The sequence below is a fragment of the Lemur catta genome, chromosome 7 (assembly GCF_020740605.2).
Source record: "Lemur catta isolate mLemCat1 chromosome 7, mLemCat1.pri, whole genome shotgun sequence".
Taxonomy (NCBI): domain Eukaryota; kingdom Metazoa; phylum Chordata; class Mammalia; order Primates; family Lemuridae; genus Lemur; species Lemur catta.
Window position 1 is genome coordinate 35,426,309 of NC_059134.1, and position 144,179 is coordinate 35,570,487.

Sequence of the window (144,179 nt, forward strand, 5' to 3'; positions counted from 1 at the left end):
ATCTTTGCTTGTCTAAGCATTTGCTTGTCTAAGCCATCATTGAGTAGTCACATTTTCTAGGAAGCCTGCCTTCATGCCCAAGTCTGGATTAGATGGCTCTTCTATATGACCTCATTATAATCTGTGTTCACTCCTGTTGTAACATTTGTCACACTTTGTTGTAATTGCCTATTTACCAGCCTTTAAGATCTCATAGGCAATAAATTTCTTGATTAGTGGGGCAGTATCTTTTTTTTTTTTGATTCGGAGTCTCACTCTGCTGCTTGGGCTAGAGTGCCATGGTGTCAGCCTAGCTCACAGCAACCTCAAACTCCTGGGCTCAAGTGATCCTCCTGCCTCAGCCTCCCAAGTAGCTGGGACTACAGGCATGTGCCACCATGCCCGGCTAATTTTTTCTATATATTTTTAGGTGTCCAGCTAATTTCTTTCTATTTTTTTTTTTTTTTAGTAGAGACAGGTCTCACTCTTGCTCAGGCTGATCTTGAACTCCTGAGCTTGAGCGATCCACCCACCTCGGCCTCCCAGAGTGCTAGGATTACAGGTGTGAGCCACCACGCCCAGCCAGTGGGACAGTATTTGATCCCTATTGTAGTCCCCAGTCCCAAGCACAGAGATGATTTATTCAATAAAGTTGTATTGAGTGGATACATAAATAAATCACATAGCTTTGAATTGATTTCCAATAATGCAGTGATATATGGAGCTCTCACTTTTCTGTAAAGGTTTTTTTTTCTTTCCTTTTTTTGCTGGGTTTCAGAAACCCAAAAGGCAAAAGACTAGTTTTGTTTCCATGGACATTTGAAGCTTTAACCAAGGCCATTTAAAAAGTATTCGAATTTCATTTTTAATATGGGGAATTTGGAGTATATGATGTGTAAAGTTCTTTAAAATTCTTGGAAAGTTTACTGCTTAAATCTAGACATTGTAAAAATCTTTAGAAGAAAGGCATTATGACAACTACTATATACACAATAAAATATGAGGACAAAATATTAAAAATGGAAAGATTTTAAGGAATACTTTAAATGTTTCATAAATGTTGTTTAAGTCATAATCAAAATTTTAGGAAATATAAGCAATAACAATAACTAAGACATTTTTGTTTATATTTTTGTGTACCTAGTTTACCATTCTTTAGTGTAGCACTGTAACAGTGCTTTCATATTTTGCTGTCAGAAGCACCAGCCAGTGGAACAAAAGTCAGGCTGATGTAATCTTTCCAGGGGAAAGTTCTTGGAGAGTTTTTCAGTGATATTCATATACTGGAGGAAATAAAGCAAAGTTATGCTTAGTTACTCATCTTCTTATTCTGAAGGTCTAGCAGCCCCTTTCAGAAATATTTGTGGATAAGGAATACCCTGGAAGATGCTTTTGTGACAAGCAAACTTATCCTCCAGTATAGGAAATCTGTTATAGGATTTTCTTCATAGGAAATCTGGAAAGGCAGACTTCGAGGGGGATTCTTTCTTCTTTCTTGTGTACACTTCTATCAAAGGAGACAATCTCATTTGCTCTTAATTTTTTCTGACTTATCTAAGTTAAAAAGTTGTACATATACAATGTAAACAGTGTCACAAATATAGAAAAAATTATTAAGAAAAAATTAAAATCACCTGGAATCCTACTACTGAGAAAACACCATTGCTGATAGTCTGTTGCATTACTTTCCTGCCTCTTCTCTTCTGTTTTTTTCTTTTCTTTCCTTTTTTTCTTTTTGAGATAGGGTCTTGTTCTGTTGTTACCCAGGCTAAAGTACAGTGGCATCATCATGGCTCCCTGCAGCCTCAAACTCCTGGGCTCAAGGGATCCTCCTGCCTTAGCCTCCTGAGTAGCTGGGACTACAGGCACGTGCCACCACGCCTAGAAAATTTTTCTATTATTATTATTTTTTGTAGAGATGGGGGTCTCACTCTTGCTCAAGCTGATCTTGAACTCCTGGCCTCAAGTGATTCTCCTGCCTCAGCCTACCAAAGTGCTAGGATCACAGGTGTGAGTCACCGCGCCTGGCCACTTTTCTTTCTGTTGTATGTTTGCTTCCTCCCATGGTTGAGATGCTATAAGTATAGCTCCACGTCCCTCTTTTTCCGCTTAGCAACGGATCATTGCTATTTTTTAATTTCATTATATATTCTTCAAAAACATTATTTTAATGTTTTCATAATCGTCATATGACTGTATCATAATTTAACAATTTCTCTATTGTCATGTAGAATATTTTATTAAATTTTTACCTATTATAACAATAAGCAATAAAGATAATTAAATATCTTTAAGTCTTGTTATGCCTAAGGAAATTCGGTATTTAACTCTGAAGAATAAAAGTAAACAGAGGGTTGTAGCAAAGACTTGAAGTAATACATGTGAAATGTATATCAATTAGAAAAAGTAATATATTTGCTAGGTATAATTATTAATACTAGTGTGTGGGGGAATTTTATTTGTATTATTAATATTATTTGTATTATTAAACTTAAGCAACCTAATATTTGAGAAAAAGTTAGACCATATCTACTTTCAGAATGAATTAAATCATGAACCATAGTTTATGTGACATATTTATAACAATATGTTAAAACAAGTGTTGTCAGAGATCACTGATGTCAAACTGGGTGGCAAGGTATTAGTGGGTGAATATAGCTTACTGCTTGTAAAGAAAGTTGTTTTTTAAAATAAAATACGGTAGAATGGAAAAATATCAGTGTATCTCTTGGGTAACTTTGTTACTAAAAAGTGTGAAAGCCACAGGCATTGACTGTGATAGAAAAGTTCATTGCTTTATAACCACTAGAGGGCAGTATACCACATTAGTTTTATTTTTTATTTTTTTTTTAAATCTCAGGGCATGTAAGAGTTTAATACAAGTTGACCTAGTTTTACAACTGATTGTGACAGACTTAAAATTACATTAAAAATGACTGTTGGGTTGTTATTTACTGTTACTTGAGGACCTATTACGTGGTACACACTGAGTTAGGGATAAATCGATAACTAAGACATGTTCTAGGATTTAGTAAGAAGGTAAGTAGGATCGATGACAGGAGGCAGTTGTCCGTGTCGTTCTGGCTTAGGTTTGCCTTTCCAGTCTCAGATCCTGCCACTCCCCAGCTTGCAAGCTGAACTGCAGTCATGCTGAGCTACTAGTAGTTGCTCTGCACACACTGTTCTCCCTTCCTGGAATATTGTTTGTGTTCCTCTTTTCGTGGTGGGTGAACTCCAGTTTACACTTTGAGCCCGATATCCTGACTTTCCCAGACAGAGCAAGTATGCGTTTTTCCCACTTCACTCCTTTGAGAGTCCAGCCTATTACAGTTGATTACTTATGTCTCTTTTCCCTGGGAAACTGAACTAATGGCGAACAGGGAACGTGTCCTTTTTTTTTTTTCCCTCTGGCTGTGGTACAGTGCCTGGCACATAGACAGTACTTAAAATACATATTTAGTCAATGAGCAAATAAACGTGCTATGAACAGATGCTGTAACAAGATCATTTCCTACATAATCTCTCCATTGATCCTTCTATCTTCTCATTTTATGTATATCACTAAAAAGCAGCTATCCAACCTCCAAAGCAAACCAAAGACAGACTGACTTGCTGATGGTGAGGGAGAGTTAGGGTTTGCTAAATATGAAAAGGACAGGGAATTTTGGAGGATAATCTAGGCTTCCCTGATATTTCTCCCTTGATGCTTTGTAGGATGATATTCACTTTAGAAATACAATAGCTAAGACTAAATAATCTTGTTTTTCCATGCCTCTCTTATACTAGGAGTATTTACTAGACCAATTAGGTAAAGTGGTTTTGTTTGACATTTGGCTAGCAGGTAATGACCCTAACATCTTTGCTGTTAAGAAGACAGAGTGACTAGTACATTCTACTAGTGGTTTACAAAAACTTAAAGGATTTGGTCAGGTTTCAACATGTCCTGAGTATTAACACTTAGGTGGCAAATTAAACAATTCTCTATCCAAATGGTATATGCATTTGTTTATAAAAGTTTTTGTTATATGTTTACCTTAGTCATGTTTGTAGAAATTAAAAAAATATTTTTAGCTCATTCTAAATCTCATAAATAAGGCTATCCTCATAATAAGCTAGAAAACTCTGCTCTGTAAAGAAATCTAGTTGTACATTATAGGGGTTAAGTCAGCTCTAAAGTAAAACAGACTTTGGTGTTTTTCTTTTCCTAGCTGTGTGACCTTGGGTCATTATTCGACCTTCCAACACCAGAGTTCTCTCATTTGACATATGGACACAACAGTAATTCCTCATTGGGTTGCCGGGGGCAGGAGGGAGGATTAGATGAGATCTTGCATGGAAAGAGCTTTGCATAAGGACTTGGCATAGTATAAGCTTTCAATAAATGTTAGCTGTTGTTACAGAAAAAGTTCTTTACTACAAGATAAAATCAATTTTTTTCTTGGAATATAGACTTTTTTTCCTTTCAAATAATCAGAACTTAATGTATTGTTTTCTCCACTATGGCAGTAGAGTATTTTTGTCTTTTTGATAAGATATATACTATAAGCAAATGAGTGCTTATGACCATGAAAACCTACAGCATCCCAGTGAAGACTCTGTGAACCTCAGAAAGTCTCTCACACTATTTCCCCATCCACAGAGTTCTTACCTTTGCTGCAGGTGCAGTAGGAACTGCAGCCTCATTATCAAGCACCTTGGGGCGTGAGTGAAATTTCTCTTCCGTATCACTGATATTGGGCTTGGAATGCAGCTTGGAAACACACTGTCTAAATTTATTAATTCCTTTGGGCAAGAACATTACTCTGTATAATCCATATTAAATGACATACATATATATGTAAGTGCTTTACATATATATATGTGTACATTTTTATTTTATTTTATTTGATTTTGAGACTCTGTTGCCCAGGCTGGAGTGCACTGGCATCATCATAGCTCACTGCAACCTCAAACTCCTGGGCTCAAGCCATCCTCCTGCCTTGGCCTCCCAAAGTGTTGGGATTACGGGTGTGAGCCACCACACCCATCCTTAATACATTTTTAAACAAACTATTAAATGTATGTTCTAATGTTTTACATAATTACAGTGACATTTGTTCTGAACCAAAAATATGGCAAATAAAAGATTTTGAACATTTTGAGAATTTTTAAAATTTTGACTTTTTATTTTGAAATAACTTTAGACTCACAAAAGAGTTGCCATAATGATACAGAGTTTCTGTATATCCATTACTCAGCTTCCCCTAAAATTAACATGTACATAGCCATGGTACAGTTACCAAAACTAAGAAATGAACATTTGTATACTACTACTAACAAACTACAGACTTTATTAGGATTTCACCAGTTTTGTTTCCCTGAATGTCCTTATTCTGTTTCAGAGTCTAATCTAAGATGTTAGGTTAAATTTTGTGGTTATGTCCTTTAGTTTCCTCTGATCTGTGACAATCTCTTGTCTTTCCTTTTCTTTCATAACCTTGACACCTGTGGAACGTCCCTCAATTCAAGGTTGCGTGATGGTTTTCCCTTGATTACATTGAGGTTATGAAGTTTTGGGGAAAATGCCACAGAGGTAATGTCACCTTCTTGGTGCATTATATCAGGATACAGTATGATATTGATATGTCTTTTTATTGGCAATTTTAACCTGATCACTTAGTTCAGGTGATATCTGCCAGGTTTCTATTATTTTTTTCCCCTTTGTGCTTAATAAATATTTTTGTGGGAGATACTTTGAGGCTATTTATCCTCAAAGTATCCTGCTTCTCTCTGAACTTTCTAACTAATGTTAGTATGCATTCATGGATCCTGCTTGCAACAATTAATTGTGTGGTTTTCTAATGGTGATTTTTATATTTCCTTCACTTTTTTTAAAGTTTACAAATTGGAATTCTCCTGTAAAGAAGAGTTGTTTCTTCTTCCCCATCTATTTATTCAATCATTTATTTGTATCAGTATGGGTACATATATATTTGTTTTATTCTTTGGGTTATCATCCAATATTATCATTATTTATTTTGTTGCTCACATTGTTCCAACTTTGGCCATTGGGCGCTCTTTCTGGTTGGTTCCTGTGTCCTTTTGGAATGTTTCCATTTTATTTATTTTTTACTTAATACATTCTTACCCTAGGTCTATCTCATACTTTCCCTGCCCCAGCCCTGGAGTCTCTAAAAGCCCTGGTTCCTTTCATTAGAGAATGGTATTTAGAAACCAAGATCTGGGTGGTATAGGTTCTCTTTGCAAGGAAATATATGCATATATAATAACCCATGTATACACACAATGATATTTCTTTATCCATCTATCTGTATTTATATTTTAAAAAAGCATGAATTTATGCTGATGACTTGTTCTGAGAGCCCCCAGCTAAATTGGGGTTCCATTGCCAGAGCAGCTAGCACCCCTACTCTAATGGGAAATGAAGGGGAGCAGGATGCATGTGTTTACAGTATGATTCTCACAGGATACTTCTTTTACTTGGAGGTAAACTAACGTCTAGTTGTCTGACCCGTGCCTGGGGTCCTTCACACGGGACACTTGTTTATACTGGCAGCCACCCTTACGGCTCTTGTTTGACCCACGTCCAGTTTGTGCCTATCACTTTGGCGCTGGGATTTCAACCTTGTGCTCTCCCCGGAGTTCTGGGGAAAATCATGCCTGGGGCAGCCCCTGGTTCTTCAGATGGGAGGTGCAAATTCAATATAGTGCCACTGAATCAGGAGGGCAGTCTTCTGTCCCCACGTCTCACGAGGCAGGAATGAAGACTCAGGCAAAGAGAGAGAAAGTGTGCTGGGCGGTTAGCAGGACATACAAAGGAATAGAGTGTGGGCCAATTTAAGTTCACAGGCAAATGCCTGAATGGTCCATTTAAAGGAAGAGGCAGGAAAGCGGGGAGCCCAGTCAGCTAGATGGGAGAGACATCTCTAAGCTCTTACATTTGGCCACTGGCTAGAGCCATTTGGTGCGGTGCAGAACTGGAAACTGTGTCAAGGGGACTGAGCCCTGCTTCTGGCATGAGAAAGTTAACTTGTCTTCAAAATGGATGCTGAGCAACATAAAATTATAAGAATTCTCTACATACCTCCAACTTCAATCCAGCACCACAGATTTTATTCTAGCATTCTCCCTTTCTGGGAAAGGCAAAACTGTAGAAAGAAAAACCGGATCAGTGGTTGCTCAGATGTGTATGAGGGAATTTTTGGCACGATAGGGCTGCTCTGCATGGTACAGTAGTGTTGGATACACAACTGTATGCACTTGTCACCACCTATAGAATTGTTTTCCACAAAGAGTGTATTTTACTATATGCAACTAAGAAAAATATCAACCAGGATGTTGGGGGAATGCAACATGAAATGCAGATTGTGACAAGTGAATTTAACTATGTTAAGTTTATGTCAAAAACCATACTGAAAGGGGTGAAGAAGAGAGGAGCTGACCTTAGTAACTTTGTTTTTGTTTCTTTTTTGGGGGACAGGATCTTGCTCTGTTGCTCACGCTGGAGTACAGTGGCGTAATCATAGGTCACTGCAACCTCCAACTCCTGGACTCAAGCGATCCTCCTGCCTCAGCCTCCCGAGTAACCAGGACTACAGGTGTGTGCCACCACACCCAGTTAATTTTACGCTTATAATGTGTTCTTAGAGTGTAGCAAAGTTTTTGGCACATAGACAGTACTTAATATTTAATAAATGAAACAAAAATGGCAAGACCATTTATATACTGCAAATGAGAAGCAAAGCAAAATTCATTCCTGAGATATGAATTTCATAAATCTCCTTCAGTATACTTGACTATAACTAATAGTTAATTAAACATTTATGTAGTACTGATCTTTTATTGATAGATTGGTGAACAAGAGAAGTCCAGAAAAAGAATGTCCAAAGGAGAAGAATTTCTCAGTGTATTTCCAGTACCGTCAATGGGAGAGGTATGTGGACTGACAGCTTCACTGGCATTCCTTGCCAGTGCAGGTCAGATTTTGATCCCCTTCCCCATGAACCTGGACTTGGACAGAGGGTAGGTGGCAAAGCAGGGTAGATGATCTTCTTGTTTCTCATCACTTCTTCTAGACCTGTGTTTCTCAACCTTGGCTGCCCATTAGAATTCTTTGGAGAAGCTTTAAAATCTAAAATCCCAAGCTGCACTCACGTATGATCAAAGTATCAGTATTTTTTAAAGCTCCCCAAGTGATCCCAGTGTTCAGCCAAATTTATATTTCTAGAACTTTGTTTTCCAAAGTGTGGTCCATGGAGTGGTAGCATTGGTATTACCTGGGTCCCACCTGAGCCCTACTGAATTAGAAAATGTATTTACCAAGATCAGTAGGTACGAGGAAGCATGCTAAAGTTTGAGAAATGCTGTTCCAGACCATTGTTCCTTTCTTCTTCCTAAAAAGCCCCGTCCACTTTGAAATATATGACGTGAGAATATTCTATTTTACTTTCTCACCTCTCTGTTTAGATTCATTAACCTTCATTCCAGAAGCTCCTCACAATTCATTGAAGATTTTATTAGCATCTGGCTTATTTTCTCTTACACTACTGTGCTTATTTTCATTTCTGGTGATTTCAACATCCACATAGACAATCCATCCAATGCCTTGGCAATTCAGTTTCTTGGCATCAGTGATCTTCATATTGGCTTTCCCTTCCTCCCTGCCTCATATCCTTGTCACTCCAATAATATTAATCGTATATAAGGCCTTTGTTTCATGCTGCTTTCTGGGAAATGTAGGCTGAGATGCTTGGTAGAAACTCAACCCTAGCCAAATCCAACTACTATTTGAGATGAATGGACAAAGACTGGTACAAAACACAACTCAAATACCTCAAGTTTCTCTATTACAATTCATTCTCCAGCTTTGTGAGATAAATTCTCTCTCCTCAAATCTTCTACTTTTCTTCCCTCTCCTCATTCAGTGGATGACTTTGCTTCTTATTTAACAGAGAATAAAAGCTAGTAGAAGAGAACTTCCTCATATTTCTGGTGCCATATCTCCAAACTACCTGCTTCTGTACTCACATATCTATCTTCCCTGCACAGTTCTCCTATATAAGGCCAACTTCTCCCCTTGCACTAAAGCCTAATCCCCATTACCTACACAAGGACTTTGCTCCTGCAGACATGGTTCTTGCTCCTGCATCATTCTTAACTGCATATAAGTGTGCTATCTGTAATAAAGGATCTGACTCCATTTCTTTGATGTTTGACTGCTGACAGCTTTTAAGCTTCACCTCTCTCTCTTCCCCTCTGCTCCATAGCTGGCATGCTAATAAGAAAGCCCAGGTGCTTTTTCCTTTGTCTCTAGTAGAGATTCAAATCAGGAGATTCAAGCCCCAGCTTGCACAAAGAAACCCTCAACCTGCCTCCACCCTCCAACCATAATAAAACCCCGGGCTGGTCTCCTTTCCTTTTCCAGGTCTCTCAAGCCATTTCAGCCCTGCTTGTGAGGCCTGACCGGCTGTGCCCAGAAACTCCAATCATGTTATGTTAGTAATAGAATTTTCATACCTTCTTGTGTGTGGTATCATCAGTCTCCACGTTGGAACCAAATTTTGGGTAGGGGTCCACCTGCTTCTGAAGAATGGATGCAACATTATAATATCTCTCACCTTAAAAAATATATTAGCCAGTATTTAAGTTAGATTGTTTCAACAGAAATTAAAAATAAAAGTGGCTTAAACAAGGTAGTTTATCTCTTGTTCACATAAAACTTCTAGCTGGTGTGGTGATTCTGCTCTATAATGTCATCGGGGGCTCAGGTTTCTTTCATCTAGCTTTATTCTCCACCAGTGCCAGCTATGAGCTACGACTGCATGGTACAGTGATACACCGTAAGTCTGCATTCCAGCCAGCACGGAGAAGGAAGAGGTAGAAAGGGAAAAGGAGGGTTTTCTCCTTCTCTTTAAGGGCACAATTCCAAACTTAGTCATATAGCTATTTTTAGCTGAAAGAGAGGCTGGGTAACATTGCTTTTATTCTGGTGGCTAGGTACCTCTAAAACAAGTTTTGTTACTAAGGGAAAAGGGGGAGAGTGAATATTAGAGGACAACTAGCAGTCTCTGTTCTCCAGGTCTACCCTTGACTCTACATCCCTGTGGTAGGTAGAATAATGCCTGCCCATTCCCCCACCACCAGGATGTCCATTTCCTAATCCCAGAACCTGTGGATATGTTAGGTTACAGGGCAAAGGGGAATTAAGGTTGCCGATTGAATCAAGTTTTCTAATCAGCTGATCTTAAAACAAATGTCTAGGATTATCCAGGGGGAATCAGTGTAATCAGAAGGGTCCTCAAAGGTGGAAGAGGGAAGCAGAAGAGGATATCAAAGAGATGTATTGTGAGGATTTGACCCACCATTGTGGCTTTCAAGGTGAAGGAAATGAGCCTTGAACCAAGGAATGCAGGTGGCCTCTAAAAGCTAGGAAAGGCAGGGAAACAGACCCTTCCCTCCCTCCAGAAAGGAGCACAGACCCACCTACACCTTGATTTTAGTCCAGTGAGACCAGTGTCAGATTTCTAACCTCCAGAATTTCAAGATAATAAATTTGTGATTTTTAAAAGCAATTAAGTTTGTGGTTATTTTTGTAAAGCAATAGGAAATTTATATAGATTTTGTACTTGAACTAGGGTGCTCCTGTAATAAATACCTAAAAATATGTGAATGTGGCTTTGAAATTAGGCAGTGGGCAGAGGCTGAAAGAATTTTGAGGAGCATGGTAGGAAAAATCCAGATTGCCTTGAACAAACTGTTAGTAGAAATATGGATGTTAATAACTCTGCTAGTGAGGACTCAGAAGGAGTGAAGAGTAGAGAAACCATGTATCATTTTGGAGAATACTTAAGCCATCACGAATAGACTGTTGTTAGAATATGGATATAAAAGGTGCTGCTGCCAAAGCTCAGAAGGAAGTAAGGAACATGTTATTGGAAACTTGAGGAACGGGGATCTTTGTTATAACGTGGCAGAAAACTTAACGGAATTTTGTCCTGAAGCCATGTGGAAAGTGAAACTTATAAACAGTGAAATCAGACAGTTAGCTGAGGATATTTACAAGCAAAGTGTTGAAGGTGCAGCCTGGTTTCTTCTTGCTGCTTATAGTAAAATGCCAAAGGAAAGAGATAGGTTGAGGAAACTGTAAAATAAAAGGAAATATGACTTGATGATTTAAGAAATTCCCAGCCTAACAAGTTTGCAAAAGATGCTAAAATTGAAATTCACTGTCAGGATAGAAAAAGGCAGTGGTGTGGCTATAAAAAATTTTGCTATTACCACAGAAAGATCAAAAGGTCAGAGTGTTTGGTCCTAAAACATGCCATAAGAAGGTTAAGTATGTGACTAATAGATGTCCTCGGCTATCTCTTCAGAGGTCAAAAATAGGGGTATGACTTTCTGGGAGGAGCCTCTTGTCTAATGCAGTGAATTCCTAAAACATACACAGAAGACCCAGAAGTTTCATGAGAATTTTATATCAGCAGAAACACTGTCAGCTTGGACTGAAAAGGACAGAGAGAGTATGAAATGAAAGAAAATTATCTGATATTGAAACTTCTACAGGCAGGTAGCAGGCTAATAAAACTACTCTTCTGCAAACATGTGCTACCTTTCATGAAAAAGAAAGGATGGCCCAGAGAGTGAAACAGAGAATCAGAGCGGGGGGGCCTTGAATAACAGAGGGCCATTCCCAGACCTTAAACTTAATTAGTTTGTGTGTGGGAATTTTGAAATTTCTTGGAACCAGTGACTCCCTTTTTCCTTACATTAATCTCCCTCTTTGAACACAAATGTCCATAACCGTTGTCTTATGCATGTCCCACCACTGTATTTTGGGAGTATGTAAATTAGTTCTTGAGTTTCACAGGTTCACAGATGGAGAGGAACTGTGCCCCAGGATGGATTATATCCAGAGGCCCACCCATACCTGGTTTATTTATTTATTTATTCTTTTGAGACAGAGTCTCGCTCTGTCTCCCTGGCTAGAGTGCAGTGGCTTCATCATAGCTCACTGCAACCTCAAACTCCTGGGCTCAAGTGATCCTCCTGCCTCAGCCTCCTAAGTAGTTGGGACTACAGGTGTGCACCACCACACCTGGATAATTATTTTTATTTTAAGTAGAGATGGAGTCGTGCTTTTGTTCAGGCTGGTCTCAAACTCCTAAGCTCAAGTGATCCTCTTGCCTTGGCCTCTCAGAGTGCTAGGATTACAGGCATGAGGCACTGTGCCCAGCTCATACTTGGTTTAGATGATTAGATTTAGGACTTTTGATCTGTTAATATTTATTTTTAATTACTTATTATTATTATTAATTTGGAGACAGGGTCTTGCTCTGTCACTCAGGGTAGAGTGCAGTGTCCCAATCACAGCTCACTGTAACCTCAAACTCCTGGGCTCAAGTCCTACTCCTGCCTCAGCATCTCCAGTAGCTAGGACTACAGGTGTGCACCACCATGTCTGGCTAAGTTTTTAAAACATTTTTTGTAGGGATGGGGTTTCACTATGTTGCCCACTTCTGACCTCAAGTGATCCTCTCACCTTGGTCTCTCCCAAAGTGCTGGGATTAAAGGCATGAGCCACCATATCTGGCCCTTGATCTGATGATATTTAGATGAAATTTTTGACTTTGAGTTGATGGTATTATGGCATAAGGTCTTCAGAGTCCTTGGGATGGAGTGAATGTATTTTGTACGTGGGATTGACATTTATCTTTGGGGGCCAGAGGGTGGATAATGGTAGATAAAATAATGGTGCCCCAAAATGTTCACCCCCTTACCCATGAATATATTATGTTAAGTAGTATATTAATTTCTTATTTCTGCTGTAATAACTTACCACTGATTTTATGTCCTAAAGCAACTCAAATATATTATGTTAATGTTCTAAAGGTCAGAAGTTTGAAATCGGTTTCACTGGGCTAAAATCAAGGTGTTGGCAGGGCTGTGTTACTTCTAAAAGCTTAAGGAGAGAATCTGTTTCCTTACCTTTTCCCACTTCTAGAGGCCACCTGTATTCCTTGGCTCGTGCCTCTTCCTCCACCTTCAAAGCCAGCAGTGTAGCACCTTCAAATTTCTGACTGACACTGACTCTCCCACCTTCCTCGTTCAGTTATAAGGATGCTTGTGATTACACTGGATCCACCTTGATAATCCAGGATAATATCCCCATCTCAAGATCCTTAACTTAGTCATATCCACAAAATTCCTTTTGCTTTTTAAGGTCACATATTCACAGATTCCAAGGAGAAAAATGTGGACATCTTGAGGGACCATTATTCTGTCTACTAATTGCATTTTGCCTAACTTTTAAGTATATTACCATAAAGTTACCAATAAATTCCTGTTATTATCCTGTTATTATCTTTTTTTCTACTCTTTTTTGAGCCCATTACAATCAGGTTTTCACCCCAATATTCCACTGACTCCATTTTTGTCAAAGCCATCAATGACCTTAAGGTAGCCAAATCCAATAGGTTTTTCTCAGTCTTCATCTAACTCAAACTTATTATTAGCTTTTGAGCCAATTGATTTCTCCCTGCTTCTTGAAACAATTTCATGTTTGACTTCTTAGAACTCTTCTTTAGCTACATTCTCTTTACAGGAGATCTCATGGCTATAAATACCATCTATATACTGACGGTTTTCAAGTTATATGTGCAGCCAGGACCTCCCCGCTGAATTCCAGACTTGCGTGTCTAACTGCCTGTTCAATATGAATATCACCACATGTGATAATGGCATGTCAAAACCTAAGAATTGATTTTTAACACCCACCTGTTTCTTACCTTGTATACTCCATCTCGGTAAGTGGTTTCATCATTCACACAGCTACTCAGGCCAAAAACCTTTGGAATCATCCTGGATTCCTCCTTTTTTCAATACTTTATATTCAATCTATCAGAAAATAAGGATTTCAAAGTATATTCTATATTTCCTCACTTCTTGTTACCACCATCATTATTAATCTGGTTTATGCCATAAACTCTCACTTAGATTATTGCAAAAGCTCTTTAATTGGTCCCCCTCCCTAAATACTGGCCACCTCCTTGCCTCCTCTGGTGTATTCTCCGGACACTAGACAGAGTGATCCTTTTAAAAGGATCAAGCATACTCTTGTATCAGGGTCCTTTGCACTTACTCCCTCTATGTAGAATGCTAGTCTCTTACTACCACCAAAGTTAGCTCCCTCACTTCACTCAAATCTCTGCTCAAATGACTCCCTCTCAGACACCTTCTTTGACCACTCTACCTCTCTATCTAAAATAGCACTCTCATCACTCTCTATTCCCCTACCATGCTTAGTTTTCATTAGTTCATTATAGACTATACATATATATTCTCTACTAAAATATAAGCTTTATGATGGCAATTAATTTGTTTTTATCCCTAACACATAGAGTGGTACCTAACATATAACATGGGTTTGAAACATTGAATGATTGAATATTTTCTTTTTTTTTTTTTGAGGCAGAGTGTCACTTTGTTGCCCGGGCTAGAGTGAGTGCCGTGGCATCAGCCTAGCTCACAGCAACCTCAAACTCCTGGGCTTAAGCGATCCTACTGCCTCAGCCTCCTGAGTAGCTGGGACTACAGGCATGCGCCACCATGCCTGGCTAATTTGTTCTGTATATTTTTAGTTGTCCAGCTAATTTCTTTCTCTTTTTAGTAGAGAGGGGGTCTCGCTCTTTCTGAGGCTGGTCTCAAACTCCTGACCTCGAGCAATCCACCCGCCTCGGCCTCCCAGAGTGCTGGGATTACAGGCGTGAGCCACCGTGCCCGGCCTGAATATTTTCTTTTATTCATTATTTTGATATGCCACTATGTGCCCTGACCATTTTAATTCCTAAAGGCACAGAAATTAATGATTATCTCTACCTTCCAGGAGCTCTTAATCTAGAGGAAGAGGCATATATGTATACAAATAAATTCAGTTCAGGTACAAAGAACATAATTTGTATAGAGGAGGTAGTATAGAGGATTATTTAAAAGAAAAAAACAGAGGAAGTTCTACCTGAACAGGATTTAAAAGAATGAATGACAGTATATCAGGCAGATGTAAATAAAGTGTGGTGTGGAGGAGCCCTTCCAAGGTGAGGGTGTAGTGCATGCACAGACAAACAGGTATGAAATAGCAGGTTTTATTTGGGGAATTATAAGTGGTTTTGTATATTAGAATAACTGGTACGGTGGGAAAGGTGATAAAGATGATGCTAGGTAGGAAAGGAAGACTCAAAATATGAAGAGCCTTATATGTCATGCTAAGGAGTGCAGATTTTCTCCAGTAGCTAAAGGGGAAGCTCTGAAAACTTTTGAGATGAGATTAATATGATGGATTTTCACTCTGGCCATTTCATTCACACTTTAGATATGCCATTGGAAGTGAGAAATTCAGCTTAAAATAGTCTTGGATTAGAGCCTGAAGTAAAAATATTTGGGGGAAAATAAAAGGATGCATGAGGCTATCATAATTCTATGAAAAAATTTAAAATAATACAACTTTTAGCTTGCTTCTACACATCACAAAGCAGACTTCTAATATATATCTGGTTTCCCAAGTAGACATTAAGGAAAAGAACATACTGGTCAGGTGACTCAAGTAATCCAACTGGAATTGCAGTTTATTTTTTATTTTTACCTTTCAGTTCCTTGTGGGTTCTGCTAGTGTGGTCAGTTTTTTAGAGACGAATCACTCCTGGATAAAGTGGTAACATTAATTGCTGAACATGCAGAGTTCATAACAAGAGCCATTGGTAACATTTCCAATGTTTCCAAGTACAGAGATCCTGCAAAGTCTTAAATAGCTTAGCTATTTATGTGGGCTGTTATTAATAATAAACCTTTTACATCACTATATAAAAATTTAAAGAGTTTATTAGGAATTTCAGAAAACAAAGCTTTATAACTATAGCTAATACATAATTTGAATAACAAAATATTCTTTTTGTTTTTAAATAGAATAAACTTGTATCTAGTAGCATGCTTATTGAAAACCATGAAGTATTTCCATTCATTAAAATATATTTATCAATAAAATACATAATAAAGTATAATTTATAGCATAAATGTAAACTAATCATTTTATCTCTATTACCTATGTTATGATTTACCTTTATTTTACAGTTATAATGTTTTAAATCATTAACAAATACAGAAATATGATATATTTACAGGAGATCTGAAAAATAATGATTCTATTTAATAGTTACTGTTATACTTCATCAGTATTTTCTTTGCAATCTGGATCCAACATCAGGAGATAGACTGGTCCTTGGCTGGGTGTTCTGTAACATAGTTGCAAAATATTCTTTTATTGTAGTATTCATAGACTTGAACAGATAGATCTCTTTACGGGTTATAGATTTTAATAAGACTAAACTCATAATTCAAATTCTCAAATGTTACATATACATCAATCTCAACAAAACTGAGTACCCCCTTCTATGTAAGACATCATACTAATTATAATAATTCATGACTTTCACTTCTTGCTATTGGTAAAATGTGCCCAAGAGGTGCTTTCTAAATAATCTACTGTGTAAATGGTCAAAATTTAATAGTATTATTTTCTACAGTAAGCACTTGGAACCCATATCATACCCTATAGATACTTTTTAACAACATATTTTGGGCTAAAGAAGTAGGTTGCTTGGCAGGGTAATTATATAAAAGTCATTAAATTTATTTTGTTTTAAAAAGAAATAAAATACTATAAAATGAAAATTCTGCTTCTAAGAGTCACAGTGTTTACATTGAAAATCAGAATCTAAGCAACGGCAAGTCTCTTGAGTATGCACTGCAGCTACCCTATTATATTGTATTGTTTGCACGTTGTCTCTATTAGAATGCAAATTACTTTTCCTCTTTTTAGTTGCAGCCCTAACAGAGTGCTTGACACATGGGAAGAACTCGGGGCAATGCCTGTTCAATGAATAAGGAGAACAATACGATAACTTCCTGAAAAAGAAAAAGTTAGACTTTATGGTTGCCAAAAGGGAGAAATTCTAAATTTTGGGTAGCACAAAGCTTGGGCTGAAAAAGCCTTCTCAGAAGGATGACACTGGAGATAAGTTCTGAAGAATAAATGGGAGACAGGCAGGTAACGGAGGAAGTCCTGTGGGACAGTGAGAGCAGCCTGGGCCCTTGGAAGCATGCAGCCCTGTCAACGACTCAAGTGTGTAAGTTATGAGCTGGGGAACAACTGAAGGTAAGTCTGGAAATGCAGCTTTTTAAAGTTTATCTGTTAGGTGATAGGTAAATACTAAAGTTGGCTTTTAAGCAGGAGTGTGCTATGTTCATATCTGGGTTTTAAAGAGATTATTCTGGCAATGGTGGTGTGAAAGATGCACTGGAAAGAGCAAACCTGGATGCTTAGAAATGGTCCAGATGAAACATAATACTTAAAAAAAAATTTCAATAGATTTAGGGAGTAGAAGTGGTTTTTTGATACATGGATGAATTATATAGTGGCAAAGTCAGGGCTTTTAGTGTACCTGTTACCTGGATGGTATACATTGTACATGATAGGTAATTTTTGATCCCCTGCCCCACTCCCACCATACCCCTTCCAAATCTCCAAAGTTTATTAAACCACTCTGTATGACCATGTGTATGTCTGGTTAAGCTCCCACTTATAAGTCAGTACATGCAGTATTTGTTTTTCCATTCCTGAGGTACTTCACTTAGAATAATGGCCTTCAGTTCTATCCAAGTTGCTGCAAAAGATGTTTTTTTTTCATTCTTTTTTATGGCTGAGTAGTATTCCATGGCATATACCACATTTGCTTTAGCCACTCATCAGTTGATGAGCACTTAGGTTGTTTACATATCTTTGCAATTGTGAATTGTGCTGTGATAAACACATGACTGCATGTGCCTTTTTGATATAATGACTTCTTTTCCTTGGGTAGACACCCAATGGTGGGATTGCTGGATTAAATAGTAGGTCTACATTTAGTTCTTTGAGGAATCTCCATACTGTTTTCCATACAGGCTGAACTAATTTACATTCCCACCAACAGTGAATAAGCATTCCCTTTTCAGTGCTTCCGTGCCAATGTCTATTGTTTTTTGATTTTTTAATAATGGCCATTCTGACGGGGGTAAGGTGGTATCTCATTATGGTTTTAATTTGCATTTCCCTGATGATTAGTAATGCTGAACATTTTTTCACGTTTTTTGGCCATATGTTGTATCTCTTCTTTTGGAAAATGTCTGTTCATGTCTTTTGCCTACTTTTTAATGGGGTTGTTTTTTTTTCTTGCTAATTTGTTTGAGTACCTTGTAGATTCTGGATATTAGTTCTTTGTAAGATGTATTTTCTCCTATTCTGTAGGTTGTCTATTTGCTCTGTTATTACTTTTGCTGTGAAGAAACTTTTTAGCTTAATTAAGTCCTATTTATTTATGTTTGTTTTTTGTATCTGTTTTTGGGGTCTTAGTCATAAATTCTTTGCCCAGGTCAATGTCCAGAAGATTTTTTTTTTATTTCAAAATATTACGGAGGTACAAATGTTTAGGTTACCTATATTGCCTTTGCCCTGCCAGAAGAGTTTTTCATAAATTTTCTTTTAGAATTTTTATGGTGTCAGGTCTTACACTTAAGTCTTTAATTTATCTTGAGTTAATTTTTGTGAATGGTGAGAGATAGGGATCCAGTTTCATTTTTCTGCACGTAGCTCTCCAATTTTCCCAGCACCACTTCTTGAATAGGATGTCTTTTCCTCAGTTTATGTTTTTATCTGCTTTGTCGAAGATCAGTTGGTTGTAGCTATATGGTTTTATATCTAAGTTCTTTATTCTGTTCCATTGATCTATGTGTCTACTTTTATACCAGTAGCATGCTGTTTTGATTACTATAGTTTAGTAGTAAAATTTGAAGTTGGGTAATGTGATGCCTCCAGATTCTTTTTTTTTTTTTTTCCCCGCTTAGGATTACTATGGCTATTTCAGGTGTTTTTGGTTCCAAATGAAGTTTAGGGTTATTTTTTTCTAGGTCTGTGAAATAAGACATGGGTATTTTGATGGGAATTGCAGTATGGACATTTTAACCATGTTGATTCTGCCAATCCACGAGCAAGGGATGTTTTTCCATTTGTTTGTATCATCTGTGATTTATTTCATCAATGTTTTATAGTTCTCTTTATAGAGATCTTTCACTTCCTTGGTTAAGTATATTCCTAGGTATTTTATTTTCTTTGTAGCCCCTGTGAATGGCATTGATTCCTTTATTTGATGTTCAGTTTGATTCTTCTTAGTATATAGAAATGCTACTGGTTTGTGTACATTGATTTTGTGACCCGAGACTTTGCTCAATTTATCAATTCTAGGAGTCTTTTGGTGGAGTCTTTAGGGTTTTCCAGATGTAAGATCATATTGTTGGCAAACAGGGATAGTTAGAGCTCCTCTTTACTGATTTGGATGCCCTTTATATTTCTTTCTCTTGCATGATTGCTCTGTCTAGAATTTCTAGTACTATGTTGAATAGAAATGGTAAAAGTGGGCATCCTTGTCTTGTTCCAGTTCTTAGGGGGAATGCTTTCAACTTTATGTCATTCAGGATGATCTTGGCTGTGGGTTTGTCATATGTGACTTTTATTATTTTGAGGTATATTCCTTCTATGATTAGTTTGTTAAGGTTTTTATCATGAATGTTGCTGGATTTTATTGAATACTTTTTCTGCATCTATTGAGGTGATCATATGGTTTTTGTTTTTAATTCTATTTATGTGGTGAATCACATTTATTGATGTGCATATACTGAACCATCCTTGAATCCCTGGGATGAAACCCACTTGATCATGGTGAATTATATTTTTGATGTGCTATTGGATTCATTTTGCTAGTATTTTGTTGAGGATTTTTGCATCTATGTTCATGAGGGATATCAGTCTGTAGTTTGCTTTTTCTGTTGTGTCTTTTCCTGGCTTTGGTATCAGAGTGATACTGGCTTCATAGAATGAGTTAGGAAAGATTTCCTCCTTCTCAGTGTTATGGAATAGTTTCAGTAGGATAGGTACCACCTCTTCTTTGTGGGTCAGATAGAATCTGGCTATGAATCCAACTGGTCCTGGGCTTTTTTTCCTGTTTGGTGATTTTTTTATTACTGATTTAATCTTGCTACTCATTATTGGTCTGTTCAGGATTTCTATTTCTTCCTGAATCAAGCTAGAGAGGTTGTGGGTTTCCAGAAAAATATCCATTTCCACTAGATTTTCTAGTTTGTGTGCATAGAGGTGTTTGTAGTAGTATTGGATGATCTTTTGTATTTTTGTGGTATCAGTTGTAAGAGACATGATACATTCTTAAACTAAGATACTATCAGTAGGAATGAAGAGAAGTAGATGGATTTGAGATGTATTTAGGAAGATTTATTGAGTAGGAGTATGGGAGAATGAGAAGCCTGGATAGACAAATGTTTCTGTCTGGGAAATTTGGTGGATGATGATGCCATTAATTGAAAAAGGATAATAAAAGGTAAAACAGATTTTGTAGGGGAAAGTGTAAATCCTAGTTCTCCAATGAACAACTCTGAAACCTTGGGAAAATTACTTGATGTCTCTAGTTCAAGAATATTAAATAAAAGAGAATAAGTGGGAAGCCATTTGACACTGTACTTTTTAATAGTAGGAACTCAGTAAGTATAAGTTTCCTTTCTTCTTTCTAATTATATCTCAATAATGTTCACTTACCATTAAACAATACTAATTTATTAAATATTAACACTTATTAAAAGGCTTTGGAAGAACTCCAGAAACAGTGGCATTTTTTTGTGGAGTATAAAACAATGCTTTGATATATTAGACAAAAAGTTTCAGGTTCAAATAAATCACTGCATTTGTATTGCAGTCTGAAAAAGGTAGATAATTTGTCTATCCAAAGACCAAGTATAAAAGAGTCATAAAAAGTCAAATAATTTCTAAGTATTTAGTATGCACAAGTTTCTACGAAGTAGATAGGTAGGTTAAAAACAATTTAGGTCTCAAGAATGTACAGTCGACCCTTGAACAACATAGGTTTGAAATGCACAGTTTCACTTATATGCACAGGTTCACTTTTTTTTTCAATAAACATTACACTGAATGGGCCTGTCTCTCCTGCCTCCCCTTCCACCTTCTCCACCTCTGCCAGCCATGAGAGAGCAAGACCAACCCCTCTACCTCCTCCCCCTCCTCCTCAGCCTACTCAACATGAAGATGATGAGGATAAAGACTTTTATGATGATCCAGTTCCATTTAATAAATAGTAAATATATTTTCTCTTCCTTACGATTTTCTTAATAACATTTTCTTTTCTTTAGCTTACTTTAAGAATATGGTATATAATATATATAACATACAAGATAAATGTTAATTGACTGTTTATATTATTGGTAAGGCTTCTAGTCTACAGTAGGTTATTATTAGTTAAGCTTTTGGGGAGTCAAAACTTATACATGAATTTTCGACTACATGGGGAGTTGGCACCCTTAACCCCACATTGTTCAAGGGTCAACAGTAGTTCCAAGGAAGATTATTCACTTAGAAAGAAAACTAACAAAAATGTCTGTGGACTATAAGTACAAAACCTGAGATACTACAGTATTAAGGGGAGAGGAGGGTGAGAGCATTGTAAATTGGATTGGTTATGGAAGACTTCATGGAGTAAGTGACATTAAGTTGGTGCTTAAATGGGTTGGATTTGGAAAGTAGAGCAAACAAAAACTAAAACATTAATGTGCACTTAGGAATTAGGCATGAACATAAACAAATCCTGAAAAAACATGGAGGAAGAATAGAGTATTGCAAACTTGATGGGCAATATAGTAAACATGCTTGGCTGGAATGGAAGATTCATTGTGTAATGAGAAGTAAGAGGAAAGGAAGGTGGGATTACAAAGTTTCTTAGAATAATTCCAAATTTTTACAAGGAAAAATTATGTTTTGCATGTAAATTTCATTTATGTAATTTTGGGAATGTTAAATTTTTGGAGACAATTTAAACAAATAAGATGATCAGAATAGTGACAATAATGATAATGTAACATAACATGTATTTAGCATGTACTGTGTTACAGGCACTGTTTTAAGATCTTTACATGGGTGATTATCTTACATAACCCTCACACTTACTATATGAGGTAGATGATGATTATTATTAAGATGAATATGAGTGCCCAATGAAGGGATATGGGAAACGGTGGGTTGTAATTTTTTCTCTTAATTCTTCTGAAATCAAAGACTTGCACTTGCTTTAAGCAGTGGTAGAGCAAGCAGTTAATTGCCTGAGCTATGAGAGACACTGAGAAGATTTTTCTGCCCCCAAATATTTCTCTCACTCAAGTGTTAAAGTGTCTGAAATTCTGTTAGAAGTTCATTATTGTTCTTTCCAGATACTGATTTTAAATGATTTAAAGGTTTTAAATGTTTTAAATGATTTGTCATTTATAAAAATTAATGATGAACATCTTAGCAGGAATGAATACATCAGCTCACTTCCCAGACTGAGAGAAGCCTAAATCAACACAACTATGTGCTGTAAGGGAAAAGACACCCAAAGGACAATAGGATGGGGGAAATAGCCCAAAGGAAAAAAAGTGTGCATGTGTTGGCGCGGTGGTGGATAATTCTGAGTTGGATCCTAGATCATAGAAATAAGACAGCCACAGAGGACATTTTTTTCAGACAACTGGGGAACTTTGAATATGGAATGTGTATCAGATAACAATATTGTATCAATATTAAATTTCTTGGTATCATGATTATGTAGGAGAATGTCCTTGTCCTTAGGAGAACATGTATGTTGAAGTATATGGGAAGTATCATGATGTTTGTAATTTACTTTCAAATAGTTCATAAAAGTATATGTTTCTTTGTGTATATGAATATAACTCTATTCCATCCATCCTTCCATCCATCCATCAGATAAAGCAAACATGGCAAAATGTCAGCAATTGGTGAACCCAAGTAAAGATTAAAATAAAAGAAAATAAAAATTACAGAAAAAAGACAAGAATAAAATATCTAAATCTCCATGCAAGATATGGTGAACAAAGCAAGTTGTTTAAACAGTCAGTTAATAATTCTTTGATTTTATACCATTTTCCCTGAAAATAAATGGAAGGTTCTGACTTATGCTAGTGATGTTGTTAAAAATGAGAGAATAATCTATTTGGAAATAGAAACTGGAGAAAGCTAACGTTTACCATTATAAACTGTAAAAAAGTTGCAAGCTAAAAATGATTTCAAGCCTACCAGCAGTCCCCAATCAAGACCATTAACTTTTTAGTTATTTGTTACTCTAGCTATATACTCTAGCACAGTGCACCAATGTGCACAACAGTGTAATTTCTTGATGAGATGACTTTCTATACTGAGTAGTATTTACTATTCATGCTCAGTTGTCTATGGTTAGTACACTGTTTTCAAGTTGAGTTGAAGTGTCTAGAAGAGCGATACTAATCACTTACAGGTATTCAAGTTGAGTTGAAGTGTACAGAATGATCTTAGTCATTATAGGTATTATCTCACTAAAGTGAAATAAGAATCATCATAGTGAATAATAAATGTCATAAATATCATAACTTACAGAAAACTGTCACATTCAAAATTCGGGTGCAGAAAAATTATCACTGTAAAAATTACTTTACTTGCTGAATTGGTGGAGATGAAAAATTGAGAGAAAAGCCAATCTAGTATCTAAAAAGTAGCTATGAAAAAAATCTATCAGGAATTAAAGTGACTGTTGCCAAAAGAGTTATGTCTAAAAATCACAGCATTAAAAATGCCAAAGGCCACTTTTGTTCTTGGAATCATGTACCCAGAGTTAAATAATAAGCTTCATGAGGGCAGAAACAGCCTCTTACTTAATATTATTTACTGTTGTACCCAGAGTATAGCAAGACCTTGAAACATGGGTAAGAAATTCTTGCATAATCTATTTTTTCCTGTCAAAATTTCAGAACTGAGAGCACATGATAAAAAACATCGGGCAAGTATCCAATCAATTCTCTGACAAAACATTCCTTTGTTGAACAACTAAATTGAGAATTGTGAGAGTACAGATGGTATTTTTTTTCCTCCTGTGTGAATTATTTTATTTCAGCATATATATTACAGGGGTACAAATGTTTAGGTTACATATATTGCCTTTACTCTACCCAAGTCAGAGCTTCAAGCATGTCCATCCCCAGACAGTTAGTATCTTAGTTTGAGGACATCCCTTCTTTCTTTGATAAACTTAAATGTCTCCTGATCACCTCCAGCCAGATACAATTTCTTCCTTCTGTGGTTTCTTAACATTGTGCCTCACATAGTTTTATTTTACCTTATATTGCAGTTATTTGTATTACTATCTGTGTGTATGTCTTTCTCCCTATTAAATTGCAAAGTCCTGAATGTAATGGACTGTTTTTCATCTATGTGTGTATTTTTACCAGAATCTAGTGCTAAGGCAAAAAATAAAAAAAAGTTCAGAATAGTAATATCTATTTTTTTTTTTTGAGACAGAGTCTCACTCTGCTGCTTGGGCTAGAGTGCCATGGCGTTAGCCTAGCTCACAGCAACCTCAAACTCCTGGCCTCAAGCGATCTTCCTGCCTCAGCCTGAGTAGCTGGGACTACAGGCATACACCACCATGCCTGGCTAATTTTTTCTATTTTTAGTACAGACAGGATCTTACTCTTGCTCAGGTTGGTCTTGAACTCCTGAGCTCAAGCGATCCTCCCGACTTGGCCTGTCAGAATGCTAGGATTACAGGTGTGAGCCAACGTGCCCAGCCTACAATAAAAATTTGATTGAGGAAAAAAACCCTAAAAACCAATCTCAAGAAATATTAATATTAATACAGGGTTCTTACCTGTATTGATATGTACATAAAATCATGAAATTTCCTAAAATAAGGAAAAAAGAAATTCTTCAAATACTTACCAGAAATGGTATTATTTGTAAAGTATTTTTGATGGATGGATTTTTGCAAATGGTTTCTTGTACATCTGAAATAATTATACCACAATACAAAAATAATTTAGTTACATATATTTAAAGAGAAGAATGCCTAAAGAATCAAATATTAAATTCTGATGTGTCCAAATATTCAAAATTAAGTAAGAGGCTTTTTTTCCCCATTAACCCCAGAAATAGTTTTTATATTAGGTCCGAAAATAGAGCAATTTGATCAGAAACAATTACATAAAACTTATGTTAATAAGAGAATTCCTAGTACTTTGACCATTATATAATCATATTTATTTAAGTGTTTTCTTTTTCCTTTTTTCTTGTTTTTAAATCCAAAAATGAATTTCATCCTTGTAGCCTCTCAGGATAAAAGAGATGTTTATTTAGTTATTAAGGCATAAGAAATTGAATAATTTAGTCAATGCCTGCCTTTTCAATTTTTAGGTTTTTGTCCATACAATAGGAAGCATCTGAGCAAAATAAAAATAATTCAGGCAGAATCTTTTATATGAAGCATTTAAATAAGTAGAAGTATCATATAGAAGTAAAAATCCTCCAATTATTGACTTGAGGTTTTTATTCTTTATCTGCATAATTTTTATATCTTTATAGCCTTAGTTTTGTTGTTTTTGTGGTTGAAGCTTCCTGCTTTTTATTAATATATTATTTTAAAATTTAATTTTAATTTTAAAATTAACATACATACAAAGAATGTATAAAACATACATGCATATTTTAATTAATAAGGCTAATGTCTGATTAAGGCTAATGTCTGTGTAATCACCTAGATTAAGAAATTTGAACATCATCACTATCCTAGAAGCTTCCTGGAGCTCCCTGCCTCTCCAATGCCCTACAGATTGTATTCTCTTCCCTCAACCAAGGAGGTAACCAACCCACTATATTGACTTTGTTTCTTTGTCATTCTAGCACATATGTATACATCCCTGAAAAATAATATTATTTAATTTTATCTGTTTTGGGACTTCACATAAATGGAATTGTACCATCTTTCTTTTCCTGTGATTTGCCTTTGTTTGCTTAAAATTATATATTTTTAGATTCATCCATGATGATGTGTGTAGCTATAGTCTATTCATTTTCCTTGCTGAATAATATTTCATCAGATGAATATACCAAGTTTAGATATTTTATAGTTTTGGTTTTTACAAACAGTGATGATTTCTATATACTTGTACATGTCTCCTGATGGACATATGGAGGATTTTCTTTAGGGTAGGCATCTAAAAGTGAAATTGCTGGGTTGTAAGGTATGCTCATGTTCAACAGAACTAGTGGTGGCAAAACATTTCCTAAAGAGATTGCACCAATTTACACTCCTGCCAGCATTATATAAGAGATGCTATTGCTGCACATCTTTATTAACACATAGTATTGCCAGCCTTTGAAACTTCTACCTAATGAGTATCTCATTATTTTAACTTGTATTTTTCTATTACTAGAGAAATTGAGCATCTTTCAATATTTATTTTCATTTGTGCTTCCTTTGTTGTGAAGTCCCTGTTCAAATCTTTTTTCCCCATTCTATTGGGCTGTCTTTTTTCTTATTGATTTATAATTTTTTACATATTTTGAATGAGTCCTTTATGTGTTACATTTTCTTTTACTTTGTGACTTGCCATTTCATTGTTTTAATGTTTTCATATTAAGAGAAGTTTGTAATTTTAAAATGATCAAATTTATTAATTTTTCCTTTATGGATTATGTTCTTTGTGCTCTACATAAGAAATCCTTTCTTACCCCAAGGTTAAAGATATTCTCTTATATTATCTTCTATAAGCTTTATATATTTTCTTTCACATTAAATCTTTAATCACCTTGATTTTTGTGTGTGTGATTTGTGGTAGGAGTTCAATCTGTTTTCTTTCTATTTAGTATTATTTCAATATGGAGTTTGAAACAAGCTGTTTCAGACAAACAGCTTGTCTGAAAATAATCCTAGAAGTTTATCATACCTTTTCTGGAAATGTGCTATCTGGGATCCAAGAACAGGTCTTCACCCCAAGTGAGAGGGACTGTACCTAAATTCAACTTCCCATAAGATCACTAGCTCCTTCTTCCCAGCAAAAAAGGATGCAAGTTCTCACACTGGAATTCTAATTACATGTTTATTAGACTAGTCTATATTGTTCCACAGCTCTTGGATGCTTTGTTTTCTGTTTTTGTCGCCACTTTTTTGTTTTTTTCTTTGATGTTTCAGTTTGGAAAATTTCTATTGACCCATCTTCAAATTCACTGATTCTTTCCTTAGCTGTGTTGACTGTACTGATCAGCACATATAAAACATTTTCCATTTCTGTTATAGTGCTTTTATTCCTCACATATCTGTCACACCCACCCCCTGCAATGTTCCTGCTCCCCTCTCAGATTTGGCTTTCCTCTGTGTATGCACAATAGAAAGGATCTCTCTCTATGCTCCTGCCTGTCTCCTAGCAGATTTCCATTGCTTGTTACTTGATATACTTGTTGGCCTGGTGGTGGTGGAATAGGGGAGTTTTTCTGTTGTCCTGGTCCAGGCTCAGTTTTAAACAGACCTGTGTGCCTTCTCTGTCCTCATTCTCCTGGCAGTTAACTTTGCCTTGTATCTTTGGCAGGTTTTGTGCAAGAGAATTTTGTGCCTTTCCTCAAATAGTAGGATACCTGTAATGGTCTTTGCCATTTTGGACTGTTTCTTGCCCCTATCCCAGGGGTCAAGGCTTTTTTCTTTTATCTTTCCCCTATCCCCAATAAGTCTTTACCTATGCCTTGAGGGGATTCAACAAGGTTTGCTGCCTCTGCCCCAGCACCTTATGGTTTTTATTCTGCAGGGGGCAAGGTTCTGCATGGGCTTCATGCCCTTCCTACAGCAGTGGGAGGCCCAGAATAGTTTCTCTGGTCTCTTGCTCTGCATCTTATCTTTCTAATGAACACACAGTGTAGATCCATGGAGAAGAATCTGTGAGTAGGTGTAAATTTCCCTTGTGCCTGAAGCTCCCAGGGGTTATACATTCTCACAATAATCCACATTCATCCTTTAGCAATCTATTGAAAATTTATTTCAGAATATTATAGGGGTACAAATGTTTTATTTACATGAATTGCTTATGTACTGCTTGAGTCAAAGTTGTAAGTGTGCCCATCACCCAGATGGTGTACATTGTACTCATTAGGTATGATTTCACCCATCTCCTCCCCCTTCCCACCTGTATGATTTCCATTGAGTTTAACTTCCTTCTGTGCACATGAGTGCTGATTGTTTGCTTCCAATTTAATAATCAGTACATGTGGTACTTGCTTTTCCATTCTTGCAATACTTTACTTAGGAGAATGGTCTCCAGTTCCATCCAGATTGTTGCAAAAGGTATTAACTCATTTTTTATGGTTGAGTAGTACTCCATGGTGTACATATACCACATTTTATTAATCCACTCATGAATTGATGGGTACTTGGGTTAATTCCACATCTTTGCAATTGTAAATTGTGCTGCAATAAACATTCTAGTGCAAATGCCTTTTTGATAAAATGACTTTTTTTCGTTTGGGCAAATACCCAGTAGTGGTATTGCTAGATCAAATGGTAGGTCTGCTTTTAGTTCTTTGAGGAATCTTCATACCATTTTCCATAGAAGTTGCACTAGTTTTGCAGTCCCACAAACAGTGTATAAGTGTTCCTTTCTTTCCACATCCACACTAGCATCTATTGTTTTGGGACTTTTTGATAAAGGCCATTCTCACTGGGGTTAGGTGATATCTCATTGTGGTTTTAATTTGCATTTCTCTGATGATTAGTGATATTGAACATTTTTTCATGTTACTGGCCATTAATCTATCTTCTTTTGAAAAGCTTCTGTTCATGTCTTTTGTCCACTTTTTAATGGGATTGTTTGTTTTTTTTTTCTTGCCAATTTGCTTGAGTTCTTTGTAGATTCCTGGTTATTAACCCTTTATTGGATGTCTAACATGCAAATATTTTCTCCCATTCCATAGGTTGTCTATTTGCTCTGTTGCTTGTTTCCTTGGCTGTGCAGAAGCTTTTTAATTTAATCATTTATTTTTTTTGTTGCTGTGGTTGACCTTGGGGATCTTCTTCATAAATTCTTTGCTAGGGTGATATCTAGAAGAGTTTTTCCAAGATTTTCTTCTAGAATTCTTATGGTTTCATGTCTTAGATTTAAGTCTGTTATACATCTTAAATTAATTTTTGTGAGTGGTGAGAGATATGGATCCCATTTAAATCGTCTACATGTAGCTATCCAATTTTCCCAGCACCATTTTATTGAATAGGGATTTTTTTCCCCAGTGTGTATTGCTGTCTACTTTGTCAAAGATCAGATGGCAATATGTAGATGGTTTTATATCTGGGTTCTCTGTTCTGTTCCATTCGTCTACATTTCTATTTTTGTGCCAGTACCATGCTGTTTTCGTTACTCCAGACCTGTAGTACAGTTTGAAGTCTGGTAAAGTGATGCCTCCAGATTTGTTCCTTTTGCTTAAGGTTACTTTGGATATTTGGGCTCTTTTCTGGTTTTAAACAAAGTGTAGAATTATTTTTTCTAGATCTGTGAAAAATGACATTGGTATTTTGATGGAGATTGCATTTAATCTGTAAATCACTTTGGGTAGTAAGGACATTTTAACAATGTTGATTCTGCCCATCCATGAGCATACGTTTTTTCATTTTTTTACATTGTCTGTAATTTCCTTCCTAAGTGATTCATAATTCTCTCTGTAGAGATCTTTCATCTTCTTCATTAAATATATTTCTAGGTATTTTATTTTCTTTGTAGCTACTGTGAAAGGTATTGAGTCTTTGATTTGATTCTCAGCTTGACTGCTGTTGTATAGGAATGCTACTGAAAGACTTGTTATACAGTATTGGCATAAAGACAGACATCTGGGTCAATGGAACAGAATAGTGAATCCAGAAATATAATCACACATATATGATCAATTTATTTTCAACAAAGTTGGGAAGACAATTAATTCAATGGGGGAAATGATCATCTCTTCAACAAATATAAGAACAACTGGATAGCCATATGTTTTTAAAAAAGGAATCTTCAGTCTTACTTTATACCATATACAAAAATGAATTCAAAATGAATCACAGACCTAAATGTAAGAGACAAAATTATAAAACTTCTAAAAGAAACAATCCTAGTAACTTTGGGTTGGCAAAGATTTCTTAAATATGACACAGTAAATAAGAACTTCTCTGAAATAAAATAAAAATATAAAAACGACTTAAAAATGAAAAGGAAAGGAAAGCCACAGCCTGGGAGAAAATATCTGCAAAATGTATAGCCACCAAAAGATTTGTGTCATATCAACAAAAAGTTTGTATCCTATAATTTAATAAGAAAACAGCCAATCTAATTTTTTTAGATGAACAAAAGATTTGGACAGTTCCCTAAAAAAGGATACAAATATGAAAGATGCTCAGCAGTCAGTCACTAGGGAAAAGTAAACTAAAGTCACAATGAGATACCACAAAAACTTATTAGAATGGCTAAAATTAAAGGCTGAACATACCAAGTCTTGTCAAGAATGTGTAGTAACTGATTCTCAGAAGCCAACATTCAGGGATTCTTGTGAACTACTAGTGGGAATATAAATGGGACAACCACTTTGGAAAACAGTTTGATAGTGTCTTAAAAAGTTAAACATACATTTAATCATACAACCCAGCCATTCCACTCCTAGAGTATTTACCCAAGACAAATGAAAGACTATGTCCACAGTCCTGTGCCCAAATGTTCATTGCATTTTTATATTTAATAGCCCCACATTGGAGCAACCCAGATGTCCATTGACAAGTACATGACTAAACAAATGGTGGCATATACATACAATGGATTCCTGCTCAACAATAAAAAGGAAAGAAATATTGATATACATACACCATGAATGAATCTCAGAATCATTATGCTGAGTTAAAGCCAGATTCCACCTCCACAAAAAAGAGTACATATTGTATAATATATACAGCAATGAACAATGAAGTTGGTCGTTTTCATAAAGTTCTCATTTTAGTTGACTGTTTCTTCCCAAACTAGTTTATGGTAGTTTTTTTTTATCTGTCATTGTAATTGCATAAATCAATAATATATGAGTGCAAAAAGAAAGAGGGCTACTGCTTCCATGAAAATCAAATTGAACACTCTGAAAGACCTAGTAAATTCTGCTCTTAAATTAGATATTAACAATGCAACTGCAAAAAACTTGAGGAAAAAAATCTGGAGATCTAGATTGTTTTGCAAAAGTCTTACATTTTTTTGTTACATTTTAAAGAAGTCCAAAGTGGAAAATACAGACTAAATATTAATATTATGGGTTTGCTTAATAAAATGAAGATAATGTGGAACTCCCACAGTAGATCCATACTCAAAGAAAAAAGTATTCTTTTACATTTTTGAAATGTGTATGAATGAACACATATTTACATATTTTGACTTAAAATATTTAAACTACAATCCCCACATGCATCAGCTAATAAAACAGGTACTTAATCTCAATGAAAAAACCCCCCAAAATGAAACAACAAAAAAAGAAAACTTTGAACACAATTTCTAATATCAGCTTATATGGTACCTAGCATTTCTTTTTCTCATACTCTGCACCATGGGGAGCAAATGTTCACACCCTGTATCTCTTTGGAAGTTCCTGTCTTTCCTTGGATGTCAGGCTACCTGGTTTTGCTTTGACCTCAACTCTCTAATTAGTCTTAGAAAAGCTACATTCTTATCATTTATCTGCTTTTTCTTGATCTTAGGGTGGGATGGACACATTCTAGCTCTCTACATTTTAGGCAGAAATGAAATATATACACACAAAATACATACATTTGTGTGTGTGTGTGTGTTTATTCAGTGGTTCTTAACAATAGGTGATTTTTGCCACCCAGGGAATATTTGGCAATATCTAGAGATACCTGATTGTCATGACTGGGAGGTGCTATGGCATCTAGTGGTTAGAGGCCAGGGATGCTGCTAAATATCTTAAAATGGACAAGATAGTCCAAAGAACAAAGAATTATCCAGTCCAAAATGTCAACAGTGTTGGGGTTGAAAACTCTGATAATGCATATATAAAATATTTTTATTATTGACCTAAATATTTTAAAATTTCCATTATGGTACTTTTTTTCAGAATAATAGTTTATTTAGATATGTTTCTTAATAGTTATCTTTTTATTATTAGTTTTTAGGTAAATTGCATGTGGTCAGAGGATGTGGACTGTATAACTCCAATCCTTTGAAATGTATTAAGGCTTGTTTTCTGGTATTATATAAGGGTTCATTTTATAAATTTTTTTTGTGTACTTACAAATAATGTGTCCCTTTGATAAAGTTTGTTAATTATATTCAATTACCATACATCTATTTGATCTTTTGTTTATCCTATCAATTACTGACAATGGTATGTTATAATCTCCCACCATGATTAGGAATATTTTATATATTTTGAGGTTATGTTTTAAAAGGCATATAAAATATTTTATATACTGATTTTGAATTAAAGCTTTGATCATCATAAACTGATCCTTTTTATGTTTAGTAATGCTTTCTACTGTAAAGTGAGTTTTGTCTGATAATATTATATCAAAATCAACTTTCCTTTGGTTAGAATTTGTGTGGTATGCATTTGCCATCTTTTTTGCTTTCAGTTTTTTTATATCCCTATGTTTTAAACATATTGTTTATAAACAGGATATAGTTGTAATGTAAAGTTCCATTTGACAACTTCTGTCTTTTAACTGTAGCATTAAATGCATTTATATTTATTATAAATATACTTGCATATACCATCAAAAATAGAAATAGTATTTCTATTTTTCCTATCTTTTTTATGTTTATTTTTCTCCCCCTTTTTGCCTTATTTTGGATTAATTTGGTATTTTTTTCTGTGACACTTTCCCTTAACTATCAGTTTGGAAGTTGTATATTTTATTTCTAGTTCTTCAGTAGTGACTGTAGTAATTACCACAGGCATACTTCAATTATTCACATCCAAATTTAATCTATATGTTTACCAAATTCCCTAACAATATAAAAATTCTAGTATACTTTAACTCTGTTTATATCCTCCCAACTTATGTACTATTGTTGGTAGGTATTTTAATTCTAACTTTTTTCTCTTTGAAACACATGCTACTTTATTATATTTATTGTTTTATACAATGTTTGTTCAAATTTGCCCTCTCAGACTGGCCATCTGAGATTTTCTGTCTGCTGAAATGCATTTGTTAGAATTTCCTTTAGTAAGAGTCTGCTGTTAACAAGTCTTTAGTTTTTGTCTGAACATATTTTTAATCCACTCTCATCCCTTAGAGACATTTTCACTTTAAAAATATTTTAAATTTGGCCAGGCGCAGTAGCTCATGCTTGTAATCCTAGCACTCTGGAAGGCCTAGGCAGGTGGATTGTTTGAGCTCAGGAGTTTGAGACTAGCCTGAGCAAGAGCGAGACCCTCCCCTGTCTCTACTAAAAAAAAAATTAGAAAGAAATTAGCTGGACATCTAAAAATATATATAGGAAAAATGAGCCGGGCATGGTGGCGTGTGCCTGTAGTCCCAGCTACTTGGGAGGCTGAGGCAGAAGGATGGCTTGAGCCCAGGAGTTTGAGGTTGCTGTGAGCTAGGCTGACGCCACGGCACTCGAGCCCAGGCAACAGAGTGAGACTCTGTCTCAAAAAGAAAAAATTTTTAAATTTGAGAGTTACTTTCTCTCAGAGCACATTGAATACATTATTTAATATCTTTTGACATTTTCAATGTTTTCTGTCTTTTTTGTTGCTGATTGAAATTCCTTGTGATATATCTTGGTGGAAATTTTTTTTTATTTACTCTGTTTGAAATGTGCTGAGTTGTTGAATCTGTGGGTTGGTATTGTTCATTAGATTGGGAAAATCATTATCATTTCAGATTTTGCCTCTGGCCTTTCAGGCCTTTTTACTCACTCCTCTGTGTCTTTTAAGCTCTATTTCATATTTTCCTTCTCTTTGCCTCTCTGGACTTTATTCTGGATAAGTTTCCTTGATGTATATTCTAGTTTACTAATTCTCTCTTTAGATGTCTGTAATCTAGTGTTTATACCATGTGCTGATTTTTAATTTCAATTATTATATTTTCCATTCCCAGGCATTCTATTTGGGCCCCTTTTCAAATATGCTTGTTCATTCATTATAGTTTCTTATTCCCTGATTGTATTTTTAAACTTATTTCTGATTACTTTAAAATATATAAACATGGCTATTTTATAGTCTGTCTGGTAATTTCATTATCTAAATCCTTTTTAAGTCTGTTTATTCTGTCTTGTGGTTTCTTCTGATTTTTTTATGGTAGCTTTTTTCTTTATGGATTACATTATTTATTTTAACTTTTTATTGTGGGCTGCTCATTTTCTTTGGATTTCATTTATGATAATTCTTCGAGGACTGGAACATAGGTAGGTTTCTCTAGAAGAGATATAAATTTACTTTTTCCAGGTGTTTTGGGATACTACCAGTTTGGGATCATTCTAGATTAAATTCTTTGCTTGAGGTTTTAAGGACCACTCAAGGAATATAATTATGACTATAAATTAGTGTGATACTTAACTAGAGTATGGTTCCAAATTCTCAGGGATGATTTTTCCTCCATTATCTGTGCAATACTGAAGTTCAAGAAATGCAAGCTTTATTTTCAATTCTCCTCCCTCCCCACCCTTCCCCACCTTTTCTGTGAACGTATATGTAGGGCATTAGCTCTTTGGGTGGCCCAGCTTTATGATGAGAGGATCTTCTATAAGACTACTCATCTTGAGTAGACCCTGGGTTTTGTCTCCATTTCCCTTTTTTTCTGTGAGGCATGAAAAGCAAAGCAAAGTTCAATTTCACTCCATGAGTTAAATATCCTCAAGACAAAAGCCAGCTGCAACACTCTCCTTATCTTTCTTGGCTCTTATCTATATTTAGTTCTTGATCTTAAGAATTCCTTACATTCTTATTGGCTCATCACAGTATTTAAGGTTTTTAAAATAATTAAAAATTTATGGTTGTTTTGATGGATGGTCAGGATAGATACCTAGCCTGTCCATTGCTGAAACAGAAGTCTATTTATATATTCCTAAAGGACAGTTAAGCCTGGCAAAGAAATTGGCATCATCATAAATGATATGGTATACTTGAAATAGCATGGTACATTTAAATATATTCTCAATTATATGTACTAAATTAACTAGGTGATAATCTGGATACATTTTGTATTTTTATTTCTGATTTTTAAATTAAAGTTTAAAATTGTCTAAGTAAAAAATACAACATTTCTTACAGAAGTTGTTCTTCCATACTTACAGTGTAACCTTTCATTGAGATGATTAAGGGACTGTAGAATCTTCTGTTCTTCAGCTGACAGTGTGCAGATGTTGAGTTGCTGTGTCTCATTTAAAGCCATATTTGGTTTCTGTAGCAGCTTGCTATTCATGACAGTTAGAATTTCATCCTCAGGTACTGATGCTTTCACTAGGTTTTCAGCCATCAAAAACTCAGCGGTACTATCTGAAACTACAGAAAGTTTACATCAATCATTCTTTGATCCTTTTTTGTCTTTGAGATCATCCCTGATACATACTTAACTGATATATGTCTGTATGTATTCATTTCACAAACAGAAACTCAGTAAATATTCTGTTACTTTGGATTTTACTTATCAGGATCCTCTATCTAGCATTTTCCCATGCTTAATTAAAAAAAAGATATTCAAAATGGTGGCAGTGAGTTAATAAAAATTCTTAGAGTGTTACCTGAACTAAAGAAAAAAATACATTAAGTTTAGGTAATATGGTTTTTGTGTTGTGTGTTTGTTATTCATTGGTGGTACAAAAAGAAGATGAAGAAGATTGTCTTTATTGTAGCAGTTATAATATTATAAACTATAAATAAAACAGTGAAAAGGAACTTAAGGAAAGATCAGAAAATTTGGTAATCAGCTGAACAGAACTGATAGTCTAGAAACAAACTCAATTAGATATAAGAATATATGATCAAAGAAGCTTCAAAATCTTGAGAAGGGAAAGATGATTCCATAGTTTGTTGCTTATAAAAGAATCAGTTTGGAGTTTCACACTGTGCATTTAAACAAATTCCAAACAAATTAAAGAGTTAAATTTAAGAAATCAACCTAATAACTAAAGCAATGTAAAAGAAAAAGAAACAAATATTTCCAAATTTCTGTATTGGGAAAGTTCTTTGTTTTTTTTTTTTTTTTTTTTTTTTTTTTTTTTGAGACAGAGTGTCACTTTGTTGCCCGGGCTAGAGTGAGTGCCGTGGCATCAGCCTAGCTCACAGCAACCTCAGACTCCTGGGCTTAAGCGATCCTACTGCCTCAGCCTCCCTAGTAGCTGGGACTACAGGCATGAGCCACCATGCCCGGCTAATTTTTTTGTATATATATTTTTAGTTGGCCAGATAATTTCTTTCTATTTTTAGTAGAGACGGGGTCTCACTCTTGCTCAGGCTGGTCTCGAACTCCTGACCTCGAGCGATCCACCCGCCTCGGCCTCCCAGAGCTAGGATTACAGGTGTGAGCCACCGCGCCCGGCCGGGAAAGTTCTTTGAACTTAAAAGTAATGGAGAAATCACTAAGAAAAGACTAAAACATGTTTACTTAAGGTCAGCCTTCTCTAATAGACTTTAAATTTCTGAAGGGCAATACTTTTGTATGTTTTGTTCATTATTGTACAGGTTGAATATCCCTTATCTGAAATGCTTCAGATCAGAAGTGTTTCAGACTTTGGATTTTTTAGAATTTTGGTATATTTTCATATACATAATGAGATATCTTGGGGATAGGACTCAAGTTTAAACATGAATTCATTTGTTTCATATGTACCTTATACATAGCCTAAGGGTAATTTTATACAATATTTTAAAATAATTTTGTGCATGAAATAAAGTTAGTGTACATTGAACCACTGGAAAGCAAAGGTATCACTATCTCAGTCCCCCATGTGGACAATCTGTGGTTGTTTGGCATCACCACCATTCCTGACTCAATTCATATGCTACTGATGAGCAATCATTTTTTCAGATTTATTCACACTTAAGTACTTAACGGTAAAAAATATGGCACACCAAAAATATAGTGAAAAATTATGTGTTCAGGATAACAACTAAGCAGCACAGAAGCATCACTAGAATCAGCTGTTAAACAGCAGCGACAACAAACAATAGCAGGCTTTCAGTCTCCACCTATGATGCAGTGTTTTGATTAAGAGGTTACTGTACACTGTCTTTTTTTTTTTTTTTGGTGAGAAGAAACATCAGAAGCAGTTCATGGACCAGGAGTGGGTTTTCTAGGGATGAGGAGGCATTCTACTGGATGACTTTTCTAAATATTTCCTTCAGAGTCATCTGCCTCATTAACGTTTTCTTGTCTTAGAAGCCTATCTTTGATTTTAGAAACTGACATGATTTCTTGTTGTTATTAATACAGTCTGCTCTAGTCCTTCAATAAGCCCATCGCATATTTTCACCATCTTGTCAATAGGCACTTTTTCTTGCAGTGTTAACAATGTCATCTTCATTATCATTATTATCATGATCACCTGGATTTAGAACCATTTCAGCTATTTCAGCATCAGTCAATGAATGAATAACTGGAGCCTCATTATCGGTGTTAAAAACTTCTTTGACATCCCCTTCTTCCAGCTTATTGATGGCTCTGAAGGTGTAATTTTTGCATGTGTAAGGAGGTCAGACATTATTTTTTTCTCACTTGACATAGGGAATCCTTCAAAGTCACCACTTTGTTCATTATCATCACTGAATATAGTCGCCTGTCAGAGGTTGTGCAAGACATGCACAACTGTATCTTTAGTCACTGTGTTCCAAGTGTTGGCAACAGTATGTACTTCATCCTTCATGCTAACCTCTTTTTAAAAACCTTCCACACCCATGCCTTTGTTCACTGCTGCTAGCATTCTGTTCAAGAAAGTGTTTTTACATTTACTCTTCATTGATCTAAGGATACCCTAGTCACCTGGCTGAATTAGTGAAGTCACATTTTGGGGGAAAGTACATGGCATAAACATTATTTTTGATAAGAATTTCAGCTGAACAGTTGTCAAGGAATAACAAAATCTTGCAGTTGTCATCCATTCAGTGCAGCTTCCCTGGTACAAAATGTTTGTGAAACCAATCAGAAAAGATGTCCCTGGTGATCCAGACCTTTTTGTCAGCATATAATAGACTGGTAAGAAATTCACTTCTTAGAAACAGCAACGATGCAAGCTTTTGTCTATCACAGCAAGTTTACATTTACGCGTGCTGGCTGCATTAGCACATCCAGCATAGTTATCCAGTCCTTGGCAGTCGTAATTCTTATAGGGACTGTCTCATCAGCTGTAGTCAGTGTCTTTCTGGGACAATAATGCCAAAACATTGAAACTTCACGAACATTATATACTTGTTTTGGTGTCAGATTTTCGTCAGCAACAACCTTGGCAAATCTTCAATGAATTTCTCCACTGCTTTGTGATCAGCAGATGCTTTATCATCAAAAATCTTTAAAAATTTAATGCTGCATCCTATCTTAAATTTCTGTAACCTGCCTGTGTAATATTCACATTCCCTTCAATTTTCAGTTCCTCATGATAGATCTTTGCTTGTTTCATGATCAGCATACCATATTAAGTGGCATGTGTTCATTGTGATGCCAAGAGGTCCACTCTCTCAATACCTCAATACATGACTGATATCTTCATTTTTAGCTTCATGCAGTATTTTTCTATTTTTTATTAACTTCTGTTCATAACTTTCATCATAGTATGTCACCAGTTTATCCTTTTGTTTCTTCAGGTCACATATGTGGTCATTCCAATACCACACTTTTCTATAAGATGTTTCACACTTACACTGCTGTCCAGTTTCTCCAACAGCTTGACTTTCTATGCTATAGATAAATATAAAGTCTTCTTCTTTTCTTATCATTGTCACCCATAGGGGTATGTGCAGGCCTTTTGATATTTTCAACAATATCTTTATATCATAAAGCAGAGAATAAGCAAAAAAGTAACGCATATAGGTCTTGGTCCCATGTGGGGTCTCGGTAAGGAACCTGCTTGTTGTTGGCACACATGGCCTGCACATGTGCTATTTCATTATTCTTTGTGGGCATGCTTGTGTACAGAAATCTGGGCATGCATGGAAAAGATATATCACAGATGAAGGGAGTTGGGAAGGTCTTTTTCCCCTTGGGAATGCTGAATAAACTGTATGTGGTGTGCCTGTGTTTTGACTGTGACCCATCACATAAGGTCAGGTGTGGAATTTTCCACTTATGGCAGCAAGTCAGTTCTCAACAAGTTTTGGATTTCGGATTTTTGGATTAGAGATGCTCAACCTGTATATCCAATATGTACTTATAAGCAGAAAATTAGCTCTCAACAATCATCTATTGGACAAACAAATAAAAATTAAAACTTATATATGTAAAAATATAAGTGGAACAAGATGCAAATAATAAAATAGAGAAAACATTTATAACTAATATAACAGTTAGGATCCTTGATATTTAAAGAATTTGCAGAAATCAGTAAGAAAATTTCAAAACTCTAGTATTTAAGGAAAAGAACATGAAGAGACAATTTACCAAAAAAATGCGTATAAAAACAATTAAACATATTATTAATAAAAATCAAAACTAATAAAATATGATTTCTTTGCTTATCATATAAACAAATATTTGAAGATCCTACCTCAAGCTGACACACACCACTGGACATACACCACCAGAAGAATTTTGAATGAATGCTTTTCAGGAAAATACTTTAAAAATATGTATGAAAAGCCATATCAATGCTTATTTCCTTTGATCCAGTATTCATTTAATACACGGAGTTTCATTCAACAAATATTTACTGGATGCCAATTACATGCAAGTTACTTTAATTTTAATTTTGGGAATGTATCCTACAGAAATAATTGAAAAGTCAGGAAATAGATTGATATAGAAAGATGTTCAATATGTTATTACTTAGAATAAAGAAACTCTGGCAATAACCTGGATGTGCAGGGGTGAGGAAAGTTCAGCTTCTAAATGGAGGCGTAACAATCACATAATATCTAAGCACCTGGGAATACACATACAAGGAAGAAAAAAATCACTGGGAACAAGATTGGAGGAAAACGTTCAAACTAAAACATACCTTCTTCAATATTAGAAGTACCCCTTGTAGTTTGTTTTGGCTCACTTGAACTTAGCTGTATACCTTGTCTAAAATTCTATAAAAATAGAATATTGAATTAAAACATAATTCCATATTTAAAATTCATAATATGTACATGGACTTTTAAAAAACTTTTAGTTGCTGTATATATTTTCAGCTATCCTTGTTTATGTGGCTTGTATATTTTCGCTTTTCATTTGGAGCTGAAATCAAGAATTACTGAAATGAAGCCTTTTTATCATAACTGAATATTTTTAAAAAATAGTTTTTATGTCCACCAAAAAAATTTCAGGTTGTGATGTTGTCTTGGATATTTGAAGAGGTAAAGTAAGTTGAGTGGCAATCAAAAGTGCTAATTAAAGGAAAGGCAAGAAATTACTTTAAAGTTTATAGCCTACTTGGTTTATCATTGTAAGGGTGAATCACTAGACAAAAGCCTCTGATTATGGCTAATGCCAAGGATAGATAAGTATCTTATTTGACAAAACTTAAAATAGAAATAGCTGACCCAATGCTGCATAGAACCTGGAAAAGGGAAATCTCAGAGCACTGGCAATAAGTGCACCTATTCCACACTTTCTGAGATATGCCATCTCTTCTTCCCTGAATATGATCTACTTTCTTTATTCCTATTCTGTTTCACTTTAAGAAATGATGGTTTTCTCTCAGATAAAACTGCCTGGCTATGACTATACCTAACCTTTGTTCAGTCTGATCTGAAGAGTAACTGCAGATTTTTGCAACACCTCTCCTTCAATAGCTCTCATAGTCTTGCCTGATCTCCACTAGAGACATGAGATACCTTGGACTGAAACCCTGATGCAAAGTGGCAATTGTGCTTTTTCCACCTTTTGTTAGATTTTCTCCACATAGAAGTGGGCTGGAGAAAATCCAGTATGATAAAATACATTTCCCAATACAAGGTGACAAGGGCCACTACTGTAATAACTGAACCCTGGGTTAGGCTCTGGAATAAAAAACAAAACAAAATAATAAGTGGCATAATGGTCATTTGGTAAAAAATAAAACAAAACAAAACAAAATAATAAGAATGAAAAATTTTGATTCAGGAACACTGACCTATTCTAAGACTAACAAGACTTTACAAGATGTGTAAGCAGATGTGTGAGTGGAAGAGTGTATGTGAAAGTGGAAGTGAGGCTTCTGGAAAGGAGGACAAAAGTGGACTCTGAAGATAGTAAGATAGAATGCAAAGGAGCAAGAGATAGAATAGAAAATAGTAAAATAAGAATAAATTTAGAAAGGGCACTAATAACAGGCATTTAGAATTTAGTTTGTTCATTTTTTTGGTTATAGAAACTATATAGTACTTTTAGATTTGAAAAATATTAATAAAAATAAAAAAATAAGGGTAAAAGATGTTATCACTTTATGGATTTTGTGATGTTTAATGGGAACAATATGGAAGTTAAAATAGAAGGACTTAGGTACAATATTGTATTTGTAATCAGGAAGTTATTTTTGTAATTAAGTACTATGTTATTAAGCAATAAGACTATATTGGTAATGCGACTAACTTTATTTTCATAAATATATAACTAAATGACTGTTTTGCTGATAAGATTAGATCAAGGTTGATTGTTCTCCATATTATAATAATAATCTTATCCATATATATAAAAATCACTACTTCCTATAATATACAAATGATAGGACCATCAACCTATAACTTGGAATATAAATTCTTCATAAGACACCTTATTCAAGTTCTATTTAAAAAATCAGAAGTGATATTTACAGTAGAAACTCCAAGTGAAATGTTATTTACTTATCCATAAAGACTTAATATTCTTAAAGTCAATCCTTGGATCAAGTTAGACATCTAGAAAATGTCATATTTAGACCACATTTACTTAGCTCTCACAGAATTGCCTCTACTTATTTTTAAATTGTTATTATGCTTTTGGCCTTTATTGAAGATCTCTATCACAAACAGCCATGTGAAACTCTATTCATTTGTTGTTGAACTATTACTAGGAACATATTCATTATTTACTTCAAAGTCTCCTATAAAAGGTCCTCGATGACAAATGTCTTTTAAAATATTATATCCAAAACAACAACATCATTATCAATACCCACTGAGAATTACATAAGTCATCCAATTTACCTTTTTGCTATGTCTTCCAAGAAGCTCAGATACAAATAGGATATTCAATCACACGGAATTATATTAGTCTTTATGATTAGCATACTTGCTTCCTCTATGTATGCCTCTAATTTACCTTTCTTTTTTAATGTATATTAAAATAACTTTGTTGAATTTTGTTGTAAATGACCTTATTTTTTCTAGCATTGGCTATTAATAATAACAAAGAAAATAATAGTGATTTCTTAAAGTTGGTTTAAAACCTTCATTAAGCAACTGATTATATACTAATTATTATAGAATGTAGCAAATAGGTATAGTACAATAAGCTCTTAGCATAAAGATTCCAAGACTGCTTCACATATGTTTATATATATGTTGTGGTATACAGTTTACAGCACAGTCCTGTAAGAACATTGTGTTTTCCAAGTAATTCTTCACAGTTGAATAGAGATTTTTATTAATACTGTACTTACATTCATTTGCTTATCATACTTCTGTCCTGCAGATCCAGGGTTTTGTCTTTTCTTCTCTAAAAGACTTCTCCGTTTATTTTTGACAATTTGTTTTCTTCTCATAACAGTAGAATCTTAAACAAATGCCAGCACAATATCAAAAATTATGCAAGTTGAGTAGATAATACATATCCACTGCAAACTTTCACGTTACCTTCAAACATCACAGAAAATTCTGTAAGTTTCAGTCAGTCAGCAGATTTTATTGAGCTCCTCTTACATGTTCTATGCATAGCATAGTTACAATGATGAATTCAATGAAATCCCTGCTTTTGAGGGGTTGACAGTTTAGAGCAGCGATCTCCAGAGCATGGTGCTGGAACACCAGAAGGTTATGTAAGATAATCCAGTGGTGTAGTAAAAAAACATGTTAGAATTCCAATTTATATTTAGTATTTAAAAATTAGAAATTAAACTTATGTCATATATGGTTGACACTGGCACCCTTGTTAGTTTGCAAGGAAGATGGTTATATATTGTATGCAGTAAAAGTTATCTTAAAAGGAGAGTAGAAGTTTCAAGTGTGAGGATGGCAGTGCTCTCACTGCCAACATCATAATGGCATCATTCATTAGTGTTCTTTAGCTTCCTGCAATGTTTCTAAAATTTATATGTACCCAGGAAAGTGGATTTATGCATACCTACTAGGTATCTTAACAAGTCCTCACAAAAGAGGAAAGTGACTGAAAAAACTTTTGTAGGGCTTCCACTGTATGTGTAATGTTTTATTTAAGGTGAGCGGTAGGTACACAGATGTTTATTATATTATTTTTCTATGCTTTTTGTATGATTATTTAATTAAAAACATACTATACTTTTTATAAGACTAATTAAAAACATTCTTGCAAAATCATAGATCAAAAATAACAATATTGCAAAGATAGGTTAAAAAAATAGCAGAGCTGACACATTTCTTATTTTCATTACAAACTCTGCCACATAATGACAATGACAGCATATCTGTAACAAAGTATCATAAATTCAAGAATTAACAAATGTTACCTTAATTGTATATTATGCTATGAGATATTAGCTAATGATATATGGAATGAAGTCCTCATGATTGATAGGACATTAAAAAATCAAGCATTCAGAGCATTACTAATAATATATGAGAGCAAAAGTATTTTATATATTGTTAATACATAATCTTTTTTATTCATTTATTATAGAAAGCTATTTCTTCTTAAGGCAATTTTGATAATTACTGATTTCTGTAGAAATTTATCCAACTAATCTACATTTTCAAATCTATTGGCATTTAATTCATATGACCATCTTATATTTTTAAAAACTATGGTTCTGAGATCATGCCCCTCTTTTTGATTTAAATATTGTTGATTTGTGCCTTTTTTATTTTTTAATTGATATGTTACAGTTGTATATATTTTTAAGGTACATGTGATATGTGCATACAATGTGTAATGATCAAACAGAGTAATTGGGATATTCATCACCTCAAACATTTATCTTTTCTTTGTGTGAGAACACTACAATTCTCCCCTTCTAGGTATTTTGAAATATACAATGAATTATTAACTATAATTTCCCTACTGTACTATTAAATACTGGAACTTATTTTTATAATTATTCTAACGTATATTCTGCAACTTTTTCTGCTCATTTTTGATATTTTATTCCCATTGAAATATGGCCTGGGAAAAATGAGTAGGTAAAAGTATTAGTTAGGAAAGGAGAAGTGAAGAGATTGGACATTTGGGGAGAAGAAATGCCTGAAACAGTTATTGCAAAGAATGGAGAGTGAATTTAACAGAGAAACAGTAGGAATAATCAGTAACGTTGGTCATCAGAGGCTGATGATCATGAATCTACAGTGTAATCTATGTGCCTGCCACATTGTGTGACTTCTCTCTGCTACTTAAGAGCAGTCAGAGAGAAAGTAGATAATTTGTGCCCCACCCCCACCCCGCCCCTGCCCCAGGGAGGGAGGGTTGCTTCATTGGTGTGACAAAAAAGACCAAGTGGCAAAGAGTTTAGGATACTGGCATAAAAATTATTGAAACCATAGGCTATTAAATCTAAGCTGGAAAAGGAGTAGAAAATAAAAATAGAGCTGATAAATTCAAATGAGAAAGCAGAGAAAATTATGGACTAAAGATCTCAGTGAGGAAAAAGAACGGTAGGAGTAAGGGTAGAGAAAATAGGAGACTGTAGTTAGAGAGGAGAATGTGCTTGAGTTGCTGATTTGAGAAACACAGGAGATATGAATGTTGACAAGGTCCGTTATATGACAAAGGGAATGGGTAGCTGAGGCAGAATGGTATAGAGTCATTAAAGATGAAAAAGGATTCAGAGAGTTCAGGGTGTTGTGTTGCTCATGCATGTGAAAGTTCATTTATCCAGCATGATGGCAAACACTCTGCACAGAAATGCAGACTGTGAACCAGATGCCAAAGTCGTCTTCTAGTGGGGAAATGACTTGAGAAATCAGGTGGTGGTATGGTTGAATGGCTTAGACTTCATGGGAATAAAGTTTTTTCTAGAGAGTTCTAGAATGTTCTGAGAATGCTAATAAAGAGCAAGATGCCCTCCACAACTGTCAACTCTGGAGCACATAAGAGTGTGAGAACAGAATGACCTGGCAAATAGGAGAGTAGGAAAAAAACAAAACAAAAACAAATGCTCACTGAACTATAATCCAGTATTAGCAAAGGGTTCACTTGAAATGTTTGGTACTTAAATAGCTTGAAAAAAAAGCTTAAATGACTGAACATATAAAGTAGTATTATTAGTATTAGATATTCTAAATACAATCATTGTATTAAGAGGTATAGATATATACAACAGCTTGAAAATTTCTGTCTCTTTAAAAACATGGCTAAAAATGTTAAAATTCATTACATTTCCCAATGTCCCTTATACAAAGATCCCTGAGAGAACTACCGCCTTTGATTAAATGCCAGGAAAATAATAATTTCTTTAGTTTAATATATGCATCCCATTATTTTATCAGAGAATGAGAGAACTTTTATATGCTACCCTTTTGTACATAAGCTATTTTGTACATAAGTTTCCTAGTATTTTTCCTGATTAGCACAAAGTCTGATATATGATATTTGCTTAATAACTGTATTTATTACATAGTTTTAGTAGAAAAAGTACAAGACTTGGAGCCATAGAGATTTGGGTCAAAATACCAATTCTGCTCTTTACTAGCTCTTGACTCTGGGCAATTCTATTTCCTTCTTTGCAAAATAGGGTTTTAAAAAATACTTATTTCTTAGTGTTGTTATAAGGTTTAAATGAAACAAGAAGTGTAAGGCACTTAGTCTTATGGCTGCCAAAGAGTAAAAACTCAAAAAAGGTAACCGTTATTATTTACCATTATTTATTTTAGAATATCTAATCTGTATGATATCTTTATTTTTTGAAAGTATTGAGAAAATTAAAGTTATGTTGTAAAATGAATGAAGAGAATGAAGTTTTTAGTGAGAAAAATAATTTTTTTTAAATCTAGATTTTTGTAGACAAGACTGAAGATTTTTAGATTATAGTCTTTGCATTTAGCTTCCCATCTGCTAATGTGGCTTGTATCTGTTCAATTCAAGAAAAGTCTGGGTGACTACTAAGTGCCAGGCACTTAGACCTGGGGATAGAGTGATGAATTACAAAAATGTCTCTTGTCCTTAAAAGCTCATGATCTAATTGAAGACTTTGAATATTAAATTTTAAACTCTCTCTTTATATATTAATATTTATTCATATCTTTGGAAAAAGAAGAGTTGCTTTTCTGAATGCCTCCGTGCCCCAGTCCTAACTATTTCTCAAAAGGCAACTGATTCCTACTTGTTGGATGGATTCTTACTAGTCCATTCTCTCAAAAGAGGAAAGTAGCTTCATGAGGAGTCAACCAGCTACTAAGGGCAATGGTATTTTATAGGGAATTAATTTTCAAAAAATTTTAAGGCAATGATATCATTTTTTTCTCCACATGAAAACCAATATACATAGCAGATTAAAGCAGAGCTTGCCGTACTTTTGAAAAAGGAACAGGTGAACATATTAGGTATAACTACTATCAGCTTATAGCAATTCAATTTAACAAAAATTTTAAGGAAAAATAAAGGAATATATAATACTACATGTATTCACTTGTTTAGAATAAATTTAAGCAATATTTTTCATTGTGCTTACCTTGATGGAAAATTTGACTACAATAGTAAAGATAGAATAACATGGGACAAGAATCGGATCCTATAATGACGGAAAATTTGACTATAATAGCAAAGATAGAATAACATGGGACAAGAATAGGATCCTATTCCTTGTCCTCTCTCATGGGAAAAAAATGGAAGCGGAGAAAGTTTTCTAATTTTAGTTGAGCAAAGGTTGGATCATTCTCTTAAAAGCTTCAGCTACTAGACAGAAAAAGTTACAATATTCAAGGGGGTAAGTTATTCCTATAAAGCTAAGTTATTTAATATTAATATCTATACAGTATATATTGCCATACCTTAATAAGGACAATTTCACATAAATTTAAAAAGTTGTACATTTTATCTAAAAAAACATATAAATTTATTCTTACCAGCAGCCCTCTCATTTTGATGCAGGATATTATGCCCTCTTTTCCTCAAGGGAACTGATTCTTCTTCAGTAGTTTTAAGAGTCACAGACTGATAACTTTCTTCATAAACAGGACTTCTTTGTGTACAATATAATGTCCCACTTTGCTGGGCAACTGTTTGAGTGCCATTTGAATAATTTATTTTTGTTAAAGTTTGGCACTCAGAAGAATAATAAGATGGTAAAGATGGTATCACAGTGACTAGGTCAGAACCAGCATTTGAGAGTGGACTACTTTCTTGATTCCACTGATTCGAATTGTGTTCTGTTGGAAGCACATGTTTTGAATTAAAACAGTTATGTGTCATAATGTTTTGAGAATCTTCAGGTATTACTGATTGACACTGAGACACTTGTATATTTTTACCACTTCTAATATTTGATGTAGATTTAGGAGGAGGATGAGGCATAATTAGTTTACCTTGAGCTTGTATAAATGTGTTGACTTTGCTTGCAGACTGTGGGTTAATGACAGTGCCTCTTCTGTTTGTATATATATAGCCTGATTGGACTTTTGCAGATCCTGTTCTTCTAATTACTTTTGCTCCACCTCTTTGTGGGTTACCTTTCTGGGTTTTAGAATCACCATTATGGACGGGGATTTTACTTTCCTCTTTTTTTGAGGCTGGCCAGGCTTGTTTAGCAAAGTTACAACCTGAAGGTATAAAACAGTTTAAAGGGACATGGTCTGTTCCAGATCCTCCTAAAACAGTGACATTTTCTGAGAAATAATCATCCTTGGACTTCTTTCTATCAGCAGAATTTTCAGCACTAGCAGGAACATTAATTGTGTTGCTGCCAGCACCACTTTTAATGTGGAATTGTTGAGACCATTGTTGAGTTACTCCTGTTTTATTCTTCAGTGAATGATGGTCTTCAGCACTGTTTTCTATATTGCCAGTCTCATCAAACCACCTCAGTTTTTTAATAGTCTTTGTGATTTCTGCACCTTTTTCTTTTTCCTTTGTTAACTCAATACTATCTCTGATAGCTGCTGCTTTTTGATTTCCAAACTTCAAGCCTTGATTTATAATTAGTGCCTTAAGATAATCATGCTCATATTTAGATTCTTTCTTTAAAATACCTTTAAGAAACCTCACACCATTTCTCTCATGAATGTTGTATTTCATTTTCTTGTGCTGGCCAACTAAGTCATAATTAGGAATTACATTAGACAATGATGTTGATGTTTCAGCTAATTTTTGTTTTTCATCTTTTGAATCAGGATTGTGAGGTATATAGGCAGCTTGAAAACTGTCTGAAAATAAAGGCAACTCTTCCTTATTACAATGAAAATATTTTATCTTTTCATCTTTAACATCTTTCAATTCATCTAACTTATCAGAACACTGTACTGGGTCTATTTCTTTTATGTATATATTATTCTTTGCTAAAGGTCTAGCTGATGGTGTATTAGATGGCAAAACTAAAGGTGTTGCCACTGGTACGCATGAAGTAGGAACTGAAGTTCTATTTTCTTGAGTTAATTCAGAAGATTTCTCTTGGTCTGAAAAGGTAGTCACTTCCTGGGCTAGAGTATCTGAAGTGCTCCAGGCTTTGCTGAATTTAAATGTTGGGTTCTCAGTAACTAATAGCCTCTCTCTTTTGAATGCTCCAGAAGTGGAGTCAATTGTCTTCATAGTGCTAGTTTCAGAGGTCTTTTCACTTTTGTTATCTACTACAAATATGGGTGGACTATATACAAAGGCCACTGAATTTTCAGCAGTATTTGTGGGTCTTTCCACAGTTCTACTCAAAGTAGATAGATTTTGTTCTTGACTATTAAAACATTCCCATGCAGGCGAAACATTGGATTTACTCAAAATATCTGAGAAAGGTGTGACAGTCTGGGTATCTGGAGTATCTAAATTGGTAAGCCAATTATTTATATGTTGAGTTTTAGAGAATGACAGTTTATCTTCGTCAAAGCAGCTCAGATTAGTTGATTGCAAATTTGCTGATTTGAGGGAAATGGTATTTTGCTGGATTGATGTAGAAGGCTCCTTAATAAGTGTTAAATATATTTCTTCATGCTCTGCAGCCTCAAGACTGTCTATACTTGAGAGGGTTTCAGAATTGGTTATCTGATTAACTTCATCACAAAATTTCTGGAAAACAGAGAACATTGTTTTATAGCTTAGAAATTTTTAAATGCCAAAATTAATGATTCAACACACCATTTGTTACTAAAGCCCAGTTCTTCTTGGCATATAAAGTAGAGTAATAGGACTATAAACAGTGTAGGTATATAAATAATCCTTATTGCAGCAATCCTCAGGGTAAAAAATAAGAAGGTAACAAAGACTTAAAGCATGCATGCTTTAATTTTAACTCCTAAAGTAACTACCCACTTATTCTAGCCACAGCTATATCTTAGAAAATAATTTTGTTATTGCTATTCCACTTAGAGTATGAAGTTTCTTGATGGTTTCAGAACAATAAGTGAAATTCTGAAAAATAGTTATTTACAAATTGTATTTTTTCCTGAAACATTTCCTGTACTTGAATGAGGCTCCTAAAGGCTCTGTGATCCCAATGTGAGTGAGCTTCCTGTTGGTAGGGGCCACATCTTTTTTTTTTTGAGCAGTGGCATCATCATAGCTCATTGCAATCTCAAACTCCTGGGCTCAAGCGATCCTCCTGCCTCAGCCTCCTGAGTAGCTGGGACTACTGGCACGAGCCACCACACCCAGCTAATTTTTCTATTTTTAGTAGAGACAGGGTCTAGCTCTTGCTTAGGCTGATATCGAACTCCTGGCCTCAAGTGATTCTCCCAGCTCAGCCTCCCAAAGTGCTAAGATTACAGGAGTGAGCCACTGTGCCCAGCTGGGCTACATCTTTTTATAAAAGTTAATTTTGTGGGCTATGGTAAGGTTGAAGTAACCCTTTCTAGATGCATGTTAGAATTATATAAGGACCTTTGTAAACCATATGTATGCCATTTTTCTTGAAAGGGGGTTCAAAATAAAAGAAAATGTATGCCCAGGTCCTGCTGATTTAATACAATATATGGGTGGGCCCATATGTTGGTATTATTATAAATTCCCCAAGTAATTCAAATAGGAATTTAAGGTCAAATATTGACTTTAATGACTCCTTTTTGGAGATATAGCACAGTAATAATTTCCATAAATTCCATAGACATTCTCATCACTATTTCACTGAAATTCCCATGGAATTTATCAATCTTTAATAAAATTTCATGATCACTTCAATGTATGGTAAATGTTTTAAAATATTTCTAATTTCTCACACATATCTAGAATGCATTAATCTGTATCATATATATAGAAATAAATTTTAAGAAGACATTAAAATTGTAAATCTAGTCAAAAAGTTGAATGAAATCAAAGAAAATTAGTGTCCCTTAAGATTTATCACAAATTTTAGGCAATTTAAATATGATACTAGACAAAAATACATTCTTTTTCTAGCCCAGGAAGTAAACCAAGAGCAAGGAAATAAGCTTATATGGCAAATTCTAATTGACATATTATTGTGAAATAAGTCTTGAAAATGATTCATGAGAGTTTTATATTTCTAGTATTTACTCCCTAATTATCATATCTTTTGGCGTTCTTCTCAAAGTGATGTTCACTCAACCCAGTTAGGAGAACAAAACAAAGCACATCTACTTCAATGCCTTGTTCTTGGAATTGAGTTATTTTGATTGATAATGATAAGGAAACCAGGCCTGGAGGGCTTCTTTTGAGATTGCATCTAATGAGACATAAAAATCTGGGTTAGAAGTTCCTTCTAGATATAAGTATGATGTCCACAGCTCTAACATTTCTATTTGCACAGGTCTGTGATTGCCTCATCTCCCAAAGCACCTCAAAAGAAGTTTGGCAACTTCTGATTTCATAAACTATACTTTTTTCCCCCACAGAATTTTCCCCCTTACTAAACAATGAAACATTATGATCAGCTTCAAGTTTTGTTTGTAAGTTATATTAGTGGTCCATTTTATCTTTGTTCCCTTGCCTGTAACATATCTTTTTATCCTCTGTCTTAATTTGATTTTGATGTGCCTTTGTGTGGTGTGTCTACGCATGTGTGCGCATGCACATTTATCCTTCTTGGAGTTCATTGAGCTTCTTGGATCTGTGGATTCATAATTTTGATCAAATTAGAAATATTTTCAGCCATGGTTTCTTTAAATATTTCCTCTCCCCCTTTGTTGGATTTTAATTAAACATGTTGACTGATATTGTCTCACAGTACATTAACACTCTGTTCTTTTTTTGCCCAGCCTTTTTTCTCCTAATGCTTCAGTTTGGATAATTTCTATTGCTATGTCTTCAAGTCCAATGATCTTTTTTTTCCTATAATGACTGCACTGTTAAGTCCATCCAATAAATTTTTCATTTCAGATATTATATTTTTCAGATCTAGGTGGTCTATCTGGTTATTTTTAAACTATCTTTCTTCATTGTTAATTTTTATTTTAATTCTTTGAAAGTATTTATAAAAATGGTTTAAAATTCGTTGTCTGTTAATTCCAGTATCTTTCTTATTTCTGTCTGATTATATTGACTAATTTTCTCCTGGTTATAGGTCATATTTTCCTGCTTATTCATATGTCTGGTAAGTTTTGATTATTAACATTTTGAGCATTATGTTATTGCATATCTAGATGTCATAGTCTTCTTTAAGAGAGTGTTAAGTTTTTTTTTGACAGACAGCTAGACTACTTGTGGAGTTTTTTGAGGCTTATCCAGAGAATATGTCTAGGTAGAAAGCCTTGGTGATCATAAGGCTTATCTCATTTGTTTCCCCTTTTTAGGATCACATCCTATACTACCTGTTCTCTGATGTCTAAAAGCAGTTGTTTTATATATTTAATTCATAATTACAGTTGTTTATGGCAGGAAGGCATATCATCATAGCTGGCAGAAATCTCCTGCTTTGCGCTCTTAGCCTTGCCACTATTGGTTAGTTGTTGGATGAATCAGGCCAAGGTTATGAATTTAATCTTGACATTAGCCTATTAAGAATCTCATAAATATGTTTAATTATTCATAAAAATTGCATGGATATGTAGGAAAATCAGTAGAAATCTATATTTGTTTGTAGAAAAAAATAACAAAGTGAATGCCCTAGTAGGGATAGATTACCAACATCATTTCTAGCTAATTATGCCATATTTCTATTAAGAAACTAATATTCAGATCTATTATAATTTTCAGGTTGCTTTTTTATAATAGAACCTCTAACAGTAATACTTATATTATACTGTATTTTCAAAGATAAGGAAAAAACTAAAAAATTATTTCTACAATATCTATGATGAATTTGTGCTGATTCATCCACACTCTTTGGCCTACTGTTGGCTAATGACATACATTTCTTTAGTGGAGAACACTGAAAAAGTGGGGCAGAATTAGTACTAGGAATTAAAATATTAATAACATATTTACAGTTTCATACTTGCAAACTGCTTAGATGCTGATCTTCTAGGAGTTTCTGAGTTTCCTCCAGTTTAAGCTGGAACACATTTTTGTTAGTAGTCAAGTTTGCCCTGATGTTTTCCTTCATTTCTTTATCACAATTGATTTTGGATAAGGGTTGTTTCTGACGGTTGTGATCATTTTTTGACAATGCTGAAGGCAAGGCAGAATCTATAGTTCTGTGAAACAGACATAAAAAATGTTCAGTACATTTAAATACAGTTAATTTCTTTCTATATGTGTACAAATGACACATTTGTGTAATATGTGTGTGTTTGTCCAGATAACCACATATAAGGATATTGGAGAAATATATCAACATTAAGGTAAGAATTTAAGGCAATCAATAGTAGAATAAACATGGTTGTGAGATTACAGTGCCAATAAAGAACTCTGCCTTCATGTAGAAATTCCCAATTATTCATGTTTTTGATTATTATATCCTATTCCTCTTATCATTTGGGATAGGGGTAGAAGTAATTCCTGTTAATGTGTAGAGTTAGTCCTCTATCATTTAAGAGCATTCCTATATGGATAATAATATGCTATGTTACCCTTCATTCTGAGTTGATGTCATGGTTGGTAGGCATTTCCATAACCCTAATAGAGCTGACTGAAGATTCAAGCACATAGAAAATATGAAAACTGCTTGGCAGTGTAGGCAGGAATTTCTTCCCTACTTAACTAGGTTTTGGAGCTTGGATCTTAATGGTGAAAAATATACACATTTGTTTCAGAAATATAAGCATGGTTTTCATGTTACAGAAGGGGTACCTTTAATATAGAGTCTACTTTTAGTTTGTCAAAGTGCCACCCTAAAATTATCAGTGCATGACATCATCTTCTATTAGAATTTTATACCTTCTGGAAACCTATTGCATGTTCCATTTTAGCATATATACACAGTGAAAGCAAAAACTAAGGAAGGTTTTTAGGGGAGGATGCAATGGGGATTAAACTATCGTATAGCTGACTGCTGCACTGGGGCTGGTAGTGAAAACCCCAAGGGCATTTATTCCCAATTAAATTAAATTATTCCCAGTTAAGTAGGAATAAAAATGTTTTTGAAGGTGACATATGGCCACATGTAACATATACCTATCTCCAATACCCATATATATCTTTATTTGGACAGACTGGAATAGTCGAGATCAATGATTACTAGATTCTTAACTATCTCTTTGAGATCACCGGGAAATCAGGGAGAGCAAGAAGGTATTTAATACAAGATCCTGAACATTGAGAGTCTGTGTCTGTCTCTTCCTTTTACACTTTCCTACTCTTACATGATCCTTCCCCTTCAGTCACCCTTCCCGAGCAAAATATTGCTAAATCTACAAAATATCTAATAAACTCGATTTATTTACCTTTAAAGTTGTCGTCTCTCAACTTTTTCTTCTCTAGTCCTTTCTTCTCTACTCCACTTTCTTCTCTTTTCTTCTCTACTTTCTTCCCCCAGTGAGGAGCATTGAAGGGATGGATAGGAATAAAAGGAAGTGGGGAGGTAGAAGTAGAGGGAGAGTGAAGCATGGGGGGAAAGGAAGAAGAAATCATAAAGGAAGAAGAAACTGGAGAAACTGGAGACGGAAAAGCTAAATAAGTTGGAAGAAAACATGGAGAGGGAGATGAACGCAAAGGAGAGGAAAAAAGAGGGATAGATGAAGGAGGTAAGGATGGAGAAGTAGAAGAGGAAGTTGAATGAGAGGTAAGAATGGATGATGAGGAAGAAACCGGTAAAGAGCGGGAAGAAGAGGATGTGGAACTAGAAGGAGATGCAGACAAAGAAGATGGAGAATGACAGGGAGGTGGATGACAGAGAATTGAGGAGGGCGGATGGTCTACAAAGGCCTGGGGTTGATTTGACAATGTTGTGGCTTGTGGAACAGACTGCTGAACTGACTGAAAAGGATCCGAGCTAGCAAGATGTTCAGGCAATGGAGTGACATAAGAAAGAGTGGGGATTGGTTGATGAGGGGGATGACTGGATAAACAGGAAGGCTTCAAAACAGGGAGAGCTTCCAAAGGGGTTGGGGAAACAACCGGTCGGGCTGGAAGGGAACGACGAACAAGGGCAGGCGTTAGAGTGGCTGGGGTAGAACGCTGTGCTGGAAGGAAATGTTTGGGTCTGAATGTTTTGTAAAATAACTTGTTCTGTGAGTCAGGATCAGGAATGACTGGAGAACTTCGGGGTGGGTGAGGTAGATGGTCAGGGGGGCCAGAAGGAATTGGGGCTGGTAGACGAGAGAAACGGTTAGAAATTCTGGAAGTAACTGGGGCTGGAGGACGAGGAAGATATTTAATTGGGTAAGACAGTAATGGGGCTGGTAAAAAGGTCTTTGGAAGAGTAGAGCGAACAGATGGGTGGATAGGCAGGGTATGGGGCTGGCGGGTAGGAGAAACAATTGGGTAGCTGGGAAGAATATGGGAATGGTGGGATAGCAATGGGGCCCGTGAAGGAGACAGCTGATCAGATAAGTAGGGATCAGGTGTGGAGACAGCTGGACAGGCAGGAATGGATCTGCACAAGTGGAAAAGCATTTGGAGAGGCAGGTAGAAAGACAGCCTTATTAAGACGGCTTTTTTGGTTTATTGGTCTGCCTCTAGGTTTCTGATTCATGTTATTTTTCTGTCCTTAGGGTCCATGATCATCTTCCTTTGATAAACTAGTGTCCTCTTACATGGTCAGAAAAATGTACATAGTTTATTCGGGCTCCCCCATCTCATTCCTTGCTCTTAGAATATTTTCACTTCTCAGAAATTTGTTAGTCATACAGATACATGAGTATGGGCTGAAAATCTGATTTAAAGCACTAGTACAAAGGGCAAATAGAGGTCAGAGACAACTGCTCAGCTCTGGCCAGACTTCTCAGTGTATGAAGTGTTTCAGGATCAACTATCTCACCACAAATACATGGATATTGGAGATAGATATCTAACTATATCATTTTATTACACTATAAGTATTTAATATAGGTGACAGAGAATATAATCTCTTTTACTCTACACCTACCAGAGGGGTCAAGTATATTAACTTTATGATAAAGATTTGGTTGTGATAGAAGGCTGATTATTTCTTACATTTTTTAACTTTAGTCCCTTGTTAATGTTTTATATTTCATTATTTGCTGAAGCAGCTTCTATGTTCATAAGAATTTATTCTCTGATTTTTCTTGAGACTTAAGCATTAAATTCCCTGAACTTTTTCACATATATATTTTTTTATTTTAGATTATTACATTACCAACATCTTAAATTATTTTTCTCTGCCACTAACATTTTCCACATTAGAACAATCTTTCATGAGTACTAATAAACTCTGCTTCTTTGGATGCTCCACGTTTCTTGTCATTATTTTATACCTTAACACATTTTAGGTTTGTAGTCCACTGAAAATGTATTTTTAATGTGATAATAGTTTATCAATATTTGTAGCTTAATTATACTTTCAATAAATATAAATATTCCATTAACCTAACACCTGATTCTTAGTATTTCAATATCTCATATTTGTATAGCATTGTATAGTTTACAAAGCACTTTCATATACATCATTTAATAGTGTTAATTATCTGTGGAAATAAGTCCAACTTTTTAATGAGTAAGCCACAGTGTTCTCTCTATACATTGTATATATTTGTTGTTTTCCAAATACATAACATCTATGTGATATATAAACATACACACACATAGATTATATAGATATCAAGAAGTCACAGTCATAATAGTACATTGCAATAATAACATGAAAACTAGGTATTCTAATACAAAATGAAGATTACTCATAAAACACAGATGATGTGTGTTATTTAATGATCCTAGCACACATTTGCTGTAATCATAACTACATATTTGTTTGCTAGAGGGAAATTAAAGTTGTTCTTCCAGTTTAACTCTTCTAAGACTTTAAGCAACTGCACACTGTTGAACAAGAGAAATGCCTATGCTTTCGTTCATGATACAAAAGAGATTTTTTAATTGAAAATATCTGATTAACATAAGGATGACAACTGATACACAGGAAAAGAAACCTGAAGGTGAAGGCTTGTATTAAAAAAATGCACATTACTTCTATACTAAATAATTTAGACATTTTTTTCTTAGTCTAAATTCCCTAAATCCTAGGACCCCCGCTAATTGTCTGTCACTTTCTCTTTTTAGACAAGCTTTTTCATAGACTATTCTAAAATTATATTGCCTTCACTGCAACAATTTCCATTTGTTCCTTAATCCACTGCTATCTGGCTTCCACTTCTCTCACATCAATGTATTGCATTGTAATAATTGACCTAATAATTGCAAAAATAGATACTTCTTGACCACTATCTTTCCTGATTTTAATTTCCTTGGTTTTCATATCATCATGTTCTCTTGGTTATTTTCTTACTTCTCTAGTTCCTTCTCAGGCTCTTCCTTGAGCTTCTTTCTTTGTCCTTTATATGCTGGAATTTTTGAGAGTTTATGTGACACTCTTCCTTTCTTACTATGCCTATACTCTCTGTGTAATCTTACTTACACTGTCTGTGTAATCTTATCTATATCTGTGTGTGAGTAAAGGGTTAACAAAATCTGTTCACCTCTATGGACCAATTCAACTTTGGATTAATTTGCTAAGTTTGTTCCCTTGGATAATTAGAAGGATTTGAGCTGTATCACAAGGCACATTGATTATGGTAGAAATGACGCATCATTGGTAAACTGCATCTGGTCGAAGAGGACTGTGAATAAACCATAGATACCTGATAAGAAGCTATAGTTTTGGGTTTACCTGAGTTTGGTAATTCTTATTACTGGACATGTCTCTTGCATGGTCCTGGAAGATATTCATATGGAACCATTACAAGAAATACTGGTTCACTTTTGGAACATGGGGCTTCTAATCCACCTGCTTACCATTGTGATCTTACATTGTGATCCTTACAAAGCTGAGCTGTCACTTGTAGGGGGTAGGGATATAGCAAAGACTAGCCCCTCAACTGCTTTGTGGTCTGCTATAAGGATTCCCCTTATTGAAGAACGTTCCCTTGTTGGCATGCAGTGTTTTTTGTCCTTCTCTAATTGAAGCCAAATATGGCCTATTGTAGTCATGGGAGTTTGATTGTTTAGCTGAATCTAAGACCATCACTGGTGGATATTGAGCCATGGCTTTAACTTCATTCATTCATTGATGACTGTTATATCTATATTCATGGCCCAGATTTCTTACCATGAGAGATTGGCTCTTGAATATCCCATAAGTATTTCAAGCTTACAATTTATCTTCCTTCCGATTATTTCCTCCCCTAAACATATTTATTCCTCCCTCATAGTCAATAAATTTTTTTTTATTGTGTTAAGAACACTTAGCTTGAGATCTACCCTCTTAACCTCATAGTCCTTATTTTGATAAAGCATTTCACTATCTATTTGCTGACCAAATCTAAGCTCTGGAGTCATCCTTGACTCCTCCCAATCACCTTCCAGGTCTTAAATAGTTACCAAATCATGTTGAATCTACCTCCCATATAGCTCCCAAGAAGTCATCATTTTCATTAACTAAAGTGCCACTTGTACCTGGTTTTCTCACCTTTAGTTTTACCCTATTCTTTTCCATTCTGGCAATATTTCTAAAACATAAATGTGTGCTTGCTCCAAATCTTTCAGTAATTGTTTTAGAACAAACTCCTTAACAAAGTTCTTTATGATTTAACTCATTGATTCCTTTCCAAGCTATCTGCCCACAACTCTCTTCTCATTGTACACACCAGCCAAATTGAACTACCTGTAGCTCCCTTAACACAATATGCCGTTCATGCCTCTACGTCTTTTAACGCATTAATATTCCTTCTGTCTGAAGTTACTTCTCAGTGTATGTCTTGATGAATATCCTCCTCATCTATTAAACTTCAGGCCATATTTACACTCTCTAAAAAGTGTTCACTTTTGTTGGTGATGTTTCTCTATCAAAAGTATTTATTGAATACCTCCAACATGCATAGTGCTAAACTAAGTACTACAGGGAATAGCTGCATATGTAGGATTTAGCTGTTGTCCTCTAGAATATTACAATCTGATTTGGGGGACAAAAAGGACACATAAAAATTAAGCAATACTATATACAATCATAATTTTCAAATCTATTTCTATAGCCATGACCTCTCAACCTGATCTTTGGTCAAATTGTTTTCACACATTTTTACATGGATGTTTATCCCCTCGAATCAGAATATGCAAATGGAATTTTTAAAAGGTCACTAAAATTTCTCAATCATCAAAACTCAACATTTCAGCTTCTTCTGACTTTTTTCTCTTTCCATTTTCTTTATTCTATCATATACCAAATTCATAATCTATTCTTTTCATGAAATTTCTTTCTATCTTTCTTTCTTGCTTCATTATCACCCTTCTAACATATATCTTTTTAACTCATGGCTGGATATCTCCTGGTTTTCCTGCTGCTATTCTCTCTATACTTCAAGTCATATACTTCTATTTGATCAATATCTTTAAACTCTTATTTCTTTATGTTACTTTTCTGCATTGTGCAAAAGCATTATTTTCATTCTTTCCTTTCTATCATCCTTTCTTTCTAACCACTCAAAATCTTTTTATTCTTTAATAAGATCCATCCTTTCTTCACTATACAAAAAAGTACTGTTCTAGTTCAGGCACTAATTATCTATCCCTTGGATTACTGCAATAATTCCTCTCTGGTCTCCACTTGACTCTGAGCTCCTTTGTTCTTTGATTTATGGCTGAGTTTAGGCAATGGAAGGCACTAGCAAGAGACGGAAGGGTGACAAAAGAAAGAGGTTTTGGATAATTATTCCTCTGGCTTCCTGCTGGGCTTGGTTTAGCAGTGCTATGTTCCTCTACCTAGGACCACAAGTCATGCTCAGGCTCCCTCTTCTACAGCTATAGCTCTTTTCAGTTCAGGTCTGTGCTGATAATACTGACTTTGTTGTCAAGTCTGGGGATGCTTCACCATACATTATTGGTTAGTCCCTCTTTAACCTCTCAGTCACCCCTTTTAAATGTGCCTCCTGCCTCCTGTCAGGATTCTGACTGATATAACTTTTTATGTCTGATTCCTTAAAAGCCATTTGATCTCTGTAAATTATTTTTTTCCCATGAAACTCTATCCCTCCTTAGTTTCCATGGCACAGCCCTCTACTAGTCCTATACCAGCCATTCTAGCTAGTTTATTTGCAGGCTTCTCCTCTTTTTCCACTTCCTTAAATATTGCTGTTTTTTTTTCATTGTTCATCACAGCACATATTCTCCATGGCTGACATCCATTGACTTGGCTTTAAATACCTTTAGCATAAATCTTTCTCTTGAGCTCTAAACCATATAATTTCTACATTTATTGATATAGCCTTCTCTTTCAATTCATTAGCCACAGTTGTTCACAGTGGATTGGAATAATATGTTTAAAAAGAAAATTTGATATTATCATCTATCTCCTTAAAATATTCATTGACTTTTCTTAAACTCTCAGGATAAAGTTTATATTCCTTAACATACAGATGCAGTTATCTCTCCAATCTCATATCTAGCCAAGCTATCAGCATTTTGCATCTATGATTGAGCCATACCCTTACTTCTAGAACACATCATGCCTTCTGTCACTCTTGACCTTTGCATATGCTCACCCTTCTGCCTGGAACGCCATCCACCCACTTGTTCCATAATTAACTCCTATTTTCTTCAAAGCTTTGCTGAAGAGTTCTCTGTTCCATGTAGTCTTTCCTGAACTCTAATAAAGACCGAGAGGATGAATTTATTTATTTTTAGTCCTGATCAAGGGAACTATTGGCCACAGGTATTCTAAAAATGGAATAACATTATACACAAGTAAAATATTAACATAATTTATTGTCTGAATTGTAGGTGTCTTTAAATAAATGTTAAATATTATTATTATTATCTATATGGTACTATTCTATATTTTTGAAGCATTATTTCACTTCTCTTTTAGGTTATATGTTAAGGATTATATTTTATAACAGTATACTTCTCCATATTCCCTTTAAATGCCTGATTTTCTATGCATGTAGTAACATCAATAAATATTTGGAATAAATAAATGGAAAATACAGGATTTCAGAGGGTACCCAGTGGTTGGTTGGTCCATCCTTCCCTTCTAGATGATTCACTTATGCCACCATGGAGAACCAGGAGACACTGTAGCCTTTTTAAGACATCCAGGAAAAATTTTTAGTGAAGAAAAACCCATTCCTACCATTGAGTTATTCTTTTTACTTAAATTTATATTGCTACAATTCAATACAATTTTCTCTTCTCAGTAAATATAAATAATAACCAATATCAATGTTTTAAAATAGTTTTGATGATACTTTCCACAAAAGATTATCCAACATAGGCAGTATTTATAATGCCAAAGACTTTAAGACAACAAATTGAAATTCTGACTTACACTTAGAGCAATTTACTTTCCACTCTACCTCAATTTAATCTGTGAAAATAAATTAATAAACTCTAAAACAGAGGTGGGGAGTAACTGATGAAAAGGCCTACACTCAGTGACAAGAAAGCTATGTAATCATATACATTAAGAATTGCATATAATAATCATAAATCACTTACCTCCAGTTTATTGTTGGTCTGTAGGAAAAGGGAAGGTTTATTTCTGATTTTAAATTGGATTCCTGTATTTGTTTGAGGGCCTCTTCTAATGGAGGAACTGGTTTTTGAAAAACTAAGGGGATGATAAAGAAAGGTCAAATAGTACAGAAGCACTTTATCTTCAATGGTCTCTTTTATATATAATTTAATTGGCCAGTGATAAAATATTACATTTAAAACTTTTGTAAAAAGAAAATATTTTTTTGGAATAGTGTAAATACTGTAAATTTTGACATCCAATTTCCAAAAGAGAAACTGTTACCTCAAAATTTTCATCACTAATTTTAAGAATATTTATCTGGAAAAAAGAAACTTCGAGAAATGTCCAGACTCTTTATGCTGGCATGCAAACCCCTCTATATTTGATCTCATAATCCCATAAATTTCTAACAAAATTTAGAAATATTCCTAAGAAGAAAAGGGAAACATATAAAAATACCAATTAACATTTATTAAGCACTTACCATTATAGACTTTATTTTTAAACACTTGTATTAACTAACTTAATCCTCACTACAGCCTATGAGGCAGTTGCTATTTGACTTTCATAACCAAGGAAACTAAGGTATAGAGAAGGCAAGTAACTTGTTCAAGGTCATACCTTATTATGAACACTCATCTACATACTGCTCTGTATGTTCCCCTCCTGCCTTCTTGATAACCACTCCTCAAAATCCATTTTTTGTTCTTTATGCTCTACCTATAGCAAATGCTAGTGTACTTTAAGGTTCTATCTTGGGCCCAGTCCTCAATCCGTGGTCTATACTCTGTTGTTTATTTAGCTTCACTTATCAACTATATATCTGTTCATTAATGACTCTTAAATATACATTTCTATTCCATATCTTTCTCTTGAGTTTCTGACCCATACTTCTAGTTGCTGATTTGAGTTCCCCATTTAGATGAGCCATGGGTAGCTCAAAATCGTTTAAATGCATTTAAAACTTAAATGATCTTTCGTATCTCTAACCTGATTCTCCTTCTTTATCTGTAACCTTGACTAATATTACCATCATCCACCAAAATAATTAATTCATTTAAAAAGTATTGGAATGTTTAAAATGTATGAGGCTCTCAGGCACACTGTTCTCCTCCTAGCCTTTCTTCCACCACTTTTGATAAATTAGTAACTAAATTCTATTGATTCTATCTCCTGAATATATTACCTCTTATCTCCATATCCAGTGCACTACTTTAATTTAGGAGCTTAACATCTCTTTCTACAATTATTTAAATAGTCTTCTACTACTCTATCTGCTTTAGTAAGTCTCTATTTTAATCTGTATTCCATGTTGTTACTGTAATTATCTTTCTAATACATGGATCTAATTATAGCAGAGACCCCTAGCTTCATACCTAGTATCCATTTTCCCTTTCTTCCTGGTAACAGACCCTATGTTCTTAGGGGTGACAATATATCCACGTTATAAAAATTATATTTTGCAGACTCCCTTGCAGATGGAGTTAATTTAGACAAAAACAGATAGGTGGGGGCTTCTAGGAAAAAAATTTAAAGGGAGCTCAGAGATATACCCTTTTATCTTTTCCTCTTCTTCCTTATTCCTGCCTAGAACACTGACATGATGGCTAGAGCTCCAGCAGCTACCATGTGACCATGAGAGTGTAGATACAAACCATGTAATAAAGATAGTTGAGCTGAGAGGCAGGAGCAGTCTGGTGTCCATGGACACTGCATAACCATCAAATCAGCTCTTGAGTGCCTACCTCAGGACTTCATATTATATAAGAAAAATAAACCCCTATCATGTTTAAGCTACTGTTACTTGGGCAGTTTTACTAGCTCCCCTTATTAACAGAGAGGTCTGTTACTGACACTGTAATGGCTTGCTTTCCACTTAAAAAATTCTAAGTGAACTGCATTTGAATAAAGATGAAATTCCTAGCATGGCATACAAAAATTCTTTGAGAATTGGCTCCAACTTATTTTTTCTAGCCTCATATCCATTTTCTTCTATTTTTTCCCATTCCATGCTTCAGATACACTGAAATACATATTTACTTGCACAAGCTGTTCCTTCTGTCTGCAATGTCATTTTATTTTCTCTTTGCTTGGCAAACTGCTCATTCTTCAAGACCCAACTTATGTCATTTTTCCAGGAATGATGTCCTTGATGTCCCTACATAGGTTTAGTGTTCTTTCCTCTGTGCTTTCATAGTACTTTACACATTCTGCTATCATAGCAATTATTATTACATTATTGATGTTAATTGTTCATATTACTCTTATTTACAAAATAGATTGTGAGATCTATAATGGCAGAATACAATTTAATTTCTCTGTATCTCAGCTTAGCTCAGGGCTAAGTACAACACAGAACAGCATATGTTTACTGAAAACATAATGGCTCTGCTTATACTTTTTCTTTATAAAGCTTTGACATATTGTTCTTAATTCTGTCTTATTATTTATGGTATAAAAATGTAGATGTGATACCAAAGAACCAACCACAATCATATTTAAATTCTTGATTGGTTCCAGTTCTTTAGATTGTTGGCATATTACTTTGTAGACTTTCTTTTTGTTCTGCCAGTCTCCTAAATATGAATTTGAACCAAACTGTGAATAAAATGTTAGAGTGAATGTGACATTAATTTCCTGAACCCAAATGTTAAATTTTCTTTTTATTAAGCTACTTCCTAAGTCAATTTAAAAAAGACAAAACATTGTAAGCCAGTTTGAAGTTGAATCAAACTTGTGAATTTTCAGAATTTACTAATAGAGCCAACAAAATATTCTCCAAATTAAATCTAAATCAAATTACTATTTTTCCTTTGGTTAAAGTCCTATTACTCAAATGGCATATTGCTCTTTTTAGTTTGAGTTTCCACTTAATTTCCTTTTTTTTTGTTTTTTTGTTCTTCTCAATGACACAGGGGAAAGTACAAACACAGTCCCCCACTATCACAACTTACGGGAAATTGCAGGAGCAAGCACACCTGGAGTACAATGGATAAGCCTAACCCTGGGAAAACCACCTTTGTGATCATGGTATCTTGCCTGCCAGATAAGTATCCACTTAATTTCTTAATTTACCATTTTATTGTCTACTTAAGTCAAATGTGACTAAAACTATAATTTTTGTTTTCATATTTTCTAGAAATTAAGGCACCTGCTTTCCTCCGTTGTGAAAGAGGAATATGGGCACGCTGGAATTTTTCAGTAACTTCTTCAAACTTCTGTTTTCTTTGCTGAAGTATTTGCTCTCTGATTTGGTATTCTTTTTCCTCCTGTTCTTTTCGTTTCTCTTCAAAAGCTCTATATTTAAAACATAAGGTAGGCAACAGAAATAGGCGATAAGTTTTAAAAATCTTAACATAGGAAATAGTTTCAAAACAATGCATTTATTGTATAATAGTGTTTTCATGTTTGAAAATTTTACTTAGAAACAATAGATTTTAGATTTTTCAAAAACAGCCCCTTGGTTAAGAATTTAAATATCTTTGTAAATGGTAATTTCAGAACCTTATCCAGGTCTTTTGCAACTGAGAGAAGACTCTGTAATGAGGCCCTTGTCTGTATAACCATTCCTACCTCCTAAGCCCTGCTGTGGAAAAATTATTTTCCAAGAAGCTATACTATTTTCTGTAATGTGAAGAACTAATTCACTGGTGAAAGGAGCAGCCTTGCAAATTATGGGGTAGTCAAGAAAACACCATAAATTTCTCTTTTTCTTTTGTTTTCAAATTAAACCAAAGTTTAAAATTGGCTGTCATGTTAAGTCTGAACTATGCCAAAAATCCAGAAAATTTACATAAAAATGGATTTCCAGCTTCTCTTGAAATTTGGAAGATTTGGCAAACCTGGACTCGTTTTTTTTGAGATAGGGTCTTACTCTGTTGCCCAAGCTAGAGTGCAGTGGCGTCATCATCGTTCTCTGCAATCTGAAACTCCTGGGCTCAAGGAATCCTCCCACCTCAGCCTCTTGAGTAGCTGGGACTACAGGCATGCACTACCACACCCAGCTAATTTTTCTATTTCTTGTAGAGATGGGATCTTGCTATGTTGTTCAGGTTGATCTCAAAGGCCTGACCTCAGTGATCCTCCTGCCTCAGCCTCTCAAAGTGCTAGGATTACGGGCCTGAGCTCCTGAGCCTGGCCAAACCTGAACTTTTAACCACACATGGGTACAAATAGCTGCCCCTAATCCTTGCCATTCCCTACTTTTCTTAATTTTCCTGTTCCATTTATTTCTAATTACCTCTAGGCACTTGAATTTATGTTCTCTAGTTTAAGCTGTACTGTCTCAAAGAATTAATTTTGTCCTTGGAAGGTGTGTGTGTATGTGTGTGTGTGTGTGTGTATGTGTGTGTGTGTATGATTCAATAATTATCTACTGGAAAATGAGAAAAATGAAAAGGCAAGCTTGTAAATCACTGGTAGAGAAGCCTTCAAGGTTTGGAATCCATGGGGTTATGGGGTGGTTGGTAAGAACTCTTAAGATTTTTAGTGCCATAGGTTACAATTAACCATCCTAAAGACCTCCCCTGGCTGGAGCATTATTTTAGTCTAAATAATTCAGATTTAGGGAACTGTACTTCCAGGTGATAGGCATATAGAACCTCAAGTAGTTCAACTCTGTGGTAGGTAGGATGTAGTGACGTAGTGTAGATTTTTTAGCTCCCTAAACAATCTCCTTCAAGAATTCCCCCAGGTCAAGATAAGGAGCTGCTTTTACCACCTGATTCAACATAGTACTGGAAGTTCTGCCCAGAGCAATTAGGTAAGAAAAAGAAATAAAAAGCATCCAAATTGGAAAGAAAAAAGTAAAATTATCTCTGTTCACAGATGACATGATCTTATATGTAGAAATTCCTAAAGATTCCATACTAAACCAGCATTAATACATAAATACAGCAAAGCTGCAGAATATAGAATGAATGCACAAAAATCAGTTGCATTTCTATACACTGACAATGAACAATCTAGAAAGGAAATTAAGAAAACAATTCCATTTACAATAGCATTAAAATACTTAGATATAAACTTAACCAAGGAGGTAAAAGACTTGTACACCAAAAACTACAAATCATTGCTGAAAGAATTTTAAAAAGAAACAAATAAATGGTAAGACATCCCATGTTCATGGATTGGAAGATTTAATATTGTTAAGATGTCAATACTATAGATTCTATCCAATTCCTATCCAAATCTCAATGACTTGTTTTTTTTTTTTAGAAATAGAAAAATCCATTCTAAAATTCATATGAAATCTCAAAGGATCCTAAATAGCAAAAATAAGCAAGTCCTTGCGAGAGCTATCAGGCAAGAGAGCAGAATCAAGGGAGTCCAAATAGGGAAAGAAGAGATCAAACTCTCACTCTTTGCTGATGATATGATTTGAATTCAAATTTGAATTGAAATTGATAGAAATCAATTGATTGATTGAAATTGATTGAAATCAATAGAATTGATAATGAGCTGAAATAAAAAAAAAGAAATAGAAAAATCCATTCTAAAATTCATATGAAATCTCAAAGGATCCTAAATAGCAAAAATAATCTTGAAAAAGAACATAGTGAGAGGTTTCACCCTTCCTGATTTAAAAACTTGCTACAAATCTATGGTGAAGCAGTGTGGTACTGGCATAAAGACAGACATATAGACTAATGGAATAGATTAGAGAGCCCAGAGAAAACCTCCCATATATGGTCAAATTATTTTCCACCAGATGCCAAAAACTTCCATTGAGGAAAGAACAATCTTTTCAGCAAATGGTGCTGGGAAAACTGGATACTGCAATAGAATAAAGTTGGCCTTTTGCCTTACAACATATATAAAACTCAACTCAAAATGGATTGAATGGCTGGGCATGGTGGCTCACGCCTGTAATCCTAGCACTCTGGGAGGCCGAGGTGGGCGGATCATTTGAGCTCAGGAGTTCGAGACCAGCCTGAGCAACAGCAAGACCCCGTCTCTACTAAACATAGAAAGAAATTATACGGACAGCTAAAAATATATACAGAAAAATTAGCCGGGCATGGTGGCGCACGCCTGTAGCCCCAGCTACTCGGGAGGCTGAGGCAGGAGGATTGCCTGAGCCCAGGAGTCTGAGGTTGCTGTGAGCAAGGCTGATGCCACAGCACTCTAGCCCAGGCAACCGAGTAAGACCCTGTCTCAAAAAAGAAAAAAAAAAAAATGGATTGAAGATCTAAATATAAGAGCTAAAACTATAACACTATCAGAAGAAAACATAGGGGAAAAACTTTATGACATTGAGTATGGTAATAATTTCTTGGATTTGATACCAAAAGCACAGACAACAAAAGAGAAAATAGGTTAAATTTCATCAAAATTAAAAACTTTTGTGGGTCAAAGGACACTATCAACAGGGTGAAAAGGCCACTTAGGGAATGAAGTAAAATATTTTCAAATCATATATCTGATAAGGATTGATAGCAAGAATATATAAAAAATGCAACTCAACAAGAAAACAATCTGATGTAAAAATGGTCAAAGGACATTTGAATAGACATTTCTTCAAAGAAGATATACAAATGCTAATAGGTACATGAAAAGATGCTCCACATCACTAATCATTAGGAAAATGGAAATTAAAACCACAATGAAATACTATTCCATACCCATTAGGATGACTATTACAACAAAACAAAACAAAACAAAAAATAAGAACTGTTGGCAAAGATTTGGAGAACTGGAACCTTTATGCATTACTGATAGGAATGTAAAATGGTGCAGCTCTGTGGAAAATGGTATGGTGATTGCTCATAAAATTAAACATAGAATTACCATATGATAAAGCAATTCCACTTATGGGACTATACCCAAAAGAAGTGAAAGCAGAGGCTCAGACAGGTATTTGTATATCCATTTTCATAGCAGCATTATTCATAATAGCCAAGAGGTGGAAGCAACCCAATTGTCAATCAACAGATGAATGGACAAACAAAATGTGACATATGCATTCAACGTAATATTTTTCAGTCTTAAAAAGGAAGGAGATTCTGACACATAAATGAACCTTGCAGACATTCTGCTAAGTAAAATAAGCCAGTCACAAAAAGACAAATGTATAATTCAACTTATGAGGTACCTAGAGTAGTCAAATTCACAGAGACAGAAAGTAGAATGGAGAGTGGAGAAAAGGGAATTATTTAATGGGTACAGAATTTCAGCTGGGGAAGATGAAAATGTTCTGGAGATGGATAATGGTGATTGCCATACAACATATCAATGTACTTAAAATAGTCTTTGAAGAAAGATAAAGAAAACAGAAACAATTAAAAGGAATTGTTAATAGAATATTCTACTTTCTGTAGGGAGGAGGAGGCTGTGGCTTGCCTAGCAAAAGCTGAGTCAACTCAGAAAATTCTAAATTTATATGCTCTTACTTGAGATTAAACTCATCTGTCAAGTGGAATAAAACATGAATGTACTCCTGAGGTAGCTGGTCTCCAAACATAGTCTCCAATGAACCATGATTATGCAGTCCTCTCCCTTTTAATCAGTCTGGCCTTGTGACTTCCTTATTACCAACAGAATGTTATGGAACTGATGCTGTGTGACTTCCCAGGCTAGAAGTTTTGCAGCTTCCAACTTGGTCTTCTGGAATGCTCACTCCAGGAGAGTGCATGGAGACAGATACCTGGCCAGCCTCCAGCTGTTCTAGCCATCTCAGCCCAAGTACAAGACACGTGACTGCAGAAGCTGTTTAGGATGTCCAGCTCGGTAGAATCTTCAGATAATTCCAACCACAGCCAAAATCCAAGTGCAACAGCATGAAACTTCCAAATGAGAATCAACCAGCAGAATTACTCAACACACAGACTTATAATAAATTGTTTTAAGCCCCTAAATTTTAGGGAAGTTTGTTACAAAGCAACAAATGACCAGAATAATAATTTTAAACCAGTATTTCTTTAACTAGTTAACATTTATTTAGTAGGGATGAGAAGAAATTTTATTAATAAAAATTATTTACTTCTTTATGTTTTTAAAAATGATTTATTACATCTGTTTATTATATATGCTTTTTTGACCAAGAAATCTTTTTCTTACCATATTAGAAATTAGTGTTTTCATATCAAAATATTCTTAACAAACAGCATTATGCCATGCATTATTCAGTTTCAGAGTATTAGTGGACTATAATTGCCAACTTAGGCAACTGTCACCTTTATGTCTCATTACCAATACGGCAGCATGTAATTGCACAAAACAACTTACAACTACTGGATTTTTTTAAACAGAGATAACTGTTCCAGAGATTTTTTTGTACTATTGTATTTTTCTTGTGAAGCACTGCCTACTTCATTGGTAATGAGAACAATTTACATTTATCTAGTTAGGTAAGGAAGGAACTTTAGTCAGCTGGTATGTATTACTGATTTATGTTAGTGATGTTTTAGTGATCATTATTGATTTGTTTCTTGGGCAAATGATTTGATGGTCTATCTTTTAATATATGGCTGACATGGAGCTAACTCTAGACAAAATTGTATATCTGAGAGCTAGTTTGAGGAATCCATAGCTGCCTAGATTCTCAAGGGAATTTGTTAAATAATGGTGATATAAACCTTCCTCTAACTCAAGTATTTCAAGTTGTTCAGTAATATCTCATATCTGAGTCATCAAATAAGATACTGAGCATTTATGCAGTATAGCAAATACTTACAAAAACAAGGAAACAAAAGTTATTTGTTTAATATTCCCAAACAGGCAACATGAATTAACAAACATATCATTGGTAATGAATCAAATTGTGATAAGCTAAATTATTGGCTTGCAAGTAGGATAAAATCTCAGACCTTTCAGTTTCTGAGTTGGCACTTGCTAGAACAGTTATAAATCGAGACCTAATTGCATATGTACACAGGATGAAAGCAAAAGGATGGAAAAGCATAAGAAATTTATTTGACTACATGGATATCAAAGTATTCGACTATATTTGTATCAGATTAATTTATTTGACTGTGTTAATATCAGACTTAAAGACAAGGAGTATTGTCAAAGATGAAAAATAACATTTTACAATTATAGAAAGGTCAATTCATCAGAAAGACACAAACATTATATAGGTGTATGTGCCTAATAACAGACCTTCAAAATACATGAAACAAACACAAAACTAAAGGAGAAACTGACAAACCCATAATCATAGTGCATATTGTAACATCCCTCTTAATAACAGAACTAGACAAAAAAAATCACTAAGAATATAGAAGATTTGAATAACACTATCAACTACCTTGACCTAGTTGATATTTATAGAGCAACAATTATTTATACTTAATAATTGCAATACACATTCTTTTCAAGTACATCATAAGATTCTTATGTTGAGTCATAAAATACATGTCAAGGAATTTCACAAGATTTAAATTTTATAGAGTATCTTCTCTGATCACAACAGATTTAAATTAGAAATCAATTATGATATCTAGAAAAGCTCTGAATAATTGGAAATTAAAGAAAAAAACCCCACCAAAACACGGTTCTAAATAAACCATAGGTCAAAGAAGAAATCAAAAGAGAAGAAAGCCTGGTGTAGTGGCTCATGCCTGTAATCCTAGCACTCCCGGAGGCTGAGGTGGGCGGATCATTTGAGCTCAGGAGTTCGAGACCAGCCTAAGCAACAGCGAGACCCCGTCTCTACTAAAAATAGAAAGAAATTATATGGACAGCTAAAAATATATATAGAAAAATTAGCCGGGCATGATGGTGCATGCCTGTAGTCCCAGCTACTCAGGAGGCTGAGGCAGGAGGATTGCTTGAGCCCAGGAGTTTGAGGTTGCTGTGAGGGAGGCTGACGCCATGGCACTCTACCCTGGGCAACAGAGCGAGACTCTGCCTCAAAAAAAAAAAAAAAAAAGAGAGAGAAGAAAACATTTTGAACTACATAAAAAAATGCAGCACATCAAATTTGTTAAAAGCAGTGTTTAGAGGGAAATTTATAATTTTAAATTCTTATATCACAAAGGGGGAAAGGTTTAAAATCAATTCTGCCAGTTTCCAGATTAGAAAGATAGAAGATGAGCAAATTTATCCTAAAGTAAGAAGAAAGAAATGAATAAAAATAAGGGAATAAACCAACGAAACAGTAAACAACAACAACAAAAAATAGAGAGAATGCAGACACAAGTTGCTTTTGAAAATGTTAATAAAATTAATAAACTCCTAGCAAGAACAATGACGAAAAAAAGACCAAACAAAAATAATATCATGAATGCAAGAGAGGATACCACTATAAATACCACAGACCTTAAAAGAATGATAGGTGAATATTATGAACAACTTTATGCTAATAAATTCAACAACATAGAAAAAATGGACCAACTTCTTAAAAGAAACAATTTACCAAAACTGACACAGAAGAAAAGTAAAATAAAATATGAAAAACCTCTATATTTATTAATAAAGTTTAATTTATAGTTAACACACTTCCCAAAAAGAAAACTCCATGTTCAGATATTTTATTATTTTTTTGTCAAATATTTAAAAAAGAACAATCATATTCAACCTTTTAAAAAATATGGAGATAGAATAAACACTCCCCTACATGTTTTATAAGGACATGTTTAATAACCATGATTCTAGAACCTGACAAACACATTATAAGAAAAGAAATTTATAGACCATTATCCCTCATAAACTTTACATTAAATTCACAAAATACAGGCTCAGCATTCCTAATCTGAAAATCTGAAATCCAAAATGCTCCAAAATTCAAAACGTTTTGAGCACCAACATGGACACTGAATGCCTGTGTTGTTTGTTGCTACTGCTTGTTCAACAGGTGACACAGGTATTTTGGTGATGCCATTGTGCTGCTTAGTTTCCCTGAACACATTATTTTTTCACTCTATTAAAAGTATGTCATTTTTTTTTACTGTTAAGTACTTAAAGTGTGAATAAGTGTAAGAATATTATTGCTCATCAGTAGGTAAATAAATTCAGTCAGGAATGATGGTGACGCCAAACAATCACAGATTGTCTACATAGGTGGCTAAGATAGTGACACCTTTGCTTTCTGATGGCTCAATGTACACTGACTTTGTTTCATGCACAAAATTATTAAAAATATTGTATAAAATTATCTTCAGGCTATATGTATAAAGTATATATAAAACAAATGAATTTCATGTTTAGACTTGGGTCCTATCCCCAAGATACCTCATTATGTATATGCAAATATTCCAAAATTCTAAAAAATACTAAATCCAAAACACTTCTGGTCCCAAGCATTTTGGACAAGGGATAATCAACCTGTATTAGCAAATAAAATCCAGCAATTTATCTAAAAAATCACATCATTACCAAATAAGGATTATCCATGAAATGCAAAGTTAACAATTCAAAATTAATCAGTGTATTTCACCATATTGACAAAAAAGGAGAAAAGCTACGCGACCATCAAAATAGATGCAGAAAAAATATTTGACAATATTCAATGCACAATTAATTATAAGAACTCTCAGCAAACTAGAAATGTGAGGAAACTTCCCCAAATTACTCCTAGAACTGATGAGCAAATTTAATAAGTTGTCAGAATACAAGGTCAATATAGAAGAATCATTTGTATTTCAACATTTAAGCAACAAACAATGGAAAAAAATTTAAACAAAATCATTTATAATAGCAGCACAAAATACAAAATATTTAGGAGTCATGTAACAAAAGACAGGTAAGACCCCTACAATGAAAACCAGAAAATGCTGCTGAGAGAAATTAAACAAAAACAAACAAACAAACCCCAAACAAAAAAAAGGAGCAAAAGGACAGATATGCTATGTTCATGGATTGCAAGACTCAGTATTATTAATTGAATTCAAATCATTATCAATTCTATCTAAATTGATCTATAGATTCAACACAATCCCACTCAAAACCAGTCAGGTTTATTTACATGGAAAAGCAAAAATACCTAGAATAGGCAAAAGTATCTTGAATTTAAACAAAATTGGAGGACACACAGTACCTTATTTCACTATAAAAAAGTGGTTCTCAACTGGGGGAAGTTTTGCTCCTTCTTCCTCAGTGGACCTTTGACAATGTCTAGAGATATTTTTAATTGTCAGGACGGGGGTGGGCTACTGGTAGCTAGTGGGTAGAGGACAAGGATGGTGTTAAACATCCTACAATTGATTCTAAAATTCCCACAAGGCATCCCCCCAAAACAAAGAATTATATCATCCAATAGTATGCTGTTGAGAATTCCTGCTATAATGCAACAATAATCAAGTCAATGTAGTATTGGGATAAGGGTAAATAGACCAATGGAACAGAACATGGAGCACAGAAGTAGACCTTCACATATATGGCCAACTGATTTTCAAAAAAGGTGCCAAAGCCTCTAAATGCAGAAAAGAATTTTTCAACAAATAGTGTTGGAGCAACTAGATAAACTTATACAAAAAATGAACCTCAATCTTTACATCAAACCACACACATATAATTTGAGATGAATGATAAAACGAAACCTTAAAATCTAACTTTCCAGAAGAAAACAAGAAGACTATCTTCATGACCTTGGGGTAGACAAAATGTCTTATAGAAGACATAAAAAATACTAACCATAGAACAAAAAATTGATAATTTGTACTTCATCACAATTTAAAACTGCTCTTTGAAATATTTTATTAAGTAAATGAAAAGGCAAGCTACAGGTTAGAAGAAAATACTTGTAATACATGTCTTTAACAAAGGACTTGTATCTATTATATATACATAAAAATATTACAACTCAACAAGAAGAAAACAACCCAATTTAAAATTTAAAAAATAGATGAAATATTTAAAAAGATACTTCATAAAAATTACAGGAATGGCCAGTTAGGAAAAAGCAAATTAAAACCATTTCATTCTTACTATATGGCTAAAATTAAGCCTGACTAGGAGGTTATGAGGCCACTGGGACTTACATGCATTGCTGGTGGAGTGGAAAAAAGTCAGTCCTTTTGGAAAACTGTGTGACTACTTCTTATATAGTAAAACATACACATACCCAAAGACTCAGCAATTCCACTTTTAGTTATTTGCTCAGAAGAAATGAAAACATACATCCACAAAAAGATTTCCTTCTTAGGAAATCTCATGTTTTACTATTTTGGCCTGAATTATCTTTCAGCCATCAGCTTTATTACTAGCTCTCAATTAGAACTACCCAATGTCCATCAATGGGAGAATGGCTAAATAAATCACGATACATTTTTAAAGTGGAATACCACTTAGCAATAAAAAAAGAACTACTAATAAATGTAATGACATGGATGAATCTCATCATTAAGAGAAAGAAGCCAGAGACAAAAATGCAAAAACTGGCAAAATTAATTCTGATGATAGAAATTTAGAACAGTGGTTGCTATGAGGGGGTGGAGATTGACTACAAGGGATTTGAGGGTATATTCAAGGGAAAGATAATGACAGACCATGGAGTAAGAAGGTCAGTTTGAACAGAAGTGAGAATATGAGGTATGGGATGAACAGAAAAAGGGTGATACGATAAATGGATTAGAAAACCTGATGGCGTCTTAGAATATTGCTGAATTGAGGGTACTAGAGAAAGTGATGTGGAAAGATAGGAGGTATAGATTGGAGATTGAGATGCCTGAAACAGATTCTGGAGGTGGAGGAACTGGTAATAGCTGAGGTGAAGTGCCATTGAACAGGTGAAGTTCAAGAAAATGACAGGCCACCAAGTTGGATTGATTAAACATTAAACAAGTTAGTCTTCTTGTTTTCTTCTGTAATTTTAGACATTGAAATTACAAAGAACATAGTAGGCACTCAGTAAAATTGTTGAATGGAAGGATTAATTGCATTTTAACTGTCTCCCCCATTATATTCTAAGTTCACTGAGTATAGGGACTGAAATTTTAATTTCTGGAATTCCTGGTATTAATATGATGAAATTCCAGGTACTACCTTGTACCTGGTAGATGCTTAATAAATAATTGTTGAATGAATATTTGACCTTAGTCAACTTCAAATATAATCAAAGCACTTTTAGAAGCAGTTATTTATCATTTTTACTTAATAATTTATCTAGTGCAGATATAACAGTAAGTAAAACAGGTATAGTCCACACAGTTATTATCTAGTGAGGCAAGCTAGCAAAACCAAGTAAACAAAAAAATTACTAATTGTCATAAGTGCTAGATAGTAAAGAAACTCTAGTTTGAGATAGGGAACCAGGGGAACTCACTTTAAATAAGGTAAAGGGAATATTTCTCTGGAAACATGATATTTAAGTTAAAAATTTCAGAATACACACGAGTAAATGGTAAAAGAAAATGGAGAAAAAAGTGTTCTAGGCAGAAGAAATAGTATGCAAAGACCTTGAGTTTGGAAATAAAAAACTTACCATTTGAGAAAATATTACCAATTCAGCAAAATGTGGCAATGATGAATGATGGATTTCCAAAGCTAAGAGGTAGTATGTGCCTTGTTATGATCAGAAAATCATTGATAACAAACTATTATCATTATCATTTCATATTGTTCCATAGTGGACCTGTTCTCTGGGTTAAAATGTAAACAGAAAGTAATAATAATTTCACTCAGTACTTTCTGGGACCATAGAAAATAAAGCCTGTACTAGGTCAAGTCAAAATAAATCGGGGATGGAATGTGACCAACAAACAGACGTTTCCACTCCTGAATTCAATGACAGGCCCAACAGTAAAAAGTTATAATAAGCAATTATAGCAATAATTACTATAGTTCTTTCTTTACTCAATGACCATTTACTGAGTTCCTTTTATACTATTATGTGCCAGGCACTGTGGTAAGTGCTGTGGGAATAGAAGGAAATGGTGATAAAAATGAGAAAGACAGCTTCTCTACCATTATAGAATTCAGAGTTGGAAGAGTATGTTGCTGCTTCCCATTAACCCTGGAATTAACCTTTTCCACAAAAGAAACACAGTCTGCCTTAGCAACTTTTGAAGGGTCTGTTTAACATGTGTAATTCTGCCTCATGAAACATGTAGAACACCTTGGCTCAAAGTGAGCCACTTCATCAAATGATGGCCACATGCCAAACTGTTCTATTAGTTTCCCAGGAGTCGACAGCTATGGGGCACCATTTCCTTCTGTTGGAATACTTTTAAGAAGTCAACAAATAACCATCATAGCAACAGTTCTCTTTAACAACAGAACCTAAGTATTAGTATTAAGAGCACCTGAAGTCATGAGAGACGTGTACAACTGAAGAGTTTGCCTTTTATGATACATTTCTTTTTTCTGCATGAAACCATATTTCAGATTTAGGTAGTTACAACTTTTTAGAGGTATGATAATATTTTAACTTTAAAACTCAATATATTTTGAGATAATTAGAAATTAAGAAAAGAAAAAGTAGGAATAAAGTATCATTCTTTCAAGTTAAAAAATGCAATTAGAGGAAAAAATAGTTTTTAGGAATAAAATATACTGTTTTTTACAAACAATAATGCTCACAGCCTATAATAAGTAAAACTAAACCCAAGAAAATACAGAGTAAAACAAGAGGGAAACACTGCTTGGCAAAGAAACACGTGTGCCAGATTGTAATCCTGTGCTTGCCAAGATTTAAAATTATCTGAAATCCTAAAAGTCTATATTAAAAATCATATTTTCCAACAAATTGTCTTTCACTTGACTGCAAAAGAAAACAAATGAAAAGTCACAAGTGACCCTTAACATACTGTTGGAAGGGCAAACACTCAAGCGACAAAGATCCATATTCTGATTTACCACGTAGAATTAGTAATGTACACAATACAGAAAAAATACAATACCGGATTTCTCTACAGACTGAAGTGTCAGCCAAAATAAACATGTCAATATCAATTAACTAAAGCACATAAATTAAAAAAAATGAGGTCCTTAGGTCCTTATTCACATTTATTCCTATTTTAGATTCACTTTTAAAAAAATCCTCTATTTACTAAGTTCATAATGTATTAGAAATATTTTTCAAAAAGGTGAAGGAGCATCTAGAAAGAGACATACTAACAACAAAGAGAAACAAATTCTGCTTCTGGAAAAATGGAGGTAGCCATACTTTTTGCTATTTCTTCCACTAAGTACAACTAAAAACCCTGAACATTATATATATAGTTTTGGTTCTCCATATCCATGAGTTCTGCATCTGCAGACTCAACCAACACCAGATTTAAAATATTTTGGTGGAAAAAAAGAATAAAAAATAACAATATAACAATGAAAAATAAAAATATAGTATAACCATTTTTATGTAGTATTCACATCATTTTAGGTATTATAAGTAACCTAGAGATAATTTAAAGTGTATCGTAGGATATACATAAGTTATATGCAAATACCACACCATTTTATTAATATATAAGAGACTTGAGCACCTGTGGATTTTGGTCTCCATAGGGGTCTGGAATGAATCTCGCATGGATACTGAAGGACTGACTTGTGTGTATATATAGATGTGTAAAACCATAAGAGTCTAAGCTAGGGACTTTGGGCCTCAGGAAGGATATGGTGGTTATGTTCTCTGGGTTTTCTTTTTGTTTCCTATATTCCAGACTTGGAGCAGAAGAAAAAAACCTGAAAACATCAACAAGCTTAGACAAAAAAAGGCCCCAACTAAAAGCTCGCTCTCTCTAGCCCCAGGAAAGGTCGGCTTATTAGCAAGGCAGAAAACTTAGACAATAACCCTACTACTCCATCCAAATACCACAGAAAAAACACTGTGGTTCCTCCCCTATCTTGCCAGCAAAGACTGAGTGGGGAGCTTAGATTTCTACCCTTTCCACCCTTGAAACAAGGTCCCCCAACCCTCCTGCAGGGATGTTGTCAGAGAAGCTGAGTACAAAGCTGGGCTTTCATGCCCACCTAGTAGTAATGAGGCCTTCTCCCCACCCTGGTATTAGTAGAGACTATGTGGGGAGTCTGGACTTTCACCCAGCCAGCAGTAAGAGGTGCCCCTACCTCTCCTAGATTGGGTGGTGTCTGAGGAGGCTTGTGGAGAGACATGACTTTCATCACCCTCCAGCAGTAATAAGGCCACTCTCACTGTGGTGTCAGTGGAGACCATGTGAGAAGCTGGAACTCCCACTACAGCTCAGCAGTAACAAGGAACCCTCCTAGCCCTCCCCTTTGGTGTCCACAGAGGCTGAGGATGAACCTAGGCCTCTACCTTCATCTATCTGTAGTGAGGCTGCCTTCCTCCTTTCCCTGCCGGAGCTGTGTCAGAAAGAGCAGCTAAAGTGACAGGTTTAAATAAGTTGCAGAATCTCATAATACAAAAATATTCAGTTTTCAATAGAAAATCACTTGTCATTTTAAGAGCCAGGAAGGTCTCAGACTGAATGAAAAAAGACAATAGATGCCAACCCCAAGACAACAGAAATGTTCGAATTATCTGACAAAGATTTTAAAGCAGCCATGATAAAAATGCTTCAATGAGCAACTATGAACATGTTTGTAACTGAAAAAATAGAAAGTCTCAGAAAATAAAGATCTAAAGAATCAATATGAAGAAGAATCAAATGAAAATTTCAGAATTGAAAAACATAACTGAAATTAAAAACTCAGTAGACTAATTAGGAGACTCAACATAGTAAATATGTCAATTCCCCCATCCCATATTGATATATAGGTAATGTAATTCCTATCAAACTCTCAGCAATATTTTTTGCAGGTTTAGATAAGATTATTCTAAATTTTATATATAAAGACAAAGATATTAGAATACCTAACACAATTTTTAAAAAGAAAAATAAAATGGGGAGAATCAGCTTCTGTGATTTGAAGATAATAAATAGCTATAGTAAGCAAAATTGGGTAGTATTAGTGGAGGAATAGACACAAAAATTAATCAAACAGAATACAGACCACAGAAAAAGACCCAAACCAATATGCCCAAGTGATTTTTTGAAAGGGTGCAAAAACAATTCTTGGAGGAAAGACAGCCTTTCAACAAAGAATGCTGGATCAATTGGACAAAGGCAAAATACCACACATGTACACACAAATAAAAACAAAAAATCCCAAAACAACCAAAGAAAACCCCCAAACCTTGACCTGCATCTCACACTTCATACAAAAATTTACTTAAAATGTATCACAGACTTAATTATAAAACATAAAACTGTAAAACTTTTAGGATAAAACATAGAAGAAAGTGCTCAGGATCTAAGTCTAAACAAAGGATTCTTAGACTTGGCATTAAAAAGCACAGTCCATAAAAACAAAAAATGACAAACTGGACTTCATCAAAATTCACAACTTTTGCTCTGGGAAAGACCCTATTAAGAAGATCAAAAGACAATCTCCAGGGTAAGAGGAAATTATAAACATCATACCTGACAAAAGACTAATATCTAGAATATATGTAGAACTCTCAAAACTCAACAGTAAAAGAGCAAATAATCCAATTAGAAATGGATAAAAAATGTGAAGAAAAATTTCACTAAAGAGGATAGACAGATGGAAAATAAACACAAGAACAGATATTTCACGTCATTATCCATTAGGGAAATGCAAATTAAAACAATGAGATGTTACTACATACCTATCAGAATAGCTAAAATAAAAAATAGTGACAACATCAAATGCTAATAAGGATATGGAAAAACTGGATCACTCTGAAAAACAGTTGGCATTTTCTTAAAAACACTAAACATGCAACTACTGTATGACCAAGCCATTATACTCATGGTTATTTATCACAGAGAAATAAAAACGTATGTTCATACAAAAACCTACACATTGATGTTTATAGCAACTCTGTAATAGCCCCAAACTGGAAATAACCCAGATGTCCTCAATGGGTCAATAGTTAAACAAACTCTGGTGCATCCATATCATGTAATAATACTCAGAAACAAAGAGAAAAAAACTACTGATGCACACAAACCGAATGAATCCCAGGTTATATACGGTACAATCGTATTTATATAACAATCTAGAAATGAAAAAAATTGTAGAAATGGAGAAACAACAGATTAGCGATTTCCAGGGTATAGGGGTAGGAGGGAAGTGGGTGTGTCTATAAAAGGGCAACATGAGGGACCCTCGTGGTGATGGAAATGTTTTGTATCTTGACTGTATACATGTCATTATGCTGGTTTTCATATTGTACTATAGTTTTGCAAGATGTTACCAATGGGGAAAATTGAGTAAAGGGTATATGGAATCTCTCTGTATTATTTTTTACAACTGCCTGTGAATCTATCTATAATTATCTCAAAATAAAGAGTTTAATTTTAAAAAGAAAAATTACAGCTAACAGTGAAGGAGAAGATAGAAAATCTTTACTAGAAGAACTCACCAAGCTTACCTGTTAGAAACTACGTATTGAAAACTATATAAAGCTTAATAATTGCTCAAGGGCAATACAGTAATATAACAGAGAGAATATTGGATGGATGTTCATAATAATGATTCCAGGGCATGAAGAAAAAAAATCAAACTACATTGCTTATAATATATATAAAAGATTATAGAAATGTGAATTATATTTTAGAAAGCTTTATATTACAATGTTAAAACAAAGTTTTCATAATCTATAAGTATTTCGTTTCTGACAATGCTCTTCATGAACCACTTATAATTAATCCTCAACTCCCCCTGACTCCTACCTACTCAATCCCAACTCCTCCTTCATACCCATTATCTTGCCTAGAACATTATAGCAGCTTTTTACTATACTCTTTGGCTCCAGCCTCTGCTTTTAATTCATCCTCTACTTCTTTGCTATAATGAGCTAAAATGTAATTCTGATCTTGACACTCCTTCAACAGCAGGTTTGATCTCTTTAGATTGGCACAAAAGTTATTTCATAAAATGTCTCTTACCAACTCTATAGCTACATCTCCTGATACTCTTCCACATTTCCCCAAGCATCAGTCACATAGAACCTTTGTCTTGTGTTTCATAACATTAGGCGTTTTCATATATTGTTCTCTCTGAATAAAACACTTTTCCTCTTCATCTTCCCTAGCTAACTCTTGGTTAACTAATAAGACTTTACTCTTCCAGAAATTCTTCCTTGTCCTGCAAGTCTACAGGATGTACTTCTACAGTACCTCATAGGTGACTTTATCATAGTATTTACTATAATACATAGCATTACCATCCTTTATTACTTCACTATTAGTAATTTGAGGGCAGGGATCATACCTCTTATTTTTTATCCTCCAGAATATGAGACCTTGGAGTTTCCTAGTAAATGTTTGCTGAGTGAGTAAATTACTGTTTTCTACGACATTCTAAATAGTCAAAGATAATTTCCAAATATTCCAATTTCCTTTAATATAGTATGAGTGTATTACCCAAGAATATTTAAACCTTTTGATATCTAAACTTATTTGAATCTATTTATATTTTTTAGCTTATAGTATATATCTGTATGTGGAGGTTTGATGAATATGACTTAATGTTTAAAGTATATTCTACTTTTTTCATGCTTTATGGGAAACTCCAAGCTCCAATATTCTCATAAATAGATAATGCAGCGGCCTCATACTTTATGTTCACCAAGTAATTATTTCATTGATTCTCTAGATAATTTTTTCTGCCTTTCAAATATTTAAGGAATCTTTTATCATAGATTTTAGTGACCCTTCCAAGTGCTTGTCCCTCATCTGTTATTTGGTAGTCTTTCCTCTTCATCTATGGGCAATTTCCTGCATTCTGTCTTATTCTGCCAGTTAGTTACATAAAACTTTTGTCTCATCATCTGAACTTTTAAGTCTATGTGAAAGAAAAACAGAAATATATGCTTATAAAACAAAAACAAAATGAAGTTTCCTTAGATAACTTCAACTACATCAGACAATAAAAGAGTTAATTTAGAGAGAAATATAATGCCAGAAAAAATTTTAGGTAAATAGTTTTGTATTCCCCAAATGGGATTTGCAACATATGCCCAATGATATAGTTAATAAACTCTAGAGATTTTCTATTGTACATGTATTACAGAAATATGGACAAGGTAGCAACAACAATAAAAAATGGCATAACTAAAAAAAAAAAAAATGGCATAACTGCTCTATGTCAAAGACAAATATAATAATTTAAAAACATCCTGAAAAATGTAAAACAGTGATTGGATAGTCTGCATATTTATTTTATTATCATTTCTAGTTTATACTAGAAAACTCCTTTTTTCTAGTAGTCATTGATAAAATTATTTTTATCACATTTCCACCATTATTCATATTTTCCCCGTGTTTCTGACTGAATGAATAAGGGTGGCACATATAGTAAAATTATATAAAAGTGAATAATAAATCAAAATCAAATTACATTCTATTAGAGACTAAATACTAATCGGTAATCTTTTACTTCATCATGAATGATAAAAAAGAAGATAACTGATTTTATAGTGATCTTAAGTAGTGTAAATGACACTGTAATAAGCTGTTTTGTGACAAAATCACTGTTGTCAGTGAACTAGACAATACAACACCATCCTTATGCTTTAGGCAGAAAAATAATAAAATTTACAAAGCCACATTAATCTTGATCAGTGTTTTACAGATAAAGCACTGTCATGACTTAGGTTCATAAAGTGCTTTAAAGTAGAGAAAATATTAATTTATACTGACTTTGAATTTCTATACTTCTAAGTAAAATACAGTTACTTACTTTTTTCTCCTATTTGACTCCACAAAATATTTACGTGCTCGATTTCGACATATTTTTTGTTGCTGCAGTAATATTTGGCGTTCTTCTTCTAAATTCTTCTCTAGGTAGATTTTCATATCTCTAATGATATAAGTTAAGAACAATGGTTTATATCTTTAATGGATGAGTGTCAGTGCTATCTGATAAATATAATTACAACCTCATGAAAATGATGTAATGATATTTTTATGAACAATTAATATGTTTACATATTTTCAGTGTACCACCAGCAGCTGTTTTACGTAAAAAAATTCTGACTTGGTATTAGGACCTAAGATATATCTCACTTTCCCTGGGGGCAGGAGGGAGGAAAGCAATTACTTTTAGAAATCATGAGCTCAGATAAGGAGACTGCATATCGTCATTCATTACACAGATATCTGAGTACTTGCTAATTAGTTGCCTTCTTAGGCATGTGTATAAGAAAATGAAATAAGAAGGTTTTATTTCACTAACAGAAAGTGGATAAATTAAACATTTCAATAAATCCTTTATAGTGTGAAAGTCATATTCAAATATTTAAAAAATAAAATAGCAATATAATTGGAATATATGGGAATATAGATTATTTGCTTAGTGATTTACTTGTTGGTTACAAAAAAAAAAAGCAAACAAACTAGGAAAACCATGCATAGTCACCTATTTATCCAGAAGTTTGCCAGAAAAGAAAAGGAATATTTTGTTTATCCTAATCATCTATTCATTTGAAATTTACTATATAAAATTAAACTTTCCTTAAACAGTTTTGTATTGATATCATTAATTGATTTTCCAAATTTATATGTTTTAACTGTTGTTATTGAATATCTTTATCAAATTTGTCACAGTAATTTTCTATTTTTAATAATTTTGAATTTTTAAAAAATGTTAATTCAGTCACCACTTTATCACATTCAGTACTTCATTATTAGATGTAGATGCATATGAGATTCCACTAAAATTACAGATTATATGGTATAGCTACTTGTCTTTTTTAGAATAACTTCTTAAAAAAACTTTTTTCCCAAAAACAGAGATTCAAAATTCTCTTTGAGATGCATTTAATCACAATTTTTTATATGTCATAAATTGATTAATAGTAGTAAAACAGAATACAAGAAATACATTCAACAATATATTATGCTTTACATAATTTGTTAATTCAAAATGTGTTGATTTTGGGATCCTACTGTGCTTCAGCATCAGTATTATAAAGAAACTCTATTATTATATATTTCAAAATAATCATGTTCATTTGAACTTTTTTGTTGTTTAAATCTTTGCTAATGGGAGCTTATTTGTTTTCAATTATGTTGCTATCTAACCACCTTTATACCATAAGCCATAATTCATTTTACTTTTATTTTTTATAAAATTTTGCACTACTTCAACACAAAGACCCAAACACACTCACACACATGATATTTTTACTTAAAGTTTTCTTTCGAAGGATTTATAAAAATGAAGCAAAAAGAAAAGATTTATCTTGCACTTCTCATAGAGTACTTTAGTAGGACACAGATTTCAACAAGATGGCTAGTTACTACTAAAAGTCATAATTCAGGAGTAAAGGAAAGCATAACTTCCTTTCCAGGTACACGTGGGCAACATGGGGGCAGGGGAGGGAAGTTACTTTGGCTCCTGTGAGAAGCATGGAGGACTATGCTGCAGGTGGAGACAATTCTGCTCTCTGTTCAACATGTTTGAGATCTCATCACAAGAGCATAAAGAAAATCACAAATGTTTGTAATGTTCTGACAACCATATAGTCTTAAATTTAATCAGATTACTCTCTATTATATATGTATAAAATGGTATTGTACAAATTTTGCCTGCTGAATTATAAAAAATGCTGCTGCCTTTGCATCTTTTCAAATATGCTGTTCAAGTTTAAAAAATATTAGATGGCTGGTTAAATTTTTGGTTCTTATATGAGCTGTATTGTAAAAGTAAGATATTTCCATAAGAATCACTGATAAATACCTGTGCAAAAGAAGGTAATTTTTATATACTTAACATTAACAAACCAAACTAAACCTAGTAGGATTGGGTAAATGACACATGATTATAATTTAAAAGCACAGTCTATTCTACCCTACTTTCTCCTCACCTCTTTCTCTCCCAACTAAGTCTTTCTCCAATTAGGTTGTTTAAAATATGTTATTAATACCACCACAAATAATTATGCATTATACAACCCATTTTCTCCCCAAATCCATTAAGGTTATCTTGATTCTATTTCTCCTCTGCAGTACCCCCTTGCACTGTCTTGGCTCAGGCACTTTAAATTCCTTGTCTGGACTACCTCAGTACTCTTCTAATTCATCTCCTCACTCCTAAACTGGCTACCCCCTCATTTGAACATCCACAAACCAGCTAAATGCAAATCTGATTGTGTTTCTCATTCTCTTTTTTTCCCCCCAGGGAGACAGAGGTCTCACTCTGTCACCCAGGCTGGAGTATGATCATTGCTCAATGCAACTTGGTCTCAAGCAATCCTCCCACCTCAGCCTTCTTAGTAGCGGGGATTACAGGCACACACCACCATGTCCGAGTAATTTTTAAAACATTTTTTTGTACAGAAAAGATCTCCCTATGTTGCCCAGGCTGGTCTTGAACTCCTGGTCTCAAGTGATCCTCCTGCCTTGGCCTTCCAAAGCATGGGATTACAGGCATGAGCCACTGCATGCAGCCTGTTTCTTATTTCTTGTTGTTCTCTAAAAGCTTCTTATCACCTTCATGATAAAATTCCAAATTTCTTGGACTTGTATATAAAACATTTTATAATCTGGTTTGTTTTTTCAACTTCATTTCTCAATATTTCCCTATATGAATCCTATGCCCAGCCACACAAATATAATTATTAACAGAACAAGCCATGACGTATCATACCATTATCTCCTGGCACATGCTTGGCTAACTACTCATCCTTTCAGGACAACCTCAAGCACTTCTTCCCTGTGAAGCCTTTTCTAACCTCCACCAGATGAAAACAGCTTCGTGAGTATATCTTATATGTCTCCTCTACATTTCTATAACTCTGATGCCTGGCATGGTTCTTAGTAATGGGTGAAATTCTGTCAGTTTTTATAATTTTATATTTATTTTATATTTACCCTTTTTATCAGTTCAAGTATATTTTGGAATGTAGTATAATGTGTGACTCAAGGCAGAGACAGTGAATATGGACCACTCTTTTAGAGGTCTGAGTAAGAAAGAGATGAGCGATATTAGAATATAGCTAAAAGGGTTCTTGTAATCAAAGAAATTGAAAGTAAATTATAAGAAAGGTGGGATGATTTATAATCCAAGGTTACCGAGAAGAGAGGCGATAGAAATAAGGGCACAAGTGAATGGATTCACTTCCGACAGTAAAAGTAATATCCCATCACTGAGCTGGGGAAAAAAGGCAGGTGGGTGGAAGCATGTGGGTTTGCACTGTTGGGAGGGAATTGGGGGGAGTTCATGGCATTCATGTCTTATGAAGTGGTAAAATAGTTTAATGAGTGTGGTGGGAGGTGATAGAGATCTGGCAGAGGCATTAAGAGGAACAAGAATCCAATTGCTGTTTAGGTGAAGCTGGAAACCATCAATCCAGCCTTTAGTGGCACAGTCTGTATTGTTTTGTGATTTCTCTCTGACAGAATTTTTATTATTTGCATAAAGGAATAGAGAAGCAGGACTGTAGTAGTTACTGGGCAGTTGAAGCAGAAGGACAGAGGTGCAAATAGCTAAGGATGTTGGTGAGAAAATATGTGCAAATAATCAAGAATAGAGTATAAACTGGATAGAGAAGAAAGAGAAGCAAGGTGAGTGCTAGGATAAAACGGAAGGGTCAAAGACTGGAAATATTTATAAGGAAAAAAAGAGGCATAGTATGAAGGGGACATGAGAGATATTTTAGGTTTTTTTTTTTTTTAACAAATTTTATTCTATTTCTATTTTTAACTCTTATAAGAGATTGAAATGTTAGCTAATTTTAATCAGATGAACTTCATGGGGTTTTGTTCTTTTAGAGCCTTTAGAGTCAGAAAGTTCTGACTCCAGTGAGAAAACATCTTCAACAGAAGGCTGTATGGCCTCTGAGTATTGCATTTATATTTCAAATCACATATAGAAATTTTACCAAGCCACTTGTTTATTTGAAGACTATGGTGCTTTCATTTGTTTTCTTTTTGTTTTTTCCATTTAGTCATTTAGTTAATTTGAGCACCTACTCTGTATCAGGTATCCAATGGGAAACATTAAAGAAATTAAGAACATTCAAAATGATACTTACATAAAAAGTGCTTTAGTGTTTCTCCAACTAGTAAACATAATATTCTTGACTTGGTGTCACAGTCTTTACTATGTTCAAAAGAATTCCTCTCTTCCAATTTAAATATGTATATTTAAATATACTTATATATGTATACACACACATAAATACTAGCAATAACATATAAACCAGCAAATACACACACACACACACACACACACACCACACATTAGCAACAGTTGTTGGATTTTATTAAAGTCTATTGGTCATCTATTAAGGTGATAATTTATAATTTGCCTAATTTTAACTATATATTTAGTGTTTAAGTATATTTTTAGTAATGTATTTCTTTATCGGAAACCATTATTATAATTTTGGAATAGAGTCTACTTGGTGTGTTCATTCCATGTATTGTTCAATTCTATGTACAGATATTTTCTTTGCTATTTGTATCAAAGTTCATAACATATAAATTACAAAAAATAAAATCTATGACTATTTCACTAATGAAAATGATGGAAAGATACACTTTGTCAGTGAGCCATTTACAATGCTTCCCTATTTTCAGATATAGAGATAAGTTAGGGTCAGTGTAATAGGAATTCAGTGTCTAAGAAAATATAATGTCAAGGGGGCAGAATTAAATTATGCAGAAAATGACCCTCTTCATTTCAGAGTACATCTTTGGGGGGACTGTTGTGGGGAGTAGCAAGGGCAAAAGCCAAATTGAAGAGGATTAATAATGAATATATGAGAGAACTAGAAGCTGCTATTGCAGGCTACTATTTTGAGAAGTTGGCCAAAGAAAATAAAGACAGAAAGAAGGGATAGAAGCTTGAGGAAAGCATGATCTGAGGAGGGATATTTTACCATTAGTGAAGCTCTGTACATACCTGTCTTCCTCACTAGATTTGTATCCTTAGAACCTAGAACAGTGTCTTCCAAAGGGCAGACACTCAATACAAATTGTTGACTTGCTGTAAAAATTGTAACAGAGTGTAAAGAACATCCCGGAAGAAGTTGGAGACAATGGGGATAAGAAAATGGGGGTTAACTTGGAAAGAGAAGGCACTCCATTCTCTGACAGGAATGAAGATGATGATTACACAGCACCATTACGACCACCCAAGTCCTTTGAGAATACTAAGGTTAAATTCTAATTATCATAACATTTTCTAAAGGAATAAACACGATCTACATATTTTGATAACAAAACTCTTTCACTCTTTCAATTTTCTAAAATGCAACCAACAGCAACATGAAAGGAGGGTGCAACCAATTCTTAGGGAAAAATCAGAGCTAATCCAGATTGTGAAGAGTCCAGGTCCCTTGCTTCTCATTTCCTCTCTGCTGTCTCTCTGACAACAGACTGGGCCGAGATGGAAAACAAAACAAATTACCAAACTGTACTAGACTTTAGCAGCTTTGGTAAATGGATTTACGGCTATGCTAGGATAACTGTTAAAACGGACTCTTCAGCAAAACATTTTACTTATTTGTGCAATATCTTTCTCCAAGTAGCATGATTAGCCAGGAAGTGGTTAATACGTAAGCTATAAAGGCGTAATTCCAGAAGGCAAAAAAATAATCCCCACAGAATACACGGTTGATGTTATTTTACAATTCACAAAAATTTGACAAAGAAGTTGAAGAAAGAGTGGGATAACAAAAGGGTGGGGGAAGCGGCCATGGAATTAAGAAAAAAATGATATAATTTCAGGGCTAAGGAGAGCAACGACATATATTAAAGCAAATATTCGCACTAAGATGACTTGCTAATTTCGGTCACCTTGCGTCAGTGGCAGTGGGAAATCTAACGGGGAAAAAAGATGGGCCCCGCTTCTAACTCCGCCACCTGGGCAGCCGCAGACTGGGAAGGATACAGGTGAGCGCCAGGTCGGCGACGCCCGCCGCTCTCCCGAGGGCTGAGGGGGGCTCCGTCGAAGGTGTCCGAGGATTCAGTGCCCAGTCCGGTGACCGCGCTCCGGGCTCCGGGCCTCCCCGCCAGCATCCTTCACCTCAGCGCCGCCTGCCCGCTCCTCCCTAGCGCCTCCCTCATGGCAGTTCTGGCTTCCTCCTCCTCCTCCTCCTCCTCCTCCTCCTCGGCCCCTCCCTACACTCCGTCTCTCGGGCCCGCGTCACCGGCGCAGAGGGGTTGGCCGCGGCAGCCCTGACTCCCGCACAGTGGCGCTGGGGGCTGTAGTGGCGACGGCAGATGCGGCAGCGGCGACCTTCCCTGGCAATAGTAGAGGTGTCAGCAGGAACCCCGCCACCGCCATCTTGACAACCAACCGACGCCGCGTCCTTGGCGACGGAAAGCGGGGAGGAGGGGCGGGGCCTGGCCAGAGGCAGCCAATAGGAGACACCCGCGGCCCCGCCTGCTGGGAGCCGTTCTGCGGGCGGCGGGTAGAGACCCCGGCGTCCCAGGGGACCCACGTCCTTGCTGGAGTTAGCAAAATTATGCGTTATAGTTTGATTCCCTCCTATCTCCCTTTTTAGGAGGGTGTTTTCCGGGGGATATTCAGACTGGCTAAAGATAGGGAGATGCAAAGTCCCCAGATGTAGGCAAATGCCACCAGGCGAATTCTGAAAAGATTGGGGGTTAATTTGGAGTTGGATTTGTTGTTTAACTACTTAATCCTGTTATGGGGTTTTGAGTTGTGAGTAATGCCCAGGGCATTACTATCCCCAAACACTGTCTTTTTAAAAAAGTTTTGTTAAGTGGAAAATTTCCTTTTCTGCATTCTCCCCCCCCCCCCCATGAGGCTTCTGCCATTCTCTCTGCAGTCGACTTCCTTGCCTTTGCCCTACTTATAAGGTCAACATTTCAAAGGCTTCTAATGGTCCTTGCCTTGCTGCCAGATTCTGGAAATGGACATCACAGCAAACCTACTAATCTCCCAGGAAGATATGCCAAAAGAAATCATTGTATTGAAATTGTTTCAGGAAATATGGAAAATTAAATGGATTTTTGAGCCACTGGTTTAATGGCTATGCAAGTGAAAATTTGGAAAAAGTCTGCAACTTTTTGTTGGAGCCCAGTATAAAAGCACATAAAAATTCTGACTGTATTTCAGCCAGTTTTTTCATGGAAAAACTCCCAGACTGGAGGCAGAATGTACAGACCAAATAAAGATTATTCACCCACCACTAAATGTCTCTGTCTTTGTGAATCAATTTGTTCATTTTTTAGAGTTCAAATAATAAATTTTTCCTGTTGAAACGATTTAAAATAATATTTGCAAACTTGGATGCAATGACTCAAATTGGAAAGTGCTCTGGGGACTGATATTTTATTTTTTTTAATTTTCAAAATATTAAGGGTGTACAAATGTTTTTGTTACATGGAAGTCAGGGCTGTTGGTGTGTCCATCACCAGAATAGTGTTCATGTACCCAATAGGTAAGTTTGTATTCCACACTTACCCTCCTACCCTTCTCCTTTCTTGGTTTCCAATGTGCTTTATATCTCTTTGTGGCCATGTGTACCCATAGTTTACCTCTGACCTATTGGTGAGAACACATGGTCTTTGGTTTTCCAATCCTGAGGTACTTCACTTAGGATAATGGTCTCCAGTTCCATCCACATTGCTGCAAATGACATTATTTTATTCCTTTTAATGGCTAGGTAGTACTCCATGGTATATATATACACCACATTTTTTTACCCATTCATAAATTGACAAGCACTTAGGTTGGTTCCACATCTTTGCAATTGTGAATTGTGCTGCAATAAACATTCAAGGGCAGGTGTCTTTTTGATAAAATGATTTCCTTTCCTTTGGGTAAATATCGAGCAGTGGGATTGCTGGATTGAATGGTAGGTCTACATTTATTTCTTTGAGGAATCTCCATACTATTTTCCATAGAGGTTGTACTAATTTGCAGTCCCACCAATACTGTACAAGCGATACTTTCTCTCTGCATACACACCAGTATCTGTTGTTTTTGGACTTTTTAATAATGGCCATTCTGATAGGGGCAAGGGGGTATCTCGTTATAGTTTTAATTTGCATTTCCCAGTGGTGTTGAACATTTTTTCATATGTTTTTAGACCATTTTTCTATCTTCTTTTGATTCTTCTATTCATGTCTTTTGCCCACTTTTTAATGGGGTTGTTTGTTTTTTCTCTTGCTGATTTGTTTGAGTTCTTTGTGGATTCTGGTTATTAGTCCATTGTCAGATATATAGTTTGTGAATATTTTCTCCCGTTCTGTAGGTTGTGTATTTGCCATGTTGATTATTTCTTTTGCTGTGCAGATGCCTTTTAATTTAATTGATCCCATTTATTTATTTTTGTTGTTGCTGTATTTGCCTTTGGGGTCTTAGTCATAAATTCTTTGCCTACATCCACGTCTAAAAGATTTCTTCTTACATTTTCTTCTAGAATTATTATGGTTTCATGCCTTACATTGAAGCCTTTTATCCATCTTGACTTAATTTTTGTATATGGCAAGAGATAGGGGTCCTGTTTCATTCTTCTGCATGTGGCTGTCCAATTTTCCCAGGACCATTTATTGAGTAGGGCATCCTTTTCCCAGTGTATGTTGCTGTCTGCTTTGTCAAAGATCAGTTGGTTATAAGTAGATGGTTTAATTTCTGGGTTCTCTATTCTGTTCCATTGGTCTCTGGCTCTACTTTTATATCAGTAACATGCTGTTTTGGGTACAAAAGCCTTGTAGTATAATTTGAAGTATATATGATGTATAATATGTATAATATGATATATAATATGATGCTTCCAGATTTGTTCTTTTTGCCTGGGATTGCTTTGGCTATTCAGGGTCTTTTTGGTTCCAAAGAAAGCTTAGGGTTATTTTTTATAGGTCTGTGAAATAAGATGTTGATATTTTGATGGAATTGGATTGAATCTGTAAATCACTTTGGTCAGTATGGAAATTTTAATGATGTTGATTCTGCCAATCCACGCACAGAGGATGTTTTTCTATTTGTGTTATCTGTAATTTCTTTCATCAGTGTTTTATAGTTCTCTTTGTAGAGATCTTTTACCTCCTTGGTTAAGTATATTCCTAGGTATTTTATTTTCTTTGTAGCCATTGTGAAGGATATCGAGTCTTTGATCTGATTCTCAGCTTGACTGTTATTGGTGTATAGAAATGCTACTGATTTGTGTACATTAATTTGTCTTTTTTATTACCATATTTGACTTAAATTTTATTTTATCTGGCATGAGAATGGCTACATCTGCTTGCTTTGGGTTTCCATTTGCATGGAATGTTTTTCTTTCTATCCCTTCACCTTGAGTCTCTGTCCTTGTGGTTTAGATGTGTTTCTTGGAGATAGCAAATACTTGTGTGTTTTCATCCATTCAGCCAGTCTATGTCTTTTAAGTGGGGCATTCAAACTGCTCACTTTGAGTGTTAGTATTGATATGTGGAATGCTGTTCTGTTCATCATGTTTGATGATACCTTATTGTTTTGTTTTCCCTCTTGTGCTATTGTTTTATAAGATATGTGAGATATAACATTCAAATGTTTTTACACTGGTGGGTATCTATTGTGCTGTTGTATACATAATGTACTTTTGAGCATTTCTTATAGGGCAGGTCTACTAGTGACTAATTCTCTTAGTGTTTGCTTGTCTGGAAAAGTCTTTATTTTTCCTTCATTCATGAAACTTAGTTTTGCAGGATAAAAAATTCTGGGCTAGCAGTTGTTCTGTTCAAGAAGATTAAAAATGGAGCCCAAATTCCTTCTTGGTTGTCTCTGCTGAGAAGTCTGCTGTTTATCTGAAGGGTTTTCCTTTGTAAATTAGTTGTTACTTTCATCTTGCAGCTTGTAGAATTTTCTCCCTCATTTTTTCTTTGGCCAGGTTGATGAGTAAGTGTCTTGAGGATGTCCTATTTGCTATGAATCTTCCCAGTGTTTGGTTACCTTCTTGTATCTGGATATCTGAATCTCTGGTGATCCCAGGGAAGTTCTGCTCCATAATTCCCTCAAATAGGTTTTCCATGCTTTTTGCTTTTTCTTATTCTCCCTAAGGGATACTTATAATTTGTATATTGGCTCATTTCACATAGTCCCATATTTCTCTGAGTTATTGTTAATTCTTCTTCATTCTTTTTTCTGCATCCCTGACTGACTGGGTTAGTTCGAATGCCTTGTCTTCATGCTCTGGGATTCTTTCTTCTGCTAGATATAGCCTGTTGTTGAAGCTTTCTGCTGTATTTTGTAATTCCCTAAATGACCCTTTCATTTCTTTAAGTTCTAATATATCCTTTCTTATATTATGTACCTCTTTAGCGAGTTCTTCATTCATGTCCTGAAATTTTTTTTTTATTTCTTTGTTTTGGTTTTCAACTTTCTCTTCAATTCCATTCATTGTATTTGCCATCCATAATCTAAATTCTATTTCTGACATTTTGGCAATTTCCTTTTGGTTGGGGTCAGTTGCTATGGATCTATTGTGATCCTTTGGGGATGTCAAACTAGCTTGTTTTTTCATGTTGCCAGAATTCTTTTGCTGGTTTCTTCTCATGTGAAACCTCTTCTCTCAGCTCAGGGCTGATAGGTTTGCAGTGCACCTGTTCTCCCTTGCTGGCAACATAGTGAGAAGGAGGTGAAATCCCTAAATAATGCTTTGTTGTCCCACTCTGGAGGATTGATCCAGCAGGAGGGGAACGGATCTACTGACAGCCTGTAATGCAGCTGTTCTCCTGCATTGCCCTGTTTCTATTTGGTTGTCACAGTCCATGTCAGTCCTAGGGGATACTCATTTGGATTGGTGTGTTGGTTCCTAGGCTGCTGTTGAAAGCTTGAAAAAGGGGCTGGCAATTCTCTCTCCATCGAGGCGGGTGACATGACTTTGGGTGGCATTTTGGTCAGGTTGTAGACCCTAGTGGGTGCCTGGATGTGTCACAGGAATGCAGCCCATGGATGGGTGGGTCATGAGAACTTGGCAGGACCCTGTGCAGGTCACAGGACCTTGGCAGTTGCCTGGGTGTGTTATGGGACCTTGACGGGTGCCTGGGTGAGTGTGGGACCTTGGCCAGCACCTGGGTGGGCTGTGGGACCTTGGAGGGCACTTGATCATGTTGCAGTACTGCAGCCAATGATGGGGCAGGTCATGGTACCTTCCCAGGTGCCTGGGTGCATCGCAAGACTGCAGGTGGTGGTGGGTCGCAGGAACTTGGCTGGTACCTTTGCAAGTCATGAGACCTTGGTGGGTGCCCAGACAGGTCAGGGGTCTTGGCCAGTGCCTGGGTGGGTTGTGGGACTGCAGCCAGCAGTGGAATGGCTTCTTGGGCTGCAGCAGCTGGTCCACCAGTGCCTGGCAAGGCTGGGGGATGCATGATGCCCCACTGCAGAGCCAGAGTGGCTGGAGCTTTCCCTCCACCAAGTCTGACTGTGGCAGATGCTGCAGAGCTCCTCAGGTGACATTGACAGCACTATGGAGATGGCCAGATGGCAGCGGCAGATGCTGGGGCCTGGTGAGCACTTGTTTTGCCTGGATCCCTGGGTGGCAGCCGGTGGGGGGGTTGGGGAGATGCATGGCACTCAGTCACAATGCACATGAGAGAGCCTACACTCCCTGGTCCCTCTCTGTCCTGGCAGGGGTAATGGGGAGGTGGCTGCTGTGGAGCCAACTCCTCTGCAGACTGGGTGCTCTGGGGCTGAGAGTGCAGATTGGCATCTGTTGTAGTGATCTGGGACCAGAAGCTGGTGGGACCACATTGTGCCCACTCTTTGGTAGGTATGATGCTGCTGCACAGTCTCCAAGTAGCTCCCTGATCAGTTGGGAGGTCTGCTGTGGTGGGGGAGCCCCCTTGCAGCTCAGATTTCAGTGTTTATTGGGGGAGAGCAGAGTCCTGGGGATCTCTCCTAACCCTTCCCCATGTGTGGACACTTCCCCAGGTACCTTCCAATGTTGCTAAGCGGATCACCCTGCCTCTCTCTCCCCTACTTTGGGTGTCTCAGGTGGCTTCTCTGATGATTCACAATGCTCTCTCTGAGATGGTCCCTCTGTAAGTGAACACCTACCCACAACCTCTGACCCTCTCCTTGAGAGTGGTGAGTGCAGCCTGCTTCTAGTCTGCCTTCCTGATTGTCCCTCTTGGAAGATTTCTATTCCCAGCTTCCATGGTGTCCTGGCATCCTCCCTATGGGTCTTCCAAAACCTGAAGGTCACAGGGTGACAGAGGCTGCACTAGTCACCTGGGCATCCTGGAGCAGAGGAGAAGGAACAGTAAAGAGGGATCCAAGTTGGGCTGACACAGGAGCGTGAGAGACAAAGGCTCTGTGGATTTGGGACTGAAGTTTTAAAGTGCTACACAAATCCAGTTTTGATTTAAAACCTAAAACACATAATAAAGTCTTCTTCAGGATCATGCCAAGAGAATAAAATATATAATCCTGACAAAGAAAGGCTAAATATATACAATTGGACCATTTGCTATCTTGGCAAGTTTTTAACTGGCCTAGCCACAGGTATTGGCCTTGACTCTATTCCCACTGCTGTCATCACATGTCTGTCTCTCCAGGGCTGATTGAGCAAAGTAGGACAATACAAAGTGCAAATATAAGTGAGAAGATTGCGGTTGCTGTTTGGACTATTTAGGCATGTTTAGTCTTCCTGAAAGTCTAGCTTTTACTATATTATTAGTTTGATATCTTGTAACTCCTAGGCACCTCACTGCTTTGTGGCATGGTATATTAGCATTAAGAAGCATAATTTTGTTTCTCAGTTGCCTACAAATGCCTACTTATATAATCATTCTTTATGCAGAATGTTGTTTTACAAAGACAACCAAGAAGGAAAGAAATTTTAAACATAAGTTTGCCAGGTATTTTTATCACAGGATTTTTTTTGACCTTTAAATTTTTTCTTTCTTTCTTTCTTCAAAATATTAAGCAGGTTTTCCACATTCTATTTAAGTTGGGTAGTCCTAGATTCTAAAAGAAGGCTTTAAGATTAGATCTCTGGATAATAGAGAGATAATTTAAGAATTTTATAAACTTCATCTCTTGACAGTAAAAGCAAATATGATTTAAGGAATAAAGAAGAATATTACATTAAAATCTCTATGTTTTATCAGGAAATATTATCTGTATTAAATATAATGTTTTTTCTTTCACACTTTAAAACCATAAAATAATTCATTATTTTGTTGAGAAAATATATACTGAGCACCTACTATGTGCCAAGCACTTTCTAGGTGAATGAAACTTCGAAGTCCCTATGCTCATGAAGCTTATATTTGTTATTCTTCCCCACTAGAATATAATAGGTAATGAAAAGAGTTACAGGGAAAAATGGACTAGTGTAAGGGAATTGAGACTGATGTCAGTTCTATTTGAGATAGGATGCTCAGGAAAAGCCTCTAAGGAAGAGAAATTAGGATAGAGGTCTGAATGAAGGAAAGAGATTGCTATTCAAATATCTGGATGAAGAATATTTTAGGCAAAAGGGGTTATAAGTACAAAAGGCTCTAAGAACAGAATCATATTGTGATGTTTAAAGCATAGCAAGAAGGCCGCTATGGCTAGAATAGAGTCAGGTAGGGGAAGTGGACAAGTACATGTCCCAGATTCAATGGGGACTCATAATGTATGCAAGGACTTAATGTAAAATCCAACTTCCTTCCAATGGAAGAAGAGTTTTGACTAGGAGAGTAGCATGATATAATGGATCCTCTAGCTGCTGCAGGGGAAACTAGAAAATGGGGGATGAGACCAAAAACAATAAGGCTAGTTAGAAGATTATCATAGCAGGTTGGGTAAGAGATGACAGAGACTTGGACTAGGATGGTAGCAATGGGGGTGGAAAGAAGTGTTTCAAATTTGAGCTTTGAGCCAATAAGATGTGTTGATAGATGGTTGTGGTAAGCGAGGAAAAAAAGAGTCAAAATATGACTCTCAGATTTGGAGCTGGGCAACTAGATAAAGGGTATTGTCATTTACTAATATGGGGAGGGAGAGGTAGAGAGTGGAAGAAGTAACAAGAGTTAGGTTTTAAACATGTTAAATGCAAGATGCCTGTTAGACACCCAATTTCATTAACATGGTCTCATAAATTGTTAGTGATATTTTATGTACAAAGAAAACTAATAACAATTACTTTATGGTTACAAAGCATGTTCCACATAACTTATTTAATTTGAGTACTATGTTAAAAAAAACTTTAGACAAATTGAACAGGTTATGGAGCAAAGAAGGATTCATGAATTGGGCAGCACTCAGAACTAGAAGGAGTTCAGAGAGCTCCACTTGGCTGTGTGAGCAGCAAACTTTTATAAGCCCAACATAGGAACAAAGTAGAGGAATCATCTAATTGGCTATAGCTGAGCATTTGCTTTATTCGGGCATGGTCTGATCTGTTGGCTGCCTGTGATTGGCTGAAACCTAGCTATTTGTTACAAAAAATATACTCCTAAATTAGATTGCAGTTTGCTATAAAGGAACTCAAACTACAGAGACAGCCTTAGGCAATGGCTTCCTGGTTATTTAATTCAACATAACCTTGCAATCATATAGCAGCCTATGATGGACAATTTTTTGTGCTTTTACTTTGATCTTGGCTGAGGTTATTTTTTCCATCTTCTGCCAGAGTATTTTCTTGCTCAAATAAGAATTTCCTGAGTTTGTCTCTGGGCAAGCTGTGAAACAACAAAGAATTTTAACATCTGGCTGTTTTAAATTTGCTAAAGTTTTGCCATCTTCATTTCAATTTCATATGACTTCAACTAGAAATTTAAGATTAAAGATATATAGTCATTTACTCCTAATATAAATTATAAAGGTCATCAATATTGTCAGCAATGTTAGAACTGCATATAGATCAAGTGAAATATTACTACTACTAATAATGATGATACCACCTAACATCTGAATGCTTATTGTTTCCTCACATACTGTGCTAAGTGCTTACATAGAATATATTAGATTATTTTAATCCATAAAACAATTTCTATTCTACAAAGGAGGTAATTGAGCTATAGCAATATTAGGTAACTTTGCCCAAGTTTCCAGAGTAAGGGAGTGGTGAAATCAATCTTCAAACCAGGTGGTCTGGTCTCAGATCCAGCACTCCCAACCACCTCACTGCTTCACTGCAAAAGCTCTGAGAAAGTTGTTTCAGTAAATAAGAGGAAAGAGTGTTTGGGTTTAAATGGTAGGTGGTGAGGAAGTAAAGTTAGAGAATAGAGAATTAGCTTAAGATAGTTCTTCATTAAGTAAAAACTTGAGCACCTATTGTGTTTTAGTTATTATGCTAGTGCTATAAAAACTATGGTGTGGTCCCTGCCCTGCAGTTCTCAGGCTAGGAAAGGAGTTGGAGAAAATAATACATTGAACCAGAAGCAAGACTCAGGAAAGTTTTGTTTTGCCTCTTAATTTCAGGATAATAAAGATTTAGGCATGTTTGTAGAATGAAGGGAAGGAGCCATTGTTGAGGGGAAAATTTGCAGACTCATTACAGACATTGATCTGTTAACCTTCAGAGAGCTGTCATTTTCAGTAACATCATTTCTCTTATGTTCAGAATTTTTGCATTTTTAACAATATAATTGTAAAACATACAGATTAATTAAAGTCCTAAAGATTTCTCATTTTAAAAGCATATTTTAAGTCTGAATTATTTGCTTTGAATGTCCACATTGATCAAATTTCTACTTAGCATTTTATAGAAATAGTTCCAATGTAATATTCTTCCCACTCCATCAGTCATTTCTACTTCCTTACTGTTTTTGTGTAAATAAGTTCATAGTTATTGAGGTATAGCTTATCAAAGGTATTTTTTCCCAAGTGAAAAAATCTGACTCACAAAAATTAGATGAATTCATAAATTCATGCTTTATTTATCTACCTATATCATTTATTTATCTATTTATTTGTTATCTATTTATCTATCCATTTATTTCCTATGTTGCAAAAGCCTGGATTTATAATGCAGGCATTAAGTGATAAAAAGGATTTATATGACTTAAAAAGACAGGATCTCTAGAGGCTACCTTGTTTTTCATATGAAGGGTGTTGTTTCAAACGAGGGCATGGAAACTAGTGAGTATTGGCTTCTGTTTTTGTTGTACACCTTCCAGAAGCTTTTAACTGAAGACTCTATGCACTGTAGTTCTTTCCACAGAAAGCTGACTGATATTTGAAGAAGTGTTTTCATTTATTCAAGAAAAGTATGATGTCTCTATCCCAAGCCTTACTCTTGTTCTTAAATGTATGTATTTTTATTTGTGGAGAAGCTGTACAAGGTAACTGTATACATCATCCTACGGTAAGAATTTTAGCAATATCGTTTTAGCTAGGAAAGTATGATTAGCTTTTGAGATATATATTAGAAGTTTGAAGAGATTAATTATGCTACCAAATAAAATTTATGGAACAATTAAAACGTTTATTTAGAAATATTGACATTACTTAAATGTTACTATTTTTAAACTTAGTAAACGATAAACTGAGGACTGACTCTTAATAAATTTCTTGTGAAAAATTTTTAAAGAAATTTCAGGCCTAGGATAAAAACTAGCCCATAATTTTCCAATTACCTTTGAAAATAAAATGTCTGATTTGGTAGTAAAAAAAATCACTTTGCTTTTAAAAAAAAAGTTATTCTATAAACTTTTATATTTCAAATATAGTCCTGTGTTTCGTTACCTAGGAAATTAACAAATTTACCCATCTGGTTTTATTTATCCAACAGATTTATTTGTGGAAATAACCAGTTCATTATTTTTTCTAATGATCAGCCTCATATGTTCTGAAATTTAACCTTTTCTTTACAATCTTATTATTTATTATATATTAGGCCATGCTATGTATTTCATGTATTTTTTCTTATTCCTATTTTTTAATGTAAAGGCGTCTCCTGTAGTTAACATTGTAGAAGATGTATCTAATGTGAAAGATGAAAGTAAAAGTAATGATACTATTTATAAGGAAGACTGTGAGATATCATGCGATGTCAAAACTAAAATTACACGAGAAGAAAAGCATTTCATGTGTAGTAAGTATTAAAAATAACCATAATTATAAAGGTATATGATTTATTAGTTCTAGGGTAGACATGGAAGGAATATACCTCAGCTTTTGTTTGGGTTGTTTTATATACATCCTGGTCATCCTAGATCAGAGGCTTTATGTGTTTGGCATATAATGGATGTTTAGTAAATATTCGATAAATGAATGTGTCCTTCTTCCATATAGCCAGCTCTGTGACACCAACTGACCACAGAGGGAAGGGGCAAACCAGAATACACTGATAGTAGTATTGCATCAATTCAGCTAGAGCTATTTTCTTACTTTCATTTGATCACCAGGAAATTTCACCTTAGTTTTTTTTTTGGTGGGGCTAGAGGGTGGAGGGGATTCTAAAAACTCATATGTTAGTATTGAATACTAGAATAACTAACACAATAGGTATAAAACAAATTCACAGCCAATTTATACAGCTAAACATAATAAATTAAAAAGTTTTAAGCTAAATTAAAAAAAACGAGTAACCACAGTAATTTTCATTGTGTAATATACGTATGTAAGGAATGGGTGAAGAAGGTGGATCAGAAAGGGTGGAGTTGATGATCTGTTTCAGGTCTTACAGGACTGTAAGTCCTAGGTCAGCAAGTATAAAAAGCTCACTTTGATGTAATCAACTGTATGTGGAACACAAGTATTTCAGGCTTCTCAAACTAAGATAGTGAGTACAGTTTTAGGCCCATTACCACGATGTCTTAATCCAGGAAAAAGCAAATAGAAAGTGAGAGACTGAAAGTAAAAAGGAGAGATGAAGCTGGGTGAAGTAGAATTAAAAATATCAAGAATTATTAATGTGATTCTACTGCCAGGGGAGAGAAACTTAGAAATAAAATAAATTTTTAAAGTATAACATATGCAATAATATGTGGGTCCTTTTGTTGTAGGGGGCATCATTGATATCATGGGTGAAACTTGTATAGGGTCTGAGAATATAGGTAGCCAGTGTTTATTTCCTGATTTTGATGATTGTGTTGTTGGGAATGTCTTTGGAGTAAGAAATACACACTGAAATAGTAGGGACGATGGGACATTATGGAAACACAGTCTTAAATGCCTCAGGAAAAAAGTTCTTTGAAATGTTCTTACAAATTTTCCATAAGAAATACTATATTAAAATAAAAACATTTTTATGAAGGAAAATGTATAGTAAAAGTTCAGTCAGAAACCAACTAACCAAAATCTTTGACTAAGATTTATTATGTGTATGTGTATGTATGTGTTAGTAATTTAATTATATAAAAATATAGTTAATAGCCAGGATTAAAACAAAGATTTATTTTTAAAACTAACTTGCCTGGTATGAAATTGTTACCTTTTACTTTCTTATATAGTAAGAATTGATGAATTCTACACCTCCTGCCTCTATACTTCTCACTTTTTATTTTATTTTATTTTATTTTATTTTATTTTTTTTTTTGAGACAGAGTCTCACTTTGTTGCCCGGGCTAGAGTGAGTGCCGTGGCATCAGCCTAGCTCACAGCAACCTCAGACTCCTGGGCTTAAGCGATCCTACTGCCTCAGCCTCCCGAGTAGCTGGGACTACAGGCATGAGCCACCATGCCCGGCTAATTTTTTTGTATATATATTTTTAGTTGGCCAGATAATTTCTTTCTATTTTTAGTAGAGACGGGGTCTCACTCTTGCTCAGGCTGGTCTCGAACTCCTGACCTCGAGCAATCCACCCGCCTCGGCCTCCCAGAGCTAGGATTACAGGCGTGAGCCACCGCGCCCGGCCTCTCACTTTTTAAAGTGAGAATTTACATTCAGAATATTGTCTCTCAATTATAACAGATTATTTTGGGTAGCCTATATTATTAAAAAGCATACTTTCATTAAGAAGTGTTGAAACAATTGTTTTTTGGTTAATCCTGAGTTAAAATATATACTATCTAAAATATATAATTCTGAGTATTAAGTTAAACTGAGATATTATTGTTTACATGTTTATCCAAAATCATGTAAAATTTATTATTTTTCACTGTAATTGTTTTTTATAACAATATAATATTTAGCAGATGCTTTTTATTATGGTTAAGGAAATTTGCAAAATTCTATTGTTTCCTACACACGAAGTACCAAAAAACTACTAAGAAATATGATGGATGAACAACAAGTTTCCTTGGATTATTTATCTAATCAGGTATGGATTTTTTAGTCGTGTTGCTATTGCATGTGCATGTTGACCTATAGTTAGCTGCAGGTATAACCTTTTTTTAATGCATTCATGTTTAGACATTTATTTAGTACCTACTATATTAGAGGCACCATAGTAAGCCTCAGGCAAACAAAAAGCAATAAAAACAATGGACCTTCAATCAAAGGGCATACAGTCTAGTGGAGGAGAAAAATGTGTTGACAAAATGTAGAGGCTGTTAGAATGACACAAAAAAGAAACCTAAGGTCCAAGAAAGCTTCCCAGAGGACAGAGTCTATTAACTGAGTCATGAAAGATGAATAAATTCTTTAACAGTCACAAAGGTTGGGTAAAGAGGGGAGGGCATTCCATTTCGGGAGAACTTTTTGGAGTTGGTGCAAGGGTGGAATGGCTGATGAAGTTGAGAGTTTATAAGGAAAACTAATTAAAAGGATACTCAGAAACTAAATCAGGCCTCACCAAGTGAGGCATGTGTTTGTTTGAGTAAGGAAATGCCATGATCCTATTGACAGCTGGTGTGGAGGATGGCTTAAGGAAGAGCCACAGGGGGAGATAAGAAACTATAGCAATGGTTCAGGCAAGGTATGAAGAACAGACCTGCAGAAGCTGCCAAATGCAGAAACAGGGGCAGATAAAATTAATGCTAGGGAGGCAGATATTATTGAATTTAATGATTGCTGTTTAGTTATGCCTTTACTCTTCGTTAAAGCAGTCAGGATTCAATCTAGCAAAATGGGCATCCTTATGTATTTCAGAGCTGGATTTATAAGAGGCTTAGAGAAAACAGTTACAGAATTTAGCTAAAGTAGGTTTGTTCAAATATAAATTTACTTAAATATGCATTTGTGTCATGTGCGTGTTTAGGTTAATGAGCTCATGAATCGAGTTCTCCTTTTGACTTCAGAAGTTTTTAGAAAACAGCTGGATCCCTTTCCTCACAGACCAGTTCAGTCACATGGTGAGAACATTGGTATTTCAGCCTTTTTATATTAGTCTTTTATAGATTAAAATTTTCCTGGACAGGTTGGTGCATTTAAAAGATTTGTTGAAAAAATACAGCTCACTATTCTCTAATAGACTGGAGGACTTGTACCTGGCATTAAACAAATTATACCACAGATAATGTGTACTTTCCTAAAATGGAAAACTTTTTTGACCATTTAAAAGCCATGGCTTTATAAAGATATCCTGAATCTGTTGAAAATAGCATAGTTTTATGCAGCTTTATTCTTTATATTTTATTAATAATTCATCTTAAGTTAGAAGAAAAGAAAGTTTCAGAGTTCCTCCCACCTGTATAAAAATTTTTTTTGACATGTTTGAAACGTTTCAAATTGGGACATAAAATTTGAAGAGAAAAAGAAATTTATGACAAAAATAATGTGAAAGTTAGCATTTTTTGTACTTTCTAAGGGATAGCATATTAATTCATAGAGGCCTGGGCTTCTAAGAAAAATGCCCTATAAACCTTATAAATATGAATTCATACCAAAATGTTGCAAGCAAATAAATGTTATTGAGGGCCTAATATATGATCTTTATGTTTTTCTTAGAAAGGTAAGAAAATAAACAGTGCCTGAGAATCTTCTATATACTAGGTAGGAAGACAGGCACGTATTATTTTGTTGTTTTTAAATTATTTTATTGTATCTCATTTATTCCCCATAACTACTTCTATATAGGAAGTGTAACAGGGTAGTTAATGAAGAGCATGGACTGACTCTAATGTCAGACTGCTTGGCTTCAAATCTTTGATCTGCTGCTTCCTTGATGTCAGTTTCCTCATCAGTAAACTCATAGTACCTTCCTCATATAGTTGATGTGAGGATTAAATGGGCAAATACTATGAAAAACTCTTAAAATACTGCCTGATGCATAGGAAGAGCAATATAAAGGCTTGTTATGATAATGATCATCATTAGATGAGGAATATCCAGCTCAGAAAATGGAAATAATCTGTTCACATTTATCTGGATGGTAATGACAAAGCAGATGTGAACTTCTATCATATGTGTGAGCATAAAGTCATTATAAAAATGTCTCTTAACAATTCAGAACAAATTTATGTCTTCTAGAAATTAAGGGGAAAGTAAATAATTTTTTACAACTGACTTTTTGTGAATAATATTTTCTGCATATTTGTGTTGCTAGGGACTGTGCTAAAGGTTTTATGTGATAGCTTACTATGTAAATTGTCAGAATAACACTATGAAGTAGATGGCATTATTATTATTCTGATAGTACATGAAGAAAATAAAGCTTTGAGGGGTTAAGCAACTTAGTTAATGGTTCTCAGGTAGTTAAGAGTAGAACTAGGATTCTAAGCTAGGCATTTGGATAATTGACACTGAGGGTTGGATTTATTTTATCACATTTATAAAAGATGCTACAGAGTGGAGTATCTTCCAGAAAATGGAATATCCATATTCACATACATATGTTTATAATCCAGGGGAGATGAATACTTTGTAGAAGGTGATTATGGGGGGCTATAGTTCTAACTATTGTAAACAAAGTAGGCTCTAGCCTCATGCATAATTTCTTCTTGGTGAAGAAAATTATTTTTCCTTTTCTCCTTTGGCTACTGGTAAAAGTGGTCCCCAACACAGTCTCTGAAGTCTAGATTAGAGTAGACAAGGATGTGTCAATAGTAGTTAACTCGCTTACTCCTTTCAGTTTTGTCCTCATTCATATAGATTTCCTTTACACATTATGCCCTCTACGACAAACCTAGATTCCCAAAAGGGCATTATTTATTGGGAAAGAGAATGCATAATTAAAAAGTACATTAAATAAGTGTCAATGCCAAATGAAACTTCTAAACAGTTTAGAACACTAATCACTAACAGTGATCTATTATTAGTGAGGGCTTATTGCAGCATAAATTTTTTAATCTCTGTTCTTCCTTATATTTTCTCCTTATTTCTAAAATTGTGACCATTTTTCATTTCCAAGAAGTTAAAATTATGATATTATTAATGGAAATTATGGTAATTTCAATTAGCACTATCAATTCTCTACAGGAAAATGATTAAATCTTAAATGCACACTTGAAAATATCCTAAATAACTAATTTTACTTTTCCAGGTTTAGATTGCACTGATATTAAAGATACCATTGGCTCTGTCACCAAAACACCAAGTGGTTTATATATAATCCACCCAGAAGGATCTAGTTACCCATTTGAGGTAATGTTTTCCCTTATTATGTGACATAAGATAAACATCCAACCGATTTAATCTATATTAAAATTTTGTTTTAATATTTGAATTTTTCCTGAAAAATTTTAAATACATTAGGAAAAGTTCCAGTTTCAAAATTTTTGTTTTCTAGAATTCTAATGCCCAAATCATGAACTAATAAAAGAACTAGAGAGTCTGTCTTTCACTTTTCTATTTGAGTTTCCATGGTTACACTCTTTAAAGTAAATCATTTATAGAATGTTAGAATGGATTTATTAAAAAAAGAAAAAGGTAAAGTAAATCATTTGGTGAAAGGTCTTATATTATTCTAATAATAGGCAGAACTATATAGTAGGCAAAACTATGAAATATAAATACTTGCTTTAATTAGCCAATGAATATCAGAAAATATTGATGTGCTTTGCCTTGGAGTTTACTAAAAATAATTTTGATTTCCCTTCCTATATACAGTTATGACTTCTTTTGATGATAAATGATTTTATGTGATTATATGAGAAATTAATAATTTAGAAAAACCTTTCATTGGCATGCAAGGCAGATTGAGAAGATGATCCATTCTTAAAATGGACAAAATAAATTACTCTTATGTATATCCTTAGTAGTTTTATCCTAGGATATTTAGTAGAAATTTCTACTAGAGGTTATGCATAATGATGGGATATGTGTGTGTGTGTATATATGTAATATATATTTTTCTGAATACTTCTTTGTGCATAAGGAAGTTTATGATACTTTTGTTATATTTTACTTACAGCATTTATTACACAACAAAATAACTTTTTTCTAAGTAAGTACTACCAGTTTCTCTTCTTAGAGTTACTACCATAATTTTTTTTTTTGATCTATTGACAAGGTGTCAAAAAATTGGAAATTAGGTGGGAAATAATTTTAAAATTATCTAAATTACTTCACCTACAGATTCAAAACTGGATGTGGAAAAGGAAAGCTTCAAATTTTGTGAAGAGTGGGATGCATAATTACCTCTTTTGTGAGAAAGTGTCAGTTCCTAACTTCCTCCACATTGCCTTTCTCTGTCTCCATGTGGGAAATTCTTGATGGAGAAGAATTGCTCTGCTTTCTTCTCTGTGTCACTTCTATGACTTCCCCTACAGGAGTCCTCTTCTGGGCAGTTTACACCTGTGAGCAACTGCTGAGTGGGTGTAAATTGTACCTTTCTGTATGAAAATGCCAGTTTGAACATAAGCCTTTCAGGTGTGTGGGAGAAAAGAGCAATCAAAGACAAGCACATGAACATATTTAACACTGTAAAAAAAATCCAGCATTTCAATTCAAAGAAAAAGTTAATTTGTAAAGAAATACATTACTTGGCCACATCAGATCTATACTCTTATTACTAAACTGAAAAATATTTATAGAATTGAGGAATAAGAGAATAACCTTAAAATGCTGCAAATATTTATGTATTTTTAAAAATGATTGATTCAGGGACTGTAATTAGGTTAATTGATGTTTGTTTTATAATAAACAGTATTATTTCTAGAGATATAAAAATATTAATAAATTAATGGCATATACAACTGCACTGAAAACTCAGTGGGAGTATCTTCTCTTTCTCTAGGCTTAAGGATGAAGCATGAGTTTTATATCAAATAATGAAAATAATAGTGTATTATTTTGGTCTTTTCTGGGCCTGTTTTAGGTAATGTGCGACATGGATTACAGAGGAGGTGGATGGACTGTGATACAGAAAAGGATTGATGGGATGATTGATTTCCAAAGGTTGTGGTGTGATTATCTGGATGGATTTGGCGACCTTCTAGGTCAAATATTACGTATTTCTGCTCTAACTTTTTTCTTCTTTTTGGTATTATATCTATAGACTGTGTCTCTATTGGTCAGATCTTTAGTAAAAATATTAAATAACAAATCCTTACAAATATCAAAATATGACTTAAATAACCTCTTTTCATGTGTCAAATTATTTAAAATAAGTAGATCTTCAGTTGAAATCCGGAAATCTTTAATTTTAGATATCTGTTGAAATGTGATTTAACTGAAAATTCTAAATTGGGTATTTATTAAGTATTTACTATGTACCCACCAGAGTTCTGGCAGGTACTCACACTGTTTGTAGAATGAAAGACTGAATGGCAGTGTTTTCATAGATCTTACAGTTCTTGATATGTGTGCTGTGTGTACACTAGCAAGGGAAATGAAGAATCAAGGTACATGTATGTGCAAATTCAAATTATTTGAACTGAGCATAGTGTTTAATAAAAATATCAGTAAGGGTCATTATGCTCAAAATTTGAAAATTATAACTCCAGGTGAATTGCAAAATCTGTATACATTATTGCCACATGCAACATGACTTTTGCTGGTAAAAAGAAACACCACTATTTATGTACCCTGAAGTATTTTTACATTCATTGGAACCTCTGCAGGTGATTTTGGTAATTTTTATATTATTTTTACAGTTACTGCTGTTATAATTTAAAATCTTTAACCTCCCGTAATGATGTCATCCAAAGATTCAGTAAGTGGTAGCATTAGTTCTGGTGGTAAAAATGCTACCACATGGCAATGATTTTAGAAGGCATTTGCCTTATAGCCAGATAACTGCCATGCTGTAGAGTGCAGTTAATATACTTGTATTTTCTCGGCATTATCTTTAATTTTCCACTGAGTGCTTCTTCCTGAATTTAAGTAGTCATAGGTCAACATACAAGCTTTGAATTGTCATCTTCCTTACTTCATGCTTATTTCTATGGGGAAACAATATGAGTTTTGACATAACGTCTTCAGGCAAGAATCCTTCTTGTAAACTGAGGATGCTTTGTACTGGTGTATTTTAAAAAACATATCTAGGATTAACGAAAATGTATTGTTAAGTCTTCAATTTGAGATTGGGGTAGAGGGGAGACATGGCAGGGACATTAAATTGAAATGTTACATACAGGCCGCATGAGACTAACCAGACCCCTAGGGACCTGTCTTACTGTGCCCATTTTCTTCTTGTGCCTCTTCAGGATACTTTTCAGTTCTAAGTGGGTGTGGAACTAAAATGCTCCGGTGAGCCCTGGAGAAGAATTTAATATCCTAACTATGGTTTGAAGAGTTTGAATGCTGTCACATTATTCCCCAAATTCCTTGAAGTTTGTTTTGACTAGACCCTTAATTCCTTCAGTAATTTTATAATTCAAATAGAGGGTATATTGCAGAGCAGATATTTATATAGGATGTCACAGTGGGCTGGGGGAAGTAAAAAGCCATTGGCTAGAATGTGCATGCAAGAAGTGTGTTGTGTGAATTAGAGAGTTTTATAATTCATCTTGGAGCTAGGATCATCTTGGAACTGTTGACCCTAAACCTGGGCATACTCCAGTGTTACTACATTATGTTTCCAGTCATAGATAATTGACAAACTGCATTATAACAAAGAAGCATTTGTTCAGAAAGTGTTCTCCAAGACAGAAAAAAATAATTTCCAATGGAGCATTTTTGGAAAATGTTTCTTTAGGAGATGTTGATTTGGAGGTTAAGCCTCCTGCATTTATTGGTACATAACATTTGTTACCTGCCATAATATTTCCACTGGTTTTACGTTGATATGCCTCAAGGTAAAACTTGACTTTTAGACTTTAAATGAACTTTTGAATTTAATTTGGGGAGTTAAAAATGAAACAGGGTCTGATTCTCTCCAGTTTAGTGAAGTAGAAATAGAAAGGTTTTTTGCTGTTTTTTTTTTTTTTTTTTTTTTTTTTGTAAATTAGGCAAACACTGATACTTTGAGCTAGGCCAACCAGTCCCTCTCATTATTTATGCAAGCCATCTCAGAGTTATTGAAACACTAAATAAGACCAAACATTCAACAACAAAGGATTATTCTAATTTGTATTAAAGTATATTAAAATAAAGCATTTTTTTTACAGGAGAATTTTGGCTAGGACTAAAAAAGATTTTTTACATAGTAAATCAGAAAAATACCAGTTTTATGCTGTATGTGGCTTTGAAATCTGAAGATGACACATTTGCTTATGCCTCATATGATAATTTTTGGCTAGAGGATGAAACAAGATTTTTTAAAATGCACTTAGGACGGTATTCAGGAAATGCTGGTAAGTTTTTTATTCCTAAAATTATCCAGAAGATTGAAATATAACTGACTCGATATTACATAAGGATAAAAATAATGCATATCTCTTGATACATGACACATAACTAATAGCAGATGAGATTAGGAATGAGAAAGCTGGCCAGATCTTGAGTTTCGAAACTTTGTTATGATTGTTGTACCACCTCATGATTTTGAAATGCTCTAAAACAATTTGCCATCTGTAATCTTAGTTGATTCTTTGGATAGAGAGCCTGTGAGTAGGCTTGGAAGGTATGATTCCCATTTTCATATTCAGAGAGGCTGACATTTAGAAGTCCTGGAATGTTAGAGATGATCTCCATTCTTCTTATTTTACAAGTGAAAAAACCTGAAAGATTAAGTGACTGGCCCAAGATTCCCAAATTATCACACTTGAACCAGGGCGAGAATCCAGGTTAACAGAACCACTAGTTTAGTATTTTTTTCACTATACTTTGATGCATCTACTCATTTACAAATAAATTTAATTGGTTAGAACTTCAAACTACTTGATATTAAATTTGTACTTTAATGCTTAAAATTTAGTCATTTGAGTTAAGAAATACTAAATTCAACCCCTCTGTTGTTGCTATTCATGGTATTTGTTCAATATGTATATTTAGTGCTAGAAATAAAAAAATTATATATGTTCCCAGCTTTTTAAGTGATTACAATATAGAGGAGAGAATAACTAACATTGAAAACACAGAATAGTGATAGAGCTTTGGTGATCAAAGAGAGAGTGGGAATGATTCTAATTAATCGTATCCAGGAAAATCTTCATGGAAGGAAGTAATGTTAGATTCAACCTGGGAAGGTTTTTGAAAGTACATACTCTTGTAGACTCTGATTCAGTAAGTCTGAGCCAGATGGATATGTCAGCATGCTTACAGTTGAGAACCACTGATCTGGTCTTGGAGGAATGGATAGGCATTTGGCAAATGAATGTTGGCGAACAGAGCAGCTTGATTCAAGGCATAGAAGCAGGAAAATTATAGGGTGCAGAGAGTTGTCTGGTATGGTTGGAATCTATGACATCTGAGAGGTTTAGGCTTGGGATATTAGGTGAAGATATGAAATTCAAATTTTGATATATAGGGAAAATTTGAAAGAGTTATAATATACAATTTTTAATGTTTCATTTCTAAAAGTATAAAGAACTATAGTATAAAGTATAAAGAACTATCCAGATATGGAACATATTATTTTAGGAAAAGCTTATGTGGGGGTTCTCTAAAAGATGAGGAGCATTTAATTAGAGGATAAAATTTATAATGGCAAACGTTTTTTTCATTGCAGAACTCTCAGATTTTGCAGAACTCTCACATTTTCCGAACAAGGTTCTTAAGTTACTTTTAACTGTTGTTCACATAATATAATCAAAATAATAAAATAAAAAGGTGTCAGCAGAATGCAAGGATAGAAATATAAATAAAACCAGAGGGTTAAGTATGATCAGGTGTGTGGTAGATGTGGGCCACAAATTTTTGAGCTCAGAGGAAAAATAGATATATAAATTTTGAGCATTTGAGCAACACAGTTGTTTAATGAGAAGCACAAATACTCCTGATTATAAAACTTGAGAGAAATTTCTCTGGTTTCTCAGAGAAAACAAAGTGTCATGTTCTTCAACTCTACTCTCATAGAAAACGTGGTGGTTGAGATTTAACAGACTATTCTTTTTAGGAAATAGCTCTATGCATATTTTTCATATGAATTGTTAAATATAATCCATTGAGGAGCCCATAGAATGTATGATCCTTCTGATGCTGGAGAGTATCTGTGGACTGATCACACAATTTAGGCAATGCTCATAGGTTTTGTCTCTCTCACATCAACTTTTGAAAGGTACTACACTGTGTGGGTGTCGAAAATTATGTACTCTCTGCAAACCCCTGCAATGTGTGTATTTTGTTTCCCATGCAGTGCAGTGTCAAAGACTTTAATAATCAGCAGAGCTGGGGTATAAGATAGGCCACTACTGCTAATGAAGTTCTTCAGGCTCCTCAAAAGATTTATCACAAGAGATGCCAAACATTTAGAAGCATAATGAAACAAACATAGGCCTTGGTTTCTCCACAGATTTTATGTAGCTTCTCTTTTAGTTAGTGTTTCAATCATATTAGCCAAAGTTCACATACAGGTGAAATGTAGGTATTATGGGTTTACCTAGATTCTTTTAATTTTATGGAACTTTATAAAACAAAATATGACTCCTGCTCCTGCCACTTAGTTAACTGGGTTGTCTTGGGAAGGATACTTAATCCTTGCAGGAATATTGTAAATATCAGGATACCATATATGCAATATCCAGTGTAAGCCCTGTAAAAATAGTATTGTCTTACCTACTATCCATTTGACCCATATATCATGTGAAGAATCATGAAAAAAAGGCACACCTTAGGAATATAGTTGAATTTTTCTTGGGGCCATTAGTATTCTATATAAACTTGATGGCTCCTAAAGAATCCAAACAACTTTTATAACTATAAATCTAAGTTTCTTAAAAGTAGAAGTTTTACATTCATTCATACCTCTCTATCTAAAGTGATATGAGTGGTAGTGATATCAAAACTTACCCTGTGTAAATTATTTTCTTTTCCTAAATTATCAATTACCATATTGGTCTCCCCAAAATATGCCAGGCCCTTACAACTATAATTTTTGGCCTAAATTATCTGATTTTGTCTACACAGCCAAAATCCATTTTGGATTGTGACTTTTATATCAAATATCCATTTAAAGATGCTTGTCACGTTGAAGAATTTATTAAGATTTAAAATCTGCAAGACAAATTTTAACATGATAAACAGCAGAAAATTATGTAAGCCTTATTTCTGGGTGCAGTGCTTTTGCCTACTATGCTGGTAATGGTTGATTAAAATAATGGAAATTGCGTTTAAATTCAGTCATTAAAAAAATTCTATTTTACCCAGGTGATGCATTCCGGGGTCTCAGAAAAGAAGAGAATCAAAATGCAATGCCTTTCAGCACATGGGATGTTGATAATGACGGGTGTCACCCTGCATGCCTGGTCAATGGTCACTCCACGAAGAGCTGCAGTCACCTCAATAACAACACTGGCTGGTGGTTCAGTCAGTGTGGTCTAGCAAATCTAAACGGCATTCATCACTCCCCTGGAAAATTGCTCGCAACTGGAATTCAATGGGGCACATGGACCAAAAACAGCTCACCTGTCAAGATTAAATCTGTTTCCATGAAAATTAGAAGAATTTATAATCCATATTTTAAATAATCTCATTTTAAATTTTATGCAATTTCCACAATTATTTTTGATAATATATTGAAGATTTTATATAGTTTGTCTTTCTACTTAGTGTTTCAAACATGTTAGCCAAAGTTTAACTGTAGATGGCATTTAGTTGTTATGGGTTAATTAGAAAACTTCAATTTTGTACCATTTTATAAAAGAAAACATGGCTTGTTCGTTTTTACTACTACCTACATTAACAATATATAATAAAATTTGTCTTAAGTGAATTACAACTTGTCTTCCTGAAATTGATAGTGCTTTCACAAGATTTTACCTTTTCTTTGAAGCATATAAACCATAGTAAGTTGTCAGGAAAATTGAAGAGAGTATTTTTTTACTTATTTCTATATTTACTTTATATGATTAATCATATAATCTACAGATAATTTCTATTGAAGACAATTACAAGGAATAACTTTTATGCAGATTAATATATAAACTACAGTGTTTAAAAGATTTACTATTTCTATGTGATGCTACAATATTTTACAGGTAATAAGAGTTTGCTGCCAAAATAAAGTTCTTCTTGTTTTCATATTTTATCAGGGTTAATAGTTTTGTTCTCATTTGTAATAAATTTACCGTACACTTATATCCTGATCAGTTGCATCCTAAACACATCTGTATCTTAACTCTTTTTAAACCAGTAGGAATGGTACGAACTTCACATGAAAGCTGGTGGAGAAAGAATGACGAATCCATGGTCTAGATGTACTCTAGGCACAACCTGGTCCTCTCTACTTTTTCTACTAAGTCGGAAGGAGTTGGATGGTGAGGATTCCACAGGAGAGGGCAGCAGGGAACGTGCCAGGCCACGTGTCAGTTACTGATAAGAGAGACAAAGGAAACAATTAAGAATTAGTTTTGAATGGAAAAGTACTTTGTCCAGAGTTAGCAGCTATACAATGCACAAAGGAAAGGAGAACTGGCTGAAAAATGAGGTGGGAAGAGGACTGAATTAAAAGTAGGTTTGAGGATATAGATGTCAGGGTGAGGTAGCTGATTCCAGAATAGGGCTAAGCTAGGTCAGACTCTGATTTGGTTCTGGGATGCAAACATGACAATAGGGTCATCAATTATGGTTGTTTTCACTTTGATATCCTCTCAAAACAGTGCATAAATCATGAACAGGATGTACATGATGCAGGTGGGTACACATGGTTCCCCACAACCTCCTATGCATCCCACAGACACACAGTGAGGTTCTGTGTCTTGGCAGTGGTGTAAGGTGCCTGCCAGGTTGGAGGAACACGGAACTGTGGCTTCCTTGCCTTTTGTACCTGTAGTGATACGGGTACCAGAGGCAAATTGATCTACAAGTTAAGGCAATAATTTTACTACTTCGCAGGCCACATCTAATGTCTGTATTCTGGGCCTTAAAACCCTTGCTGAGCCTGTGCTGAGGCAATCTCCCTTATGGTACTGCAAGGTCTAGGGGCTCCACATTTTTATCTCATCATAAAGCCTGTGGACATGATGGAAACAATGAGGGCAAAAGAAGAATGGGAATAAATGTTGGGATGTTAAAGGAAAGACAGATCCAGAGAGCAACAAGAAATTTTCATTTCTTTGGGCTTGGGAGTGGGAAGACATATTTGACTTGTGAATGACCAGCAGTGGACAATGACTTCCAGAATGCCTTGTGAAAAGCTGTAAAAGTACTAAGAGATCTCAAACCTCATTGCAAAGGAGAAGGCATATATATTTTGGTTAATAATCTTGAGCCTCACATGCCCAGAAATGAAGTGACCTGGCCCTTAGGAGAAGTTAAGGGATTGTAGCAACTGTTCTTTTTTTCTCTTTTTTTGCTATCTATTCTCCCACATGCCTTAGAAGCAGGCATAAAAGGTAGCAGTACTGTATGCCCATAGTGTGAATGACATCATTATAGGTCATTCTTTCATGTTTTGAGGACTTGCATGGCTAAATGGTTCTGTTTAAGAGGTGAATGCTTTATTCTTTCATCCATTTACACCTTAATTGGCAGTAAACACTGTGTCCAGTTGGAGAAAAAAAATATACAGATCCAATAGCTTCTCTCTATGCCAGCATAGATTAGTTATAAATAGAAAAAAGTTAACTTATTCATAAGAGCTTTGAAAGCTATCGTACTTACAGGTATGCTGAAAACAAGTAATGATGTATTTGAAAATAATTATAAAACATTACTGAAAAATATAAACAAGTCTAAATAGCAACACACATCCTGAACTTTGAATAGATGACGATGCACAGGGCCTCAGATGTACTACGCTGAGTAGTGGGTGTGAGAACCAAGAGTGGTTTGCCGATGCGGGAACAGCGTGTGAGGAGGACAAAGGCATTGCTGACACACATCACAGATGGGAAATAGGGTTTGGTGGGAAAAGTACTCCAGGTGGCAGGTAGGAAAGCCCACTTATCTTAATGAGCAATGCGCCCTGGGGGTGGGGGAGGATTTTGTAACAATACAAGCTTCATGTTGGTAGAGGGATATTTGCTTTCTTCCACAGCAACAAGAGAACACATCTCTCTAACTTCCACCTCTGTGACTAGCCAGAACAGCCAGAGAAATATGGCTGCTTTTAAGGGGCTAATGTGATTAGGTCAGCCCACCTGAATAAACTGATTTGGGACCTTCATTTCATCTGTAATGTCTCTTCACAGCAGTATATAGATTAGTATTTAATTGAATAACTGGGAGAAAGTGTGTGCATATCAGGGGCCAGAAATCTTGGAGGCCATCTTAGAATTTTGCCTACCACAATAAAGCTATAAAATTAAAAGTTATAATGAGGAAAACAGAAAGGTCAGTAGAATAGGAATCCTACTGATAAAAAATATATAATGTAGAATATGGGAAAAGTAGAGTTTTATATCAGTGGGAGAAGAGACAGCTGGGAGAAATGGTAACAGGAAAAATGGCCACAAATTTGAAAATAAAAAGGAACATCTTATTGTGTAAAAATTAATTCCAGGTCAGGTGCAGTGGCTTGCGCCTGTAATCCTAGCACTCTGGAAGACTGAGGTAAGAGGATTGCTTGAGGTCAGGAGTTCAAGAACAGCCTGAGCAAGAGTGAGACCCCGTCTCTAACAAAAATAGAAAAAATTAGCCAGGCGTGTATCTGTAGTCCCAGCTACTCAGGATGCTGAGGCAGGAGGATTGTTTAAGCCCAGGAGTTTGAAGTTGTAGTGAGCTATAATGACACCACTGCACTCTAGCCCCATTGACAGAGTGAGGATCTGTCTCAAAAAAAAAAAAAAAAAATCCAGATTGATTAAATATATAAAAGAAACAAAAGTAATATGAGGCAAACATATGAGTTAATTTTTTTATTTGAAAGGCAGAAAGATTTCATTTGGTTAATTGAATATTTAAAGCTTCCATATACCCCAAACATCATAAGCAAAATTAGAGACAAGGGAAAAACTAAAAAAGGTATTTTAACAAATGACAGATTCTATTCCTTATATATGATGCATCCTAAAATCTAAGAAAAGAACATCCTTACAAAATAGGCAAATGTTATGAAGAGCAGTTGACGTAAGTGGTCACTAAACATGAAATTATCTCATAAATCATCATGATAATTAATACCTAATGTCTTATTTACATGAGGTAACACTACTCAGTGTTTATACACTGGGAAGCTGGGAAATGGGCTTACTCATCCTTTTGTAGTAATGTAAATTGATATAACCTCGTTGATGGGTATATTGATAATATTTGTTTAGAGCAGAGGAATAGTCAGGAGAAAACAGCTTATCCTAATTTTATATAACATATCCACATACACATAATTATGAATATTCCATCATAACTAACAGTTAGTGTTTATTCTGTGTCTGACACTGTACTAAATATTGCATGGATCTCATTTAGTCCTTCGAAAATCCTATAAGTTAGGTATTCTCACTTTTCTGATAAAGACAGTTGAATCCATTATATAACCACCGCAATCCCACTTAGGCATACGTGAACTGGAATTTGAACACAGGTCTTCTCAACCTTGCCCATTTTGCTGACACAGCTGGGTGTGGCGGGCAGTAGGAGGCTCGTATATGGCTGGCCCTGCCTCAATCTATTTCTAGCCATCTGTCCTCATTGTGTCATTGTGCAGGGAATCTTCTTTTAAGCAAGGGGAAATCAATCCTTATGTTGGTTCTGAAACAGGTTTTCTGTGATATTATGAAGAAAGAGTTTGGAAAGCCATATGTTGATGTAATAGCAGGAGATAGTTAGGTAGATGAAAACAAAACCAAGACTTTATTGCCTATTAAAATCAGCCTAACCAGACTCGCCATCAGGCTCATAGTTGTTCACTATCCAAGGAATGATGTAAGAGGTTCATAGGACCTGTGCTTTCAATTCAAATAAACAAGCATAACCAGAAAAGCTTTGAGAAATAGCAATGAGGAAAATTGGAAATATCAAAGCATATAAAAGGCTATTTTCATTTCATTGTTCCTAGTATTATACGTTTAATATATTCATGCTTTTCGTTTTCTATAAAAGTAGAGTTTAAGAAGTCAGATACTTGTTACGTGGTGCTTAAGAATTTAATGCATTAAACAGCTGGGAATAAGACTGGAGCTATTTCATTTTTCCACTAATGCCTGAAGCATTTTGTATTTCAGCAAGGCTAGCCTTCTGAAACTGAAACAAATAGAATAATGAAAACTTTGATTTCTTCTAAGTTTCTTAGAAACACATTCGAAATCATTTAATTTTTGTCTTTAATAAAACTGTAATTTCACACTTGGATGCAAATTTTATCACAAAAAGACATTTTTTAAAAATCTCCACAGACATCTCAAAATAGGACTTCAAAAACCTGCCAGACTTATAAGAAGTAAACATTTACTGCCATAAAAAAATATCAAAACAGTTGATAATCTGAAATTAAAAGACAGTGCTTGAATCAAACTTTTAATTACACATGAATATGCATATAAACAGATATACATTTCTTTAGAATGCAGTCGGCCCTCCATATCTGTGGATTCCAGATTCTGTATGCATGGATTCAATCAATGGTGATTCAACCAACTTTAGATTGAAAATATTTGGGAAAAAACCAACCCACAAATAAAAAGCCTAATACAGTATAAGCATTATTTACATAGTATTTCCATTGTATTAGGCATTGTAAGTAATCTAGAGATGATTTCAAATACATGGGAGGATGTGTACAGGTCATGTGCAAATACTACTTCATTTTATATAAGGGACTTGAGCATTTGCAGATTTTGGCACGGGGTGGGGGGGGTCTGGAACCAGTCCCCCACAGATACTGAGACATGACTGTATATGTGAACCATGATCTGGTCTAAATTCATATGTTCTCCATCCAGTTAGTCCCCTGCTAGGTGTTTGTGTGTTCTGGGTATTTACGAATGTTCCAGGGCACAGGTGGCAGACATCTCCGTGAACAGCCAGAACACAGCTCATGGCTTAGCTACACATTGTTCCTCTCAGGTGTGCAGCTGGAGATGCACAGGCCTGACAGAGCCAACACTGGTCTTAAAATGGAAGCAGCTGGGGCAGAATGATTTGGGTCTGCCCTAAACAAAGGTGTGAGAAACAATAAAGTGAGCTGTATTTGTGTTTATTTTTTTTTAAACTCCTTCACTGTTTTCCATTTGCCTAGCTAGGTAGGTAGAGTCATCCCCTGGGGAATAGGACTAAGACCAGAGCTTTTCCTTGGGAGAGAGACTTTGAAAAAGTTTTCCTCAACTTTTACCCTCAACCCTAGGAGAGGTGGCCCTGAGGGAAAAGTCAACTGGATTCCCTCTCCACCCCAAAATTAACAAACAAAAGCAAAAGTTAAGAGAACCTGTTTTCTCCCCTGTGTTGTCAGTTTTCAAAGAAATATCCAAGGGTATTTTAAAGAGGAAAAGTGAATCTGTGGATCAGAAGGAGTTTGCATGGGCTCTGAGTATTTTCTGGAAGGAATCCCTGCCCTGGGGCTCTTGCAGCCCGTGGTAGCCTCTCCTTTCACCTGAGCAAGTGGGAAGAACTGGATGCCGGGGTTGGGGTGCTGTCTGAACGCAGGGCTCTGAGAGTCATATGGTTCCAGATGGTGAGGTCTAGGATGTGGCCATGATAGTGAGTGACAAATACAAGTGTTTAGTCTTGGGCAGTAAGAAGGTCAGAGAATTGAGGCACCAGGATTTTGTGTGTTGAAACCTCCAAGAAGGATGGAAGGATTGAGGATGGAAAGGAAAAATGAGCTAGGTGGTCAAGCCTTAAATGGATGACCAAGCAGTTAAACAAGTAGGAGAGTGGGCCTGGGAGTTATTAATAATTGCAAGGGTTGATTCTTTCATTCTTGATGTACAGGGAATTGTTTTGTTATTTGTCAGACTACTGTCTCTCTGTGCAGGAGATAATCTTATAAAGTAATGGCATGACTTCAGAGCTCATTCACAGGGCTAATCCATCTTTTTGCTCTTAAGAAAATTACCTGTACTCAAGTCCTTGTTTTTGGTTTTGCTGCTGAGCAAACTCAAACTAAGAGAAATGACAAGTAAGACAATTTCACACTGCTGTCTAACATCCATCTGTCAGAGTTTAAGGATTATCACCTTGTGAGGTTAACGAGGCCACCTGTTTGTCTGAGTTAGATGGTTGCTTTCACTGCATAGTCTCAGAAACGAGGTCATATACAGGGCAGCGGGAGGTCTTAGATTGGGAGAAAAAAATCTTGTTCTAAGATTCTCAAGCATCTTGGCTAGAAGATAAGCCTCGTGGTAGCTGCTAGAGAAGTTGATATCTCTTTGCCAATTTGTCTTCATTCTTTTTCTTGCTGAGAACTTGTACCCAGAAGGGTTCTAGACTCTCCCATACAGCTAGGCCATGCAGGCCTGCCCACACTAGACCTGTTATTGCCCCAGACGGGTCTGAGTCTAGAAGTGAGAATAGATAAAATCAGGACTTGGCAAAGTATGGCCCATAGGCCAAATGTGGCCCACTATCTGTGTTTATTTGTCAATAAAGTTTTATTGGAACACAGCCATACTCATTTGTATATTGTCTATGTCTTCTTTCATGTTACAATGGCAGAGTTGAGGAGTTCCCGCTGAGATTGTATGGTCTGCAAAGGCAAAAATACTTACCATCTTGTTCTTTACATAAAATGTCTGCTGAATCCTGGGTTAGATTCAAGATGGAGAACGGGAAAAGGATCCGTGAGAGATTAAGCTCACTGGAGAGAAATGCAATCAGAGAGGTACTTGGTGTTGCAGCCTCACTGGCTTATTCAAGGGGACATGGATTACCAGGACTGGTGCTGGCAATGCCCAATTTCTGGTCTTAAATTTCCAATCCCCTTGAGAGATGTATCAGACCTGGTAAAAAGGCACCAAAACAAAGCCTCAGGAGTCTAAAAAGGCCTGCTGCTTCCAAACCCTTTATCCCAGAATGGGTCAACATTCCTTGAGGAGAACTTAAAAGAATTCTTTAGGAGCCTTATCAACTTATTAACAGGGCATCTGGAGAAAGGCCCATCTCCCCATTCAGGAAATGACTATTCTGCAGCTTTCCCACCCCACATACTGTCATAAGGACTGTTTGCAGCCCCATTAGATTGCACTATATGGAGCTATTCCACCTCTTTCTGTATACTAGTGTTTCTAGGCCCTGTTTAGCTAGAGGGGCACAATGCCCAGTTTATGGGGGGAGAGATGCACCTGGTGAGGGTCACTAGATTATACTAATGGGACTGCTCAATCTAAGGCCAGAACCTGGGTTTTACTCCACACCAAAGTTCCTCTAACCCAATCCCTCCCTTTATCAATAGGGATAGGGGGCCTTTCTGTTCCCTGAGAACTCATCCATTATATCTTTAGTTTCCTCTGGCAAATAACAGATATTCAAGCTGTTTTCAGGGATCAGGAAGCAGTTACACTAGTTGCTATAACTTTCTGTCATCTTGGGAAAAGTTTCCCCCAACTAAGATCCAATGGGTCATTCCAGGGAGTTCTCCTTGGTTTCCTAGAGGTTGCTCCTAGATTGTGGCAAATGATTCAATCAGGATGTTTATATATGTCTGATTTCTCCAAGCTCCAATAGATTTGGCCTCAAATTCTTGGGCCTCTTTGCAAGAAGTCAACATATCCATCCATTTTCAGACATTCTGTCCTCAAGTGGGTAATCTATTATTACCCTGCACATACAAATAAGGATGAGCTTTTCTGAATTTCATTGAGTACTCTGGCCATGGTCTGTCCTGGACCTGAGAAGCTCAGGCTGGAGAGAGGAGGTAGGTAACACTAGTAGTGTGCTGCTACATCTCTGAACTGGTTCTGAGAGGTCACAGAACTCTGCCTGAGATGGCATTTCCTCAGCCTTGACCTCTCCCAGGACCACTCTTTCCCCATCATTTAATGCCTTCAGGCAGAACTCAAACCCCTGAGAGCAAAGTTATCTCTATGGGGTCCTTTTTCTCCATATCGATTCTTAAGGAACTTTATGTGAGAAGGCTCCTGGAAACCCACTGGCTTCAGCTAAAAGATTCAGAGCTCACAGTATCTGGGTTTTACCTATAAATGGCTCGTGACTGATGGTTCTCTGGGATGGGGCCTTACATGGATATTCACCTCAGGTTTTTCCCTTTCACGAAGAATGATACCTGTCTTTAATCATCAACCAGGTGAAACCTAGATGGAAAAAGCCCAGCAATGGCTGCCATCTATTATTCTTATTGGAAAAACTGGCCTTGCTCCTTAGGGGTGTCCTGCTCATCCTTGTTCCTTTCCTTCCCAGAAAAGATAGCAAGGAGCCTTGGACTTAATGAAGAGTGCTGTGTGATGCTTGCACTCATGGTCAGCAAAGCTGGAAAGAAGCATGAAACACAGTGAGTTTGGGACGGTAGTGGTCACCACTTGTTCTACGTATCATATATGTGGATTTTAGTTGCTTTTTGCAGTCCTTATCCTTTGTGTCTCTGTGTCCTTTTTCTAGGTTTTAAAGACTTATTGTGGCAGCAATAATCCAATCTTATGGTGCATGGACTGATAAAAGACTATATGTGAAAGTCCTGCTCTGGTATTGGCTCATTCTCAGGCAGCTACTGTTAGAAACTTTTTTCTTGGCTAGCAATACTTGGGATGGTAGACAGAGAGGTCCACAGCAATGGATCCACTGCTCTAAGACCACTGAACTTACATGCATTGTTTCTCGGATGGGTTATTCATAAGTCATCCTCAACACAATGATGGAACCACTGAATCAGCTTTGGAGCACTTAAACATCCAAATCTATGATGTGGTCATTCAATCTGATCTCTCTGACTCCTGTGAGACAAAGTAGCAAACATAAGAAGCTGTGTTTGCTCATTTCTGCTTGCCAGCATGATTTCACAAAGCCCCTAAATCTGCGATGATGTGCAGCTCTTTGGAAAGATGCTTTGAAGAAAAAACAGGAGAGATCACATGGCTCCCCACGTCTCTTGCCTGAGTCATTACATTCCTTAAAAGATAAATGACCCTCGTCCTTGCTTTTTCCTACAAATAAGATAATGTCTGACAGGGTTAGTGGTTATGCTTCCACAATTTATAACCAAATGTACTTTAGTAATCTATAACGAGATGTACTCTTATACCCAAACCTCTTTTAAAAGATATTTCCTAGTAGCTTACTTTCAGCATGTTAGTTATTAGTCTTTTTGTATTAATATTTGAGTTTTGGCCTGAAGTGTGATTCATTTATGTCTGGTGTTCAAAGATTCACAACTATCCCACATTTTTTTGATTTGTGCTATTCTGGGCCGGGCTGGGCAGAGAGGTGGGCTATCTGAGAATAAAAGGAGCGCTGGGGTTTGTGGTGCAGGACAGCAGAACAGGATTGGGTGGGCAGCCTTATTAGATATGCATTGACATGTTGGGGTAGGGTGTCCTGGCCAGAAGCCCTTTTATGTGTTAATAACTTCAGAGCCTCTTTCAGGGTGTGTGTGAAGTGTCATCTGGAATTACCTCTCCCAGTTCAAAAGGACTCAGTACCAGATAAACTGTCTTCAAGAAGAAACATTAACCACTTCATGGTCTTGTCTATAAGTCCCTCAGGAGGGTGGGTCTGCCTCAGGCAAGCATGGATTACCCACCATTTGAAAAATATCCAGGCCCTTTGGGAAGGAGACCAAGAGAATGAACAGTTTCCCAGCCCTGTCCTCTTCCTATCCCTAAGGGTACATTTTCCTCTTAGGTACTGGGGCCCAGCAAATATAGAGCTAATTTGCAAAATAGTCTCAGCTGGCAAAAGCTTCCCTTTGCTATTATTTTAAACGAAAGTCCTGTGCTGCATAGTGAAGTTTTGGTCAATTGCAGACTGCATATATGATGGTGGTCCCACGAGATTATAATGGTGCTGAAAAGTTCCCATTGTCTAGTGACGTGTAGCTATCGTAACGTAGTAGCACAATGCACTACTCACATGTCGGTGGTGATACTGGTGCAAACAAACCTACTGCACTGCCAGTTGTATAAAAGTCTGAGCATACAGTTATGTACAGTACCTAATACTTGATAATGATAATAAATGACTATGTTACTGGCTTGGGTATTTACTATGCTATACTTTTTATAGTTGTTTTAGAGTGTACTCCCTCTACTTATATAAAAAAAGTTAACTGTAAAACAGCCTCAGGCAGGTCCTTCAGGAGATATTCCAGAAGAAGGCATTGTTATCACAGGGGATGACAGCTCCATGCCTGTTTTTGCCCCCAAAGGCATTTGAGTGAAACAAGATGTGGAGGTGGAAGACAGTGGTACTGATGATCCTGACCCTGTGTAGGCCTAGGCTAATGTGTGTGCTTGTCTATGAGTTTTTAACAAAAAAGTTTGAAAAGTAAAATAAAAAACATTAAAAGTAGGAAAAAACTTATAGAATAAGGATATAAAGAAAATGTTTCTGTGCAGCTGTACAATGTTTGTGTTTTAAGCTAAATGTTATTATAAAAAAGTTAAAAAGATAAAAAAATTAAAAAGCTTATAAAGTAAAAAAGTAATAGTAAGTTAAGGTTAATTTATTATTGAAGAGCGAAAAAATTTTAAAAAATAAATTTACTGTAGCCTGGGTGCCCAGTGTTTATAGAATCTGCAGTGACGTCCTGGGCCTTCGCGGTCACTCACCACTCACTCGCTGACTCACCCGGAGCAACTTCCAGTCCTGCACGCTTCATTCACGGTAAGGGTACAGGTGTACTCTTTCAAAAAAGTCTCTTACACTGTATTTTTACTGTCCTTTTCTATGTTTAGATATCTTTAGATAAACAAATACTTACCGTTGTGTTACAACTGCCTGCAGTATTCAGTACAGTAACATGCTGTACAGGTTTGTAGCCTACAAGCAACACACTACACCATATGGCCTAGGTGTATAGTAGGCTGTGCCGTTCAGGTTTGTTATGATGTTTGCACAACAACAAAATTGCCTAAGGACGAATTTCTCAGATCATATCCTCATTGTTAAGTAATGTGTGACTGTACAAGGAAAATGTGAAATCATGAGTTAGTGCCACATCGACAGGGGCATGTTTAGGGGCTGATTTAATGTACACTGTACCATGGCTTCTGGTGACTGGGTGTGGGATTGTGTGCTGTGAGGTTAATTCCACCAGGGCTGGAATTAACCTAAGTCATTTTGCTGAAGTTTCATAGCACTGACCCCTAGTCAGGGCATGAATATACTGATTAACAGTGTCACAACTTTTGCAATCATGAGTCTGAGAAATTTTGGAAAGGGTTTTACTAGCTTGGGGGTGGGGAAACTGTGGCCTTCAGGGTCCTTAAGTGGAGCCTTATGACCAAATCCAAATTTTACAGAACTAAACCTTTTATTTTTATTAATATTAATACATTTTTGTTCATCTTTTATATTTTTATTTTATTTTAAAATGAACATATTTAAAATACCAAAGAATAAAATATGTTTCAATGAAATAATCTTCCCAGATTGACCAGTACAATTAGAACATTAGTAAGACATAAGGACTAAATTGATATCTGCTACACTCATGATTTAGTTCTAACTTCCCCCACCTGACTGGCACCACTACTGCAAAAGGCTGGTTGGCAAGAGTTTATGGGGGTCAAATATACCAGTCTGTTAGCAGCTTTGACAATGGTGCATTGTGTTTCTGTTTGAAGTGGAATTTGTGAATAGTTGCACAGCCTGACAATATTTTTAAATTCTGTTGGCTTAACAGCCCATCATGTCAAAGAAGATCAAGAGAATGCTGAAGGAAGAAAACAGATTTTTTAATGAGGATTGGGAATTGCAATATTATCTTGTTTCTGCTAAAGATAAGATGATTCGCTTGCTTTGTGATGCTGCAATATCAACATTAAAGAAATTCAATGCTCATCAACATTATAACACTCATAAAGACCACAAATATTTTAAATTAGAGGGAGAGGCCTGAAAGGTTGTATTGCAGAAATTAAAAGATGAAAAGCAAAAGCAAAGACAATTCTTCCAAGCAGCAATAAGTCCTGGAAATAAGGCCATTGAAGCAACTTATAAAGTTGCTTATATATTTGGGAAAAAAGTGAAGCCATTCAGAGATGTAGAAATTGTGAAAGAATGAATTGTCAAAGTAGTAGTATGCTTAGACCCTGATAATGTTTCAAAGTACAAACAACTGCCTCTCTAAAGGAGAACCATAACTGATCGGCAGCATGAATTAGGCTTCAACTTAACAGAACAACCTCATGCAATGCTTCAAAAGGAAAATATATATTGTTCAGTCACTTTGGATGAATCAACTGATACTACTGACTCATTGCAGGTTTTATTCATTCAGATCCTAACAGAAGATTTTCTTTGTTCCAAAGAGTTACTTGCTTTGGGCACTCTTGGGAACTGAACACAGGGAATAGATATCTTCAACAACTTTGAAGATAAATGTTATGAAGCTGGACTGAATTTGGTAAATTTAGTGAGTGTATGTACAGACGGTCCACCTTTGATGACAGAAAAACATGAAGGATTTATTGCACAGGTAAAAAAGTATTAACAGATCCAGATGCCCTTATTTCTTTTCATTGTATCTTGCATCAGCAAAATATCTGTGGTGAAGCTACTATTTTAAGTGACACTTTGCAACAATTTATAAGTACTGTTAACTATATTTGTGCAAATGCAACATGATATATCATCAGTTTCATGACATGCTAAAGGTGAACCATGAGTATTCAGTGTGTATTTGCCTTATCATTTGAAAGTGCATTGGCTATCACAAGGACACGTGTTAGCCAAAATTTTATCTCTGCCAGAACAGATAGTTAAATTTTATGAAGAACAGAATTGGCAATGTGAATTATTGAAAGAAGATTTCTGTAGGAATGCAGCATTTCTGTGTGATATCAAATCAAAATGACTTGAATATTTCTTTGCAAGGTAAAACTATGTCTATATGTGATATGTAGCAAAAAATCCAAGCATTTTGAAAAAAAGCTATCTTTTTTCAAAACACTTCTTCAAAAGGAAATTTTGGATGAACATTTTCCTCAGTTAGAAAAGGTCATTGATGAGCAGGATGATGTATGCGCATCATTTGAAGAATACACAGCTGTTATAGACCTATTAATTGGACAATACAATGAAAGGTTCACTTACTTTCAGAATCATGACATCATACTCAAGTTAAAATTTCAGCTTCACCTAGTTGATATCACCAAGGCACCTAAAGAACTACAGATGGAATTCATTGAGGTCTCAGTAGATGACATTTTAAAGTCATTGTTTGATGTTAAGAAAAATCCAATTGAAATATGGGAAAATGCAGTAGAATACCCATACCTTCGGCAACATGCCTGAAAAATGCTTTCTTGCTTTTCAACCACTTATTGCTGTGAACCTACATCCTCCTACCTAGTCCAATTCAAGATGCCCTTAAGGTTACAAATGACTGATACCCATCTAGAGGCTCAAGTGAAACTGGAAACCTCCATGCTGCAACCAAATATTCAAATGCTTTCCAACAAAAATCAGACACAATAAAGTCATTAAAAGGTTAATTAACTTTAAAATTCAGAAATAGTTTTCATTTTTTAAAATTATTAAGTTCATAGTAGTTAGATTTTTACAAAATAATGTACATTTTTAAGTATATCTAATGGAAGTTTCTTGAATGTAGCCTTATTTGATTACAGCTAAATTAATGCAGCCTTCCAACACCAGTAGGTGTCCCACCTCTGTGCTAGCTCATCTGCACTGTTTACTGATAACAGTGAGATTTATGACTTGCATTTGGTCTCAGTTAAACCATCAGAGGGCTCTGCCATTACATAGCAAGACTGTGCCTACATCAACAGCCAGGTATTGGAAGGCTGTAACTCCATTTTGACCTCACAGAACCTGAGGGGTTTGTGCATATGTGGGTGATGGATGATTCCTGACCTGAGAGAAAAGTGTACCCATACATCCCTGCAGAGGGAGAATACTTAGAACTCATTCCCAGGGGCTTTGGACCCCTTTCTTGAGACAGCCTGTGGCTGAGATGCATATTCTTACTTTAATGCTCTTGCTACATTGTATTCTTTTCCTGCAATAAACTGGATTTGCCAGCATTGCCAGTTTGGATCCTGAGAGTCTTCTTAGTCATTGAACCCTGACTAACTGCCACCACTAGAGCAGGGTTGAACAGTAGTGTAGACAGCCTTGCATTATCAAATTCAGAGTTGAGACTTGCTAACAGAACTACACAGGAGGAAGGTACAGTCCTCTGGATAAAAGTAATTTGTTGAATGACACTGAGCCAATCTGTATGTCTTCATATTGCCTTTAACATGGCTTGGGGATGGTTGTCTAGGTCGGACCAAATTCCTAAACTTGTTATATTATTTGTTATATAGTGACTTCATCTCTCAAGAAGATGTTCCAGGTCCTCAGGAAAAAGTGTCGTAGTAAGTATTTTTGCCATATCACAGATGGAGGAACAGATTACCTGGTTAGCTTATAGTCACCTAGCTTGCAAGTGGCAGTGCCATGACTTCAATGCAGCCCTGTCAGAGGTAAAGCTTAGGCTTTGTCACTTCCATAACTCTTGGTGAATCCTCTGTGGCATGTATTTCTTTTTACCTTTTTTTAAAGTTTTATTTTATTTTTAATTGACAAGTAATAATTGTATGTATTTATGGTGTACGATGTGGTGCTTCGATACATGTATACATTGTGGAGTGATCAAATCAGGCTAATTAGCATATTGATCACCTCAAATATTAATCATTTCTTTTAGCTATTTTGAAATACATAGTACATTATTATTACCTATAGTCACCATGCTGTGCAACAGAACACCCGGACTTATTCCTCCCATCTAACAAAAACTTTGCATCCTTTGATCAACATCTCCCCTTCCCCCCAGCCTCTGGTAACCACCATTCTACTCTACCTTGATCATACCTTTCCTGCTAGCACCGGGGAATTGTTCTCACTGGATTTTGATTGGAGATTTGTGAGAATGACTGAAAAATGTGCTAGTCTTATTATTCCTCTCCCTTCGACTGGGGCTTCTTTGAATTCCCTCTAACCTCTTCCCAAAACATGATCCTTAGAACAGAGCAAAAGAATCTTTCCCTGTGGGTCAAAATGCCTTAGTCTCAGTGCAGACTACTGGTTCGTCCAAGCTGCTTCCTTCTCCTTAGACTGCCCTATGGAGACATTGCTTTCACAGTCAGCCCTGTCCCCACCCCAACCATTTAAATGGACATACCTCCAGAAATTCCCATTTTTCTTACAATGCCCCAACTAGCTCAGTCTAGCAATGAGAAAGCCACTTCCTACACAGCCAAAGAAAAGGAGGGAAACTGAGTGTTTGAAGCTCAGTAAAAGATAAAGGCACAAAGGAGAGAGAGATGGCTTCAAAACACTTAGTTTTATATCCCTAAAAACTATACCTATCCTCACCCATCCCCAGTTTTAAATCTTCCATGGTACCTGGAACTACACTAAATAGCCTGGAAAGAAGCCTGTTTGGCTGCAAGTTTGGACAGTGGCCTGGAACACCTGGCAGCCTCTCTCAAGAAAAGCCTATTAACCCTACATATTCCAGAACCTTTAGCAAAGTCTCTTACAACATAAGCAATTCGAGCTTTGGAAGACACTAGAGAAAACCTGGAGGTGGGGCTGAAATGCCATGTAAAGGACATTAGTATTGCCACAAAGAGATACGAGGGTGAAAGAAGGGAACATGAGTCACTGTGTTTCTGTTGACATTCCTGAAAGCAATATATGGATCACTCTGATGCAGATGGGGGCTGTAAAGGGGAGATGGAAGTGAATGAAGGAACATGAGTGCTACTCCTAAGCTTTAAAGGTCAAGCTACCGTGGATGTGGGGATCACTGAAAAGTTGTGAAGGTCACCAAGGGATGTCATGTTCACTGAGGTGGACAAGAGTGCTTGAGGAAACAGATCTCTCATTAATGTAAGTGAGTAGCTTCGTCAGAGGCAAATATTTCATGTATTGCATGATTAGTGTGTCATTACATAGCATAGAAAGCGACTCCTAACTGTAGGATAGTTATTCCTAGTTGTCGTCACATGGGCAATACCCAATACTGTTTCAGAGTTCTTGAGCCATCTGTGTTTATCTGTTTGTTTTTTATTTTAGTGTTTTAAAGTTCCAGTACATCCAAGACGTTATAAGGGACCCTTGGGAAAAGGTTTTTGTCTATATCTGGCTGAGAGTAAAAGGGAGAATACTACCTGTGCTCAATGTGATGAAGTGATAATCATTTAGGACAGAAAACAAATGCAGAAAAATGAATGTAGGTTGCTGGACTTCAGCCACTTTGGTCAGCATACTTGTGAAAATAAACTTTTGAAGTTCTCATTATAATGCAGACAACAGAGAGGGGAGTCAGGATATGGGCACCGATGAATAGCTGTGTTGATGTGGTGACCTGCAAAAGCAGCTGTGCAAATGGCCATGGCCAGAGAATGGCTGGCTCCCTGATGGAAAAGTAGAGAGAGCACTGCAGGGCTACACAGGTGCGGACTCTGGTCATACAATTCCCAAGGGTTATATCAATAACAAAAGAATACAGAAGTAATTTCTTCTTCCATTAAATCATTTGTTTTCCATCACAACCCCATGGGGTTGCCAGGAATGTGGACATGGGCTTGAATATGTGGAATCAAGTCCAGATCTGAGGGGACAGAGCTAAGGGGATACAGTCTGTGTCAGCAGGCTGGGAAGACATAAGAGAAATTTAGAAATTTAGGGGAAAACCACAGAGGAAGAATTGTATGTTTCTCAAGCATAAACCTGGGCATTATCCGTCTTTTCCCTTATCCACTATAATAAACCCATCATCAGATTAACCTCCCATAGTGTCTACCATCTCTGGTGGGACAGACATCACTACCCCAATAGAGTGTAAGGTTTGTGAACACTGATTTTCTGTATTTTCATAACTAATCCCTAGTGCCTAGAGCAGCACCAAATACATTGAAATTATACAATAAATATTTGTTGAATGAAGGAATAAATGAATCTCTCCTTTAGCAACATGCACACTAGACTCCAGCTCAAACGTGTTTAATGAAATTAATGAGCCCAGAGACACCATCAAGTCTACTAGGCTGTTAGCCAATTAGACCTCCTGCCCGCCCACTGGTCAAGCAGGTACACCTTCTAGGTTTTTAAGCAAACTCTAACGAGGGGAAAAGGAAGTGGACGGATTAGAAGGTATTTGAACAGAGGCTTGATTTGGATGTGTCTTGAGCCAAGGCTTGTGGAAAACCAAAATTATGTTTTTTTTTCCTCATTCTTTCTCCTCCTCATCTTTTCTTTATTTTTCTAGGTGGGATGGAGTAAGTTCTTGGAGTATAAGAGCTAAGTTCTAAACTTTGTCCTCAAAGAAGGACTTTTTTTTTCTTTCTGGAAAACACTGAACCTTGAGAGAAAATTTAGGAGATTCTGTTTCTTCATCATTCCTTAGACTTTGCCAGTAAGTATTGACAAAGGAAGTGCTATGGTCTGAATGTTTGTGTCTCCCCAAATTCATATGTTGAAATCCTATCCCTAATAAGATGATATTAAGCAGTTAGATCTTTGGGAGGTGGTTAGGCCATAAGGATAAAGCCCCCATGAATGGGATTAGTACCCTTAAAATGAGGCCCCAGAGAACTTTTGCCCCTTCTTTCATGTGATGACACAGAAAAAATGAATAATTTCAACAAGAAATGATCCAGAAACCAGGCCTTTGCCAGACACTGAATGTAAATTGATTTTAGACTTCCCAGCCTCCAGAACTGTGAGAAATACATTTTTTATGTTTATAAGCTACCCAGTTTTTGGTATTTTGTTCTAGCTGCCTGAATGGGCTAAGACAGGAAGAAAACTTGTTTTATGGCGTAGTGGGCTGCTTAGGCTAGTTAGAGTCCCTGTCTGGGAGATTCTCCCAGGTGCTGCTTATTTCATCCGCCTTGCATGGCTCTCCCTCCTCCCACTCCCAGTTCTTTATTGCCCACTTAGATTCCTCATCAACTTCAATTCCCTGCTGGCTTAATTTATTTGGAGAGGTTCAAATTATTTTCCAGCTTCAGAAGGCCTGCCTCAGGACTCTCCCTTGTAAATCTTGCTTATTTTCTGAGCAAGTGGAAAGGACTAACTGCTGGTTGAATTCACATGTCAAAGAGCTAAATAGCTCCTTGTGGTGAAGTGCAGAATATGGCCATGGGTGGGAGGCAGGTGAGGATCTAACACAAAACCATAGGTAGTCTTTGTTAGGGAGAAGGTCAGAGAATGAGAGCCAGGATATTGCTGAAACTCTCTAGGGTGGTGGCAAGCCACACTGTTCACTGGTTACACTTCGGGTAGAAAGGATGACAGAATGAATGACAGTGGATGACCAGACTGGTTAAATAGCAACCAGAAGAGGTGGATCTGGTAATTAGGTTTAGGGAATGGTGCCTTTCCCTGGCTACTTTCTTTGTAGTGTGAACTCAAGAAATGCATAGGAAAACATCTAAAGCCTACTCAAAAGCCATACAGGTCTGGATTCATGTGCTTCTGATACTTTCTCAGTGGTGAAATTTGAACATCTGTGTCACAAAGATATGACTATATCAAAGGAAGGCTCTGGTGGCTCCATCAGAGCTGATTGTGAGTTGTATGAGTAGGAGATTTTTTGGGATCTTGTTCTCCAACTGGATGTTCAGGTTCCAGAATTGTTCAGGTATATTTCAACCCCAAACCTTTTCCTACCCAGATATTATCAGAGGAGGTTGGTGATGGATTTGCCAAAGTGCCTTAAAAGGTTATGAGAGTCTTTGACTTAGACCTGTGGTCTAGATAATGTGGGGTGGGGCTGTACTCAAGAGTTGAATGTTAGATTCTGGGGTTGGTTGCCTGACCCTCAATTCCAGGCCCTGATAAGAAAGTTCTTGACCAGCATAAGCTTCTCTTCTACAGTGTAAGTCTTGCACCCTTGTCTGTGGAATGCACCAATTTTCGTGGTTTGAATTGTGCAACAAGGTTTGGATTTCCAAGTTTGGGAATGGGCAACATTCTCTTTGGCATCTGTTTCCATGAACAACTGCTAGGGATGTTGACACTGCCCCAGGGATGGGACAACACTCTTATTTTCTTACAGGGTTTTGAGAGTTTCACTGAAATAGAATTTCTGAGGCTGCTGCTCCTTTACTTTTTATAAAAAAAGGTCTGCAGTATGGAATGCATTACTCAAGCAAAGAGTGCACTGGGTTGGATAATTGAGAGACTTACAAGGCTTCAAAGAGCATATTTCATAAAGCCAAACAATATAGTACTGCATAAGCAAGAGAGTGCAGGCAAGCAACAGGGGCCCAAGAAACTTCCAGGTGTAGCTCCCCAGTGTCTTTCTTATTTGTACCAGAATGTACTTTGTCTTCAGATTGAATTGCCAATAATTATGTGATGATAAATCTTTGTTTTGGGAAAGGTACTTAAAAGTTTCCAGCAGGGTCTTTTATGTCTCTCTTGGTCACACACCCAAGCCAGGCTGTCCAACTGGTTATGACGGGGATAAGCCATCAATAAACAAACCGGTCCTGGCTGCCACAAGAAGAATTTGAAATTTAAACAGCACATCATAAATCATTAGCTCACTGTCCCTGTCTTGGCTGAGTCAGTGCCAGAATCCTAGGCATTCCTGGAGATAAGCAGAGTTGTCCTGGTTCAGCTCTAAGATAACTATCCTATACAGTTTGCTCTCTGACACTGGGTCATGCCTTTTAAAGATTTATAGATTGCTCATTATTATTCTCCCTGCAACTTTGACTATTTATTAAAAAAGGAAACAGGACATTTTCCAAAGTAATAATTCTCTCCCAATAAGGTGTAGGCATTGTTTTAAAGATACATTTCAGTTTACCAAATTTCTAGCACAAGCATGCTCATAAATATGTACAAGCTTTAAAATGGTTTTATCTCCTTCCACCACTGAATTTTTTGGGGAGGAGAGAAATGCATTTATAAAAATTGAGATTAAATTTACATAGCATGAAATTTACCCTTTTAGTGTACACAGTTCAGTGGTTTTTTGGTATATTCACAAGATTGTTTAATCATTGTTACTATTTAATTGAAGAAAATTTTCATCACCCCAAAAGAAATCCCATATCCATTGTCAGTAACTTCCCAGTTTTCCTTCCTCCCAGCCCCTGTGAGCACAAATCTGCTTTTGGTCTCTATGGAATTGCCTATTATGAACATTTCATGTGAATGGACTTGTATACTATGTGGCCTTTTTTGTAACTGGCTTCTTTCACTTTGCATAATATTTTCAAGGTTTATCCAGATTCAGGACCTCATTCCCTTCTTTAAAAAAAAGCTTTATTGAGATGTAATTCACATATCATACAATTTACAGCCTTAGAGTACAATTAAATGTCTTTTAGTATATTAACGGAGCTGTGCAACCATCACCACAATCAATTTTAGAATTTTTTTATTCCATCTCTGGGTGTATCTTGTTTGGAGTTTCTTGAGCTTCTTGGGCATGTAAATTTATAACTTTATCAAATTTGGGAAGTTTTTGGTCATTATTATAACCAAAATATTATAAAATATTTTTTTCTGCTCCTTTCTCTGCTCTCTTTTTGGACTCCCATTACGCATATGTTGGGACATTTGATGGTGTCCACAGGACTCTGAGGCTCTATTCATTTTCTTCTTTGTCTTTTCTTTTCTGTTCTTATACTGGATAATCTCAATCAACCTATCTTCATGTTTGTCGATTCTTCTGCCTGCTCAAATCTGCTGTTGAGCTCCCCTAGTGAATTTTTCACTTCAGTTATTATACTTTTCAACTGCAAAATTTCTATTTGGTTCTTTAAAAAATAATTTCTACTTATGGATATTTTTTATTTGGTGAAAGATCATTTTCATACTTTCTTGTAGGTCTTTAGACATGGTTTCCTTTAGTTCTGTGAACATATTTAAATACCTAATTTAAAGTTTTTTTCTCATAAGTCCAATATCTGTCTTCCTCAGGGACAGTTTCCATTGATTTTCTTTTTTGTGCTTGTATGGGCCATAATTTCTTGTATCTTTGCATGTCTTATTTTTTTTGTTAAAAATTGGACATTTTAGTAATATGTCACAGCTCTGGAATTCAGATTTTTACCCACTCCCCGGGGTTTGTTCTTGCTATTTTTTATTGTTATTTGTTTGTTTAGTGAGTTTTTGGAACTAATTTTGTGAAGTCTATTCCTTTTCATGTGTGGTCACTGTAATATCTGATTGATTAGCTTAGTGGTCAACAAATGATTAGAAATTGGTTAGAAATTTTCTTAAATGTCTGGAATCATAAGTCTCTCAATCTTCGCTGAGAAGTTCTGTGTATGTTTTGGGGGCATGCCTTTCCTGAGCATATGTGTAGCCTTGTACATGCAGACAGCTTTACATGTGGAAGTGGCCTATGTAAAGGAAAACAAAAAATCTTAGGATCTCTCCCCACCCACACACTCCTTACACAAAAGGGAAAGTAAAGGCCTCAGGCACCTGCAAAAGACTGGCTCCACAGATCATTCATAAGGAAATTCCTTGCTGGCTTCTCATAAACAAGGACATGCAAAGTGTAACTTTGGGTCTACAGGCTAAGTCTAGCTCCTAAAATTAAACTATGTTTGATTCCACACTAATAATGAATTACAAGCTTATCTTCCTATGTGCAGAACAGAGATAAGATAGATCAAACCATTTTTCTACCTACTCAGGGACATCTATATAATTGAGGCTTCCTTTAGTCCCTTTTCTAATATTCACCTTATCTTTTGTAAAATGTAGATTTTCCTAGGTCTCACAAGAATATAATCTTTTTGCCTCACTTCCCATGCCCTGCATTTTTCCCCTTTCTGCATGCCTTATTCCCCTTAAATATGGAAACTGCCAAATTTCCTTTCGGAAAAACAGCCACAGATTTGTCTGTGGTTTGTGTTTTTCCTGGCTGTGTCCTCAACCTTGGCTTAATAAACCTCCATTGATTGAGATCTTTGCCTCAGATTCTCAGGAATATGTCATAGCTTTTCAAAGTCCCTATGGACAGCTTATTCTTAAGCTTTTCCATTAAGCTTTTTAATGAATCTATTGTTTGTCACAACTATTATCCACTGCTTCAGGCAGCTACAATATTACACAGTTGCCTCTCATTGTTTTCAACAGATACTCCTGTGGAAAAGGATTTTTTACAATGGGAGAGCTCTAAGTAAGGTAAAATAAAGACAGCCTTGTTAATGGGATCTTCTAGGAAACCAGCGGTCAGACAACATAATGACAAGTCTCTGTGAACATGCTTTGAAGGAGTTCCAACTCCATTCTATCCTCTCCAGTGTATGACAGGCTGCTGGTTTTCACTGTGACTGTATGTTATTGGATTTTGAGTCTAGGACTGAGCTGAGGAGGGGAGATAGGAATTAGGCAAGTTATAAAACTATAAACCTCCCTGTTCTTACCAAGATTCAGCAATTTTTCTGGAATAAATTATTCCCGGATTGGTGCAAGCCGTTGGTTAATTTCTATAGTTCTACCCCAGTTGATTCTGATCATTTCTTACAGTGTTCTCATTTCTTTTACAGATGAAAGGATTTTTGGAGGAATCAGGTTCCAATGGAAGCACACCATGTAGATGTTTTTAATTCAATATCCCAGTACATTTTATCCTTGATATTTGTAGTATCATAGGCTTTGTTAAAAATCAAATTAATCTTACTAATTCTATCAAGAGTTACATTATGAGTTAGAATAAAATTATTACAAATCAATTCATCATAACTAAACTAGTGTTTTCTTACCCAAAGTGGCCGTTGCCCATGTACCAAATATTGCCACAGATTGGAGAATAGATCAAGGGCCAAGTCTCATTTAATTCTGGATTATAAATTTTGTGTTCGTAGACATACACCACACTTCATACTAAAGGTTATACTGACATGGGATCTCAATAGGCTTTATCTTTAAGTAGTTGTCATCTTTCCCTGTTAAAATCCTAGTCAAGTTCAATAGACTTCCTATTATGACTAACTGCATTCTTATTTCTTGTTAGGGAAAGTGCCTCAGTGTGGTAGGAAGGATTCTCTGTACAGTTCCACACATCCCTCATATGTTTGGTGTGCTGATGGAGGATGCTTCTTGGAATAATAAAGGTCTACTCTTGTAGAAACTTAAATCACTTGGGGATATGCTGGAGCAGGGTGTTGATGATGGGGGGTATAAAAACATTGGGCTTCCAAATGGCCTTTTCCTCCTGGAAGTCAGGGAGAAGCTCTGGGTTAAGCGTCCTGGTGAATTAGGCTGAGTAATATCCTTTGGCACAGGCAGAAATGTCTTAAACCGGGGATCTTCAACAGAGATCCTCACTGCTGATTATAGGTATAGAAACTGTGAACCCAGGGAAGAGAGGCAACTAATTCTTCAAACTTTGCTTATAACTCGCTAGTGAGGGCTTTCTCCTAGTGACCATGCCTTTAGAATTTATGGTCAGGAGAAGTCAAAAATGTGTGATGTCAGGGCCCAGGACATATATTCAGAAGTAACATCAAATCACTACAAGAACAGCAGCCTAGAAAGAACTGGACTAATAGCTACAGTTACAGCAGGGTCTTTCTTGCATAAGGGCCAGCCACTTCATAGCAGCTTTGTATTCCACTCTGGGAATTGTTGTCTACCATATTTATGGTTGATTTTCCTTGCTAACTGAGGAAGGAAGGATGAGTTGCCGTAAGTCTCTCTAATGCCTGAAACATCCGATCCCAAGTTCTGTATGGATTTTCTCTTGAAGGGCCACAGCTGATTGGAAATGTTAATGGAATTTTTATGGAAATCTTTTGCCGTTTGGGGGCTGCTCCCTGGCTTTCAAAGGAACAGCTCCATTGTGTGAGCCTGCCACCTTTGCTCTTGTGCTGCCACTCCCGCTCCCCTGTGCAGTCCACGTATCTATTAATTATCCTGTTTTATCAAATCTTCCCTCACCATCCCCCACTGCAATCCCCCTTCCATAATCTCAGAACACCAGAACATATTTATTAATAGCACAGACACCTTTTCTAGATTTCAGCTACAACTTCACTTGTGTTCCCTCCAGTGCTACCACAGTGGACCTGACAGTATAAATTTTCCCCAGTGTCTGTTGAGTGATTCCAGTCCAAGGGTGCTTGGCCTGAGATTGCATCACAAGCTGGAGAACACTTCTTTTTCTTCTCCCTTGCTGCCTCCAGTTTATCTTGCACCCTTCCTCAACCCTGTGTTCTTCCTAGGAATTCATTTTTATAATAGAAATGCATCCCAAATGTAGAGTATTACAGAAAAGCTTTGAGATAGATGAGAAATTCTCCTTGTGCTAGTAGGGTTGCTTCCAATACTTGTCTAGGCTGTGTCTTTGTGTGCTGTGGGACAGTTGTTTCACCAATTAGAGTGGGGCTATGACATCATATTTGCAAACAAAGTATGAGCCTGTGCTAGAGAGTCCATCTCAGTACATAATTAAGGGCCACAAACAGGTTAGGGGTGTCTCCTGGCAATGCTTCCATTCTCTTTACTATTGACCCCACTGATAAAATCTTACCCTTAGGACGTGCGTGTGTGCATAGACCATAAGTTTTCAGTTTTCTTCTTGAAGGTGGCAGCAGAAATTCCAATCATCACAAGATGATTGGTCTCTCTCTCTCTGTGTCTCTCTCTGTCCAGAGTTCATGGACACTACTGTTAAAGTACATCCCTCATTTAGCTTAGATAAGCTTAAGTTTCTGTTATTTTTAAATAAGAATTCAAGTCTAACCCTTCACGTTAATGACACCCCAAGCCCATTACCACAGTTAGACAAAGTTATTTAATATTCTCCCAATATCACCCTACCATGTTCCTAAGCCATGGTGGAGTAAACAGCATTTAATTTGCTGAGATAATAGATACTGATGAGATATAGTAGCCTTTTCTTACCATTAAAGCTAATCCATGTTGCAATCTAATTTCTGCTCCATCAGTTGCTCAATGTCTACATATCTTATGTCCATATTCCTGCCCCATGCGGAGGGGCTGGTGGGAAGTAGATGGGTGGGTGTTCCTAAACATTCAAATTGCTTCTAAAGTCAGAGCATCTAGCTACCTTAGAGCTGTTGTGGTGATTAATGGAATTTGGGCCTGTTATGGAGTAGCTAGTGTTGTAAGACGTTTAGGCTCAAGCAGAGGAGAAGGAGATGTGGTTAAAGGTAGAGGGGTCATGAAGCACTTGGAAGATGTCAACCTGTGGGGTAGGTGCACTTCTTTCTAGGGAGGGTAGCTGACCAAAAGAGGGCTCTGGTAAGAATTTAAGATAAGCTGGGAACAAGGTTAAGATATTAGTGACTCCAGGGAACATGGTAGCCCAAGGGATAGGAACATGTACTTCTGGGATGATTGGAAGCTGAAAAGGGTCCTGTGACTTCGAGTTGGGAATGAGGGTTCACAAGCTAAGGCTATCATTTTATGCTTTTTGCTTGATATCAATATTATTGAATTTCTATAACAGAATGATTCTACAAATGAAATCTTGGAATATTCCTGAGAGTTTTCTTTAATTATAAAGGAATTTACTTATAATTCATTGCTTCTAACTGACATAGATTTCTCTTCTGCTGGGTCCCCCCAGAAGAAAACCTTGAGATAGGCTTTGGGTGGAACTGGTTATGTGGAAGAGAATCTGAGGAAACACCAGTAGGGATTAGGGACGTGAATGAAAAAAGGAAGGGAAGGAAGCCAGTATGGGGAGTGTTATCGAGCAGGTTACTTTTTTGGGCAACTGAGTCTCAGTCCATCTGGGGAACTGTGGGAGGCAGTGAAGTAATCATCTCAGAGTTATCCCAATTCAGGGCTCTTGTAAGTCCTTGGTTGCTGGATATTCTATAGGTGTGTTAATTCCCTGGTACTTCTGGTCTGTTCTATACTTGGTCAAGTTGGCTTTGGTAGCAAGAGAAAGCCCTTAGACAAGGAGTTGCAGATGCTTGTAGTTAGATGCTATCAGGTTTTCATGCACAAGAGTAGCAAGGGAAGTCTTTACCTGATTTAGCTTAAAATATTTCTCTTTCATTTTCTAAGAATCATCTACATTTCACAGTGGCTAAACTAGAAAATTAAGTAGGAATGTGATACAAATCCTTAACCCTGAATTTCTTCAAGACTTTAGGGATACTATTAATGATATGGATGAAACATTGCTTTTGATTTATTCTTAATAGTGTGAAGAGCTAATGGGGCTTTTATTCTATTTTTTTCTACTATGACAGCCATTCCTCCATAGGTCCTAAGTTAATGTACAGCTTCTCTCAGTTTCTGAGAATATCTACACCAATAAAACTTTGAGGAACTGGGGAAATAATCATGCCGTGTCTTCAGGTCCCAGTGGGATTAGGATAAAGTGCTCTGGGGTCAATGACCCACTTATCTTTTGATCCTCACCAGTTCCCACTATGACAAGAAGACCACAGTCGCATTCTGATTTCTCCAGAATTAACTATCAGAACCAATGTCCAATACTCCCTGAAAGGTTTGGGTATTTCTCTTTCTCCAATGCATAGTTAGTCTTGAAAATTTTAGTAGTTTCCATTCGAGAAAGCCAAGAGGATGAATTACCAAACTGCTTGTGATGTTAAGGTAGGATTCTCCATCAGGCACATTTTACTTTCAGTAATAACTTTGTTTTTGTTTTTGTTTTTGTTTTGAGACAGAGTCTCGCTCTGTTGCCTGGGCTAGAGTGCCGTGACATCACACCACCTCACAGCAACCTCAAACTTCTGGGCCCAAGCAATCCTCCTGCCTCAGCCTCCCAAGTAGCTGGGACTATAGGCACGTGCCTCCATGCCCGGTTAATTTTTTCTATTTTTAGTTGCCCAGCTAATTTTTTCTTTTCTTTTTCTTTTTCTATTTTTAGTAGAGATGGGGTCTTGTGCTTGCTCAGGCTGGTCTTGAACTCCTGAGCTCAAGAAATCCTCCCTCCTCAGCTTCCCAGAGTGCTAGGATTATACGCGTGAGCCACTATGCCCAGCCAGTACTGACTTTGGATAGATTAGAAAACAGGACTCAGTCCTCAAGAAGCTTCATAGCCTTATGCTGGAAAGTCATCATAGTAGTGAGTGGTGCCCTCTAAAGTTGTGCAATGTACAGTTTGGCTATTTGCATGTGGTGGTTCTGCTGGTCTCCTTTATAATTAAAGGGTTCTCAGACTGTGAACTGACACAGTACTAGGAATTTGGTGAAGGTCCGTGGCTCTCTATATTGGAGGCTTAAAACAGACCTTTGTTCCAAAGACACAGAATTTTTGTTATACAAAAAGTTGAACATTATTGAACTCTCCAAATATTTTGATCCTAGTAATCTCATGTTCAGATAACAACTGGCAGAGTCAAAGGTGGCATGATTTCTATGAAAGGCAGCAAAATTTTCTGGTACAAAATGGTTTGAGCTATAGGGCCTCCTGGTGAAGTATTGTTACTTGATTTTGCCACTTCAGAAACATCTTACCATTGAAATTAGGGAATCTATTTAGTTTTCAGCATCTTCCACCACCATTGTGATATACAGAGAACTACCACTATAATACTTTGGAGATGTTGACACACTCCTCTCCTATGTATTGAGGGAGAGAGTGTGTCTTCTGCATGTTTTAACAGGATATAGTTGAAGGTAGGTGGTGATTGTCTGGTTCCTATGTGATAAATCACCTCCAGGATTTCTATCTTGCAAAGTCTTAGTTGACAGAAATTCTTCATTTACACTATAGAGGCCAGAACCTAGCTTGGACCACCTTTGAGTTCAAGCATCTATCAATTAAATGAGAAGCAAAAAAGCAACTTCCAGCTGCTTCAGCTTTCATAGTTGAATCCATGATCTGATAATTATACCCATATCACTAAATACAGCCTGAACTAAAATTTAGTACTTGCTTGGTCTGGCAGCCTCACATTTTCCAATCCAATCCCATACATCTTCCCCATATTTTGCCAACTTCAAATAGCCATATTCTACAATTATTTTGGCAGATGAATTTTCCTTTTATAACCTTAGCCCGGTCCTTTCTCCACTGCCACCATGTGGTAGATGCAGAGATGTGCCACCCGGGTCACTCATGGAAGCCCAGCAGTGGGGAGTGCAGTGCACAAACAGCTCCGTCAGGGCCAGCCTCCGTGGTAGAAAGCACTCTCACCCAGAGTCACCCCCTTGCTGGGGAAATCCACACCCAGTGATTAAGGAGGGCAGGTAAAAAGGTGTGGCCATAGCAGCCTGAAGCAGGCTAACTCTGCTAAGCAACACTCACTTTTGAGCTGTGCTTGTTTGGTTAGGAGATTTGTTAGACTTGCGTTGCAGTTTGACTTCTCCTTTTGCCCATGTCTGCTTAATCCCCCTCCCATTCATAAGTATTAATTCCTAAAAAATAATCTTGCACCCCAATTCAGTCTCAGAGTTAGCTTCTGGAGAACACAACCTGCAACAATTGGTACTAGAAATAGTAGACTCAAAAAGTAGGTGACATGATAGGGTTTTGGAAATGAATCACTTACTGCTTAGTTGGAAATGAGGACCCCATTACTGTAGGTAGGAGAACATACAACTTTCACTGGTGGTATATTTTAATGGTCTACCGTGGGTAGGGAAACCATTAGTGGATGCAATGTGTCAGGTGTTTGAGACATATGGAGGAAAGAGAAGCTGTCAGAATGAGTGAATTGGATGGATGTCTTTAAGAGTTTTTGTGCCACAGAAAGATAATGAACAGGCAGTTAAAAATTAGATGAGAAATTCTTTCTGGGGCTCCTGGTATATGAAAAAAAAATCTTTTATCTCCTGTATCAGGAGGGCACATCAAGGAGAGGACCAAGCCAAGGATCCAAGAGTTGAAGTGAATGAATGTCAAAAATGGTTAAAGATCCCACCAACACAGGTCTGTTATATAAAGTTCAGGGCCCTGATTAGGACAGTCTAGGACCCCGACACATAGAATGAGGATATCTGGGTAGATGCTGCCTCAAATTTTGGCTTCTCACACTCTCCTGAATCTTCTTAACATGCAGAAATGGCCCTCACCTTCCTATTAAGAAATATTACCTCCTTGTGCTGAAAGACAGTGCATAGGAATCTCTCCTGCGAAGTGACACATGCTCCTCTCAGGACCTGCTCCCTCCTGGCTACTAGGTCAGGCAAAGTTACAGCAGTTCCCAGTTAAAAAAAAAATCACAGTCTTTTGCCCAATATCCAAATCTGAGCTGGGCTAGAACTCAGAACACATTGACTGAGAGGCAACTGAGTTCTCAGGAAAGGACTCTAGCACCATGGCAGGTATGCATGGTCATGGTCCCCTTGTCTTTCCTAAAATGGACCTATGGCCATTTCACCTAACTGCACAGAAGACACAAATAGTTGAAGGACTCTCTTAAACACAGGATCTGAGATGACATTAATACCAGAGAACCAAAGCATTTTCATGGAAGAGGGATGCCAGGTAATAAACGGAGTCCTGGACAAGGCCCAGCTTATGGTGGATCCATTGAATTCATGAACGAACCCAGTAGTCATTTTCCCAGCCCCCAAATGTACAGTTGGGTTTGCCACATTTGGTAGTTTGTGGAACACCCATATTGGATTCATAGCCTGTTCGGTAAGGCCATTATCATGGGAAAGGTTAAGAGGAAGCCCTTGAAATCACCCTACATAGTACCAGCCAAGATGGTAAATAAAAAACAAAATCATGTTTCACAGGAGGACAGGGAATGGTGGAGATTAGTATCACTCTTAAAGATCTAAAGGATGTAGAAGTGGTGGCCCTATTATATCTCCATTTAACTTCCCACTCTGCCCCCTGCAGAAACTATATGGGTCTTGGAGGATCACTACAGACTACAGCAGGGGCAGCCAAATACTCACCCCAGTTGCGGCTGCTATGTCAGGTTTGGTGTTTATGTTAGAGTAGAGTAATATGGCTGCTATCCTCATGAGAAAAGAGGATCAGAAAGAGTTATCCTTGAGTGGACAAAATTGTACCTTTATATTTTTCTCCAGGCCATGTTAACTTTTCCTTAGCCATAACATAGTCCAAAGAGATCTGGATCATCTGGACATCCGAAAAGCATCATACACAAATGTATCACGTTGATGACAGTATGTTGATCAGTGCTGTAAACTGAATGTTTGTGTCCTCATCAAATTTGTGTGTTGAAATCCTAACCCCGAATATGATGGTGTTAGGGGGTGGGGCCTTTGGTAGGTGGTTAGGTCATGAGCACAGAGCCCTCACGGATGGCATTAGTGCCATGATAAAAGAGACCCCAGAGAGCTTCCTTGATTCTTTTACACTGTAAGAAGACAACTGTCTGTTACCCAGAAAAGGGCCCTCACCAGCACCTGATCATGTCGGCATTCTGATTTTTATTTTGAGAAGAAATGCAGAAGCTTTTTTATGATCATTATTATGTTTTTTGTTTTATCCATTTATTTATTTATTTATTATTTCAAAATATGAAGGGGATACAACTGATTTGGTTACGCAGATAGCTTTTGTAATGCTTAAGTCAGGGCTATTCGTGTACCATCACAGCATCCTGATTTTGTATTCCAGCCTCCAGAACTGTGAATAATAAATTTCTATTGTTTAATGCCACTCATTCTGTGGTAATTTGTTACAGAAGCCTGAACTGACCAAGATAATCAGGCAGAATGAGCAAGAGCTGGGTAGCATGCAGGAGGCCTTTGT

At 35.9% G+C, this 144,179-nt stretch overlaps 2 protein-coding genes, 1 long non-coding RNA gene and 1 pseudogene across 7 annotated transcripts; 1 reads left to right on the forward strand and 3 right to left on the reverse strand.

Annotated features, from left to right (window-relative positions):
- Positions 1-7,079: 7,079 nt before the first annotated feature.
- Positions 7,080-13,861, reverse strand: LOC123641674. The gene is made up of 3 exons (XR_006736328.1): positions 13,753-13,861; positions 9,496-9,561; positions 7,080-7,127 (listed from the first exon to the last, which is right to left on the reverse strand). It is a non-coding gene; the product is annotated as an uncharacterized LOC123641674 (long non-coding RNA).
- A 2,092-nt stretch (positions 13,862-15,953) lies between these two features.
- On the reverse strand, positions 15,954-89,568 carry CEP126 (centrosomal protein 126). 5 transcript variants are annotated; one of them, XM_045556862.1, is made up of 11 exons: positions 89,149-89,568; positions 82,990-83,109; positions 64,532-64,677; positions 61,362-61,473; positions 52,756-52,954; positions 47,288-49,433; positions 42,700-42,812; positions 40,093-40,168; positions 35,240-35,449; positions 24,881-24,945; positions 15,954-16,259 (listed from the first exon to the last, which is right to left on the reverse strand). In XM_045556862.1, exons 1-11 carry the CDS (start codon positions 89,274-89,276, stop codon positions 16,197-16,199), a joined length of 3,378 nt encoding a protein of 1,125 aa, XP_045412818.1. In that variant the 5' UTR covers positions 89,277-89,568; the 3' UTR covers positions 15,954-16,196. The 5 variants fall into 5 exon arrangements, with proteins under 5 accessions (XP_045412818.1, XP_045412815.1, XP_045412813.1 ...); XM_045556859.1 differs by lacking the exons at positions 61,362-61,473; positions 64,532-64,677; positions 82,990-83,109; positions 89,149-89,568 and adding an exon at positions 60,407-60,506 and having other exon boundaries at positions 35,240-35,443; XM_045556857.1 differs by lacking the exons at positions 61,362-61,473; positions 64,532-64,677; positions 82,990-83,109; positions 89,149-89,568 and adding an exon at positions 60,407-60,506.
- LOC123643171 lies at positions 64,293-64,434 on the reverse strand (annotated as a pseudogene).
- ANGPTL5 (angiopoietin like 5) lies at positions 88,016-113,595 on the forward strand. Its single transcript, XM_045556863.1, has 9 exons — positions 88,016-88,534; positions 99,324-99,508; positions 100,093-100,237; positions 102,304-102,407; positions 103,287-103,380; positions 105,510-105,610; positions 107,286-107,406; positions 109,519-109,704; positions 112,658-113,595. Exons 2-9 carry the CDS (start codon positions 99,413-99,415, stop codon positions 112,975-112,977), a joined length of 1,167 nt encoding a protein of 388 aa, XP_045412819.1. The 5' UTR covers positions 88,016-88,534; positions 99,324-99,412; the 3' UTR covers positions 112,978-113,595.
- Positions 113,596-144,179: the final 30,584 nt, after the last annotated feature.

Coding starts and splice junctions, on each gene's coding strand:
- CEP126 (XM_045556862.1), bottom strand. CDS start 89,276: ATGCTGGCGGGGAGGCCCGGAGCCCGGAGCGCGGTCACCGGACTGGGC. Junction 61,474..64,531: donor TTCACAACGGAGGAAAGCAG/GTGCCTTAATTT, acceptor TCATCCCCTTAG/TTTTTCAAAAACCAGTTCCT. Junction 40,169..42,699: donor AGTATGATAAGCAAATGAAT/GTAAGTACAGTA, acceptor CTATTTTTATAG/AATTTTAGACAAGGTATACA.
- ANGPTL5 (XM_045556863.1), top strand. CDS start 99,413: ATGATGTCTCTATCCCAAGCCTTACTCTTGTTCTTAAATGTATGTATT. Junction 100,238..102,303: donor AGAAAAGCATTTCATGTGTA/GTAAGTATTAAA, acceptor ATTATGGTTAAG/GAAATTTGCAAAATTCTATT. Junction 102,408..103,286: donor TGGATTATTTATCTAATCAG/GTATGGATTTTT, acceptor GTGCGTGTTTAG/GTTAATGAGCTCATGAATCG.